This window comes from Gopherus flavomarginatus, chromosome 11, assembly GCF_025201925.1.
Source record: "Gopherus flavomarginatus isolate rGopFla2 chromosome 11, rGopFla2.mat.asm, whole genome shotgun sequence".
NCBI classification, from domain to species: Eukaryota; Metazoa; Chordata; order Testudines; family Testudinidae; genus Gopherus; species Gopherus flavomarginatus.
The window spans coordinates 51,062,850-51,205,950 of record NC_066627.1 but is presented as its reverse complement, the minus strand read 5'-3'; the positions used below and the strand labels follow the sequence as shown (position 1 = coordinate 51,205,950).

The following is a 143,101-nucleotide window of genomic DNA, read 5'->3' as shown; positions in this document are numbered from 1 at the left end:
AGCAGCTGCATTGGTATAGTTGCGCCCCTGCAAGTTTGTAGTGCCCAGACCTGCTCTGAATCATGTCTCTTCACTTGCCTTTCACAAAAACTTTTCACATTGCAGACTCAATGTAGCTATGAGAGAATAAATTGGATTCTCTTCAGGCTCATGCAACATTAGCAATGCTGCTCCGCAAAACTGTGACTGCAGAACCTTTATTACCGGTGACCATGTAAAAGGCAGAAAGATCATGGCTGAATTTTCAGCTGCCAAGCGGAGTCTGCAGGAAAACAAATAACTTGACTTGTAAACTGTGATGTTTTTAAAATCTTTTCATTTAATTTGAATTCTAAATACAGAAAAAATATGTAACAAAATGCAGTTGTCATTCAGACATCAAAGTGGTTTTTAAACACAATCTCAGCAGTTATCTCCAAGTGTGTCTGTGTCCTAAGCCACAAAGATGCAAACAATTATGTGTTCAACTTTACATGGGACGACTCATGTGCATAAAGTTAAACAGGTGCAGAAATATTTCCAGGATTGAGGCCTTAAAGATGGAAACAAACGAAGAAAAAGTAAACCCAAAAAGCAAGAGTACACAGTTAAAGTTCAATCTTTGCGGGCTCTGGCAGGTCTTTTAGGGTAGAGATTTAGTTTTTGTAACAAGAAAAAAAAGCATTACTAGCAGAACTGAGAACAAGAAAAACAGAACTGAGAACAGATTTGTAACCGGTGTTACTTTAAAGCAAGTTGGAGGTGGAAGACCCAAGAAAGAATAATCATGGAAACCCACAATGCCTTTCTACCAGAGTCACTTATCAGAGCTTGGGGAAATTATAGCAACCATGCTACAGGGCAAAGCCACTGAAGGACAAGAGCAGCAAATGAGGGCTAGTCTACAGTAGAAGCACTATATTGGCACAGCTGCATTGGTGCAGCTGTGCCACTGTCATGCATCTGGTGAAGATGCTCTCAGCGGAGAGAGCGCTTAGTTTGGTGTAATTTATGTCGCTCAGGGTGTGGCTTATTCACACCCCTGACATAAGTTATGTCGACATAAGTGGTAGTGTGTACAAGCCCAGAGTAATTCCACTCAGAGCAAAGGACACTGGCACACAGGTGATATTACAGATATATTGCAATCCCTGGGTTTGAGTGAAGTGCCAAGAATATACGGCATGTCATCTATTTGTTATTGCTCTACTGAAGCATGCCTAGAGAGAGGAAGAGAGGATAGGAGCAAGCCTTGTTTGGTAGCAATGAGGATGTGTGTCAGGGAGACTAGAGGTGGGGTTAGCAATACGCTACTCACAATTTTTATCAATAATCTGGTAGAAAACATAAAATCACCACTGATAAAGTTTGCAGGTAACATAAAAAATGGGGGAATGGTAAAAAATGCAGAGGACGGGTCATTGATTCAGAGCAATCCAGCCTGCTTGACAAACTGGGCACATGCAAACAATATGGGCTTTAATACAGCTAAACGTACTCTATCCTGGGAAGCAGTGACTCTGAAAAAGATTTGGGGGTCATGGTGGATAACGAGCTGAACATGAGCTCCCTGTGTGATAACTGCCCAAATGTGGTCCTGGGATGCGCAAACGGGGGAATCTCAAGTAGATGTAGTGAGGCTATTTTACTTCTGTATTTAGCACTGGTGCAATCACTGTTGGAATCCTGTGTCCAGTTCTGGTGCTCACAATTCAAGAACAATGTTTATAAATTGAAGAGGGTTCAGAGAAGAGCCACGAGACTGGTCAAAGGATTAGAAAACAGATGTCTTATAAGGCCAGATTCAAGGAACTCAATAGTCTCACCTTAACAGAGAATAACAGAGAAGATTAAGGGGTGACCTGATTACATTCTGCAAGTATGTACACGGAGAACAAACATTTAATAATGGGCTTTTCCATCTAACAGAGAAAGTGGTTACACAATCCAGTGTCTGGAAGCTGAAGCTAGACAAGAAGAGAAGTAAGGTATAAATGTTTAACACTGAGCATACTTAAGCATTGGACCAATTTACAAAGGATCATGGTGGATGCTCCACTGACAATTTTTAAATCAAGATTGGGTGTTTTTCTAAAAGATCTGCTCTGGGAATTATTTTGGGGCAGGTCTCTGGTCTGTGTCATACAGGAGTTCAGACTAGATGATCACAATGGTCTTTTATGGCCTTGAAATCTGTGAATAAGAATATATTGTCCTTGGCACCACCAGTCAAATGTTTGTATGTGTAAATGTGCACTTGGAGGGAGCAGGAATAGGCTATTTTGCGCTTTGGTACCAGATGTGTATGTGTGTTGGGGGGGGGGCAATTTTGGGTGCCCAGGTGAGGAGGCAGATTATCCAGGTGCCAGTTGTTTTGGGGGACAGTGTATTGGTTGCCCAGGTACCAAGCATGTTGGAGAGGCAAAGGATAGGGTGCTCAGCTGAGTGACAGAGCAGAGTATTGTGTGCAAAATGTGGGAGAGGGCAGGGTGCTAGATTGCAGATGAGTGGGATGGTATTGGGTGCCCAGGTGAATGGAGAGGACAAATGCTGAGTGTCCATGTGAGTAGAGGAGACAGGGAAACCAGGTGAGTGGGGAAGGAGGGGACTGGGTGGTAGGTGGCCAGGTGAGGGGGGACAAGGCACTGGTGCCCAGGGGGGATATTAAGTCCGGGGTTGCCAACCCTCCAGGATTATCCTAGAATCCCCAGGAATTAAAGATTAATCTTTAATTAAAGATCATGTCATGTGATGAATGGAATACCTCCAACCGAAACTAGCAACCCTACTAAGTGTCTGGGGCAGGGCAAAGGATACCCAGGGTGGTGAGGAGCAAGGCATGGGGTGCCCAGGAGGGGGAGCAGGACATGGGGTGCCCATGTAGGTAGGAGGCAGAGTGCAGGGTGCCCAGGAGATGGGTGTGGGAGCCCAGGTGGGGACTCAGGGTGTCCAAGTGGGTAAGGCAGGGCATTGGGTGCCCAGGTAGGTGGGGAGGTAGGTCAAGGGATGCCCAGGTAGGTGGGAAAGGGTCTGGGGTTCCCAGGTGAGTGGGGCAAGGCACGAGGTGCCCAGGTGGGTGGGAGTGGGGTCTCAGGTAGGTGGAGGTAGGGCACTGGGTATCCAGGTGGATGGGGGGCAGGGTGCAGGGTACCCAGGTAGGTGAGGAGCAGGGCATGCGGTGCCTAGGTGGGTGGAAGCAGCCGACTGGGTCTCCAGGTGAGGGGGGCAGGGCACTGGGTGTCCAGGTGAGGGAGCATGGAGGGGCCCAGGTGAAGGGGGCACGGGGAGAGTGCAGGGTGCCTAGGAGGGGGCAGGACACAGCGTGCCCAGATTGGGGGCATGGAGCAGGGGCCCAGGTAGGGACGCAGGGAACGGGGGAATCTGGTGAGAGGGTGCGGGGGTCAGAGCAGAGGGAGCCCAGGTGAGGGGGTGCAGCAGGCCCAGGTAGGGGCAGGGCATGGGGGGCAGGGGACGGGGCGTGGAGGGTCCTGGGGGGTCAGAACGCAGGAGGGCCTCGGGGGGGGGGCAGGGCATGGGGGGCCCAAGTGGGGGAGCAGGGAGCCCAGATGAGGGGTCCTGGGAGGTCCCAGGGGTCAGGGTGTGGAGGGGCCAGGTGGAGGGCAGAGCACAGGGGGTCCAGGTGAGGGGGTGTGGAGGATACCAAGGGGTCAGAGTGCAGGGGACCAGGTGAGGGGCAGACTGTGGAGTGTCCTGGCGGTCACAGCATGGGAGGCCCAGGTGGGGGTCAGGGCATAGGGGGCCAGGTGAGGGGGCTCAGGGCGTACCAGGGGCTCATAGTGCGGGGACCCAGGTGGGGGTCAAGGTGCCAGGTGAGGGGACTCAGGAGGTATCGGGGGGTCATAGCGTGGTGGACCCAGGTGGGCACAGGGGAGTCCGGGGGGGTCAGAGTGCAGGGGCCCACGTGGGGTCAGGGACTGGGGGAGCCAGGTGGGGGTCAGAGTATGGAGGCCCAGTTGGGGTCAGGGTGCAGGGGGCCAGGTGGGGGGCAGGGCATGGGGGGTACAGCACGGGGGTCACAGCATGGGGCCCCAGGTGAGGGGCAGTGGGGTGGCCCAAGTGGGGGCAGGACACGGGGGGCCCAGGTGGGGGGCAGGGCACAGGGGAGTTGAGGGGGCAGGGTGTGGGGGGGCAGGTGGGATGGTATGGGGGGAGTCTGGGGGGGTTACAGTGTGGGGGGTCCCAAGGGCCAGGGCCCAGGGGCCCAGGCAAGGGGTAGGGCATGGGGGTCCCCAGGGGTCACAGTGAGGGAGCCCAGGTGGGGGTCAGGGCCCAGGGGGCCAGGTGAGGGAGCTCAAGGGGTACCGGGGGGGCCCAGGTGGGTAGGAGCGGGGCACTGGGTGTCCAGGTGAGGGGTGGCGGTGGGGTGTCACAGCGTGGAGGGGCGCAGGGGACAGGGCTCGGGGGGGACCCAGGGGGTCACAGTACGGAGGCCCAGGTGTGAGGGCACAGAGGAGTCCTGGGGGGTCAGAGTGCAGGGGGGGCAGGTGGATGGGAGCGGGGCCTGGGTGTCCAGGTGAGGGGTGGCAGGGGGGGTCACAGCGCAGGGGCCCAGGTGTGGGGGTGCTGGGGAGTCCGGGGGGGTCTCAGTGTGGGGGCCCAGGTGGGTGGGAGCGGCGCAGTGGGTGGCCAGGGAGGGGTGGGGGGGTCTCAGCGCGGGGGCCCAGGTGGAGCGGCGCAGTGGGTGGCGGGGGGTGGGGGGGAGTCCGGGGGGGGTCTCGGCGCGGGGGCCCCCCCGGGAGGCGCGGCGGGGGCGGGGCCCCGCGCGGAAAGTGCTGCCGCCAACGCTCAGGCTGAGGCGGGACGCGCGGCCGGGGCGGGGCTCGGCGGCCGGGGCGGGGCGGGACGCGGGAGCTGGGGCCGCCGGCGGGGAGCGGCGCCATGCAGAGCCTGAACCAGCTGCGCGCAGAGGTGCGGGGCGGGGAAGGGCCGCGGCCTAGGCGGGTCCGGTCCGGTCCGAGCGGGGGGCCGGGGCCGGGGGGGCCGAGCTGTCGCGGCAGGTGGGCAGCGGGTGCGATCCAGGCCCCGCCTGGCGCCGACTCCTCCAGGGGCTCAGACCGGGGGCGGGACCCGTCGGGGTCGCGAGCAGCCCCCCCTCTCCCCCCGGCTTTGGCTCCAGCGGTTATAACGGTGTTAAATAGACAAAGTGTATTTAATGCGGGGGGGGGTCACCGCTGCACCTCCTGCGTTTCCAGAGGTTCACAAACCCTCTGTGTAACTAGCGCTGAATGCACAGCCCTGCTTGTGAGCAGCCTAGTTCTGAGCGTGCAGGTTACAGTGACCAGATGTCCCGATTTTGGGGTCTTTTTCTTGTATAGGCTCCTATTACCCCCCACCCTGTCCCAATTTTTCACATTGCTGTCTGGTCGCTCTGGTGCAGGTGCACAGCAATGAGAGATTCCAGAGACATGGGGGTGCTGAGTGGCTCCCAAATAATTTCTCACCAAATTTGCTTTTTGCCCAACTGCTCCCTGCAGGGTGTCAGGTCTGGGATTACAGTGCCTGTCCCACACGGGTGCACAGCATCTGGTCCTCACTGTTGCAGTAGCTAGCCATGGATTTGAGATTAATATTTTTCAGTCACTGGTACACATACACCTACATGAGGTGCCAACTGTCTGTAACAGTTTTGGTTTCCCATCTTTATTTTAGGTGTTGAGCTAAACTCACACCGAGGTCTTTGGACAGCTTGTCTGCCTCCCTTTTGGTTGTGCAATGCTGAAACTCTTAATGGTTTCTCCTGCATTACAAAGTTTGAACACAGTTGTTTCAAATCCACTTATCTAACACAATGGGGACAATATAAAGGTAGGCCCAGATTAATCCCATTCAGAAATGCAGCCGCTAACCGTGATTAACTTGGCCTACTTTAGCCACAGATCCATGGCAGCAACAGGTCATCTAGCATCAGAAAGTGATAACATTTTGTAATCGAGACAAACCCTCAGTCTCTACTTGCAGGTACAGGTTACAACAGGGATTGGCAACCTCTGGCATGTGGCTCGCCAGAATAAGCACCCTGGCAGGCCGGGCCAGTTTGTTTACCTGCCGCATTCACAGGTTTGGCCGATCATGGCTCCCACTAGCCGCGTTTGTTACTCTGGGCCAACAGGGGTGGCGGGAAGCGGCAGCCAGCACTTCCCTCGGCCCACGCCGCTTCCCGCAGCCCCCATTGGCCTGGAGCAGTGAACCGCGGCCAGTGGGAGCTGCGATCAGCCAGACCTGCAGACGTGGCAGGTAAACAAACCAGCCCGGCCCCCCAGGGGGGTTACCCTGATGAGCCGCGTGCCAAAGGTTGCCAATCCCTGGGTTACAACATGTTTACATGATGGAGAGCTAATGGACATTAACTGTTACAGCAACAGCCCAAATACCCTGTAAAGTTGTGGAAATATCAGGGTAGGTCCACATTCCTTCTCCTATTGTGCCCCTGTATACTAAACTTGGGTTGCATAGTCTTGTGCTATCTCGCTCAGCACCATACAAATCCCTTTCCAATGACAGTTACTAGCTGTGCTAATATTCTTGAAGACAGAGTATTCCAAAAAGATCAGTGAGTGACCTCTACAAAGCTAGAAAGTTGTGTGAGGAAGCTGCATTTCCTTGTTGCTATTGGCGGGAGGTGGCCAAGGAAGTGCTGTGAAGTAAACTGTATAGTGGTGAAATGAATCTGTGCCTGTACAGCTGCATTGAATAGGAGAAGGGTGTTAACGCAGAACAGCACATGTTCCTCTTTCAAGGATCTGTGGAGAGAACTTGGAAGAAGTGAGTGAGAAATGTAGCCTGGTAGTCCCTGGTTTAGTGACACTATCCTATTTTTTCACAGCAATTCTCAGCACTGACTGATGTAGTCTTCCGCTTTTTAACGGAGCCCAAGGAGGTAAGGCCTCTGCAGCACAATATGGAGACGGGGTTGATTGCAGCGGTCAGATGAGATGAGCACAGAGTTACGGTTTTCTCTTCTCTTTGCTGTCTGCAGGTGGAAAGGTTTCTGACTCAGCTCTCTGAATTTGCCACCATGAATGAAATCAGCCTGGGTCCTCTGAAAAATATTATCAAAAGTATCCTCTTGATACCTAACGGTGAGTAGCCTGGAAATGGTTGTGTATGTGAGATTGTTACTCCTGGCCTGAAAGCAACTGCTGTGTTTGTGCCTGCACACTAATCCATATAGAGCCCCACTGATTTCACTGTGCCTATGAGCTTGCGGGACAGAACCTTTGATTGCTAAGAAAGCAGTAATCAAGAATTAAAAATGAGTTCTCAAACATCCTTTAGAAATCCCTCTTTCTGTTAGAATCATAGAATATGATATGGAAGGGACCTCAGGAGGTCATCTAGTCCAACCCCCTGCTCAGAGCAGGACCAATTCCCAACTAAATCATTCCAGCCAGGGCTTTGTCAAGCCTGACCTTAAAAACCTCTAAGGAAGGAGATTCCACCACCTCCCTAGATAACCCATTCCAGTGCCTCACCGACCTCCTAGTGAAATAGTGTTTCCTAATCTCCAACCTAAACTTCCTCCACTGCAACTTGAGACCATTACTCCTTGTTCTGTCAACTGCCACCACTGAGAACAGTCTAGATCCATCCTCTTTGGAACCCCCTTTCAGGTAGTTAAAAGCAGCTATCAAATCCCCCCTCATTCTTCTTTTCTGCAGACTAAACAATCCTAGTTCCCTGAGCCTCTCCTCATAAGTCATGTGCTCCAGCCCCCTAATCTTTTTTGTTGCCCTCCACTGGACTCTTTCCAATTTTTTCACATCCTTCTTGCAGTGTGGGGCCCAAAACTGGACACAGTACTCCAGATGAGGCCTCACCAATGTCAAATAGAGGGGAATGATCACGTCCCTCGATCTGCTGGCAATGCCCCTACTTATACAGCCCAAAATGCCATTAGCCTTCTTGGCAACAAGGCCACACTGTTGACTCATATCCAGCTTTTCATCCACTGTATTTCTGTTCCATTCATCAGGCTCTTGTCTCTCTTAAGCCATGTCTATACACAAGTTCCACTGGCCTAACTAAAATCTGTTAAATATTTTAGTTGAACCTACAGAAATCCTTTATGCAGACACATAAGAACGGCCATGCTGGGTGAGACCAAAGGTCCATCCAGCCCAGTATCCTGTCTTCCGACAGTGGCCAATGCCAGGTGCCCCAGAGGGAATGAACAGAATAGGTAATCATCAAGTGATCCATCCAAACCACACATCTGTTGGTTTAACACTTGATTACATGAGTTTAACTTGCACCTGTAAAAATGTATATATTTGGTGAAACTAGTGCAGTTTTATCTTCAGACAAAAACACTGTTGCAGCTGCCAGCTACATGATGCAACATTGTACTTCCTAGTAGGTGGACCAGCTTCATTAGACAGAGAGGGCTGAGCAAATTGAGACCCCATTAGAAGACTCTGGAAATCAGAGCGATTAAAACTGTGTTAAGGTGACTTCTATCCTTGCAGCCTCCTTTTAGAGAAACAGCCGTGTTAGTCTGTATCCACAAAGAACAGGAGGGCTTGTGGCACCTTAGAGACTAACACATTTATTTCAGCATAAGCTTTCGTGGGCTGAAAGCTCATGCTGAAATAAATGTGTTAGTCTCTAAGGTGCCACAAGTACTCCTGTTCTCTTTACTTATCTATGAGCAGCTCACCAAAACAGGTGTATGTTAATCACACATAGTGGAGCCAGAAAAGACCAGCCCAGTCATTCAGTCTGACCACTTTCCTGCTCCCACCATAGCCAACTTATTCTCAGCAATCTGCAGTGCCTGTGCTTCACCCACCTCCCTTGGGCAGTTTCTCCTGTTGATCCATTACCCTTATTATCTTAAGTCTTAGATTTTTCTGTAGTTCCCATCACCATAGTACTTAAGTGCAAATTTTCTTCTAGCATTTTGCTTGTACTAAATTTTCTTTTTGTAGCTTCAGGCCATTTCTCCTTTTCCTGCTAGCATAAAAGGCAGTGAAAAAATTTCCTTCCTCCTTTTATGTAGCAACTTTAAAGGTATTTATAGTCAGAAATCATAATTTTCCCCATTCTGAGGCTTTTCTTTTCTAGACAACATGCATTTATCTCCCTCTGTTGCTATTTATGTGCCTTATTCTCAAATCCTTGAATCATTTTTGTCAGAGCTGAGATGCCATGAATGATACCTGCCATCTGTTCTGATAACTTCACTGAGTGCTTATGTACAATACAGATACAAAGCCGTGTGGAGCAGGCAGTCTATCAAAATTTACCAGACAGACTCCTTCTCTTGGCTTCAGAGAACAAGGTCCTTGTAAATTTCAATGTGCAGCCTGCTCCCCAAGAACAAAGCAGGCAGGCACAGCAGGAGAAAAATGTTATAGGCACATGTTCACACCCACCATCCAAAACACAGCAGGTAGGTTAAATTAGTAGCTTGCCAGCCGTTAACAAGCAAAGCTTCTGTAGGGGAAAAGGCAGTAACTTCAAAACGAATCTGCCGCTGCCATTACCATGGAGACCAACAATGTAGCTTCATCTTGCTCTCATGCACATGCATCTGACTGACTCTTTAAGCAGAAGCTTTGGCTTCTACAGGGGTACAGTAGGAGACAACAGTATTTCCTACTTTGGTGAGTAGCGAGTTGCTGAACAGCACAATTGGAGAACAAAAATATCCTATTAAAACCTCTTTGTCCCTGTGTTTGTTTGACTTAACACAGTGTGCAATTCTGTATTTCAGTAAAAATGATTTCTTCCTTTTGGAATTTTTTTTCTAGGGGCCCTGAAGAGAAATCTGTCATCTGAACAAATCAGAGCAGATTTCATCGCTCTGGGTAGGTCACTTGACTTTACTAAATATTAAATATTAATTGGTGGTTATTTTGTTAATCTTGTGTTTCTCCTACAGGACTCAGTGAAGAGAAAGCCAGTTATTTTGCAGAGCAGGTATTAGTAGAATTCCTTTACTTCTTAACTTAAACCGCCCCGTCCCAGTGAGATTTTTTTTTTTTTAATAAACTTGTGGCCACATATTCAGAGGTGCCAAGAAGTCAGCTTGTGTGTTGCTTCATACCTAGTTGAAAATCATAAACTGAAGATGCCAGGACAACTGGTATGAAACATTTTGTCTAAGCAGTTCTGATTTGGCATGGCATATGCATTGTAGCATATAAGCACCTTAAACAGTTTTATTGACTGTGGCAATTAAATGTGGCTTCTATTCGGTTTCTTCCTTTGCTTGCATTGAACATCAGTGTTATCCAAATAAATGAACACAGGACTTTTTGCATTAATGTGTTAAATTGGTCCCATGGCAGAATTTTCAAAAATGCCTAAATCAACTACATAAATAAAAAATAAAATAAGCTATGTTTTTAAACTTATACCCCAGTCCATTTTCATATTTCGGCATTTATGCAGTCCCTTGCTACATGCTGCATGTACATCTGCTTTATGCTTCTGCTGGGGCTCTGCCCAGCTCCTCATTGGTGTTGGAGCTGCAGGTAATATGGTAAGGAAAAGTATTTTTGCATCAGTTGGTTAGGTGTCCATTTTTTGCTCTTACAGTGGAAGCTGAATTCCCCTACCCTGACACGCCTAGCTGTTGGACAGACGCTGATGATTAACCAGCTTATAGATATGGAGTGGAAATTTGGAGGTAATGGATGTGAAACATGAGTAGGCTGAATTGTCTGTATGATGTCAAGGCTGAAATCCAGGAGTGGTTCTTAGCTGTAGACTGTCTTGAAATAATTTCACTAAACTAAGCTACTTTAGACCCTCAGGGAAGTTATCTGCCATCTCTTCTCTCCATTTCACAGTGACCGCAGGGAGCAGTGAACTGGAAAAAGTTGGAAGTATCTTCTTACAGGTAAGTCTCCCAAAATGAGAGTTTAGGGAACAGGTTGTAGTTCATCACTTGGTAAAGGACAAGCTAACAGGATGAGCCTGCTGGTGCTGACTCCAGTGGGAGCCAAGGGAACCCAAGAGTATGGCATTTGGAGTTGGCTTTGCTTCTGATTTCTTGAAGACAGCAGCTAAAACGTGCACCGCTGCTGCTTTTTCTGCATGCTTCACTTACCTAAGGAGATTTGTGGCCAACAGTAGGGATGATGAAGCACCAACATTTGCAGTCTAGTAGAGGTCCTGATATTGTGTGCGAGAGATTGGGTTGATTTGCTTAGCTTAAAGACACTCCTTAGGATGATTTCTGAGAAGGATCTACTCCTGTAGTAGGTTTTACTGGAAGACCAATTGTAGAGAGACCACTTCAATAGTCTGTGCTGTCTGAAACTAAAGTTTGATGCCTTGATTTTTATGATGCTAGGCTGTTTCAATTAAATGTCTCTGATTTCTTCCCAGTTGAAATTGGTGGTTAAAAAAGGAAGCCAAATGGATCACGTGTATGTAGGTGAGTTAACTAACTTCAAAGGGGAGTTCTAGAGCAGAAATATTTCATGAAGAGACTTCAGAAGTATTTCATTAAGCCTTTGAAATGCATTTGAGATTCCAGGTATTTACAGAAAAAAGTTGTATATATTCATTGGATCTTAATGGAAGCAGACCCAGCTCCCAGCAGGGGGTCACTATAGAACAGTGGTTCTCTACCAGGGATACATGTACCTGGGGCTACAAAGAGGTTTTCCAGGGAATACACCAACATATCTAGATATTTGCCTAGTTTTACAACAAGCTACATAAAAAGCTCTAGCGAAGTCAGTACAAACTAAAATTTCACACAATTACTTGTTTATACTGCTTTCTATACTATACACCAGGGACTGGCAACCTTTGGCATGAGGCCCGTCGGAGAAATCTGCTGGCGGGCCAGGACGGTTTGTTTACCTGCACTGTCCGCAGGTTCGGCCAATTGCAGCTCCCATTGGCCTGGTTCGCCATTCCAGGCCAACGGGGCCCGCGGGAAACAGCGCAAGCTGAGGGATGTGCTGGCCATCACTTCCCGCTGCTTCTGTTGGCCTGGAACGGCAAACCACGGTCAGTGGGAGCTGCGATCGGCCAAACCTGCAGACACTGCAGGTAAACCGGCCCGGCCCGGCCCGCCAGTGGATTACCCTGATGGGCCACGTGCTAAAGGTTGCCGATCCGTGCTATATACTGAAATGTAAATATATTATTTATATTCCAATTGATTTATAACTATATGGTAACAATGAGAAAGTAAGCAATTTTTCAGTAATAGTATGCCATGACATTTTTGTTTTTTTATGTCTGATCTTGTAAGGAAGTAGTTTTTAAGTGAGGTGAAACTTGGGGGTACACAAGACAAATCAGACTCCTGAAAATGGTACAGGAGTCTGGAAAGGTTGAAAGCCACTGCTGTTGAAGCACTGACTATAGACGCTCACAGCTATTCCAACCCTGGCCTCTCCCAGCTAGTGGCACTATAGGAAATAATTCAGAAGTACTGGCTGTGTGGAGGGTCTTCATATCAAAATATTATCATCACGCTCTGACAATTGGAGCCTTTAGAAGTAGTCATTAGAGAGCAATATACTAAAGGAAATGAGAGCAATCCCAATGTCGGTCATATATTATGAAAACCTTTGCCTGAAATCCTGTTACATTCAAATGATGTTGTATAGAAAAGCATGTTAAGACCTAGAATCTCTAATACAATCCAGCCCAGGTGTGGTGGAAAATTGCTCCTTGATATGGATGTGAATAGCTTTGTGTTAGAAATAGGACTTTAAATATAGCTGGGTTTTTTCCCTCCCGTTTCTCAGAGTTAACATTGCCGCAGTTCTACAGTTTTCTACATGAGATGGAACGAGTCAAAACCAGTCTGGAATGTTTCAGCTGAAACCTCAAGGGACTGCATTTATACCATAGAGGGGTAATTTCTCCTCGTGGGCCAACATATCTGCAGAGTTAAGATCAGACTTGTAACATATTGGATGAAGATTGCACTGTTTAATAAACAACACTGTCAAATAGTTCTGGACCCAGAATGGAAATGGTCTTTAAAACTGTTGTTTCTGTCTTTCAGAATCTGAAACTTTTACAAATATTTAGTAGCTACAAACAGAAGTACTCATGTTGCTTTTCTGTAGTAACAATTAGAAGAAAATATTGCCAGAGCTATATAGACATTTATAGTGGTATGCAAGCTAGGAATCCTTGTTAGTATCCTGCTTCCTTTTGTATTTACATAAAAGGGATAAAGCAAACTTGTGAGTGAAGAGCATTTTAAAAGAGAGAATCCTAACTAGGTGAATTAGTTAGCAGTGGTCCACATCAAAGCTAAGAACTGGACTGATAATGTACTGCCCCATAATGGAAATGATTATTAAATGGTAGACATGGGAGAACACTGGGCTTTTATTTAAAAAAAAAAATTCACCCTGATAATCCCCGTTTTCTGAACAAACATATGATTCTAGTGAAGAGCTCCTAAGGACAGGACTGTGTGAAATAAGTCTCCTACTTCCTAGTACATTTGTCACTCTTGTTAGTCTCTTGGGAAGATGAACTCACTTGGAATGTTTGAGACACCTCTAGGGCCAAGCAGAGGGCTTGTACTATCTACCACTGCTTTCACTTAGGCCTGTGTTTTGGCTGACTAGATTTCATTCTCCAGGGTTGTCACTTTAGCACCTTTTATCAGCCTAAATTCACCCTAAGCACACCTCTTGAGACAGGTCTTCTGAAAGGTGATCCCACTTGCAAAGTATTCTCTTTCCAACACTAAATGTTGTTGAGGATACGAGATCTTCACATGCAACTCCAGTCACAACATGTATGATGGAAGGAACTAATAGACTGTGATGTGTAGGAATAAGAGCTTGAACGAGCACGCAGTCAACACCTAAAATAACAGTCCTGCCAATACGGAGAGTCCTTCCTGGCTAGTTTCAGTGAATGATCAAACATGAGACCTTCCTTTCTTAAATCACTTTTCTTCTAGTTACAACATTCCCATCCCATAAAACTATGCAGAGAGATTATAAATACCAGAACTTGGACAGACTGCCCTCTGATGCAGTATTACATGCTAATTTTAATCTGTTACAGGAAAATACGAACAATTCCACATTATCTTTTGTAAGTAGGACCAAGTGACAAATGAGAACGGTGTCTTGTGTTTGGAGAGTCTAACATGGGGGAAATCCTACTTGAAATGTCCCGGGTTGGCTCATGGCAAATATTTGCCTTTTTCTTTCCCTGTGTCACACTCCATTGATCAGGAGTTCCTGCTTTGTCACATGAGAATTGTAAACTGGAAATAAAACCCTTAGAAATAAAACCCTTTGAGTAAAACATTCCTTGTCCATTATTTTTTTACCCGACCCCATCTCACATAGAAAAGCCAAAGGGTCATTGTGTCAAGAAGAGGGGCCTTTCTGCCTTACATTTTCATTTCACCCAGCCCTGCTGTACCTAGCTTGTCACTATTAGATGATAGTTGTAGTGGGGGTGGAATACAGCAAAGCCCTGAAAGGTGCCACTCTCAGCTGCAGACCTAGAACAATCTAACCTGCTTCTCCCCCCCCCTCCAACCCTTAAGTTCTGGCCTGTTGAGTGCTGAGGCCTCATGTCCTCCAGCTAAGGGCTCCCGCTGCAGCCTGACAGTCCCTGGGAGGGTCTCTGATAAGCAGCATTAAAGCACTGCTGCTGCACCCATAATGCCTCTGCAACGTGAAGTGACCTTCATGTGCTACCAAAGGTCTTGGCTAGCCCCATAATACCCCCTTTCATCCTGTGTATTTGACTGTGCATGACTGAACGGGCAGCGCCTCTCTGGAAATGAACTCTAGTAGATGGCCTGAGTGGAGCCCTGGCTGCTGTGACTTGAAACTTTTCTGTGGCATGAGCACAAAGGAACATCAACTGCAGTGGATTAAAATGGAAGTGGATCTCTACATTGGACTGTGAGGTCTGGGAGGAAACCAAGCCTCCAGAGAGCACAACAAGAAATCTAATGAGACAACTTTGTCTTCGCTGCACAGCAAGTCTCGTCCCATTCTTCACCTCCACAGCCACTCCCAGATCTTGGTCTAAGAGTGATATGGGGAGAGGTGTTTGGCCACACTCCCGCTGGTCCTGCCCTTACTCCTGAATACTACTTCCTTGTTGTTAGCAGTGCAGGTGGGGGAGGGAAGGCTGGAGTCAGACAGGGAGCAGGGGAGGGGGACAGAGCGAGAGATTTGAGAACAGAGCCCTTTCCTCAGTTCCCACTGCAGCAGCCTTAGCAGGGGGCAGGCAAGGGGAGTACTGGTGTGTCCTGGTCCATGTGTCAGTTTTATGAATGATTTCCTGACAGGTACAAAGGCTGACTCAGCTGGCCTCCTGTTGTGTTCAGTATGGGACCGGCTTTTCCGGCTGCCAGTCAAGCCCAGTGAGCCGAGAGCTAATCTCTACAGGACAGCAGGCTCAGGGGGAAATAAGGGCCTCTTGTAGCTTGGGCTGAAAGCTAACTGTATTTCTTCAGTGGTTTTGGTTCCCTGGTGGTTTTCGCAGCCCATTTCCTTAGGGAGCAGCAGCAGCTCTTGCCCCCTCCCACCACTTTGGTTTTCAGAGCTGTACTATGAAGAGCTGTGAAAAAGTTGCAATTTCACAGTTCCAGACAGACACAGGACTCTTAGGTAGATCTCGCCTCCTTTTCAGCAGGAAGCAGCCAAAGCAGCAGGCTTTCCCTAACTCCCTTATGCAGTAGTGGCAGGGCAGGGGCAATCTTGGGTATTTACACTTCGTGGCTGGGCTGCTCCCTCCTTCCCCCTGGTAAGGCATGCCTTAAAGCAGTGAAGGAACGAGAGCTCACTCTGTCTTCTAATACTAGATCTTTGAGCCATTCTGCTCCAATTCAGGCCAAAGATACAGTAGTGAGCCTGGCTCGGTTTTCTGATTTATCCCTCCCAGAATACCTAGAGAATGTCAGACAGTCCAGGGACTGTAGTTCTGTGCTCTGCAAAGGGCCAGCACATGGCCAACGTGCTACCCAAGCAGCGCCTAGACTCTGCACAGGAGAGAATTTCACCTAGGTCAGGGCGATTGGCCAATCCAGACTGACTCTTGTGAGATATGCTGGATGCAGTTTGCCAAATCCTTCAAAATATCCTCTAAATGGATACCATTTTGGGAGATAGGCCCCAAGTGGTCCTGTGCTCTGAAATGTTTATGATATTTTAATATATCTTTTCTTTTTAGACTGTGGTAGCAGAGTTGTAGGGAGAAGGGGCTGTGCTGCCCACACAGCTCCGGGAGAGGCTACTTTCAGTTGTGATTATTAACATTTCCCGCTGCTAATAATGTGGCAAGTAGGGAAGTTTTAGCACATGGTGTCTTTACTTTGTTCTGTAATTCTGTGCCATTTAATTCATCCATACAGGACTCCTCTAAGCATGAAAAGCAGAAGCAGCTGAGCTCCCCCTGCTTGGAGTGTACAAAACAGGCACCATTTCAGTGCCTGCCTAGGAGTGGTCAGCGCACAGGCTGGAGAGGAAGGAATGGGGAGTTCTGTTCTCAGCCCTATCAATGACATGCTCTGTGACCTTGTTCAGCTCACATGCAGCGGGATATTTGAGAGCCCAGCTCCCACTGAGAATCGTGGAGAATCCCACTCCTCCACTGTTTTCAGTGGGAGCAGCTGGATGCCAAGCTTTTTTGAAAACCTGGCCCTTAATGTGACTCAATTTCCCCATTTGTAAAATAGGGTTAATCAGCCTTCCTGTGGAGTCAGTAACACTTGGGAAGTACTCAGACAGCCTGCGGGCGATTCAGTATTATTTTACAGCCCAAGCCCCAGACAACCTGAAGAGAAGGAAGCTGTGCATAGTTTCTTAAAAGTGAACTAAGATCCCAGCACAGTTGGGGCTACTGCCTGCAGACATAGGTGACATTTTAAACAAACTATTTTGAAAGTGCCTTTGCCTCGGACTCTGTTTCCTCTGCAATAACAGCCACTTGGACTAGTGCATGGAGGGGCTAGGAGGTCATCAGGTGTCAGAGGACTCACCTGGCATCTTGAACCTGGGTCTTGGTACGTACTTAAAGCACAATGAGGGTTGTTTTCAACTGCTTTGTCATAACATAGCACGGTCCCCCTCTCCTAAGTGCTCCCTTTGTCTTCTCTTATGCCTGGCTTTGCATCCTTTTTCACCGCCTGGTTGGAATGACCCCCAAATGCACCATGCATCCTCCTGCAGCTCCTTCAGATTTCTCTTTAAAACCCACTTTCAGGAAGGCTTCCTACCCTGACGATCTCCCCACAATGTCTGAGCCCCTTTGTTTGTCTGACATGCCCTGTGTACTCTTAATGGCACATAGTCATTTAATTCTATGGGTCTCTTCTGCTTTGTGGAGTCTTAAATCAGTTGGGTAGAATGTTTTGCATTTCACAGTGAAAGGTTGTGACACTGGTAGGGGGAAGAGGCAGTAACTCAGAGAATCTCTTACTAGAAATGTGCTGGGGATGGGGGAGAATACTGCATTTGGAATAACACCAGGCCACCAGCAGCTGGACAGGGCAGCAGGAGGCCATCACTGCTTGCCTTGTTAATGGATGTGAATTACATCTGCTAAAGTCTCTGACTTGCTAGCAAAAACAAACCAAAAGATGTGGGTAAATTACTGCAAGTGTTTTGCGCAGTTATGCTGTAGAGCACGGTGCTGTTACTAATCTCTCTGGGCTTTCCCAAGACTGGAGAAAGACACAATAGTGAGTCCACTGGTCTACTAGAAAAGTATCAAGAAGGTCATATGAACTGGAGATGGAGCCCCAGTGCTCAGAGAAAAGGGATTCAGTATCACACCCCTCCAGCCATTAAATCAAAGATAAAGCGAGACCTTACAGGGCTGATCCCGGAAGGAACGCAGTGACCACTTTGGGGAAACTCCGATGATTCCTGGCAGAACCATGCAATACACACAATGGTTCTTTTGTTCCCAAGACTTCTGTATAAACTTCTCTTCAGTTTCTATTTACAGAGGGGTCGTGTGGCTTCCTTGGCTTGGCTTTGTTGGGAAGCTGTAACTCAGTCAAGGGTTGTTCATAAGACTTGAGGAGGAGTGAGGAAGTCTAATGGGCAGAGCATAGGACTAGGAGCCTGAACCCCTGGGCTCTATTCTGATCTCTGCTTCTGACCTCTTGTGTGACCTAAGACAAGTCAATTAAGCCCCCAGAGGTTCAGTTTCCTGCCTTGTGAAGTGGAGATGACCCACTCACCCCTACCCTGGGCACTACAAAAGTACCACTTGTGTTTTCAAACCTGAGTTGATTTCTACATGCTGCAGATCAATCTCTTCTTACCCAAGGCTGGTGGCCCTTTGGCCAGAATCCCTCTCCAAATAGTCATTCTGGTGTCATTCCAGCCCCCTGAATAACGTTCTGGATTTGCTTCAGTCTTTACCATATATACTTGCAAGTCCCTCTAGCACAAGCCTTTAGGTCTGGTCCACACTATGGCTTGAACCATGCTACTAACCACCGCTCTCAAAAACTGATCATCCCGATTCATGCTGGACAACTCATTCACAACATCCTTGTTGCCAGTACAGCTCTAGTCCAGATTCCCAGTTCAGCCAGGACAAGGACTTCTTTAGAACCATGCTAACACCGACCAGTGCCCAAGAGTAACCCTAGGAACTCAGAGGGACTACAGGGAGACTGCACTATTTGCCTTTTTAAAGCTCATATGAATTGTTGTTGTAGCTGTGTTGGTCCCAGAATATTAGAGAGACAAGGTGGGGGAGGTAATATCTTTAATTGGACCAACGTCTGTTGGTGAGAGAAGCTCTGGAGCTTATGCAGAGCTCTACTTCAGTCTGGGAAAGGTACTCCGAGTGTCATAGCTAAATACAAGGTGGAACAGATTGTTTAGTCTAAGTAGTTAACATATTTCAAGGGACGCTCGGAGTACCTTTCCCTGACCTGAAGAGAAGAGCTCTGTGTAACCTCAAAAGCGTGTGTCTTTCACCAACAGAATTTGGTCCAATGAAAGATATTACCTCACTCCTGAACCCTGCCCTTGTCATTTTAAAGCTTCTGCACTCTGAATACACTCCTCTCCTCCTGTCCAATTCTATCTCCCCGGTCTTTTTTGAAAACGAATAATATGAAACACAAAATGTAACCAATCAGTGCAAACAATTGTTGGAGGCGTGCCAAAGGCTTTTTCTAGAAAGAAGTCACTGTGGAGGACAAGGTGGCGGGATTCAGAACTTCTCATTGGCGAGAGGCCTTAACCCCTCCCGCCCCCATTGAATTGATGCACTAGTATCTATAGAGCGCATAAGCCAGCGCAGTTCCATTGAAATCAATGGAGCGATGCCATTTACACCAGCTGAAGCTCTGGTCCAGGGTGCCTAATCTGCTCAGCACGCACAGACAGCGCCTAAATCAGAGCTTATTTGCCTCCCTTTAAAAGGGGATTTGCTCCTTGAGGTTACTAGATAAGACTGTAAAACACTTGGCTGCTTCCAGATTTCTGCCAAGACACAAATATCATTGAGAGGACTCAGAGTATTCAAGCTCCACTTCCTCCCTCAAAGATTTGCATTACACAATTCTGCACCCAACTTCAAGAGCACCCCTACGTTCAGATCAGATCAGTCCCTGTGTCCAGTCCTCTCCTATTGAAGTCAATTAACACTTTGCCATTGACAGCAGTGGGAACAGGATCGGGCCCAGAATCCTCCAACAGTGGCGCATGCCAAGTCTCCAGCCAAAGGTGGGATTTCTCCCAGCTATTGGAAAGAATCTTCTCCCATCCGTGCTCTTATTGAGGCTTTTAGTTAGACACTGAGGGCCCTGTGTTGTGCTGCTATAGCACTGTGGCATAGACACTTCCCAGAGTGACAGAAGGGGGTTCTCTGACGAGGGAGGCACGCCACTTCCCCAAGCGGCAGCAGCTAGGTCAACAGAAGAATTTTTCCATCGACCTACACATGCCTACGCCAGGAGTTAAATCAGCTTACTATAGCGTTCAGGGAGTGTGGATTTTTCACATCTCTGTGTGCCGTAGCTGGGTCGATCTACATTTTATGTGTAGCCCAGGGCTGAATATGGATCTGGACTAGATTGACCGGCTCCCATACCGACTTGTGTGAGGAAAGAGCTCTGGTTTGCACAGCAATGGCAATGTTTCTAGCACCTCATCTTGCCGTCCAGCCTGGTGTCTCTCGTCCTCCTAATGAGGTATATTGGAAATACTTGTGATTCTCAGACCAGACCCAGTGTTGTCTACTGGTACACAGAATTAATGCCCAGGCACCTACTTTCGCACCATGGGGTGAGGATCAACAAAGGAAAGAATCCTGTGGATTGATCACACAGAACATCCTGCCTTGGGAAAATCTCTTGGGCACCAAAGTTCCAAGAAGTCACAGATTTTAAGGCTCAAAGAGATAGTCATGATTATGTAATCTGACTTCCTGCCTTACCCAGGCCAGAGAACCTCACCCAGTGATTCCTGCATGCAGACCAGCAGCTGGTGGTTGAACTCTGTGCTCTACTGTAAATCAGGATCTAGAGGCATAACGGCAGCAAACAGAGACCACGGCTCCGCACATGTTCATTCCATCTCCTCCTGACAGCACCAGCCTCCTCAGGGTTCCACAGGGCCACTTCCCGCAAGTGCACACTTAAGTAGAGCAAAGAATCGGCTAAGTTTCTCTGTGGGACTTTGGAGCCTGATGGCACTGCAGCAAGAGGCAGAGGGGACTGGGCATCTCAACCCAAAAGTTGAAGGGGGTGTTTGTGGTTGGGATTGGCCCATCACAGCAACTGGGACCAGCTGAAAAATTCAGGTTCAGGTTTGAATTACAAAAGCCCCCCCACACACAAGTTCAGGGATGTTCGGATCCCAAGACATCTCAAATAATTACTTCTCAAATTAGTATCTAACTGAAAGGCACTGGGCTTTTGAGGATTTTTCCAAACACAAAAGCACCCACAGTCATTTCTAGAAGGGCGAGTGGCTCAGTGGAGGCCATGGTGGGTCTTCACCCCAAAATACCTATTACACCATCACTTCTGGAGCATTTCTCACCCTCCTCTCAGACTCCCCCATGCTAAAAACATCTCAGAGCAACTAAAGCAAGTCCCTGCAGTGCCCCCATCACTCAGGTGTGACTGCTCAGCTTTGACAAGTCATGAATCATCCCAAATGCAACTGCAAAGACTTTTCAGCAAGAAGAAAATAAACCTATCAGAGATCTTATAATGACTATGGGGAAATGCGCATCTCTAACTCTTCTTAGCGGGCTGGAAAGCTCCATGTACCAAACAGCAAAGGAAACTCCATCCCCCATTTCCCAGGTCTCTTTCTACAGTTCAAAGAGCCATTTTATAGGTCTGTGCTGTCCCAGGGGCATTGATTTAACACGCAGTTGAATCACTAATAAGGTTATCGCCAGACCATGCCACCTGATTTAGTAGCCAAAGACACCCCTAGTGTTAACTCCTTTACTGCCAGTGCACTAGGTACACCAGCAGATTAACCCTTTCCCCCCTGTGTGTCCAGGTGATGTTTGAGGGAGGGGCTGGCAGCCTGACAGACCTACAGGCTGAAATCCTCTCCTTATCTGAGAACACATACAGCACAGGCAGGAGCAGAACAAACTCCCCAGACCCACCCAGCACAGACCTGAAAGGAGTTCAGTCTCCATGGGCTGTGCAGTCCTGGCTTCTGCGCTGAGATTCCCAACAAAAGGTGCCAGTTACAACCAGTGGGGGCTGGCACCTTTGTGCCCTGGAAACTGGATTAAGACCCCTGAGTTAACAGCTTTCATTTACTACCAACCCATGCTGGATTTCAACCAGTCACCTAGAGGGGGAAAGCTGGTATCCTGCTAACGCTCCAGAGTCATCTACTCCCAGCTAACTTTTACTGCCATTTAAAAGCAAACATCTGTTCCTCACAGTCATGTGACAAAGTAATCCACATGAGAGAGGTGCTTTCTGCAAATGCTGAACAGGAGACTTCACGGGAAATGGGGAAAATATGGTCATCCCTGAAGTTCCTCAATCTCTGCTTCACTACAGAGCTTCTCCCTAAACCATCCCGTGCCTCCTTCCAGCTACAGGTTTAAAGAATCAGTCAGGTTCCACAGTCTGAGCAGGAGCTTCATTTACTGCTTGTTCTGGGTCACAGCCGCACGGCCTCAAGATGTGAGGAACTGGGCCACATGCTTCAGTCCACAAAATGTTTCTATGCATGATGCTCATACTGTTAATATGTAGCAGCTCAAACAACTATGCTTAGCACTTACTATGTGCAGCCCCTTTCAACTGGAGATTTCAAAGCATCTTACAATGGTGGGTCAGTAGGATTATTCTCATTTTACAGATAGGGAAACTGAGGCAGAATCACTTGCCTGAGGCCACACAGCCAGGACCTGAACCCTGCTCTCCTGATTTGCAGGCTTGTGTCCTAGTCATTAGGCTGCGGCACCGCCATTAGCAGAAGAACAGTCTGTGCATTTAGTTCATCCCAGCAGGCTGCTTTCCTCTGCTGCTCTTTTCCTACGGAGCAATTCTCCCAAAGAGCCTCCCCGAAGAAGGGACTGAGCACCAAACCTTTCAGACCCAGGGAACTTCAAGTCTGTACTTAATGACTCAAGCTCATCTGTATGGATCAGAACCAAGACACAACGCCTGAGCATCCCCACCAGCCAGAATTGGAGGCAGTTCAGATCATGAGCCGTTTGATCCAGTGCAGGCCCATTTGCACAAAGAAATGTTTCCCCAGAGTGACTGCTAAGTCACACCCAGCTGTCATTCACATCTCTGAAGCAGGAAAATGCTCCACAGCTCTGTCCCCTGGCTGGCTGTGGAATCATGCCTGGCATTTTCCTCATGCACAATAACTACCCCCTAATGGACAAAGCATTATTTATAGCTTAGGAAAGATGCCATCTTGCAATGCAGAGAACTAGGCAGCAGAGGGTGGCAAAGGACCACTAAGAGAATTCCACATAGCAGTTGTGGGTCAAAGGCAAAGAAGGAAAGTGGCTGCTGACTTGAGTGACTGGTTTCCTTGCTGTCTTTTCTTGTGCAATGGCTCCCAGAATAGTGGGCCCGGTCAATACTGCTGGGCTCTGAGTGTGCAGTGTTACAACACTGTGTGACACACCCTAACGCCACATCTCCCCCACGCCCCACCAGAGACAGATTTTCCGGAATCACCATTTAATTAACTGCATTCTAACAACACCTTTGCTGCCTGCAGCTTTCCACCCTGGGGAGACATACGTAGCCCTCTGCATTCCTGTGCGTGTCCAGCTTGTGCCCTCAGAGGCAGCACTTGCACCTCTGCTAGTGGGAATCCCTCCAGCTGCCATTAGGATCCTTTCACTGGTCTCTATTGATTTCTACCAGCCCCTCTAAGCTTTAGCTGAAGGATCACTAGCCTCAGGAACAAGCGGGCTAGTAGATCTGTGGCCCTATTCCAAGGCCTGGTTGCCAGCTAGAACCAGCTTTTATAGGTAAGTTCCCAATCCATTATTTATTCAGAGCGTGATCCTGTAAGATGTTAAGTACCCCCAGTTCCCACTGACCTGAATGGGAGCTGGAGGTGCTCAGAGCCTTGTAGGACTCTTTGGCCTGTAAATGGAACCCCCTGCAGATGCAGGGGAGACTTCCAAGGGCAACTAGGCACCCAGCCCCCACTGACTTTCAGAGAGACTTGGCACCTACCCCCTCTTTGTACCTTAGAGGGCCTCCCCTGTAGCTCTTATGGGACATAAACACCAAAATAATCCAGACTGTGTGGGACACTTGCCTGACAGCAGCTAGAACAGGAGACAGTAATATTGCTCTGCTTTTATGTAGCACCCCACACCCCCGTGCTGAGGATCTCACAGCACTTTACTAACACTGATTTAATTAAGCCTCATGACCTCCCTCTTGAACTCAGTAAGCGTCATTATTCCTATCACAGGGTATTTGCCTGCAAATTCACTTCCACAAGCCACCAAGAAAGAATGCTCCTACTTTGCCCACATGAAGCAAAGCTATAGGTGCAATGTTCCTAAATGGTCTTAAAGCTAAGAACATGTCATTGTATGGGAAGGACAAATATGTGCATTTTCAAACATCTGTTACTTGACCTGTCTGGGTTCATAAGTAAACACCAAGCACCAGATGCAATTATTGGCTAGAACAGGGGTAGGCAACCTATGGCACAGGTGCCGAAGTTGGCACGCAAGCTGATTTTCAGTGGCACTCACAGTGCCCGGGTCCTGGCCACTGGTCCGGGGGGCTCTGCATTTTAATTTTAAATAAAGCTTCTTAAACATTTTTTAAACCTTATTTACTTTACATACAACAATAGTTTAGTTCTATATTATAGACTTACAGAAAGAGACCTTCTAAAAATGTTAAAAATGTTAAAATGTATCACTGGCACGAGAAACATTAAATCAGAGTGAATAAATGAAGACTCGGCACAGCACTGCTGAAAGGTTGCTGACTCCTGGGCTGGAACTACATTTTTAGCCATGTGTGTATGTCTCATCTAAAGTCTGTCCACACTGTGAAATCATGCTTAAGCACAGGAGTAGAGATGGCTCTAAACCATGGCCCAGATCCAAGTCTTTCCCACTGTCCCAAACTTTAGGTAAGGGGAAGTGTTAAGATCTAAACCCATCTGTGGATTCAGATTTTGCAAATGGTCCCTGCCTTTATAACAGGCCAAGCCAAAATGCCAGCTCCACAGATCACTGAATTCAGAAGTGTTGCAAATCTGCATTTGATAATGCAGCATGAGCCTGTTTCTACCCAGCATGGGTTATAACACTGTCTGGCCTCCTCAGAGCGAGTGTCACAGAGCTATGTTAATACCATGCTGAAGTGCAGTTCTGCTCTGCAAAGCAACTCTGTAAAACAGGCATGGGGGAGGAAGGGTGCCCATGTTTATTGTGCCTCACTGACAGCATATCAGGTTGCTCACCTTCAGAATGAGGAGAGGCCTTTTCTAATGGCCAGCCCCAGAAGCTCAACCTGGGATCTGAGAGTCAAGCTGGGCTCTTCCTTCTTGCACATCATCACCAATAAGACAAGTTCTGAAGACTAAATTATCCCATCAGTGTCCCCTGTACGACCTCACAGCTGCCAATGCAGCCACAGGAGAAGGAAGAAAGAATGTTTGTAATAGGATGGGGGCATGGGGGGGAATAGATGCTTCAGGACTGAGGAGAAAGAGCCTTGAGGCAGGTGGGGGTCGGGGAGGCTGTGCAGGTGTAGCCTGGGGCAGTGAGCGAGCATGGCTTACCTCTCCCATCAGGGGCAGTTTCCGCCTCAGTCTCCCTCTGGTGGTCGGATGGCTCAGCCCTTCAGGTATGCCAAGAGTCCTCTCCTCTTGGGACAAACAAATCACAGCGAGTCCCTTTGCCCCTTGACGGCTGGGATTTCCGCACTGATCTCCAGGTGGCGGCGCTGAGGTGTACAGCTGCCTAGTTCCTCTGGACCAGACCCCAGGCCCACGCTCCACACTTCCCTCTCCTTTCCTGAGGCTACTTCCTACCCTCGCTTGTCTGGTCACTGCCAGCCTGCCTTTAGGCCTGCTTCCTGCAGCACTGCCACCCGCTCTTTCTCCATGGGGAGTCCCGTTCAGACACTGGCTCTTCTCCCTCCAGGGCTCCTTTGCTGCTGCTGCTGCTGCTCTCTAGCTCTTCCTAGCCTCAGACTGGGAAAGTGGCTTGGCTTTTATTTCCTCTCCCCCGCCCCGCCCCAGCAGGCCTTGCAGCACCCTATGACTTGGAAGTACAGGTCTGAGCCCGGAGGTGAAGGTTTGACTCACCCTGTGACAGGCAAACTTTTACAGAGCTCTGTGCTACCCAGAGCCTTGCAGAACCTCTTGTGCTGGTGACACCAGATGCCCATTACAAAGGGCTGCACGGGTGTAGCTGACTGACATTGTAGATGTAGCTTGGGAAACAATTCTCTTGTTGCTTCATTCAGGAGAAGGGACAGAACCCAGCTACTCCCTCACTCTAAGCTGGATTGTGAGGAGTCAAAAGCAGTAAAAGCTTCTCTTTGTCACTGCAATCAGCTGGTGAGAAGGTGTCACCCTTCCACAATCACACTGCACATTAGGGAATGACACCCAAGGGCTGCAGCATGGTGCAGAAAGTGGGCTGGGCTGGGCTGCGTGTGTTTTTCCCACTGTTAGCGAGCACCTGGGTCTTTGACACGGTTAGGATGTGGCTCTGTCCTGTCTGCACTGCCCAGACGTCTGGAGCAGGACTGTGTGTAAGCAGTGGGATTAAATGCAGTAGATGCTGCAGTGCAGATAAGGCCTCACTCCTCGCTACACTGGGCTCCAAATGGAATTAAGGCTCCGTGATTTGAAGATGTACTGGCCCTGCCCTCACAAGTCTCCAAACTGCTAGAAATCAGCTTAGCTGGAACTGTATTTACACTGAGTTTGAACATGGCTCCTGGACTTAATTCCCAGCCAGTGTGGATGGGGGGACTCCGAAATGAGCCTATTACAAATGCCCATATTTCTCTTGGCCAAAGATGGGTCTTACGTTGGCAGCATCATTAAAGCTCCTTTCCCCTATAGGAGCATTTCCATCACAGACACCTGTATGGGATGACAGGTAGTTTACATCCCCTAGATTCCACCCGGCAGATGATTCAGCAAAACAGCAGAAATGTCCTTGATTTAGGCTCTGTGGCTCATTAGGGACAGGCTAGAAAACTCTCGCTGGGTCAAAGCTTCCTCAGGTTGTTAGTGAATTAAACTCTTTGTCAGCAGGTGGCTGATAAGGGCCCTGTACCGAATGGATTTGCTCGACTGGCAGACTCAGCAGAGGGGCTGGGCAGGATATCCCAGCATGTGAGTCATGTGAAAAACACCCACAGTTCTTGGCACCAGCAGCTGAGGCAGTGTGGGACAGCTGCCCAGTTACTCCAGTACAAATACAGCGGCAGGGCAGAAGGTGTGGACAAGCCAACACAGTCTACATATGGCTGTGCCAGGAAAAATGCTGCTGTGTGAACCACGTCTGCAGTAGCCATGTCAGACGAGTATGTGAGAGCCTGGTCACTGCCAGGGCCGCCCAGAGGAGTCAGGGGGCCTGGAGTCAACCCAGCACTTCAGTGGCATGTCCCGGAGTGGAAGGACCCCCTGCCGCGGGTCTTCAGGGCATTCAGCGGCGGGTTCCAGAGCGGAAGGACCCCCCGCCGCCGAATCGCTGCTGAAGACCCGGAGCAGAAGAAGCTGTGGGGGCCCGGGTCCTGCAAGAGTTTTCCGAGGCCCCCGGAGTGAGTGAAGGACCCCGCTCCAGAGGCCCCGAAAAACTCTCGTGGGGGCCCTTGCGGGGCCTGGGGCAAATTGCCTCACTTGCTTCCACCTCTGGGCGGCCCTGGTTACTGCCATGGCTCTCTCTGCAGCATACTGGAGATGTAGGTTACAGATAGTCCCTCCAGCAGAGAGCAGAGGCATCCTGGTGGAGCAGCATGGCTAGGAGCTCCTGGTGCCTGGAGTGCCAAAACTTTCCCATAAAAACATGACAGTTCACAAAGATACGTGTGCCTGCACTAAGGGCCTGCCTCACACTGAGTCTTGTTGTCCCTGCCAGGGGGCTGGTGCTAATCAGCTTTTGCCCCTGAGAAAAACGCCCCTCCAGGTTCAGCCCTTGTATATGCACACTCAGCCCCGGCTGAATGTCAGTAGCCAAACTAAAAAACGTTTGCAGACAGGCTTTGGTCTGGTGGTGGAGCAGCTAGCAGGGACTGTGAAAGTAAAGCTCTCATGTTCAGGGTGAAAGGAAGGGGACCCCAAGGGGGAGCAAACCCCCCTCCTGTTCCAAAAGCTGAGAGGAGCTGCCCTCTCTGTGCTGGCTGGTGCAGTGAGCGCTCCCCCTCCTGTCTCAATCTGCTTTCACCCCAGTTCCTACAGGGATAGAGCAAAGCACAACAGGGCCCATATCTACGCTCAGGAAAACGCTTCCTCCCAAACGGCTCCTCCCAGCGTTCCAGGCCATGCAGCCCCTGAAGAAGGGGGAAAGTAGCTGGGGGCTTAGGGCATGTGGGCAGGGGCAGGGAGGGACGGGGTCTTGGCACTGAGATGGGAGGAGAGGCTGAGGGGAATTGGGCATCGCCGGGCACTTGGTGTTTGGTGTTTTCCTTACAACCCAGCTCCTGGAGGCAAGAGGATCTCAGCTCTCATTTCTCCAGCCCTCGTGGTCGTGGAGAAAAGCTGGAAGACGTGGCCCCAGTGGGCTCAAAACCAGCAGGAAAATAAAATGACCTTGGATTAATGTTTTTTTTTTTAAATCTCATTATTTTTAAGCCAGACTCGTGATTTTGGGGGCCTGACTCATGCCGTTGGAACACTCAGGGCAGGTGATACCAATAATCTGACCTCTCCTCTATCTCAGCCCCTTCCCCTCACGGCATCAGCCCCTCAACCCCATTGCCTGAGCCCCTCCATCCTCACCAGCCCCACAACCCCATTTTCTTCCCCAGGGACCCTGCCTCGGACTTCTGCCATTTTCTGGACCAACACACACCCTCTCCCTTCTCCACTGAGCCCCTTCTTCTCCACAACTCCCCGCCCCATTCTGCTCAACCCCAAGGCCTCCCTTCACCTCTCTCAGTCCATCCTCTCTCCCTTCCTCCTTCAGGCCCCATTCCCCTCAGCCTGTCCTCCCCACCTCAGTCCCGAGGCCCCCACAACATGCCATCAGCCCCCAACTGCTTTCCCCCTTCTGTGGCTGCAGGGCCTGGCTGTGGAAGAGGCCTGAGGTGAGACAAGGCAGCAGGCCCAGCAGCACAGGCCCTGCCCTCAGTGTGATTGAGACACTAGGCCTGGTCTCGTGCCAGCCAGGTAATGCCGGCTGGAAGCCCCGTCGGCCCTCGGGGCCATGATGGGGGCACTGAGGAGGGATTGGATGCTGTAAACCCTGGCTGTCACTGCAGGCCGGTGGAGTGTGGGGCCAGGCTATGGGGCAGCTGGTTCGGACAGTGGCTCCTTCTTTCAGCCAGCACCCAGCTGCGTGCACTGCAGCAGCTGGCAGGGAGGGGGTGGGCAGGCTGGAGGATCAGCTGCCTGTCAGGGCCTGGGATCAGCTGTGCTCGATGCTTTTGGCTAGTCCCTCCTGCTCCCTGGTCCCAGTGGACAGCGGCAGGGCCGATGTCCCCGTGCAGTGAAAGCTCCACAGGGCAGGCAGGGCAGGCAAGGCCTAATCTTTACTCACTACAGTGCATTCACTCTGCACACACATTTATGAGTCACCTCTCCCTGCCCACCTTAGGGAATGACCAACTACCCCAGTTCCAGGAGCCGAAGACCCACCCTCTGGGAGCTCACAGGCTCCCTCCCAGTTCAGACCAGCCATTAATCTGCCCCTGCTTTCAGGCTCCTATTTTCCTAGCATAGAAGGCCAGCCGGAGAACTGAGCTCCAACAGCAACATGCCCAGTCCTGTCTAACCTAATGTGTATAAAATCCATGCCGGAGCTTTATCATGGAGGAGACGGAGTGATTCCCGAGTGCCGTTTAGCTGCAAGGTCTGGACAGAAGGGACTGGAGGAGAACCACAAGGCAGGAAAGAGAGATGCTCACATTTACTATCCGGCCAAACCCTTCCAGCATATTGCAGCCATAGCAACGGAGATGGGCTGTCCCAGCCGGAGTCTGCAGTGCAATAAAAGGAGAGAGGGACGCAGGGAAAGAAAGAGCCTTGCATCGCACTGGGCAATCTCCTAAGGGATTGGCACAAATAAACAGCAACTGGAAGCAACTGGAGCCAATCCCCCGGCTCCCTTTGTAATGCTTTCTGACACCGATTCCTCTCCATGGCTGACTCTGCAAGTTTCCCCTTCCTCTCCCCTCCTTCCACAGCTTCTCTTCATGTGACTAAATTATACACAAGAGGAGGAACATGCTGGAAATTCTAATAAAAACCCACATCTGTAGGTTTCTACTGCAGGCCAAATCCTTCTCACCCCCAGGGCTATTCACGTGAGTGAAAAGGAGCAGGCACTGGCCTCAAGTCAGTACCACAGAAAGCCTGTCTATATCAAGGCAACAGAGAAAAATCATTCTGTTAAATACAAGAGCGCACAAGGGGATTCCAGTCCCACAAGCCACAGCAAAGGCTCTGTGTGCAGTAGCCCCCAGTGGAAATGACAGGGTGACAGTCCCTTTAACTAGCAATTTATGCTGTCCCAGCAGCCAAAGCATCACCCCGAGAAGGCAACAGAAACATTAACTTCCCCTAGATTGTCTAGGTTGAGGGCGGGCAGAAAATCTGCATCTCTAGCAGAGATGGGCCCTTACTTTGCATCTTTCATGAAAATGACGCCAAAACCTTTGGCTGAGTTAGATGGCAGAGAGCTGCACACTGAACAGCAGAGGGAAGAGAAAGTCAACACTCGAGACAGGCAGCGGCTCTTCCAGATGGCAGGTGTTGCAGACAAGGCTCTCGCGCCCATAGGGGCAAGGCTGGGAGGAGTGTATTGTAAAGTTGCATGTTTTCATACTGGGCAATTTTAACACTCTTATAGCAGAATTGTAGCCTGTGTCCTGATGAGTCTGTTCAAAAGCTGTTGCTTTTTCCCTTGTGCCAAACTCTGTCCCATCACTGGGGTCTGCGTTGGTGTCTGTGTAACCCTCACACTCTGCTTCAAGTACACACAAACCTTTTGTTGCTTTAGCTCCAGAATGACGTGTGTAAACCACAAGGGATTTCAAAGGGATGGCTGCCCTGGAGCAGTGAGAAAGGATTGACATAGACTCACTATGGGATCTTGGGTAAGTCTCTGAACTTCTGAGCCTCAGTTCCCCATCTGTACAATGGGGATAATAGTGCTGCCCTGCCCACAGGGATATTATCTGGAGATTGTGAGGCCTCAGATGCTACCGTGATGGGGGCTGCACAAATGCCTTAAACAAGCAGGCCTGATCCAGAAGCAGATGAACAGGGCCTGCCCTGCTTTTTGCTGATCAGCAGAAATCTGGAGAACGAGAAAAGAACACAGAGCAGTTCCCATTCCTACACCTGTCTCTGCTGGAAGCTCTTGGGTTTGGCAGCCAGCGTGAACTGCCTCCTGGTAAATATCTGACTTTGCTGGAGCTGCTCCTTACTCTAAAAGTGTCACATCAGCTGGATCTGACTCCTCACACCCACTGTGCAGACAGCGCAGCCCCTGCATTTCACCCAGGGCTTTGCAGTGACTTCATTTGGCCTTTTCTCGATTTCTGGTTAACAGCTCAGAGACCAAAATTGTCCTTCGAGAGCTTTTTATCCTACAAGGGCTTTGATCGGGCAGGCAGGGCCTGAGCACAGTCCATGCAGTCCAGGAACCTGTCTCCAACAGTGGTCAGTACCAGCTGCTTGAGAAGATGTGATGGATCCTCCATGGGCAGTTGTGGGGTAATCTGCCCCTACAAAAAGTTTCAGAGGATGGCATTTATTTCCCCCCTAATAAAACAAATAACAATGTCTGATTATTTAGGCTCTTTTTTATTTGACTTTTGATTTAGGCTCTTTGAAGATCTCCAAGCGTTTATTTAATTGTTCAGCCTTGACCGCACCCCTGTGAGTTGGGTCCTACTGTAGCTGTTGTAGAGGCTGTAAAAAATAGTCTCCCAAAGTACCTGCAGTCCAAGAATGTAAAGGTGAAGCAAACCCATAGCTTCAGATTCAAGACCTGCCACCAGTGAGGCTGCTCTTCCTTTCTACCTGCCACGGAGACCCTCTCAACACATACACCAGGATCTGCTCCCACACCCCTCCAGCTTCCAGCCCCAGCAGAAGAGGTTAAGGCTCCTGAGTTTCCAGTGACTGATTCAGATCAAGCCATAGTGGTGCCAGAGTACAAAGGGCAGCCTACTGTAAACCATTTAAAGGAACCTGTGCCCTTTTCAGATGCAATCATTTGCTTGAATGCAGCATGGGCTGACTCTGGTGGCTAAAGCACCAGGCAGAAGGCCTGCAATCTGGATTCTGTTCCTGGCTCCACTGTAGACTCACTCTGTGACCCTCAGGCTAGTCACTTATTTCCAAACCAAAGTCGAGCATCTCACACCATATTTGGTCATCTACATATAAATGGGCTGGTTTGGAGAGATGCTGAGCACCTGCAGTTCTTGCTGCAACCAGCTCAGGGGGGAGTAGACACTGCGCCTTTAGGAGGTATGGCTGAGCTCCTACTGTACTTTCAGGAGGCACTGAGTCTGACTCAAGGACAATACCTCCCGGAGCTCCCCCTGGGCCTTGCAGGAGTGAACCAGCCCTAGTGTAAGGTTGTGGCTGAACAGACACACCAGAGACCAAAACAGACATTCTGCCAGCTTTACAAATGGAGACCTGTACTTCACGTACTGGCTTGTCTGAAAGTCCACCACATCCCTGTGTATCCTTACTGCCGTGCCTGCAATTCCACCGGTTTATCCCATTCTCCTTGTGCACCAGCCAATGAGAGGGAAGAACCTGGCTCTGCCCTCGCCAGTCCAAAAAGGGTTCTCCAGCCACGGGGCCCAGTCCGACAACCTCTAATCCCATGAGTAGCCCTCATGTGCCAGAGTCATCCTGTTGCACTCAGTAAGGTATGCAAGTAAAGACTGCAGGACTCACTCTTAGTGGGTCATATATTCAATGCTGTGGATGGATGATGATGTTCAAGGAGAACCCAAGTAGCAGCCCAGGTTTTTCTCTATACCATCCATTTATTCTTATTTAAAGAGGCAGCATTACCTGTGGAGTGAGCCAAACATGTCCCTTCTAATTCCACACCTGCGACCAGTTTTGGGCGAGTGACTCAATCTCTTTGCTTCCCAACCTATAAAATGGGGTGTAGGAAAGAGCCATTGGTTCATGTTCGCAGAGGGCTTTGCAGACGTAAACCACTCTGTTAAATGCTCTGTGTTATTACTGATTACTGCTGTTACAAGTAGCTTGGAGAGTGTGGAGCAGTCTTGTCCTCCGTAGCCTACCTAGACTTCTTGGGAGATAATGCTTGCCTTTGGCTGAGGGCCCTTCACTGTGAAACTCTGTTTATTGGCTAGTGGCTGTGCAAGGTCTGTGTTCATTGTGATTTCAGATCAATTCTCTGACTCACCAACCTACCACTTGTGGATAAACAGAAAAATTGTATAATGGATGTATTGAAGTTATGTAGTGAAACAAATGATACAACAGTAGCAAGTAAAGAGGGGAACTTCTGCACCATTCTTTGCACTTGCGTGCTGGAGATGACAGCAGAAATTGGCTGATAGGGAGCCACGCTGCAAATGTGGGATCCAGACCTGGACTTCAAACATCCCAAAGTTCCCAGGGGGTTGGATCAAGAGTCTTAGTTTAAGCCTCACAGAAAAAGAGACCAGCTGCAAATTCTAGATCGGGGTGGTTTTGGTGTTGTGACTCAGCTCTCTCCGTAAAAGCAGCTGGGCAGAATAATTCCCCAAAGCACAGGCAGGAGTGCCCAACACGTGGGCCTTGCCACAAACTCAAGGAGGTATAGTATGCTGAGAGGAGCATGTTTGCCCCAAACTGGCTAGCACATTTGCTGTTGATATACGGTATTTCTACAGCGCCTACCACCTTGGTGCCTAAGCAAGCATGAGCCAGCAGAGGATTGGCATGGATTTCGCTCATGCCCAGAGGACCAGCAAAGTGCTTCTCACTGCATCACAACAACCTGCCTTGTGCTGGAAGGATTCCTCATGCAAGAAATGCACCTGCCAATGTATCCGCTCATCACCCCTGGCTAGCTGCTGTAAGGACAGGATTTCACCTTCTGGGCGAAGGAAGGAAGCAGCACCTACTGTGCAATCTAGCAAAGCATGTAAGCACATGCTTAATTTTGAGCATGTGAGTAATCTCACTGAAGACAACGTGACTATTCCTGTGCTTCAGGTTAAGCACAGGCCTAAATGCATCACAGGATCAGGCCAGACGGCTCATCAGCTGGCAGGGTTGAGTCCATTTCTTGGTAGGAAGTGTTTGCAGGATTGGGCCCTAAGGCATCCGTTCATAGTTTATCTCACAGCTACTTTGAATGGAACTTGGAGGATGTTTCCCCTTTTAGCTCCAAACTGGGGTGCACCACTGTGTTAGCACAGTGCAGGGCGCTAACCAGCCAATGAGGAGGCTGGAGTCCTCACTGCCATCTTATTGCTGCTAGTCCATGTTATATTTCCCAGGAGCCTTGCAGCCTCAGCTTCATTAATTATGCAAATGAAAGGTGTTCCAGATACACCATCCCTAGATAGGATCCCTGTAACAGAAGTTCCACTCTGAACCTTTTGTCCATCAGCCTTTAATTTTGGCGAGAGAGGGTCTAGGAACAGCATCGCAGGATGGATGTTTGCAATAATTATCCAGTCATCCCCTTCAACTATACTGCAACCATAGCAACAGACAGATGTTCTGTCCCAGCCAGAGCCCGGCAGTGAGCTGGGGAGAGAAGCACAAAAATTAACCTCTTCAGGCCCAAGACTTCAAGGAATCCATTTTACTCCTGGACTGGAGAGGACTTTGACATCTCTTAGTGTATCCTGGGAAAACAGATGCAACAACAACAACAAAGCAATCAAATAAATACATAAATAAAACGTCTCCACATTCACCCAGTCATGAGACTCCATCCAGAGTTGACACGGAGGAAGGTAATATCATATGGCAACCTCTGGTTACCAGGTGACTAGGGGCCTGAACCTGTGAGCCACTTGAGCACCCTCAGCTCCTGCGAAAGTTGGCGAGAACGACAGATGCTCAGTGTCTCCCGGGGGGCGGTTGGCCCCTTGCAGGATCAGGTGTTGAGTGTGTAATTCTAGAGGTTATGTAGAAACAGGAGGTGTCCACCTGGGGATGTGTATTAATCACATGTGAAGGCTTTTTATTCTCCATGGTCACTAACTACATAGTGGTCACAAAAGATATTTTGCTGTGCACCCACATGGGAGGCTGGGGGGGCAGGAATCACTTGGCGGAGACAATTTTGGCCTCTGCACTGCTAACCAGAAATAGGGAAAAGTCACTGCGAAACTATGGTTGAAATGCAGTGGCTGTGCCTGATGTGAGGAGTCAGACCCAGGCGATGTGACACCTGTAGAGTAAGGAACAGCTCCAGTGAGATAAAGCATTTGCCAGGAGCCAGTTTGAGGTCTGGTTCGAAGGCTGATGGCACAAGTACCGGAAGGTGGATGAACCAAGAGGTGTCCATTTGGGAATGTCTGTTAATAACATGTGAAGGTTTCCATGCTCGGCAGTGATGTGGTCATTAACTAAATAGTGGTCACACAAGACATTCTATTGTGCATCCAAACAGGCAGGGAAATCACTTGAAGGAGGAACCAGGGTGACGTTAAAAGCCATGCCAAAGCATCGGAGATACTAGGGAGCAGGTTCACCCGGATGAAAATGACATTGTATGGATAAGCAGGCTTTGCAAGGCTGCCCCAGCTTGATGTGAGGCCCACCCACAAATATTGAAACAAGGGCTTCTATGTCCTCCACAGCAACGAAAATGACACCCACTTTAAACTGAGTGACCACTGAAGGCCCCTGAGGAGTAGGCAGCCCTCTGTGGCCACAGGGTCCACAGGTTCCTAGGGCAGCCCTGTTAGCCCTGTACGCCCACCCTAAAAATTAAATTAAGCAGCAGAGTTTAAACTTGCAAAACTAATGGCCAGATCCTCAGCTGGTATAAATCAGCAAAGCTTCACTGAAGTGAACAAGCTCTGCTGACTGAGGAACTGGCCCTTAAAAGGTCTGATTTCTCACTCCCATGCAAGCAATAGCTGGGCCCCTACAGAGGGGAGACAGGGATTCCTCACCCCACGCTGCAGTCATCCTTCTGGCCAAACGAGGAGCCGCACTAAGTGGCTCCGAAAAGAGTCCTGCCCAGATGTCTGCAGCTACAAAGGCTGCTGCAGTGTGGGACCATGGCGGGGATTTCAAAAGAGGAAGATGGAAATGAGGGGATCTTTAGAAAGGAGAAAACCAAACATCTGTAATGCTAGGAATGAGTTACGTCTGGAGAGACTGAGGCAAACCTTGCGCCTGGGCTAGGTCAGGGAGACAACCTGCCATCCTGCAAATTAGTGCAAATGCAAGAGGTCTCAGTAACAAGGTTTCACTTCCCAAACTGTAGAACTATTTTTGATCCATATTACTTCCTTTTTCGCTCTCTGCCATTCAGACTATGAAAAAATCTACCAAGTGGGCATTCTGTCTCTTCAAGGTTTCCTGATGGCAGCTCTGACCCCATCGAGAGCCTATCCTTGGAAGCTCCCAGACTTCGATCATAAGACTTTTCTGCTTTGAAAAGAAAGGGAGTGAATTTGCTGATCGTGAAAATGAGGGATGGGTGGCATCAGCTGCAGTAAGGCATGATGTGGGCAGGTGCTGTCAGGCTCCCTCATGCAGCTCTGGAAATGTAACTCAGTCCTGACCTACAATGTCTTGGCTGTTCCACTCCCAGGCTCCCCCATCCCAACACAGGCGTTGTCCTGGTATTTCAGTCCAGAGGACCAAAGCATCTCAGCTATTCCAGTTCTGAGCCCCTTCAGCTTTTCCAATGCACCTCAAACCAGTATTTGAGCTGTTCAAGTTCTGGACCAAAGAGGAAGATAAGCTGAGCTAGATCCAGAAAACATATGAGCAGCTACTAAGCTAGTTCTGCCATTCGGGGTCAATTTTTTTCCTGCAATACCTCTGCCTATTGTAGTCCCAGGCCTCTCCTGAGGCAAGCCAGACCATATTGGGTTTTGGTGTTGTGAGTCAAGAATACGATCACCCTCTTGGCCCTCCACCCAAAACTATACTGATTCATTATCTGACCTAGGTTTGCATTAGATTTGGGGAAAACCTGGGAGTAGTTTTTCTTTTGCTTTTGTAAAGCCTCATTGCTTAGATTCACAGTCTGCCAAAACCAGGGGTAACCTGAAACTAGATTGCTATTTTATCAAACCCTGCAAAGTTCAGGAACTTCAGATAAATGATTCCAGTTTGGGTCCAACTCTGAATATCAATCCAGATATTGAGCAATAAAAACAAAATAACCCACTGCAGCCTCAGGCCCTAGTTTTTATTGTACAAGTCAGTTGTTTTCAAGCTGAGATCCAAGAAGCACTTGCTGGTGGCCAGTGGAGACTGGACTTTTAGATGATGCAGGCTACCCCTATTTCCAGTTGCTAACCTGCATTTAAAAACAGCTACAAATACATTAGGTATCTTCCTCATATCACCTTTCCATGAAAGTAATAGTTGTAGTTGTTATGGGATCTTGTGTGGGATGGGAAGTGTCCACAGCATGCTCTCTCTATTAAGATGGAGTCCATACTAGGGAAGTGTTTTAGAGCCCCAGTACTGTTTATTGGCACAGCATTTTAAAAACACATTCTTACTCAAATGAGAAATTGTAGCTTTTCTGTCTTCCTATTGACTCTGAGCAGCAGGTTTCATTGAGCAGCTCCTGACAATCAGTCAGGGACTTGTAGAAGGTGGCACCATGAAACAGGCTGTTTTCCCTCAATGAACTGACCTGATTCCCTTTTCCTGTAAACTCTTTAACAAAGGAAAGTTAAACTAATCTCACCGCTTGGAACACTCCCATTCCTAAGGGCCTGATCCAAGGGGGAGCTGAGTGCCTGCTACTTTCTCTGAAGTCAGTGTCTAGAAGTTGAGGCTTCTCAGTACTCATGAGATGGGCTAAGCCCTTAGACCAGCACTGATTCACTGCAGGCTCCCTGACAAGGATTAGCAGTTAGTCTAACACGGTTTAGTTGTTGTCAGCGTTAGAAGTGGATATAAATTTGTAGGAAAAGTTGGACTAGCTGTACTGCTATGCTCAGTCAGCCCATCCAGGCCAGAATGTGGTGTCTACCACGAGCAAATACTAGAGACTTCAAAGAAAGGTCAAAAAAACACCCTTAGGGGGTGATTGTGAAATGAAATATCCATAAGGAAAGTTTCTTCCAAATCCTAGGCAATACGTTTTAGGTTTAGAGAGCGTGTAAGGCTAGCAAGGATCACCAGATCAAATCTGATTTTGTGTATATCACAGGCTGCCCCCACCCAGCCACTGGCCCACCAAGCAGAACTAGAACAAAGTATTAAAGCCGTCAGGATACTAAACTATTGTGTGCCACGGGCAGAGAACAGAAGGGATCCAGCTCACCAATGTGTGAGGCCTCTGCAATGGCAGGGAATTGGTTAAGTAAGAGATTCCCAGATAATCCTAGTAAGTGACTTGTGCCCTACACTGCAGAGGAAGGGGAACAAATCCCAATCTCACCTACAGGAAAATTCCTTCCCTACCCATGATGCATACCCTGAAGTGTGACAGTTTAGATCTCTCTGATTTTTTTTAAATCCCCTGGAATGCTAAAACTTTTTCTTATCCAAATTTTGAATCCTATGAAGCTCTTGGCTTCGATATTATCTTGCAGCATTGCATCCTGCAGGTTAACTCCATAAATTGTGCAATTTTTTTTTGCTTTTATCAGTTTTACTGCCTTTCAGTTTCATCAGTGGCCCCTAGTTCTTGCATTATCAAAAAAAGGTAAATTAAGTTGCCTGATTTACCTTTTCTGTGCCATTCATTATTTTGCAAACTTCTGTCTTGTCTTCTCATACTCATCTCCTCTCTAAACTAAACTGTTCCAGTCTTTCCACTTAAGCATTTTCATCTCCTATCTCTGATTTTCCTCTGGTTCTGCACTATCCTTTTTGATAGAGGCTGACCAGAACTAAACACAGTATTCCAGATGAGAATGTACCATGAATTTGTAGAATGCCATTATAAAAAAAATGATGTCCAATCTACATTTGTTAGACATTACTAAGCATGATAATTATTTATATAATGTAAATAATAATGCATCTAGTTTGATAGAATGAAATGCATGCAACAATTTATAAGTAAAATGTGCTAAACAAAGATCCGCATCTCTAGTCTCCAGAGCTCACAGTTTAAGGCCCAGCACTTGCAAACTCTTACACACATTCTTAACTTTAAGCATGTGAGTGGTCCCAATGACATGCATTATTATGGACTAGCATGTCATCTTAATGAGATTACTCACATGCTTAAAGTTAAACCCATGTGTGAGTTTATTCTGATTGAGGCCTAAGATATTGATCTGTATGCTGATCTGTATGGAAATGGTCTTCAAAAATCTTCATCCAGAAAATGCTATTCCTTCCTTTTGTTTAACGTGCTGCCTCTGTTTTATTAGAACAACTCAACCCCGGACTCTCAGGGGAAAGATCCTTTGTATCGTTTCCTGGGTAAAGCCCCAAACCCACTCATTAGAAACAATAGACAGATTCAGATCATCTATGAAAGAGCAGGCAAAAACAGATAGTTGGAACAATTAACAAATCAAACCAGATGGAAGAAGGGAGAAAAATCTGGTCAAATGAAAATGCAAACAGGACACGATTCTCAAAGTCTAGACAATTAAAATAACATTCCAAGCCCAGCCAGCTCCGCACATCAGATCCATGGACATTCACTTGTATATACTGCAATTTTCCATGCAAGATCCATTCTTTCAGGGTCCATCTTTGTCAGAGAGAAGACCATTAAGTATTTCCTTTCCATCAACCACTGTCACGGTGTGCCTAGTGCAGAGACTGGGCCATTTCAAGCCTACACCCTACCTAAAGAAACTGCTGACTGCCAATGGTCTCTAAAGGAATCTGGGACTGATTGGCTAGCAAATCGAACATGTCACTTCCCTCCTTGAAATAATTCATTCACTGGATTCCTATTTCTTCATCATGTCAGATTTAAGCTCCTCACCTTTAAGGCTCTAAATAATCTCATCCTCCCTCTTCATCTCTGCTCTTGGTCCTTACATCCTGCTAATATCACCTATACATTTAGGCTCTGATCTTGCAAACACTTATGCACAGGGATACCTTTGTTCAGTTGACTAGTCTTATGTGTCCAATGGGAATACTCACGTGAGTAACATTACTCACGTGTGTCAGTGGTTGCTGGACAGAGCCCTTAGGGCTCAAACTTCCAGAGAGTTATGCAAATCACTTTACTCATACAAAAAATATCGCTGAAGTTTACTCCTGAGTGTAAATCCTACAAAGTCTTATTCTGGGGAGTAAATTTACACATGGGACTATTACTATTTATTTCCACGGACTTACGCACTCGAGTAAAGTTTCTTATATAAGACTTACATGAGTGAGACCTTGGAGTGTAAATTCCTTGCGGGTAAGGACATACGAGCAGATATACTGGATCAGACCAAGGCCATACAGGGTGTATCCCAGTATCCTGTCTTCCAACAGTGGCCAATGCCGGGTGACCCAGAGGGAATGAATAGAACAGAGAATCCTCAAGTGATTCATACCCATCACCCATTCCCAGCTTCTGGCAAACAGAGGCTAAGGGACACCATCCCTGCCCAGCCTGGCTAATAGCCATTGACGGACCCAGGGCCGGCTCCAGGCACCAGCTCAGCAAGCAGTTGCTTGGGGCAGCCAAGGGGAAGGGGCGGCACATTGGGCTCTTTGGTGGCAATCCGGCAGTGGGTCCCTCGGTTCTTCTCAGAGGGAAGGACCTGCCGCTGAAGTGCCACCAAAGAAGAAGGTGGAGCTACTGCCAAATTGCCACTGATTGCGACTTTTTTTTTTTCCGCCACTTGGGGCGGCAAAAACCCTGGAGCCGGCCCTGGACAGACCTATCCTCCATGAATTTACCTAGTTCTTTTTTGAACCTTGTTATAGTCTTGGTCTTCACAACATCCTCTGGCAGAGTTCCACAGGACATGCTATTCGATTTGTCTCTGCAGTGCCATGCACACCACTAACACTGTATAAATGAACAAGTGATAACACAGTAGTAATAATTACTAGTGCAAATAATATAACATAATTACATTATTAGTACAATATGTGTGTGTCCAGTCCCCGTCAACCCTCTTCCTTACAGCACCCTTTGTCCCACTCTGCTTCACACCTCTATTCAAGCTGCCCACTCACTATACTTGACATGGTGCCCCACTTCCTGTCCACCCACTGACCTTTCTTCTTTCAAATCCTCTCTTGAAACCCCCTTTCTCACCTTCTTAGCACCTGACACCATCCTCCTCACTATTCATCTCCTCCATCCTTTCTTGACCTGAGCTGGTGCCCTGTGTTCTTTCTGTCCTGTCTACGCGAGCGTTTCCACATGCTGACCTTTAGTGACAAGGCTGTGTCGACACAGCCTCGTTGCTAAAAGCTGCGTAGTGTAGACAAGCCCTAAGATCTTCAGAGCAGAGCCTCAGCCTTAGTCTATGTTCTGCAAAGTGCCATGTATGTCTATGATGTAAGAAGAGTGTCTATTAATAATAATAATAAATAATAATAATGCTTATTAGCCTACTTCCTGGTGATGGAGCCCATATGTTTGATGCTTGCCATGAACTGGCAGTCATAAATTACAAATTAGTTCAGTTGATTGGAAAATGACCAGATTCTATGGCCATGCTAACTCTTAAGCACACTCTGGAGTGAGTGAACAGGGGTGGCAGAAGACTTCTGTGCATTCCCTTTCTCTGAAGGTAATTCAGACAAGAATTTATAATTTATGGGAATAAAAGGTGGGAGTGGGGGGTTCTTTTTTCCTTGGCAACAGTCCCTCTCCTAAGTGGTTAAACTGCAAGACAGAAAACTAAGCAATTTATCTCAATCAAGGAGTTTGATCATTGCTAAGAATTGAAAACCCCCTCCTATTATCATCATAGTGCAAACACATACACTTAATTGTATTAATAAAAGTAAAGTTTCTCCTTTCTCGCCTTCCAACTAAACACCTTCTATTAAACAGCTGGACTATGGTGCTCCAGTATTTCCTCTACATTCCTGTCCAGTAGCTACCATCATACTTGCTCCCATGGCCAATTTATAAAAAGAGTTTCTTTTCTTTCTTATCTTTCTCCTTTGTGCTTGCCACTCCTTGACACGGAGTTCAGCTGGTCTGCTTCATTGCTCAGTGTCTCGCAGGCTGAATTTGACTTGGGATGCAAGACGTTCCTTGCAGGGAGGTTGGTTGTTGAGTCTAAGTATGCAGATACTTTTTTCCATGATGTCTTCCTGCCACTTCCACCATCCCAGCTGTCCCTGGCAGCACTGTCACTTGGCCAAAGAAGTACTTCTATGGTCTGTTGATTCTTGAAAAGGTGTCCATTTTATTTGTAGTGACCAATCAAAATATTGTGGTGTATTGAAGACTTCCCTTCCAGGTTTCCCATCTTGTGCATCTTTGGAACAACCATAACCGAGGCTGGGTTCCAAATATCCATTCCAGGTTTGATGCTGAGCCTGGTGCAGTGGGACAGAACTTTGGGAGTTTAGTCAGTTCTGCATGGAGACCCACAACAGTGCAGATCAACAATGTTTGTAACTATGTTTTTCACGACTGACTATAGGTGCTTCGATTTAAACTTCTAGTAATTATGGACATGTACCACCTATAATTACTTTTTGCTTTTTATTCTGTCATACCACATTTGGAATGGGCTGATTAGCATTTCCCAATTTCTAAATGTATTTAATGCTTATCTGAACCTTCCCAAAACTCTTCTTTCCTCTCCCCTTTTCTACTCACCCGCTCCTCCCAATCCACTCAGCTCCTCCTGTTCCCTTCACCTCCAGCTCAATCTCTTTGTGCCCCAAATGGTTCTCTGATTCCCCAAATTCATTTTCCAGATTCCAAACAAGCTCCCATCTCCCTCACCCACCCCTACTTTTGATAACAACACAATGACTAGTTAGTGCATATGTGTACCACTGGCTGCTACAGCCTAGAATTAGAACAATTCAGATGTGTGTCATAGGTCCAACAAATAGCCCTGTCTTTTAGCTCAAGTGATGGAGGCCTGCATTTCTGGAGCAGAACAGTCTGAATTCTATCCTCTTCATGACTGAAAAGTTGCTAATGCCCATGGTGTGCCGCATAATGGCAACTATGGTTGCAGACAGTTGCAATATCATAACAGAGGGACAAAAGGGTCGTTGAGGTCTGTGCAATGCTTTAGATGGCTATTTCTGGGTCAGAGATGCCCAGTAATACATTGCTCTCTCTTGCCCCAGAGAAACCCCAGAATTTATGAAGTTTGCAAACAGCAGGTGGCCTGGCAGAGACAGATAAACCTGCCAAGACTCAGATCTGGGTTTCAGCAAAAGCGCCATAAGAGGCCTGTTGAAGATCAGGGGGAGGGAGAAGACTAAAGATCCAAACTGATGATAATTTGATTCTGTGCTACATTTGGGCCAGGTCTACTTTATATCAATTCACCCATCTTATTAATTACCCAGGCAAAGTCTCAATGCAAGGCTGGATTTAGGGGCAGGCAACCCAGGCGACCGCCTGGGGTGCTGGGCTTGGGGGGCGCCGGGCTCACAGATGTACGGATCCTAGCGTGAAAATTTATCATCTTATATGACAGGGTTAAATCATGCACTCAAATTGTGCATCAAAGTTGTGAAATGGGCTACAAATGCAATAAAAAAATAAGGTATTCAAAAACTTAACAAATTGGGGGGGGCACAGAAGACACTCCTTGCGTGGGGCACCATTTGGTCTAGGACTGGTTCTGTGTCAATATATTATAAAGTTGTGGGCAGTCTATTATACAGATAAATAGTAATAAAGTACACACTTATAGCACTTTCCACCAAGTCAAAGCCTTTTACAAATCTTGAGATACCTGTACTCATCCTCATGTAACCAACGGGGAAACTGAGGCATGGACAAATTAAGTGGCTTTCCTGTGGTCACTCACTGAGCCTGTGGCAGAGCTACGAACAGACGGCAAGGCTTCTGACTTTCTGTCCTGTGGTTTAACCACAACACCATCTTTCTTCCCTAGAACAATATGGCATGAAGTCACAGGGCTAGGTTTCCAACAGATCTTTGTTTCTTGACTATCTGGTTGACACAGGAAACAGAAATCAGGCACAATATGGCGGTAATCTTCATTATATTGGCAATTTCATCGCTCAATTGATCACAGTTAACTAGGGGCGCTGAGCTCATCCTAGGAATGTACCAAGAAAGGCTAGTTCCAGCTAAGCGGAGACTGACCATTTCAGTCCCAGTTTGAATGGTGCAAGGAGATTGGATTCAGTGAACTACATAGTTTGAGAAGGCCTCTTGAGTTGGGAGCGGGGGAGGGGGGCATTAACTCACTGTTTCAGGGGATGGGTGAAAAGCCAGGGTGTGCCCAGCAATCCCTGGTCTGTTTAAGGGTGCACGCCTGGGATAATTTAGGGCAGGACCAGGCAAATATTAGTGAATGGATTTTGTCCTTGAGTCTCCTGGGACAGTTTGGAAGCCCTGGGCTAGGTAGGACCCCCAAAGGTTCAGAGAAGTTACCCATTGTTTTGAGAGGATTATTTTAGAAAATTTAGGGACCCGGATAATCCCAGGCTCAGCGTCTGCCTGTGGGCTCAGGGTCCCAGCCAGAGAAGCTCGACAGGTGCCTGCTTCCCCAGCCATCCCCTCCCGAAGAGACCGCGCTCTTCCCCGGCCCAGCCTGGGGCAGGGACACGTGCGCCCCTGCGAAAGAGAAAGCTGCTCTTTATTGAGTCTGCCGGCCAGTTCCCCTCTCCCCCGGGCGCCCCCTTCCCCCATGGGCCGCCTTGCCCTGCCCCGGGCGCCCCCCGTGTCTCCTTCCCCAGTCCCCGGGCGCCCCGTTCCCCCATGCGCCGCCTTGCCCAGCCCCCCCCCCCCACGCCTCTGTCCGCGGTCCGGCCCCAGGCGGGTAGCGCCGACCCCTGCGCCCCCGGGCCAGGAGAGGCGGTAAGGGCGGCCGCGCCGCGGCTCTAACAGGTGGGATCCCGCGGAGAGGAGGAGGCGGCCGGAGGGGGGCGGAGGAGGCAGGGACGGGCGGGGGGAGGGAGAGGGACGAGCCGGAGCCGCCTGTGATCCTGTGACAGGAGCGGCTGCTGCTGCTGCTGGCGCCGCCGGTGCCTCCCTCTGCCCGGCTCGCTGTCCGGCTGCCGCGCTCCCTCCACGTCTGCCCCGCAGCGGCCCCTCCCGGGGACTCGCCCCCGCAGCCCGTCCCGACTCCATCCCCGCCGGCCGGCCGGGCCGGGCAGGGCAGGGCGCGGCGCGGCGCAGCTGCCGGCCGGACTCGCTGCCGTCTCCAGCCCGGGACAGGGGATCGGGCGCTGCCTCCGGCCGGGATGCCGAAGCCCCCGCTGCTGCTGCGGCGGAGCCGCCCCGGGGACAGCGAGCTGGGGCGGCAGTTCCGGGACTGGTGTCTCCGCACCTACGGGGACTCGGCCAAAACCAAGACAGTGACCCGAAGCAAGTACCAGCGCATCGCCGAGGTGCTGCAGGGGGGGGCCTGCTCGGGCACCGGCTCCGGCGGGGGGGAGAAAGGCAAGTTCCAGTTCTGGGTCCGGTCCAAGGGCTTCCGGCTGGGAAGCGGCACCCGGGAGGCGGCGAAGATGGGTCAAGTGGTGTATGTGCCGGTGAAAACGGGAACGGTTAGTGCGCTCTGTGCCCCGGGGGCTCGGTGTCTGTCTGTCTGTCTGTCTGTCTTGTGTCTGTGTGTCCTTCCCTCCCGCAGCCTGCACCCCAGGGGCTGGGGCCCAGCGCAGGGGAGAGACCCGATGTGGGGCAGCCCCCCCCCCCCAGTTTCACCTCCTCCCCCCCCGGCAGCCATCCCGGCCCCTGTCCCATCAGCACTAGCTGGCACATCCCAGACACACAGCAGGGTGCAAATGATCGCGCATGTCCCATGGGGGGCGAGACACTCACCCCGAGGGTCCCATTAAAAAATAGCCGCCCCACGCCCCTGTCTGGACAGGTCCAGCCAAGCCCCCCCCCCCGCAGTGCGCTGAGTTGCAGACAGACCCCCTCTTGGGGGGCGTGGGGCAGAGCCTCCTGCAGAGCAAGGGCTGCCCGCCCCTCCCAGCCGCCGCGCAGGGGCTGAATGGGGCGGTGGTGGCGGGTCCAGCTGAGGCGGACCCCTCCCCACCCCTGTCCGATCACGTCCAACCTGAGCTTCCCATCCGCCACCCACCCATGCGCGGCTAGGCGCGGGCCAGGCAACCCTCCAGCCCCGGCTGGGCAGGGCCAGCCTGTCTCCCAGCAGCTGGTCTAGCAACGGGGGGAGGATGCAGATTAGGTCAGACACCCAGTCCGGGGGAGGAAAACCCCACACACACCCTCCCCTCCCCCCTCCTGCCCCATCCGGTCCAGCCGGTACCTCCCTGCTGCTGAGCAGGGTAGAAGAGGGGCGGTAGCTCCCTCTTTTAGGGTGGGCGGGAGGAGATCCCTCCCCCCATCCCAGGCCACTGCACCTGCCCCCCTCCCGCGATGGGTGCAGACTAGCAGAGAGCTCCGCGCTAGGTGTCGGTCCCGGGCGGGTGCAAACGAAGGCCAGACTCTGCGGTTCCCGTGCAGCCCACGCGGCGGGGAGCGGGGCCGGGGAGGGAGCCCCCTTGCACACACCCCAGCCCCCCCGCAGGTCCTGCCCGATCACGCTCGCCCTGCATTTCCCACCCACCCCGTGACCGCAAGCCGCTTTGCAGCCAAGGGCAGAGTGGGGGCGGGGGCACCCACCCCCGCCAGCCTCCCTGGGCCAGGCCGCCTGCCCCCGCCCCCGCTGACCCGGGCGCAGGCTGGAGCCCAGCCTCGCTGGGCCCTGGGAGCGCGCCCCTCCCCCCTCGGCAGGCTGCTGTCCCGCGGCGCCGCTGGTTGTCCCGGGCCTGGGGTGGGGAGGGCAGAGCCTGGAGCGGGGCCGTGCCCACCCCGCCTGCCCGCGGGCTGCTGTCCCGGGAAACTCCCCCGCTGGAGCCTCATTGTTCCCTGCCCTGCTGGGGCGACGGCGCAGGGCAGCGCCCGGCTCCCCTCCCCCCGCCTCCCAGCAGGCTGCTGTCCCGGCCGGGGAAGAGCCAGCCCCGCTGGAGCCATTGTTCCCTGTCCTGCCCGCGCCCCCGCTGCAGGGGCCATTTCACTTCCAGGTGGGAGCAGGAGGTGACCCCTGTGCGCGGGAGGGGGGAACTCCCTCCCCGTCCTTTGCACCATCTGCCCCAGCGCGTCGGCGCCTGGCAGCCCAGGGGGGCTGTGGTTACTAGAGTGCACTGGGGCGTGTGTCCCCCCGTCCGCGCGGGGAGCCGCTTGCCGGGCCTGCCCACGGGAGCCTGCGCCCCAGGAAGGTGGGCAGAGCTGGGCTCAGGCTGGTGTGGGCTGGGCTTTCTCCCCCTCGCTGCTGCTGCTGCTCTGAGGGTGCAGTGTTTTCCGTGCACACGCACACAGACTCCAGCATTGATAGGGCTGGAGGATGCTGCCATTGAGGGCAGCCCATCTGTGGCAAATGCTTCTAAACGCACTATTTACCTCCCATCTGGCCTGCCTTACTCCTGCGGGAGGGGGAAGGGTCAGTGTTGCTGCTTTTTTTTCCTCCCTAGGGCACAGAGGCTTCTTCTCTCTTTCTGGCCCCTCCACCCCAAACGTCTTTTAATTTTTGGGAGACAGCCAACTCTGCACAACAGCCCCTCCCCCCCAAAGCCACCCAACCCTGATTTGGCTGAGGTAGTGAGAAACACCCCCTCCTAGACAGTGCACAGCATAATCTCCCCCACCCCCCAGAGCCTCTCAATCTCACTAGCTACTCGGTGTACATACCCAGATCTTTCCAGTGCTGCAGAGTCATGGTACCCCAGAGAGGCCATGCCAGACTCCCTAGACCCTGCTGTTAATTAGTGAGACACCCCTTCCCTTTGTGGTGCACAACCAGGTCCTTACACCTGATGGCTCAGCGAGACTAGTGCAGGCACCTGGCTCCCTAAAAGCCTCATGTCCTGATGAAGTCTCAACAGGGAGAGTATCTAGACCCCCAACTCCTCTATTACAGCCGCTGCAGGCTACATGCTAGACACACCTAGACTTCCATAAATCAACAAATGAAAAATAGGCAGACCCTCAGGAGACAGCTGAATTTTCAACGGGACCATGTAGCACGTTTGCCAGAGGCTGTAATACTGTAATAAGTGAAAACTGGGGGCTCTGTAAAGAGACTGGCTGCAGGAAAGACCCATCACTGCTGCTCCCCCTTAAATCTTAAGGTGTCAAGTCTGTAGAAGTTGTTTGTTCTCTCCCCCCTACCCCCCGCCCTTGTTGGCTCAGTTACTTAAGAGGAACCATTATGTTGTAAATCCAGTGAAAGATTTTGAGCTGATGCATTTGCTATTTTTTGTTTTGTTTAAGACATCTCTGAAAATTTAAAAATAACTTGACAGGGTTTTTCTTTAGTTGGTGATAATTCAGTGATTTGGTATCTTTCAGTGGTCTTTGCTAGTTTTGTATAGATGGGTGCATTTCATTATTCACTATGTGCAGTCAGATAATTTATGAAGCTGATACTAGCATTCAGCTCAACAATAAAGTGCATGTTCTGGTTTATCTTCATTCTGTTGCTCTTTCCAAACACTTCTGGGCTGGTGTTTCAATTGGCTTCCCCTTCATCATGCTACTCATCTATCTGACACCTCTTGTTCTGCCCCATCTTCCTTCTCCCAGTGTATCTGTCAAAGACTTAATGTGCTCAGGACTGTCCTGAGACTTGGGACCCAGGGAAAGAATAATCATACCCAAAATGTAGCTGGGGTGAGAGGGGGAGGGGATTCTGCATGCTGCTCTACAGTATCTGCAGATTGTCACAGGAAATATGAAGTACCGTGAGTGAAAAGTTGAGAAGAGCTAAAGAATGTGTGGAGGGCACTAGTGGGGTTAAGGTCTTTCCTTCTAATGACGGAGTCAGGGCCACTTCTGTTCTGGAGGGGATAGGGGGTTATTAGTGTCCCTTTTGACCTTGTTTATTCCTAATTGACATAAGTGTTTTCTGTGCAACTGTGGCTAAAACACGATTAACGTGTGGTTCTTTTCTCTCTTGAGTAACTTTCCCTTGCCCTCCTTCAGGCCTCTTATCAGAGCAGGCCTAATCAGATTTGGGTGGTTTGAAAAATAAGACTGTACAGTGAGAAGGGGGCATCTGCCTTAGGTGATGGTCACAGCAGATGGTGGTCTTTTTATTGACGAATGGGTTGGGAATAGAGGCAGCAGTGAGGTCTGGCACAGGGAGTTTGGATTTCCCTTTCCCAGATGAGTGTCCTGAAGATTCAGATCATTTAACACACACAACAAAAACCAAAGAAATGAGGTCCTAGTCAGTGTAGGAAATTTGGTACCTTCCTGGCAGCATAACAAGCCTGTTCAGATATTAATTAGATTGTAAGCTCTTTGGGCAGGGACTTTAAAAAATATCCATACAGAATGGCTAGCACGGGGGTCGGCAACCGTTCAGAAGTGCTGTGCCAAGTCTTCATTTATTCACTCTAATTTAAGGTTTCGCGTGCTGGTCATACATTTCAATGTTTTTAGAAGCTCTCTTTCTATAAGTCTTTAATATATAACTAAACTATTGTTGTATGTAAAGTAAATAAGGTTTTAAAAATGTTTAAGAAGCTTCATTTAAAATTAAAATGCAGTGCTCCCTGGACCGGTGGCCAGGACCTAGGCAGTGTGAGTGCCACTGAAAATCAGCTCACGTGCCGCCTTCGGCACATGTGCCGTAGGTTGCCTACCCTTGGCCTAGCACAATGGGATCTCAGTGTGCTACTGCAATACAAACAACAGGTATCCTGCAATTCCTAAGTGCACCCTCGCACTGCTCAACTATATACATTACAATAGGCTGATGTGTTACTGGTATGTTAGTACCAGTGTAGCAATGCTTGAATCTCAGCATCCATTAGCCAGCTGGCCTTGTATATCTCTGATCTTGCCTCAAAACCATGAGAGTGTGTGTTCATGGTGGGGAGTTAAAATGTGGCTTTTATTATAGTCTGATGTTTCTCTTGCCCCAGATATTTAGCGTCCTTTGGACAGAGTTTTCCTACAGATGTATGTTGAGATGGAGATATTGTGTAAGGAAAAATACGACATTTTTAGTGACAGCTGGAGGTGTTGATTTGTTTTCATGTAGCACCAGGTGCTAGGGGAAAGGTTAGACCCAGCCTTTGGTTTGGGCATTGGCTGCAGGAGTGGATATGCACACTCTGTAAATCAGTGCTATACTTCACCCTGCATGGTGTGCACTTGTCACAGCTATGGAACATGGGCCAGCCTAGCAGGATATATTCATTCTGGCAGCCTGTGATATGGGCTACAAGAGTGAGTCAGATTGGACTGTAAGATGGGACATGGGAAAGCCTCACATTAGACGGACCCTTTGGGTGCTGCACAGGGCTCTGGGAGCCTCTGTGGCAGTACATGCATTTGCTTTTCCCCTTCTTTGCCTCCTCTTACCCCTGCAGAGCTTGATAAATGGTTCCAGGGTTAATTCCAGACACTAATAAAAGGCTGAGGGCATTTGTGATAGTGGTGTTTTATTGACTTACATGCAGAGCCCTCCTAGATATTTCAAGGCAGACTCCCCAGAAAGTAGAGGTGTTTTGAAATAATCCCAGAATGACACATTTGGAGACCCCCTCAAGAAAGATACTAGACTAGGAGTGAAGCATAATAAACAGAGGACAGAGACCAAGAGGGGAGTGGATGGCGGCCTTTCATCAACAGCAGAAAAATCACTGTGGATACTCTACAGAGCTGACCATTACAACATATGCCTAAAAACTTCTTTGTTTCTGCATGAAAACTAAAAAAACAGTAGATCTCAGGATGGTACAGCATAGTAGGAACAAGCTAGATTTAGGAAGGCAGACTTGTAGAAAGGAGGCAGACCTAATGGTTAATAGAGGTCCCTTTTTTCCTGGTACAAGTATTCCCTAAGGTTGTCATTTGGTGCCCCCAAAAAACCACACTGGCATAACCTTTGAGAACTTTAGTCTACTAAAGTTTTCACTGTTATAGCTAACGGCTCAGGTTTTCTGTGATCTTCATTTGGTCTGAATTAAAAAACAATAACAAAGATTATTGAAATGAAAAACAGGTGTGCAAATGGATCCCAAGACATCGAACTGAGAAATAGCCTATTATTTAACACACAGAGTCTTCACTCTCCATGAAAAGTCTGAGGGTGAGGATGTACTGTGGGTCTGATTTTTCCCAAATAATTGATGAGTAGCTTCACATTTAGAAGTGCACTTGACAGTTTGGCACAATACTGACAAAATGCATGAGCCTGTAAACCAAGTCCAGTGTGACCCCAGAATACCAGCCTATAACACTTCCAGATTCAGCTCTTTGTGTCTGCACAGGATCGATTGTAATTTTTACCCTCAGCAGTTTTCAGGAATAAGAGTCACATTAATGAAGGACTCACTCTTCGTGAGATTTTCAGGGTTCTTGGTTAAAGTTCACTGGTGAGCAGCAATAGTCTCTGATATATTTGCAGGCTGAATTTACACAGCCTTGTCTTTCTGTGTGTGTATAAAGAGAATTGACAGTTTTGGAGAATTAAGTTCTCTATCCATAAGAGTGAGTAGGGCTAGTGGCAGTGCCAACTGGACCTCAGTCCTGACCTGCTGAATCACTAGGAGATCAGTCTCCATGGCTCATTTGGTCCTTGGCCTCTCTGCCAAGATTTCCAACAGGTTCCCTGTTAGTAGCAATTGTGTTGGTTAGTTTTGTGACATGCATATGGTCCAATTCCCATCAGAGACCACAAAACAGTCATCAGGTGGTAACAATTTTTGGTCTCTACCACCAACTTGGGCTACAGGTGAACTTGCAACCTACAAGGGAAAGGTTCTGTGGCCCATCATTTAGTTCACTAAGCCATCCAGTCCTCTAGCTCTGACTGACTGAACAATTTTAAAAGAAAAATACAGATCCTTATCTAAATTGTGCATCCTACATAACTCCATTGATTTCATTGGTGTTGCATAGGGTATAACAGGCAGGATCTGGATCTGAGACAAGGAGCTCCCTCCCAGGCCTCCCCAAAACTAGTCGAGTCATTTGGTTCTGTCACCTGAAATTAACACAACAAAATTGCTCTCAGATTTACGGCTCTTGATTGGCATTGATTTAAAGAAGAAAAAAAAGCAACCAAGCACAAAACTTTTGTAAAAGCCTGTTACAAAAAAGTTAAAATGAAGAGAAGGAAAATCCAGCTCCAATCAGAAACACCATTGTTTAAATTGTGCAAGCTACAGGCAGTGTTCGAGAAGGGAGAAGGGGGACTGAGCATGCTGGAAGCAATAGGAAGGAAGAGACCCTGTATATATAAGCATAATTCAGGCCTCCCTCTCCACTCAATCTTTCCAGACTCCTGACCCAAAGGAGCTTTCCCATATTTTAAGCAGGAAGGTGATTCAGTCACTGGTGCAGGATGGCAGCAAAGCCCAGTGGAGGCCACTAAAACTTGTTTCACGGGGAGCCCTTTCAGGGTCTGTTTGCCCAAACCATTATCAACATGAGTCTCTCAGGTAAACCAAAAGAAATGATACTGTTTTTGCTGTTAAATTAGAGCAGACATGAATAGTGTGTAAATTTACTTTGTGGACAAACAAATGTCTGAGAAGGCACAAAGATGGATGGAGGGGAATTAATGGAGGTTCCGTTTATCCACCTGTGTTGACTTTTTAGCTTCATAGAAACTTGTCTGCATTGCTTTGACAGCAAAATGTATATTTATTTCTCTTTGTCTCTAGCAACAATTAGCAATTACCTTTCCCTGCTCTCATATTAGCTGTGCCCTTCCCTGGAGAACTGCATTGAGGATGGGCCAAAGCCACCACTGAGTTTCAGTGTCCCGTCAGTCTAATTAGCTGATTGTAGCAATGGGTGGTACAGAGTGGGCCTATTGGCCAGAATCAGCTTCTTTATAGGAACACTGCTGACTTCCACTCTTAGCATGGTTGCCAACAAAACAGCAATTTATTTAAAAAGAAAATAGCTGCAGTGTGTGTGTGTGCATATGTTTGTGCATGCGTGCGTGTGTGCAGGGGGTGGGGAGGAGTGTCACTAGCTTTGGGGATATGGAGTAGCATTTTTCTTTATTGTGTAGTATGGGAACATCCATCAGTCACTCAGTGTTGAAAAGAGGTTGGTTAAGTTTTACCACTATGGTGCATGACTCTTCAGAGAAGGAGGATTCAGGAATATATGCAATATAAATATTTTCTTTCAGTGATTGTGCATGCAGTGTTGGCTTGACAATCCAGGAGGACAAGGTTCTCTGCTCACACACTAGAAGTAGCATGGACAGCCTTTATGCTAGTTTCTCCCACACTGGCTGCCTACAGACCTTAATCCTGATCTGGAGGGACCACTGCCAAGCGGAAGAGGGTAGTTCAGTCTCCGTGGCCAATTCAGTCCATGGCTCTCTGGTGAGATTGCTAGATGTAGTGGTTGTTTCACAGTGTGGACATCAAGCTCGCATCTCCCGAGCCAGTAAACAGCAAACCAAACCCCAAAACTTGTTGGTGACTCTACTAGTCTGGGATGGATTTGAGTGAATGACCTAGAAACAAAAGACTCCGTATCTTAATACCAGTCCCCGTCCCCACTAACTAGAGTCATCCAGTCACCTGTCATGTCTAGATATCTAAAGACTTCTAGGTTCTGGTGCTGCAGGTATCATCCCTTTGATCCTGGATTTCAGCGGGCAGCACAGCATTGCTGTTTTGAATCTTGCCGTATTAGGAATAAGAAGCCAGCGTTGCTGCAGGGTTGTGTGTGTTTCTGTACCCTCCCACCCCACCCCTTTCCTTACAAACGCTTGAAGATTCTCTATTCCCATCATCAGTTTTGATGCTTGTGGAGTGGCTCCCCTAACTGGAACCATGTGATTTTTCATGAGATCTGACTAGCTGTGGAGAAAAGCTGCCTGCATTTTCTCACCTGCATAGTGTGTTTTGATCCAGCAAAAGCCCTTGAGCTGGTGACAAAGGTCTGAATGTGGGCTGGAAAGTACAGTCCTGTCTCTTAGCAACTGGTTCCTACCTCTGAGCTCACTGAGCTTGTGTGGGACAGAGAGCATCAGTCATGCTTCTGCTGTACCAGGAAAGCGCTGAGCAGGGGATGGAGGAGGCCTGCCTCAGCCACAGCCAGCACAGTTGCAGAGGCTCAGGCTTTTCTAACACAAGCAGTTGTCTGCAAGCCCTAATCAAAGCTCCAGTTTAATTGCTTTCCGCCTGCCCTGTATCTTCAAGGTAAAGAGATAGCCCACTGGCTAGCCCTGGGAGGCTGTGTGCCAGCTACCTGGAGAGAGGTTATTCTGCATTATTGATGCGTTTTTGGTCTTACGGGGGGGAGGACACAGCCCATTTATTTCTAGAAAAATAAGACATCATGGGGTCCTTCCCTGAACTTCCCTGCTCCTTCCTTGGGAATCCCCTCTCCCTTCCTTGGTTCTCAGAGACATCTGCATTGGTCATTCTCTGTTCTGCTATTTTACCCTCCCATCTCCTCCCCCAAACCAGAGGTGATTCCTCTTTAGCAGGTATTCAGAGTCTTTTGCATCTCAAACCCTGTTTCTTAAACATTTTCATTAATCCCTCGCATCATCCTAATTAACCTGCCAATTGGCCCCTCTGGAGTCTTCACTTCTCCTGCAAAGCTTCTGTTTGTACAAAGTATAACCTGTCAGCTGCCAATTTATTTTCCATGGGGAGGGCAGATTATTGTAATTGTCTGTCTTCTCTTCCCCATTTGGATTGCCTTCTCCCCACATACTCTACCTCCTTCTCTCAATAACAGTCATGTTTCAAAGACAAACCTCACAAAAAGCTAAAGAACAGCCCGTTTTATGGCTGCCATACAGCCCATGTGCCTACCCTATTCTGGCTTAGTTGTTGCATGAATATGGCCCCACAGCACTGGAGTGTTTCAGATCTGGGGGAAGGAATCTTTATAGATGGATTACCAGGCTATAGCAGTCAGCATTGTGTGGCATGCTAGCGTTCTGTTTTCCCCACCTTCTTAGCCTAGCATGTATAGATTCAAGATTCCAAGGCCAGAAGGGACCATGGCGATTATCTGACCTAACCTCCTATATAACACAGGCCATACAACTTCCCCAAAATAATTTCTAGGGCAGATCTTTTAGAAAAAACATCCAGTCTTGATTTAAAAATTTCCAGTCATCAAGAGTCACCACAAACCTTGGTAAACTGTTCTAATGGTTAATTACTGTCACTGTTAAAAATTGACACCTTCTTTCCAGTATGAATTTGTCTAGCTTCAGCTTCCAGCCACTGGTTCGTGTTACAACTTTCTCTGCTAGCCTGAAGAGCCCATTATTAAATATTTGTTCCCCATGTAGGTACTTATTGTCTTTAATAAGTCACACCTTAACTTTCTCTAAATAGACTCAAAAAGCTCAATTTATCACTATAAGGCAGGTTTTCTAATCCTTTGCTCATTCTTGGGGCTCTTCTCTGATCCCTTTGCAGTTTATCAACATCCTTCTTGAACTGTGGGCACCAGAACTGGACCCAAAAATACAGCAGTGGTTGTACCAGTGCTAAATACAGAGGTGATATAACCTCTCTACTCCTACTTGAGATTCTTCCCTGTTTATACATTCTAGGATTGCATTAGCTCTTTTGGCCACAGCATCACTCTGGTAGCTCATGCTCAGCTGGTTATCCATCACAATCCCAAATCTTTTTCAGAGTAACTGCTTCCCAGGGTAGAGTCCTCCCATCCTGTAAGTATGGCCTGCATTCTTTATTCCAAATATGTATATTCAAATTTAACCATATTAAAATGCATATTATTTGGTTGTGACCAGTTTGCCAAGCAGTCAAGATTGCTCTGAATCAGTGACCTGTCCTCTTCATTATTTATCACTCCCCCAGTTTTTGGGTCATCTGCAAACTTTATCAGTGAGGATTTTTTGTTTTCTTCTAGGTCATTGATAAAAATGTTAAAAAGCTTAGGGCCAAGAAATAATCCCTACAGGACCCCACTGACCACACACCTATTCAGTGATGATTTCCCATGTACAATTGCATTTTGAGACCTATCAGTCAGTGAGTTTTTAATCCGTTTGATGTGTGCCATGTTAATTTTATATCATTCTAGTTTTTTAATCAAAATATTGTGCAGTACCAAGTCAAATGCCTTCAAAAAGTCTAAGACTGTTATGTCGACACAATTACCTTTATCTACCAAACTTGTAATCTCATCAAAAAAGATATCAAGTTAGTTTGATAGGATCTATTTTCCATAAGCCTGTGTTGATTTGCATTAATTACATAACCCTCCTTTAACTTGAAACACAAACTTGCCCACATTGATTAGGAATTTATCCCTGGAAAGTGCCATCAACTTCTGCAGAATCTAAGCTTTCATTCACACAACATGACTTTTAAGTCCATCTCTTATGTTTGTGAAGCCTTTCAAACATGAACCTAGTGTAACAATACATGTTTTCTGAGTCAGCAGAGAGTGAGCTGCACCCCCAGCCCCTGGAGCAAGGGCAGCCCAAGTCTAACACCTCCCAAAGACGACATCACCACCCCATCAGGGGACTGTGTGTAGGGCCAGCATAGATTAGTTTAGTGGGCGACTGGTGATTTCAGGCCTAAGCCACTGAGGGTTGCTTGGTCAGCAAGTAGGTAACAAGGCTGAGGAGAAGCTTTAAGCCTTGTGCTAGAAGGTACTGGCTAAATTTTCACAGTCTGGTTAATGCAAGATGATGAAGTCTGCATTTCCCTAGGCATACATCTTGCCATTCCCATGGAGACTCCAATAATGGCCCATGTATGTTGCATTACTGGGGAACTGTGGGCTGAGTTAAGGATGTTGTGTACTCTTAGTTGACAGTTTCTTGACCTTGGTCAGTTTGTATTAGCTTTAGCATTGTTGGTAACTTATTTTACATAGAGTTTTGCTTGTCCTTGTCCCTGGACTGTTGAACTGCTGTAGTAGAGTTACCCTTCTGCTATAGTTTCACTTTGACACCACAGTGCCATTACTGATGTGCAGTTCTTGTGTATTCAGGGCTCTTTAGCATCAGCTTTCTCCCTGAATGCAACAGAACTAGCCCTCTGGCAGCAGCCTAGCCCATTCCAAAGCCCAAACTGACTGGGATTACCTCTGAAATAGTCCACTCCACTGGCATTTGATTGCCTCTGAAATAGTCCGCTCTACGATCTTACGCTCACCTCTCCTAACTGAGGACACCAGCTCTGGTGCAGGAGAGCCAGATGCCCAGTTGTTTCTAGCCCCAAATATATAAAAACATGTTGATTTTGTGAGTGTGACACTTACCTCTCTGCTGTTAGGTGTGTCTGCAGCCTCAGTTTCCCTCCACCAATTCACAGTCTCCTCATGGAGGGGCAGTTTAGCCCTCCAGCTGTACAAAAAATCCACCCCCTCTGAGAGCAAACAGGAATCCAAACAAACAAGGCCTTTTGCTGCAGCGGTTTCTGCCCACCACCTCCAGGTAGCAGAACAGAGCTAAAGGGCAGCCCTGTCCCTCTGCCTCAGGTTGCAGGCCCAGGGACATATGGAGCCACCCAGCTATCTACTCCAGCCTCAGTATTCTGCTTCACCCCTCCCCCAGGCTACTTCCTATCCTGTTCATCTGCTTTCTCAGCTACCTTTCAGCCAAGAACCCTAGCACAGACCTCCGGCCTGAACCCTGTAAAGCTTTCCGTACACCACTCTCCCTGAATCTCTCTCTCCAGCTTGGAGAAAAGGACTTGCCTTTAATTTCCTGTTTCCCCCTTCTCAGGGATCCTTGCTTTCAGCCTACAGACTGCAGCTCAGACTCAGGATCTGGGAGGAAAATAGGCCAAGCTCAGAGCTAAGGCCTGAATTTGCCTTAAAGGCCTTGCTTGCCCTGTGACAGATTAAAAACAGTGGATCTTTCCCAGTAGGTGGGATTTCACCTTTGTGCTCCCATAGAAGGAATATATCTATGCAACTTTATATTCCAAAAACTGGAGCCGCCTCTCCCCTCACAAATAAGTATTTACCTTGGAAAAAAGTACTGTGTAAAACTCTAATTAGAGAAGCAATGTGGTGTAGTGCATTGAGAACAGGGCTGGGACCTAGGAACTCTTGACTGCTCATCCTGCAGTCTGTCACTGAATCACTGTGTGGCTTTGGGAAAGTTGCCTGTTCTCTCTGCCTCAGTTTCCCTCTGGGTATAATAATACTTGCCTTTCGTATCTGGCTGTAGTGAAGAGTAGTTGGTTGACACACCCAGTCTGTTCCTATTGAAGTCCGGGGGGTCTAGCTATAAGTGCTGGATCGGGGCTCAGTGTTTATATAGTGGTTTGAAAATACGGAGTGATATACAAGTGCTTATTAGGTGTGTGTGGAGGGGGGAATACGATGAAAATTTTAGCAACAATTTTTTTCTGTTTTCCAACCAGCTCTAGAGATGATCAGAAAATATTCTTAGAAAAAATATTTTCAGGGGAAAAGAACATGTCATGAACATTTTTTCACATTTTTGATGATCTCTGATTATTGCTGTATGGCTGATATCACATGGTCTTCTTTCTCTGGGCTTGTCTACATCAGAAAGTTGCAGCGCTGGTGAGGGAGTTACAGCGCTGCAACTTTGAAGGTGTACACATCTGCAGGGCACCACCAGCGCTGCAACTCCCTGTTTGCAGCGCTGGCCGTACTCCCGTTTTGTCTCGGGTGTAGAGGATCCAGCGCTGGTGATCCAGCGCTGGTAATCCAATGTAGACACCTACCAGCGCTTTTCTTGACCTCCGTGGAAGGAGGAAGCCTCTGGTAATCAAGCTGGTCTCCTTTCCCGGTTTGCTCTCTCGTTCCCGGAACCCCTAGCAAGCAGGTCTCCTTCCCTGCGGTTTGCTGGGTGGCTCCGGGAACGCGAGAGCAAACCGGGAAAGGAGACCAGCTTCGCCGCGGTTTGCTGGGTGGCTCCGGGAACGCGAGAGCAAACCGCGGCGAAGCTGGTCTCCTTTCCCGGTTTGCTCTCTTGTTCCCGGAACCCCGAGCAAGCAGGTCTCCTTCCCTGTGGTTTGCTGGGTGGCTCCGGGAACGCGAGAGCAAACCGGGAAAGGAGACCAGCTTCGCCGCGGTTTGCTGGGTGGCTCCGGGAACGCGAGAGCAAACCGCGGCGAAGCTGGTCTCCTTTCCCGGTTTGCTCTCTTGTTCCCGGAACCCCGAGCAAGCAGGTCTCCTTCCCTGAGGTTTGCTGGGTGGTTCCGGGAACGCGAGAGCAAACCGGGGAAGGAGACCAGCTTCGCCGCGGTTTGCTCTCGCGTTCCCGGAGCCACCCAGCAAACCGCAGGGAAGGAGACCTGCTTGCTCGGGGAACGCGAGAGCAAACCGCGGCGAAGCTGGTCTCCTTTCCCGGTTTGCTCTCGCGTTCCCGGAACCACCGAACAAGCAGGTCTCCTTCCCTGCGGTTTGCAGGGTGGTTCGGCGAACGCGAGAGCAAACCGGGGAAGGAGACCAGCTTCGCCGCGGTTTGCTCTCGCGTTCCCGGAGCCACCCAGCAAACCGCAGGGAAGGAGACCTGCTTGCTCGGGGGTTCGGCGAACGCGAGAGCAAACCGGGGAAGGAGACCAGCTTCGCCGCGGTTTGCTCTCGCGTTCCCGGAACCACCCAGCAAACCGCAGGGAAGGAGACCTGCTTGCTCGGGGAACGCGAGAGCAAACCGCGGCGAAGCTGGTCTCCTTTCCCGGTTTGCTCTCGCGTTCGCCGAACCACCCTGCAAACCGCAGGGAAGGAGACCTGCTTGCTCGGGGGTTCGGGGAACGAGAGAGCAAACCGGGAAAGGAGACCAGCTTCGCCGCGGTTTGCTCTCGCGTTCCCCGAACCTCCCTTGAAGCCGCCCAACAGCGCTGCAGTGTGGCCACATCTAACACCACTTGCAGCGCTGGTTGCTGTAAGTGTGGCCACTCTGCAGCGCTGGCCCTATACAGCTGTACTAATACAGCTGTAACAACCAGCGCTGCAAAATTTTAGATGTAGACATGGCCTCTCTCTCTCACCTTAATGTTGGCCTGTATTCCTAAAGCACAACTGGTGTCCAATGCGCTGTAAACTAGAAGGAAGAGTGAAGTTCTACGGAGCTAGAACCGGTCATAGCAGCATCAGTAGAGGGAGCCTGCTGTATTTAACGTATCCCCTGCAAAAGCTGCTTTTATCCTACACCTAAATTCCCAAAGGAGTGAACTTCCTAAAGCCCCAGAGAAGTCTAAATATAGAAGTCAATCAAGGACCAGCTTCCCATAAATGCACTAGTATCAGGAACAGTTTCTTTGTCAAAAGTTCCAAGAGTTCATATTGAAACGGTATCCCTTTCATTATGAGAGAAGTGTGTGAAGAATTAATAATTGTCAAGCTGGGCTTGTTCACCCGTGCACTCTGCTTTTCAACTAGTCACATACCTCCCTAGTGTCAGGATGCAAATAACAGATTTGGGGGATCTGGGTTTGAAGTCAGTTGGAGCAGTTTGCATTCAAGATGTAGAACACTGAGGGCACACTAGGTGGGCTCTGCTCAGTGAATTCTGCTGTCCAGATTTGACAGGACTGGATTCTTCACCATAAATTGCAGCTCCTTCTCGAGGTGGTAGCTTGGCTTGTAAATGTTTCTCAATAAATTCCCAATTCCAGGTGCTGACAGGCAGTTTTCCCCTAAAGGACAGTGATTGAAAAATAAAATAAAATAAAACTTGTAGGAAATAAAAAAAAAAAAAATCCAACTAAGAGGGAAGCAAAAATTCCTGAGATGAAGTGTATAACATCATACGTAATAACTCCAAAACAGGTGTTTGACAGAATCTCTTTACATGGGCCAGACAGAACCCCTGGGAGTTTGCAGTAAGGAGTGACAGACTGTTGACTGGTAGACACAGAGCACCTCCACATGTGGGATAGGGGAGGATAAGGAGTATGGAAACAGAATTTTTCACTATGGGGTCAGGACTCAACTCAGGGATTTCAGGTCAATTCAGTAGCACTTAATTGGAAAGTTATACAAATGTAACAAGAAGACAGAAGATCAGTGGCCTGTGACACCCTGCACTTGGCAGCACCCCACCCCACTATGAGACAGCAGGAACTCAAGCAGTTAGAATGACAGAGATGGCCCCCTCCCAGTATTGGGCAAAGGGAGTGCTTAGAGTGAGAGGGACAGAGACAGGCTCTTTTGCAGTGTGTGGGGAAGACACAGAGACAAGGAGAGATGGAAACTAATGAGTGTTGGTAGAGGGTCTGCTGTATGGACAGAAAATAAGAGTTCTGCCATTATCAGACAGCATTTCATTGGCAGGAAGTGGCTTTTTATTGACAGGAAGTTGAATTCAGCTGGTATCAGCCCTTAGTCTGAAGGCCAGGAGAGCATTTATCTTTAGTCAAACAGAGCAGACAGGGAAGTACCAAGCCCCCCCATACCCCCGAAAAGCCTCTTGTACATTAGGGCTAATATTGTCCCTCTCCAAAATTTGCTGCTTTTCCATGGAGAAGTAGAGCTGGGGGAGAGCTTCACTTCCAGGTCCTTAGGAAGAGCTGCCTGCTCCATTCTAACAGGCAGGGATTCTTCTTTCTGGCCTATGTGGGGTTCACAGCTTCAGGTCCCAATTCTCCTTTTGTGCCTACACCAGAGAGGTGCCAAGCATCCTCAACCCAATCGACTTTAAAGGGAGTTGAGAGTACGTGGTACCTTGCAGGACTGGGTCCTTTGCTTGAAACTCAGATTAACTGGAGTCGGGGGTGCGGTTGGGCTGGATGCATGTGCTGATGGACATTTAGTGATCCACAACACAAAGCCCACCACTCATAATTTGGTCTCTTTCAGAGATGCTCTGAGACTGGATTCATTCAGCCTGGAGAAGGGAGTGTCTGGTTACTTCTGGAGAGGGTGGTAACTTGCACTGGGTCAGAGTAGAGGTCACTGGCATGGCAGCATAGAGAGGATCAGATGGCAGCTGGCTGCATTAGACACATCACATTGAGGAAAAACAACACACTTTACTTTTCATTGCTGCTCTTTCCTCTAAAGTTTATGCTACACATATCTCTGATTATAGTGGTCATCACACAGTGGACCACTGATGGACCATCAGTGGTTGCAGAGCCCTCCGGTGATGCCCCAAGTCATGATGGGGGATTAGAAGGGGACATAGGCACATGTGAGGATGTGGCCTGCTGAATGAAAAGAGTGGGTTTAATGAGCTATATTAATAGAAACACTGTGATAGGTGGGAGAGAGTGCTGGACAAGAGGATGAAGATTTACAACCATAATGAGGAGTAGACCTGAGGTTTAATGGTCAGCGAGAGATAACACATGTCTGTAGGGTAGAGGATTTGGATCTGAACTGAGAGGCATGTGAGAGATATGACAGGCAGCGAGCAGGGCAGCACCAGGCCTTTGTAGGATGGAGTGGGGTAATTGGAGCTGCAGTAAAGGAGGGATGATAGACGGGCAGGCAACAAACAGGAGAAGTCACATCCCGTGTAAGGAGTGAGTGGGTGGCAGCGGGCTTGTGCATGATGGCGTGTGTGTCTAGGGAGGGAATAAAGGACAGGTGGGATAAATGTATGGTTGCAGCAGGTGTGCATGGGATGGGAGGGATTTTGAATGTGTAATAGGAGCTGGACATGAGGCAGGGCCAATGCTGCGGTGGCCACTCATTCTCATGCGGATGCATAGCGGCAAGGGGATCCTTTCCTGTCCCATGAAAAGGACCCCTGTGTCTTTAACACCCTCCTCCCTGCCCCCTCGCCACCAGCCCCTAGTCACTGAGCCTTTCCCCCTGCACTGACAGCTGGTATCTAATTACTGTGTGAGAATGAAAAGTCAGGCTGTCCCAGCTCGAGGGAGCGCGGATTAACGTCTCCTGCAGAATACACTTCCTCTGCCGGGTTACCATGGTTACCCTCATTACCTGCCTGACGAAGAGGCGCTGGTGGTTCCAACAAGGCTTTTAAACTCGGGCCTGGGGAGGCCGGTGGGTGGGAGGCCAGGGTTGGGGGGGTGAAGGGAGGGTCCTTTCCTTTCTGTGCAACCTTAGTGCTGAGAGAAGTCCGGGTCATACCCTGCTGCATGCAGCCAACTGAGCAGATGTCACCGAGGCAGCCTCTGTATTCTGTCAACAGTCATTAACACTCGCGAGGGAAGGCGCCCAGCCTGAGCTGGGCGGTTCAGGCACCAAGCCCTGGCAGCAGGCCACTCTGGCTGCCTGCAGAGGGAGGGCGGGGAGCATGGTGTGGTTATTAGAGAGGAACAAGGGCCGGGGTGGGATGGAGCCTGACTCAGATGCTCTGCTGCTATTATGTAGATCCCAAAGCCAGGTTGCCAGCACCACCTGGGGCGCAGGGTCTTGGCAGCAGGGTTCTAGCACCGTGTCCCTAGCCAGTGTGGGCAGTGATTCTCCCCTCCCCCAGTCTGGGAACTGTGCTGCACCAGGCAGGCTGCAGAGTTGGCTGCAGTTTGCATGGTGCACAGGGAAAATCCCTGCCCATAGGGGCAAGGACATGGGTCCCGTGAGGGGACAAGGGAGAGGAGGCGTGGGGTTCATGAATGGCGAGAGGAGAGGGGCATGGCCACTTGAGAGGTAGAGAGGAGGTAGAGAGGGCACAGGCCTCATGAGAGCAGGGAGGAGGAGAGGAGCACAGGTCCTGTACAACGGGAGAGAGGGCACTGGCTCCATAAGGGGGAGAGAAGGAGAAAGGGCTCGGGACGCAAGAAAGGGAGGAAATGGCTTGAGTGCAAAGGCACAGGCTCCATGAAGAGGACAGGGAGAAAGAGTACACAGGCCCCAGGGGGAGAAAGGAGCAGACATGGGCCCAGTGAGTGAAGAGAGAGGGAGAGGAGGCGTGGGCCTCGTGAGATGGCTGAGAAGAAGGGCATGGCCCTGTGTGGGGGAAAGGGACATAGGTCTAGAAGAGAGGAGGGGGCACCAAAAGGGTTGCCACCTGTCCAGGTTTTCCAAAGATTGTTCTTTTTATGAGGCAGCTGTCCCGGGAAATCGTTAAGGGTGCTCAGTGTGCGCTGCCAGCTGGCCAGTTTTATGGCTCAGGATCATCCTGGCTGTCCCGGTTTTTTTGTACCTCAGCAGCAGCAACCCTAAGCACTGGTCCCAGGAGTGGGAGAGAGCCAGGACCGGCGCTAGAGTTTTTCGTGCCCTAGCCATTTCTACGGAGGGTCCGTTGGTCCGCAGCTCCAGTGGAGCTGCCGCAGCCGTGCCTGCGGGAGGTCTACCGGCGCCGCGCAGGATGAGTGGACCGTCCGCAGGCATGCCTGCGGCAGGTCCACCGGAGCCGCGGACCAACGGACCCTCCGCAGGCACGACTGTGGCAGGTCCACCGGAGCCGCCTGCCGCCCCCTCCGGCAAAATGCCACCCCCCGAAAATCCTGGCACCCTAGGCGATTGCCTAGTTCGCCTCAATGGAAGTGCTGGCCCTGGAGAGAGCGGGCGAAAGGGCCTGGGCCTCAGGAGGGACAGGAGGGGGAAGGCTTGAGGGCAAAGGCACGGGCGCTGCGAGGAGGACAGAGAGAAAGAGTACACAGGTCCCATGAGGGGGAAGATGGGCCCTGGGCACTAAGAGGGAGGAGAGAAGATATGGGTGCAAAGGCAGTTGGCCTTGTGTGGAGAGTGAGTTAGAAGAGAGCACAGGCCCCATGAGGGGGTAGCAAGGGAATGCGGCCCCACAAAAGAGAGAAGTAGACCTGGTTATATGGTTATGGGCTCCATAAATGGGAAAGAGGACAAGGATGCAAGGTCACAGACTGTGTGAGAGAAGGTAAGTGTTGCCTACTTTCATGATTTTATTTTGAGTTTTGCAATATTTGGTGTTTTCTAAAGTTTCACATGATCGCATCATTCCTGACTTAAAACTTATGAATTTCCCCTTATTCAAAATGGCTGCCACTTCCTGTTACTTTGAAGGGGAAGGGTTGCCAACCCTCCAGGATTGGCCTGGAGTCTCCATGAATTAAGGATTATGTCGTGCGAAAAAAACTCCAGGAATATGTCCAACCGAAATTGGCAACCCATCAAGGGGGCTGAAGCCAAACTGCCCTCACGGCCCCCACCTTCCCTTGTGTGACACTGAAGCCAGACTGCCTTTAGGGGTAAGATGGCTGCTGAGTTTTAGTTAGGGGGCTGGAGTGGAAACTGTGAGGAGACGGAAGAATATAGGGAGTAGGAAAGAGGCTGAAGAAGTGCAGGGGGGAGACTCAGGAAGGTGCAGAGGGATGCAGAGGGCCAGGGAGACTCAGGAGCATAGGAGAGACTGTGGGACTATAAGACGGGTGGTGGGATGCAGGAGGAGGACAAAGATGTCTGCATGAGGCAGACGGGAGGTGGAGGAGGAAGACTGAAGGGGCAGGGTGCTGAGCAAGCATGAGGAGACTGAGGGCTTGCAGGGGAATATGGGGTAGGAGGAGACTAAGGGGAACAGAGGAATGTGGGGAATAGGAGGGAGGATGAGGAGACTGGAGATCAGGGAGGAAGAGGAGGATCATGAGGTCTGTGGAATGGGAGGGCAAAGTGAAAGTGTGAGATGTAGGAGGCTGTAAAGGTTATGGAGGGGAAAATTGGGGGCAGGCGAATGTAGAAGTGGGCTGGAACCAGGAGACTTTGTGAGCAGAGGGAGGAAGAATGTAAGTGGAAGAGGAGAGTGGATGGTGCAGAGAGAGAGGATAGCGATGACAGAGGGGACGGAGAAGGGAATGGCAGTTCCCTACCCCAGGAGTTAGGAGTTGGCAAGTGGAGTTCCTGCTCCTTCCAAGCAGCTAGCAGCAAGGCCTGCATTTTTGAATGTGCCTTGCAGGTTGAATCTGTCCCTGTAATGTACACATGCACTTTGAGGGTGAGTGACTTCCCTCTAAAAGCTCAAAAACCAACCAACCAACCAACCAGAAGGCAAATACGAACCCTCCCTCCCCTCCCGACTCCAATTTAATTATTTTTGGAAAAAATCCCTGATGATTTTTACGTCAGTCTCATGAATTTATGGGGGCCTGGCTCATGGTTTTGAACACTTGTGGTGAGCAATACTAGGGGGTAGAGGGAAGAGAGGAGGTGGCTGCAGACCCAGTAAGGGGTGGTTTATTGAGGTGTTTGTAGGGCACATCTCCCTCGTACCTGGTAAAAACATAAGAATGGCCGTACTGGCTCAGACCAAAGGTCCATCTAGCCCAGTATCCTGTCTTCCAACAGTGGCCAGTGCCAGGTGTCCCAAAGGGAATGAACAGAACAGGTAATCATCAAGTGATCCATCCCCTGTCGCCCCTTCCCAGCTTCTGGCAAACAGAGGCTAAGGACACCATCCCTGCCTATCCTGGCTCATAGCCATTGATGGACCTATCCTTCATAAATTTATCTAGTTCTTTTTTGAACCCTGTTATAATCTTGGCTTTCACAACATCCTCTGGCAAGGAGTTCCACAGGTTGACTTTATGTTGTGTGACAAAAAACTTCCTTTTGTTTGTTTTAAACCTGCTGCCTATTAATTTCATTTGGTGGCCCCTAGTTCATGTGTTATGAGAAGTAGTAAATAACACTTCCTCCATACCAGTCACGATTTTATAGACCTCTATCATATCCCCCGTTAGCCGTCTCTTTTCTAAGCTGAAAAGTCCCAGGCTTATTAATCACTCCTCATACAGCAGCCATTCTATGTCCCTGTTCATTTTTGTTGCCCTTTTCTGAACCTTTTCCAATCCAATGTCTCTTTTTTGAGATGGGGCGACCACATCTGCATGCAGCATTCAAGGTGTGGTTGTACCATGGATTTATATAGAGGCAACAGGATATTTTCTGTCTTATTATCTTTCCCTTTCTTAATGATTCCCAACATTCTGTTCGCTTTTTTGACTGCCGCTGCACATTGAATGATGTTTTCAGAGAACTATCCACAATGACTCCAAGATCTCCTTCTTGAGTGGTAGTCAGAATATGAGTTGGTTCTAAACCTCTTTAAATCCTAAAGGGATAAACCCAATCCAGCTAACTTCCTTTTGTATCCGGTGTCTTCAGTACAAACTGCATCCCACCATGCTTCACAGGATTAAATAAACACAGAGGGGCATAGAAAAGGGAGAGAAGCCTGGAAGCAGGGTGGAGAGTCAGTGAGGCCAAGAGCTTGTAGGGAGGCCATTCCAGAAGTCAAGAGCTGCAGAGCAGGTGACTCCCATATCCACAGTGGGAAGGGTTGGGTAGGAGGCTGGTGCTGGGTGAGTGGATAGGTATAACTAGACACCCAGGCTCTGAGTTCTGCTAGTCCATCGAGCATTTTAAAAGGAACAATGGCAGTTTTGAACTGGATCCTGGAATGAATATGGAACCCCTGGTGGCGCAAGGATGAGAGTTTGAATAGTTGTTTAGGGCTGGCCCTGGGTGTGGATGTTTTGCTTGTGGAGTTCATTACAAACCCCTTCAAATGGATTGCTTTCAGCGAAGAAGAGGGCTTTGTCTGTCATGTCTGTGCTGTTCACACGGTGCAGTTTTCCTTTGTCTCATTGCTGTAATTATCCCCATTTTGACCCTGCACTGAGGATTGCTGGTCTGCAAGTAGCCTCAGTTTTGAAGTATATCAGGAACAAAATGGTATTGGTCCATTACTAGATGGAAAGGGTAGATATATCAATAATAATATAGAAAAGGCAGAAGTGTTCAATACATATTTCTGTTCTGTATCTGAGGAGGAAAAAAATGATGTCATCATAGCATATAACAACATCCTTTCCATTCCACTAGTATCTGAGGAGGATGTTAAAGAGCAGCTACTGAAGTTTAAGACATTTTAAAATCAGCAAGTCCACAACTTGAATCCAAGAGTTTTAAAAGAGCTGGCTGAGGTGCTCTCTGGACCGTTAATGTTGATTTTCAATAAGTCTTGGAACACTGGGGAAGTTTCAGAAGACTATAAGAAAGATTATGTTGTGCCAATATTTACAAAGGATAAACAGGATGACCTGGGGAATTATAGGCTTGTTAGCCTGCCATCAATCCTGGGCAAGATAATGGAGAGGCTGATCTAGAACTCAATTAATTATATTACCCTCCTTTTATTTTTTATTAATGCAAGTCAACTTGGGTTTATGGAAAATAGATCCTGTCAAACTAACTTGATATTTTTGATGAGATTACAAATTTGGTTTATAAAGGTAATAGTGTTGATATAATATGTGTCTCAGTGACTCTGAAAAAGATTTGGTGGTCGTGTTGAATAATCAGCTGAACATGAGCTCCCTGTGCATCTCTGTGGCCAAAATGGCTAATGTGAGCTTTGGAGGCATAAACAGGGGAATCTCTAGTAGGAGTAGAGATATTTGACGTCTGTATTTGGCACTGGTATGACCACTGCTGGAATCTTGTGTGCAGTTTTGGTGTCCATAACGCAAGAAGAATGTTGATCAATGGGAGAGGGTTCAGAAAAGAGCCACAAAGATGATCAAAGGATTAGAAATCCTGCCTTTATAGTGATAGAGTCAAGGAGCTCAGTCTGTTTAGTTTGACAAAGAGAAGGTTAAGGGCTAACTTATTACAGCCTTTGAGTACCTACCTGGGAGAAAATAGTTAATAATGGGCTCTTCAATCTAACAGAGAAGATTATAACATAATCCAACAGTTGGGAGCTGAAGCTAGACAAATTCAGACTGAAAATAAGGTATACATTTTTAACAGAGTAATTAACCATTGGGATAATTTACTAAGAGTTGAAAGGATTCCCAATCCCTGCCAATTTTTAGATCAAGGTTGGATGTTTTTCTAAAAGATCTGCTCTAGGAATTATTTTGAGGAAGTGTTATGGCCTGTGTTTTACAGGAGGTCAGACTGGATCAGGGGTAATCTATTTTTTTGTCAAGGTCCAAATTTCTTGGTCTAGCTATAATCCAGTTCCAGACAAAGTTATAATTAAAGAAATAATGATGATAATAAGTAAATTAAAAGATTTCAGGGTCCGTTCAAAAGTGCCTGGTGGTCTGGATTTAGGCCGCGATCCGCCTATTGAGTGCCCCATGACTAGATGATCACTATGGTCCATTCAGGCCCTGGAATCTACAAATCTATATGGAATATAACCTTTATTAGGAGGCCATCTCCACTGAACAAGTGATTGTTGACAGTCCCTTGAGTGGTTTCTTAAGAATAGGGTTCATTTTTTGAATATAGTAAATGTGTACACAAGACTCAATAAAAAAAATAGATGTGCAACTGTATGCATAATTTGCATGTGTAATTACTGTGACTGCACATGCAAAATGGGTATCCAAAAGATGAGTTGTGGGTCATTTACATACACAGGTGCCCAACTTGCATGTGCATTCACAATCTTTACATTTGCAAATTGGGCTTACAAATCCATGCTTAACCTTTTGGAAATCAGGCCCATAATTATACCTAAGTGCATGTGTATATATACACATACATATGCAATAATTCTGTTTTCTTAAGAAGCAGGCTGAATGTTCTCTCCAGGAATCTGACTCCTAGAATAGCTACCCTTACTTTTACACAAGACTAGATATCCCTACCATCTCCCGTCAATACACCTGGTTCTGTTTGATGGAGTGACATTAGCAGCTGCTGGGTACTGAAGGATGCCGCTTCTTTTCTTGGCAAACCTTGCCAGTGTGAGTTGATACCATTCTTGCCAGTCAGATAAGAGATACAGTGCTCACCATGTTTTCCACCCCCACCAGTCTCTCGCCACTGCCATGTGTCAAGATTTCAGCCTCATGTTCTTCAGCGCATCCTAACACACAAAGAGCAGTGATGGTGCTGCTAGTGCTCAGCTGCTGTGTGTGCACGAGTGAGCTTGGAAAGGTCAGTGCAGGGTAGGAAGGTGATTCAGTTTTGTTCTTCAGGGACCTCATCCTGGCATCACAGTAAAAGCTAGCCCTGCTAATTGGTCTGAGTCTGTGGGGGTTGCATCTGTTTAGTATCCCCCAGCCCCAGAAGGATGGGTACAGTGTGCAAGGCCAAAGACTTTCTTCTGCCTATTGCCAGCCTAGTGAGTTTGCTCTAAATTATGAAAATTTAAATTTCCAATTGGTTAAAATTCCACTCCGGACTCTTCTCTTGTTTTTATTCTTGGTCCATTTTCACTGGCAGCTTTAGTAGCACAACAGCAGCAGCCGCAGCCACTGCCCTGGTTCTGGTAGGAACCTCCCTGGAGCACTATTTAATTTATCCCCCCTCATCCTGTGTGCTTAAGGCAGCTCAGGGTTGGAACATTGTGCCTGTCCCCCCTCTAACCACATTAGCCCGAGGCCCATCTCATCACCCCTGTCACCCATCACTGATATTAACTCAACTTGCCTGTGCTGTTGTAGGGGGCAGATGGACTGTCGGAGCCTGAGGGCATCTCTCTGAAACGCGTTGCTGTGGTGGAAGATTTCTTTGACATCATCTACTCGATGCATGTGGAGAGCTCAGCAGAGCCAGGCAAAGCACCCAAACATGCTGGCCAGAAGAAAACCTATCGAGCGGTGAGACTTCCTCCTGCATTTCTCAGACAGCAGGGGACACAGACGCCCAGGGGAAAGGCCTCCTGCGTGAGATTGAGGAATGGGTCTGATGGGGGGGGAGCGGGCACAAGTGAAAGGCCTGTGTGTGCGCACGCGTGTGTGGTGTGAACGAGTGGTATAATGGCACAGCAGCTGTGTTGAGGATACAGGAAAGGGCGGGGGGATAGTGGCATAAACGTACAGTGGCAGGGAAGCGTACAGCTCAACGGTAACACCCAAACGCAACTCTACACATAATCAGAAAAAAAATCCTCAAAAGGCTTCAACCCTTACTGACCTTGGAGCATTACTCAGGTGAGGGTATGTTTACCCACCTCCTGTGTTTCCTGCTCTGTGCCATCTGCTTCTCTTCCCCCCTCAGTTGCAGAGAAGCATCGCTGAAGGAAAAGGCATAGCTGGAGCAAGAGATTGGGAGTCCGCTGTTCTTTTCCCAGCTCTGATTTGCTGAGTGGCCTTGGGTAAACCACGTCAACTCTGTGTCTCAGTTTCCTCATCTGCAAAACTGAGGCCGTGCCAGGCACCTGAGAGTGGGACATTTCGTAAAGTGCTGCCTAGAGTGCAGAGCGCCATATTTCTGTCTATGCAGCCTGAAGCCCAGGAGCTTAGACCAGGAATGAATTTGTCCAGAAGTATGTTTAGCAAAGGTTAATATGTCTCCTTCATCTCCATATTCTTTCAACACAAGTATGTGTGTTGTGTTTCTTTTATATGGGGCACTGAATTCACTCTCCAAATTCCTGCTGCTGTGTTGAATCCTGGAGGCCTTAGGACCTGGCCACTTGGAAAATTCCTTCTTTGTTAGGACTGGCCATGCAGCAGTAGCTGGTTCTCTGCTGTATGCACCCTTCAGGCTCATGCTTGGGACTCCACTAGGCTGTACATACTGCCCTGGTCCCTGCAGCGAGCCTGCCTTCTGCTTGGGATCATGCAGGGCTCTGCATGCTACTTGAGTCCCCACAGGGATACAGGCTGCTGAGTATGCTCCTGTCCCTGCTCCAGACTGCAGGCTCCACGGGGTTCTGCACATGCCTTGAGCGCCTGTGGTGGAGCCCAGTCCCCCTGCCTGTTATGGAGCCCAGTCCCCCTGTGTACTGCTGGCGCCCCTGCTGACGAGCAGAGAGCTCTGTGGGCTTGCAGCATTATTGTATACAGTGATGCTCTCTGGCTGGAGGCAGATGACCTCTCCTTCATTAAGGAGGGCAACTCCACCAGCATGACCATAATTCAGAAACTTTCCGCTCATTTCCACAGCAGACCGCTCTGACCCTCCCCTAATTCCTTCAATTCAGCTCTCTGGAGTACTAATCTGTGCACTGCACAGCCTCAGGGGACCAGGCTGAATCCGTCTGTTTTCCCAGGCCTGCTAACAGCAGTCAGATAGCTCCATGCTCCACCCCTCAGATTCCCTCCTGAGCTGAGATCATCACATTAACAGTGTGTATCCCCTTCTGACCTGGCAGGACTCGACTGTCTGTTCTCCCTTATGCCCCATCACGCTTCCCTAGAATTCACTTGCTGCCAGGTTTGGAGTGTGAAGTACTTTGTATTAAATACAGCTTCAGATCCTGGTGGCTTGATGCACAAAGGGGTTCTGTCTGGATGGGCAACTCCAGAAGATTCAGAGTGTCCCCTGCTATTTCTCTCTCTCCACCATCTCTAATCAGAGAGTCACTGAAGAGTTTGCCCTTGTCCATGACCTCCAGAGAGAGGCAATCAGAAAGGGAATTTGGATGGGAGATAACTCATCAAGGAAGCTACCTGCTCTGCAGAGCATCAAATCAGCTGAGAAATAACAATTGTATCACTAAAATTAGCTGAAATTTGCAACAGACACCATGGGGCTGCTGGAATGAATGACAGGTGGGAACTGGTCATTGTCATACAGGCATGGCTAAGGGGCAGTTCACAGTACACTTCAGATACTCATGTTTTCCAGCAGCATTCTTCATGTGCCTGAATTTTAGTCCTTTTGTGGAGAGTTCCTGATGACTGAATGTCTGACAGACTCCTTGAAAAGCAAAGACACTTATTCAGCCATAAAAGACGTGGAGCGAGATTGGTCTTTGTCTACAGAGATTGAAGGAAAATCCCATGAGATCCAGGCTCTGCATCCCCAGTTTGGGACAAGATCCCTCTGAACTTCTTTCCATCCATCTATTAGCATGCATGTAAAACTGGGGTTATGCTGCCACTTAGTGGAGATAAACGTCTCTCTTCCCCATGATAACTTTAGCTTGCAGAAATCCGTTTTAACCATTAACAACCAAAATACTGCCCCCTTTGCTCTAAAAGATTTTTTCTCTTTTTCAACATGTTCACACTTCATCCTTCTCACCTTACCTAAGGGATATAAAATGCTTGGATTTTTTAAGTTGTTTGGAGTGTTGTTGGAGCCATGTTGGTCCCAGAATATTAGAGAGACAAAGTGGGGGAGGTAATATCTTTTATTGAACCAACTTCTTTTGGTGGAAGAGACACACTTTTGAGCTTACACAGAGCTCTTCAGGTCAGACCTTGTCTTTCATCAACAGAAGTTGGTCCAGTAAAAGATATCACTCGTCCACCTTGTCTCTCTGGCGTAAGTGTTTCCCATTTTCCTTAGCAAAACAAAATGGAAGGAGTGCTTCCATTGATTAGAGCATGAGACAAGGAGTCAGGACTTCCTGGGTTCTCTTCCTGAATCCTCTATTCCCTTGCAAGGATACGTCACTCAATGAAGGTCATTAACCCTTGAAACAAACTCCCCAGGGAGGTGGTGGATTCTCCATCTCTCGCTATCTTCACATCAAGATTGGAAGCCTTTATGGAAGAGACGCTCTAGTCAAACAGAAGTTATTAGGCTCAATACAGGGGTACCTTGGTGATACTCTTTGGCCTGTGTTATCCAGAAGGTCAGACTAGATAATCTAATGGTACCTTCTGGCCTTAAAATCTACTAATCAAAATGTTCAAACATAGTGTCTTGATTTTCAAAGGTGCTGAGCCGCCTGCTGCAGCTCAGAATAGGGAGTGCCTAGCTTCACAATCAGGCTGCATATTTGGGTGCCTAAATATGCATATAGGTGCTTAACTTCAGGCACCAAAGTTTTGAAAATTTGGCCTTAGCTTTTCTGTACCCTTGTTTCCCTGTTTGTAAAACAGAGGTAACTCATACCTACCTCAGAGGTATTGAGAAATTTAATTTATTAATATTTCTAAATATTTTCTGTTCCCTCAATAAAGTGTGTCATAGAAATAAAGAGTGTTATTAACAATAACTGATTTTAAGTGTGGAAAAGACAGAACTTCCCCTAAAAAGGGTTATGGATTCTTCCAATTACTGGTATAATGGTAATTAATAATGCAAACAGAACAAGAACCTCAGAAACCTCACTCTCACTAAGTTTAAGAACTTACAGCTACACTGTTCTCAGCCTTTCCTGCTAGGAGTAATTATAGGAGATGATGTAGGAGTGCTGGCTGTATGGGAAGTCCAGAGGTCTGTTCTTGTCATTTGAGGTCACTGTTGGCCTTATCCTGTGATATTCAGAGCACCTCCTGAGAGGTGCTGTGCTCCACCAATAATTGGTAGGGTGATAAGGACACACTGTGCACTTCACAGGATAGGGCCCTAAGGGAGTGTCTCACTCTGAGTTAATACTGTTCTTTCCTATGCTGAGCAAGGTGAAGTGGGACAGGACCTGTGATCATTCATGTCCTTTGGTTCTGTGTGTAAAGCCGTCTCTCTTATCTAGGATACACAGACATCTCATTGTTTTCCCAGATTGCAGAGACCTATGCTTTCCTTCCAAGAGAAGCTGTGACCAGGTTCCTGATGAGTTGCACTGAGTGCCAGAAGAGGATGCATTTTAACTCCAATGGACTGGAGCCCAAAGGTAAATGCAAATGAGTTCTGCCAGCATAGGTGACTCTAGGCCAGGGGTTCTCAAACTTCATTGCACTACGACCCAGGGGCACCAACTTTCCCCGGCACTGGTGAGTGCTCGCACACCCCTGGCCCTGCCCCGACTCCACCCTTTCACCACCCCTACCCCACCCCCATTCCAACCCTTTCCCCAAAGTCCCTGCCCCTATTGGACCTCTTCCCCAAGTGTACTGCATTCCCCTTCCCTCCCAACACTTGCTGTGCGAAAAAGCAGGTGGGGGGGGGAAAACAGGCATGCGGCATGCTCAGGGGAGGAGGCGGAGGCGAGCTGCAGAGCACCAGTTTTTTCTCCGCAGGTGCTGCAGCCCCAGAACACTCACGGAGTTGGCGTCTATGCTGTGACCCCCTTCTGGCAACAAAAATTACTACACAACTCCAGGAGGGGGGACTGAAGCCAGAGCCCTGATGCCCCGTGGTAGGGGGCAAAGCCAAAGTCTTCAGGCTTCAGCTTTGGCCCCCGATGGCGGGGCTTGGGCTTAGGCTTTGACCACCGGCCCCAACAAATCTAACGTCAGCCCTGACAACCATATTAAAAAGGGGTTGCCACCCACTTTGGGATCCCGGCCCACAGTTTGAGAACCGGTACTCTAGGCATTTCACACTGAAATGCAGTCAGGACACTGTTTGGTTAGTAATGGTATTTCTTTTCCAAAAGAACTTCATTACCTATATTATTAATAGATTAATATATTAAAACTGAAAGAACTGTGCAAAAATAATTTACTGTTCACTTTATATGCGGTTTGGTTTGTTTTTTTGCCTTTTGTCAGATTGGACAAGGACAATAGACTAATCAGTTTCATTTTTTTTCTGGTCAGTTTCACTTTCTGATTCTCCTGCACTAGCACCATGCCCTAATGTTTGGGTCAGAAACACTGCAGATATTTCTGTTGGTTTTAGATTTTGCAAAGGCCTTCTCCTCCCCCCCTCACAACTTATATTTCTGAACAAGTTTGATCTTAAATTTCTCCTTTAAACTATTAGTTTCATAATGAAAGATAATGAAAAGTTTGAATAACTGAAGTTTCTGATAATGAAGTAATTTGCAGTACTTAATAGACATGCAGGCTGTGACCCTATTTTGGATAACAGAGAGTGTTTGGATAATCAAGATTATGCTACATCAGTGTATACACCAAATCATCACCACAACTCCATTATTTAGTTTCATTATCCTTCCTTTGTCAGCCTATCACTTCTTGGAGTTTAAAGACAAAAGCAATGCATAACACTGGGCAAAATTCTCTGCTGATGTAAAAGGGAAAAATGCCACTGAAGTCAGCGTTTATAATATTTGTTATGGTGAGCTGTAAACTTTTATTTTGTGTTACCAAGTACAAAACATAAAACTGTCTCAGGGAGGTTTTCTTGAGCAAAAATAATTAAAAACACAACCCATAATACAGAGAATTAAAACATTTTTAAAATGTTAAGGCAAATGTGATGCATTTGGCTACTCTCATTCAGCAGAGAAGCAAAATAAAATGAAAAAAGTGCCCTGCACCAGGAAATTTCGCCTATTAAATACCAACTCCCACCAGTTAACTCCTGTGAGCAGACTTATGGACAGCCTTAGAGGTTCCAATTAAATGGATTGTGTGCGCCATTTATTCATAGCTAGTTATTGAAAGGCATTGCAGTGAGTATATTTTTTAGAAATTGTCCCAAATAAGCATGTGACATTTATTAGCCTATGCTTCATTACTGCAGGATATTCCCATGCTGCTGATTAGAGACTCAGGCCTGGATGCACAAAGGTTCTTAGGTGCCTAGAAAAATCACAGGAACACACTGCAATTCACAAAGCTTGAGTTAGGCACCTATGCTCCCTGTACAATGAATGGGGAGAGAGATGCTTTCGACTGTTATTCACAAAAGCCAATACTCTAGTCAGGAAGCCGCCTAAGCTAGACAAAGGGAGATGCCAACCTAGTGGTGTGCACTAAACACCACCCCTCTCTCAGAGATAGGCACCTAAGTCTTGACTTCAGGGAGGCACTTATCTCTGCTAGCAATTGTCAACTGGAAATCCACTTTGGAGTTAAGTGCTTTTGCTAGAGGTCAGGGTTTCGGGGGAGGGAGGAGCTCCCTCATCACTTTTCACCTAGTGGTAGGGTATTCATCTAGGATGCGGAAGACCCCCAGTTCAAATTTCCTCTCCACCCAAGGGGAGTAGGGATTTGAACAGGGATCTGCTAGCTCTCAGGAGAGTGCTCTGACCACTGGGCTATAGGATAGTCTGATAAGGGGTTCCCTAGACCCAATTCACAGCACTTGAATAACATCTAGCACCAGCAGAGCTGTCTGTCCCACCACTGAGATAGGCCATGACCCTGTTCTTCCAGGCCCTTAATGGAATGGGACTTGGCTATTTCAGAGACTGCCTTATTGTCCCGGATCTCCTGAAATAGCTGTGTTTCCCAGAGACACTGCAGCTGCACAGGCTGATTCTGGCCAGACAGCACTGGGTGCTACACATTCTCAGTAACTGAACCCCGGCTATGGAACTCGTGGTCAGAAGAGACTACGCTGAGCCAAAGCCTGACTGTCTTGATCAAAGTGTAACAGAGACCTTTTCAATAAAGCCTTCCCTCAAAATCAATGCTCTTCGAAAATAAACCAAGCACACCAAAAAAAAAAAAAATCTTTCACACTGCTCCTCAGCCAAGAGGGGCAGAAAGAGAGAAATGCCTTTCTGTTCTGAGCTTTTCTCCTCTTTAATTTTGTGCAGGGCACAGATCCTACTTAGAAACCTATGAAAGATAGATGGATTAGATTAACTCTTATCAATAACATTGGCTAATTCCACTGATATATATTTAGGTGGGACTTTATCTGGAGTAGATCACATTGGCATTTGGTGAAAGATTACACACCCACATCTAAAATGTAACTCACAGTAGGGTGAAAAAAATCTGAACCCTCCCTTCCAGTTCTCACCTCCATCATTTGTCAAACAAATCTCACCTCGCTGCATTCCCGATCAGAAAAATCCCTGAGTAAACGGGTCTTGTGCTGAACTCTGCAGGGCACCAATGTGATGCATAAAAACAAATTGTCTTGCTTATAGGAAACTTGGAACAACACTGGGCCTCATCATAATCTCAGTGATGCTGGTTAAATAAGTAACTCCACTAGAGCTATGTAGATGTGGAATTAGGATCAGGCCAGCTCTCGTCTAAACAATTCTACCTGTGTTATATATAGTTTCCGGGCATGGGGGGAGTTGTAATATTTTTATAAAGAGAAAAATACACTGACAGTATTTTACAATAATGGCATAAACCAGTGCAGCAGCCCCCTGGTAGGATTCAGTATGCAGGACTATAAAATGTGGAGCCCCCCGCCCCCAGGGCTTTTTAAAATAAGGTTTCCCTATCTTTTATTACTAGATACATTGGCTTGGGGAAAAAAATCTTTGTTTTTATAGGGCCAGATTCTTATTTGAGTCACAGTGAAGTAAAGGCACAGTAAAGGTGTTGAAGTTAATGGGATGATTCCAGGTTCACACCAGTGTAAATGAAGGCAGAATCTGACTGCCAGAGTTCATCAGCTCCTGCCGCTTATTCACCATTTGGTGACATCATCCCCCATTTGTGGAACTGCATTAATTACTTCAGCACCCAATTGTGATGTGAAAGATGGAAGCCTGGTGGGAAGTGTGGAACAAGCTAGGAGAAGCAGTGTTTGCTATCAGGCTGTGCAGGGGCAGAGAGCCTCTGAGAAGCCACTACTGGCCCTCAAAGCAGGGATCCTTGAGAGTCAGCTGATGTCAATTTGCTCGCCTTAAGCCCTGAATAGCAAGAATCTTTGGAAAGAGGCTACTGTTAATCTCTTCTCCCACTCAGATGGCATAGGTTCTTAGATAAAAGCCACTGCGGACACACCCTTCTCCTTCCCCAACTCACACCACTGAGATATTCTGGGGCTATCACTTTGTGCTCCTCAAGCTGCCACCCCGCCCGGTCAGACAGCAGAGGTCTTCAAGGTCCAGCTGCTTTCAGGCTGCTTCCTCTTGCCAGCAGCAGAGATCTTTGAAGGGCAGAGTGTTTGTCATTAGCAGCTCACTTCCTCTGTATACATTAGCAGAACAGTTAGGGCAGAGAGATCCCTAGAATACCAATAAACCTCCTGCATGTACAGTCCTTGGGGGAATCCCAGAAACCAGCCCTCTGAGAACGAAGAGCAGATTAATCCTAGACCGCTGCTGACATGCTATAAGCACACTATGCTCACTCCTTATTAATGACAGGCTATATTCATTTATCTGAATTTCTAAAGTAACTGAGTTTCAGAGTGGTACCAGTGTTAGTCTGTATCAACAAAAACAATGGAGGAGTCCTTGTGGCACCTTAGAGACTAACACATTTATTTGGGCATAAGCTTTCATGGGCTAAACCCCACTTCATCAGATGCATGGAATGGAACATACAGTAGGCAGATATAAATGTACAGCACATGAAAAGATGGTAGTTGCCTTACCAAGTGTGGGGGGAGACAATGCTAATGAGGCCAATTCAATCAGGGTGGATGTGGCCCATTCCCAACAGTTGAGGTTCAGCGAGTTTTGATTCCAGTGAAACCAAGGCAAAAAGAGTATCATAATGACAGAAACACCCCAATATTTGTATGGTGACGTTTCACAGAAAGTTAGAAGCTATATTTTGTTTTCATATAAGAGATATGATAGAAGACCAAAGCAAAGCAACAGACACCCCCGCGCTCCCCACCATATAGTAGTAGTGCTATGGAAGGTATAATCATAGACACTAGAGGATGAAAAGACCCTTAATGCCACTTAGTCCTTCCCCCTTACAATGCAGGAGGGTTTTGTCCAGACTAGTTTCCAAGGTCCCAGGGTGATGGAACTTGCACCACATCTCCTGGGGACTAATAGACCTTTCTGTCCCCTCCTGATAGCCTCCATTTTCTGTTAGTAAGAATTTCATCCCGTTGCTCTTACTCATACCATCATAGCTGGGATTCTTCCAAAGCACAGGGAGTCTCCAGCCTCTGGACACTACACAGCCCAGCTCCTTATTCATCGTCATGTAGGCTGGGATATGAGCAGGGGTGGAAGACAAGCCCAGGTATGTTCAGATCCACTAGCCATTGATCCCTGCAGAGCAGCAAAGGCTACTTCAGCCTGAGGGCTTCAGCAGTGGATATGAAGCATCCTAGAGGGAGAGATTTTTCTCTTTTCATCTCACACAGACCTACCCTCCCTCATGCCTGGGGCAGGGGGAAAAGAGGTCTGGTCCAAATATGACAACGCTCTTTTTGTCACAGGGTGCTCTACTCACTGTTGGGTGGCACCCCCTTCTGGCAGTTCTGGGATTAGCTCCACCCGGTTCAGTGCCCCCTTCCTGGACTTCCATCCTTGCAGCTCTCCTCTTGCTCACAAAGTTGCAATACTGTGGCTGAGTCACACCATGGTTTCCCCTTCCTGGGGAGTCTTTCAGAGTCCTTCTGCATCAGCAGCATGAGGCAGTCCTCATTCTCACTGTGCTGTGTCATGCCCACAGTGACTCCAGCAGTCTTCCTATTCACTGCCCCCAGCAATAGCACTCTGCAGTGGATGGTAGGAGAACCCAGGCCCACCCTCTGCTCTGGGTTCTAGTCCAGGGCCCTATAGCAAGCAGCTGGTCAAGGACTTCACCAACCTTACTGCTCTTGCCCCTGAATGACTTCCTAACATGCCCCTTGAAGCTTCTTTTTCATCAGCCTTCCTAGTCAGACCCCTCTCCCTTAGGCCTACTAAGTAAACCCTTCCTAGCTCCCCTGCCTCAGGAAGAGAGACTGCAGGCTTCCTCACTGCTGCCTCACACTGTTTCCAGCCTCATGGCTTTATAGACACCCCCCTGTTCCATCACAGGTGAGCTTCTTTCTAATTAGCGGCCTTAATTGGCTGATTGGGCCTACCTGGCCTCATTCAACAGTGTGGGGACTGTACCCCATCACACCAGCTCCATAGCTGCTGCAAACCCATAATGCATGCTTCACTCACTCTATGCACAAGTCCTCTTTTCTTAAAACTGGATTCACAACATGGGACTGCTCTTGGGAAGACAAAAACCACTAGCCATAGGGTCCACCAAGATTCTATGGCCACACACACAGATGCAAGTGCAGTGTTTCCTTCTTCCCTGAAGAAGTCACAGCTCTTTTCCACCCATCTTCTGAGATTCTGTCTTTTTTCCTACAATCAGGTCTTGCTATGACATTGAGAGGCTACAAGCTCAGCCTTGCTGGGTGCTCATTCTAAATGTCTTTTGCCAGGTCCAGCTCATGCTCTGGAGCAAGTGGCAGCTTCTAAGTTCGCTCACCAAGTGCTAGGAGACAGTATTTTGCAGGAAGTCCAGTCAGGTGCCTGATCATATTACCACATAGACCCCACTGTGGACATAGTTTTCACTGTTTCATTAATGCTGTTTGAGACTGCCTGAGCTGAGCACAGCTTTTATGCCGCTGATTTATTTATTTATTTGTAGATTTATATTCATAGATTCTAGGACTGGAAGGGACCTTGAGAGGTCATCAAGTCCAGTCCCCTGCCCTCATGGCAGGACCAAATCTTGTCTAGACCATCCCGGATAGACATTTATCTAACCTACTCTTAAATATCTCCAGAGATGGAGATTCCACAACCTCCCTAGGCAATTTATTCCAGTGTTTAACCACCCTGATAGTTAGTAGGGTGATCAGACAGCACGTGTTGAACCTTATGATGCTCTGAATCGGTTTTAGTCCCATTTGGCAAAGATATGATATGTGTCCCTGGGAGCTTTCTCCCCTTTCCTGCAGCCAGTTCGTGGGAGCCCTTCTGCACTGGATTCTTAGCAGTTTTTGTTTCACTAGTTAACATTATCCCACGTAGGATAGTGGGTTATTTTGTGTGCCTGTGACATGCAGGCAAGGAAGTGTTAATTAATCTATTGGCCAAAGCCAGGGAGAGAGAAGGGCAACATCCAGCCATACAAAAGAAAGAAAATGAAGATACAGTATTTTATAAAAAATGGTCTTTGGGATAATGGCTGCTCCACTATGGCCCACTGGCTGCTCTCGGATCAGGTGGCTGCTGCCCTGAATGCATTCTTGAAGTTTTGTCAATTTCTCACATTTGGGGCTAGTTCCCTAGAGGGGGAAGAGCGGGGCCGGGACCTGGGACTGAGCAGGGGGGTCAAGCACCCCTGGGAACTCAGAAAGTAAGTGCCTATGGCCTCGCAGACAAGGGACGGATGACATAAGGTCTAGAAAATAATGAAGAGTTTGCTTTACAGTGGACTCTACTTGACTGGCTGGAAATACTGTTTGCTTGAGTGGTCTGAATCTGTCTTCCTGATGATCACTAAGTCTTCATGTGGATATATAGAAAGCTGTCAATAGGGACAGGTTAAGAAAATAAATAAATAAAAAGGTTATTTTAATTATCTCACTGAAACACAATCTCCATCACAAGAGGGAAGTACTTCCAAAACTGCCTTAACATTCACCCCAAAATGAAAGAGTCCCCATCAAAATGGTTGCAACTTTGCAGCACAACAACTGGCTGGAAAAATCTGGTTGTTTGTGAAACTCTCTCTGTGTTCCTTTTGGTCAGAGGTGGTTTTGAGTGTTCTGGCAGGGTTAGATGTTTCATTCTGCGTTTAATGTTTAGTCACCCAAACTAAAAATATTGCATTATGTGTAACCATTTCCACATAGGATGGTTCCTTTGCAGTGAAAGGGAATTCCCAGCAGGGTGGGGCCTTTATGCAGCATGTAGCACAGTGGGCCCAAATACTGAATGGGAGCTTTGAAGGGTTACTGCAATTCAGATATTAAATAATGCTGATGGTAGTACAGCATCAGGTCTGTGCTGCCAGGATCTCACGTCTAAAAGGAGCTTTCCTTTTGTTTTTTACTTCAGAAAATGAGCCACCCTCCTCTTTGGTGTCTGGAATCATTGACTACAACATGCCTCTCACCTCCACCTATCTGAAGCAAATGAAGCTGCGGGTCATGAATTCACAGGAGCAGGTGAGTTGCTCTCTTCCTGACTAACAGAGTCTGTCTTATTTCAAGAGGTGCTGAGTGGCACCAGAGCAGATTTCTGTACAGACTGACAGAGTAGGGTGAATGGCTGATGCTTGGCATCTCAAAGTAGTGATGACCAGATTTTCACAGGAACAGTTTTGCACATGTCTAGCTTGTGTGCACGTGCAAGTTGGGAATTGCACAATTGCAGAGAGTGTTGCTGTGTGTAGGTTGCGTGCATGCAACATTTTGTTTTTGAAAGTCTGTCTCTAAAAATCCATGCAGGGTTTTTGCCGAAAGGGCACAGAGGAGAGGAACAGAAATGTATTCAGTGCAGTTATTGTTCATTACTATCTGCATGTTCTTTAGACATATGCTGGTTTTAAGTGAAATTAATATAAAAATATCCATGATGAAGAGGAATGTATATCTCTGCCACCTTCCAAACTGCTTAAGGGCTTTAGCAGATCAGGACTGATCCCTAGGCTTTGCTTCTGTTGCTCAGGTGTTCTCTTTTCTTGAGTTGTTCGGCGTCTTCCTGGAGAATCAGCTCCAGTCACTTCCTTCTTGTCTCCGTCTGGGAAGAGGCTCAGCTGTTTGGTGACAATATTATACCTCTGGATTTTGATTTGGGAATGGAGGGGGTAGACTGCCACATGATTATACCCAGGCCATGGAATTTTCCAATGTTCTGCAGCTGCAGAATTTGCCAAGGGATCCTCAATGCACCATGGAAACAGACTATAAAAAGAATACACTTTCCTTACTCCCCACAAAGTTGAATTGCTGGCACTTCAGAAACCAAGTGTCAGATTTTCTTCCCACCAAATATAGGTTGGAGTCTGATCCCCTTATGCTTTTCTCCCTAGCTTCCCATTGCCACCAGGAGCTGAGGAGTTGTGTGTGTGTGTGTGTGTGTGTTGTAGCAAGCAGGAGGCACTGGTCAAGTGTTAACCTGAAAGGTAAAGTTGAAGTACATGGATGGTTGTTATCTGATGGCAGCCTGAAGAGAGGACTCAGTGCAGGGGTGTAAAGTGCCGGATTGTGGTTATTTGCAGGGACTGAGGAAATAGATGTTGAATCTTTTCATTGGGTCAGTGGAAAAACATCTTACCGTGGGGCTAAATTACATGTTGGAGAGTGCACTTCAGCATAGCTTTTTACTTTCATATGCTGGACACTCGAGTTTAACAGTCTCTCTCCAGTGGGTAATATTAGAGTTTAGAACTGTGAAAAGCTGGGGATCTAATGATTTTGCAATCAGTTGTGGAGTCTGATGCTGTAGAATTATAGACAGTTCTACATCTTCACCAACCTAGAATCTCTTTCCTCAGAAACTGGTTCTGAACATCATGAAAAAATTGGATTCTGAACTGGATCAGTTCAAGGGGCTTGGATGGCTCAGGGGATCAGTAGCAAAACAAAGAATCTGATCACTGGTTCTATATCCATCCTTGGATGAGCTGGCCAAAAATTGTTAACAATTGCTGACTGTTCAGTGACTTATGTGAAATGAGTTGGCGAGTCTCAATCCACAAAATCTCCCACCATAATTGATGTTTTTTACTGCAAGGCTATGGACCATATGGGTCATGGAGACTGAACTCCTATCTCAACGCAGGAAGAGGTCCTTTCACGTCAGGGATGAGGCATATTAGCAGGAGTGTGTGGGAGGTTTGCCTAATCACTGCTTGTGCTTTACCTGTTCTATGAAAGAGATGACTTCATTCTCCTGGTCTCTAAAACTCAATTAACTAAAAATATGTGATGAATCTTAACCAAAATCCCAGATCCAAGTCATAAATATGGATCTGAATTTCCATATTGAATTTACCTTTACAATGAGCCAAACCCAAATACCTTGGAAATCAGTAGAATTTGATGTAGGACCTGAGTTTTGAACTCTAGAGTTCAGGAATGTTTGTGTCTGGAATTTTTTCTCAGTAAATTACAGCAATAGCAAGTGTGTGTCCTCAGTTCTGTTCTTGGACCTGTCACTAAAAAGATGTATAGGACATGTACTGCTACCTAGAAATGCTTTTGCATCTAGCTAACTGAGCCTCGAAAACAGTCCAGTGTGAGGAGTAGAAAGCTGCAAACAAGATGACTGTTGCTGGGCAGACCCACACACTGAGTTATCTGATTTTACTAACTGAATTTATTCCCCTTTCTGAAAATAACCCTCTCCCTGACGCGCCAGCTCAGGAGTAGAAGGTGATTGGAGATAAATGCCAAAGAACAAAAAAAAAAATACCTAATTAGCTGAAAACAGCAGAAGGTTTTCAGATGACATATTCCATTGCCCTGGTCCTGAGCTCGGACTTGCAAACAGAGGTACCTTGAAACCACTACACCGTAAGGAAACTATTAGAATATTTATCTTCATAGACATACAAAGCAAATACATCAGAGACTTCACTGGAGGACACAGGCAGGTGGAGAGGAGCCTGATAAGTTACTAGTTCATGAGAGAAAAGATACAAGATTCTCTCAGCACGGCCCAGGAAACAGGGAACAGAAACACAGGCATAACAAGGAGACCATTGTAATGTATGCTGTGCACTTCGGAAGCAATTGTTATCTGAGGATCTTACAGTGCTATACAAAGATTACATTAATTAATCCTTACACCACCACTGTAACATAGGTAAGCATTATTATCTCTATTTTACAGATGGGTGAAATGATGCATAGAGATGTTAAGGGTCTGAATTTCAGAATTACTGAGCACCTGCATCTCCAGTTGAAGTTCACAAGGGACTTTGCTATTGCCAATTTAATCTTCTGCGGAAGACACTCCAATAGTAGTTTGATGGGCAGTCCAATGAACTCCTAAGACAGACAGGTAGATAGTTGATGTCAACGGAAGCTGGAGGTACTCAGCACCTCTGAAAATGGCCTTAAATGATTTTCCCAAGGTCACACATCATAGTTAAAACCACTTCAAAAAATTCCTTTGTTAGTAGAAAGATACGTCCAAATGATTATACTGAATATCTGTCAGTAAAGAGTCCTCAAGCCCATTTCCAGTCATGGATAATGTACTAGATTCTTTTTAAAGCAAGACACACTAGCCAAATCCTGCCCTCGCTTGCACTCATGCAATCCCCCTGAAGTCAGGCCAGGCAGGGCCCCCTGTAAATAGGATCTACAATATTTGGAAATATAACTTACACTTCTGAAAGCTTGAGGAGATTGTGGCCATAGCTGTGGGGGCAGAGTGGCGCAGAGGGGAGCCTGCTGTGCCTGGGTCTGGGAGTAGAGAAGGTGTGAGGTGGATGGTGGTGTGTCAGGGCTGGGGTGCTGGGAGGTTGGGTGGTGGGAGGAGTGCACTGGGGGGGTAGGGAGGATGGAGCGTGAGGGAGTGTGCTGCAGTGGGGAGAAGACATGAATGTTACTCTACTTTAGCTGTGATGCATCTGGACATGATGGATCAAGAGCACATATTAAAGGAAACAAACATGAAATCAGGTCCCAATATAATGTTCTCCCCTGCCTGACCTTATCCCAGGGGTTCAGAGCAGGCGAAAGGTGTTAACCAGTATTAGGTTAGACCTTATGGAACTGATGCTATACCTCAGTTTCCCAGAAAGTGTCATATTGTTTATAATAGAACGTTCATCTTTCCTGGATATGGAATCAGCCAGCCAAAGGTTAAAGAGGATCATTTTGCTCAGGATGGAAAGAGTGGGAAAAGTGACAGAGGGGCAATCTGTTAAAATGGACTAATCTCCCTGGATCCCTCCTGCCTGGGGCTGAACTAAATGTTTGGGTATTATCCATTTGATCTTACATTTGTAACTTATCCATGCCATTTCTGCTGTGTGAAGGTAGTGGATCCTGCGACTACCAATTTCTGCCCAAGGATGTGGTGGCTAATTTGAGAAGCTGCTGTGACTTAAATCTTGATGCTTAATGTTCAAAGGAAATCCTAATGTTTCACATCCACTTAGCTGGCTCAGCCCTTCAATGAATGCTCTTTACTTCACTGGTGCTAAAGGCATTTATTTAAATTACTTGGAGATTCTGATCAGGCTATACAGCCTCAGGGCTAAATTCTGAGCAATGCTGAGCAACTGCAACTCCTTTTATGGCTTTTGTTTTTTAAATGTATGCAAATAAAGTTTCATAGAGCACATATTAGAGGGGTAGCCGTGTTAGTCTGGATCTGTAAAAGCAGCAAAGAATCCTGTGGCACCTTATAGACCAACAGACGTTTTGGAGCATGAGCTTTCGTGGGTGAATACCCACTTCTTCAGATGCATGTGGTGGAAATTTCCAGGGGCAGGTATATATACCGCTTGGTGGCGCAGTGGAGCTACGGCAGGCTTCTTGCCTGCTGTGGCTCCCCGCGGCTCCGGGAAGCAGCAGCATGTCCCCCTCTTCTGCTCCTAGGCACAGGGGCAGCCAGGGGGCTCCACTCGCTGCCTCTGTCCCAAGCACCAGCTCCAGAGCTCCCATTGGCTGGGAACCACGGCCAGTGGGAGTTGTGAGGGCGGCGCCTGCAGATTGTAATGTAGTGCGCAGAGCCACCTGGCTGCGTCTCCGCATAGGAGCCGGAAGGGGGACATGCTGCTGCTTTCGGGAGTTGCTTGAGATAAGTGCAACCCGGAGCCTGAACCCCTAACCCCAACGCCCTGCTCCAGCCCTGAGCCCCCTTCCACCCTCCACCCACCAAGCCCAGAGTCTCGTCCTGCACCCCAAGCCCCTCATCCCCACCCCAGAGCCTGCACCCCTAGCTGGAGCCCTCACCCTCATCTACCCAAACCCCTTGCACCAGCCCAGAGCCCCCTCCCACACTCTGAACCCTTCAGCTCCAGCCCAGAGCCCCCTCCTGCACTCCAAACCCCTCAGCACCAGCCCCACCCCAGAGCCTGCGCCCCCAGCCAGAGCACTCACCCACTTCCTCATCCCAACCCACTGCGTCAGCCCAGAGCCCCCTCCTGCACCCTGAACCCCTCATTTCTGGCCCCATCCTGGAGGCTGCATCTCCTCCCGCACCCCAAGCCTCTCCCCCAGCCCAGTGAAAATGAGTGAGTGAATGAGGGTGAAGAGAGTGAGCGACAGAGGGAGAGGGTCTGGAGTGAGCATGGGGCAGGGCCTCAGAGGAGGGGTGGGGCAGGGGGGAGAGCAAGGGTGTTCGGTTTTGTGTGCATAGAGAATTGGCAGCCCTAGGTGGGTACTGGGTGTCCTCAACACCTACCACATTTAGTGGGAATTGAAGGTTATTCAGTGCCTTGCAAGTTTGGGCTCTGTATAAATAAAACCTGTTCCCTGCCCCAAAGAGCCTGCAGTCTAAGGCTTCGACCTATTTCCACTGAAGTCAATGACAAAGCTCGCAGTGATGTTGTGGGTGCCATATCAGACCATTTTGTTCTTTATAAAGCCTAGGAGTGTCATGTATTCCATGAGATTTGAGCCCTATGACTATGCTATGAAGTGTTTCCCTCTTTAGATAAATTATGTAACTACGTGAAAGTCAATACAAAATATTTATAAAGGGAGGAAAGCGTATTTGCCAAACAGACCCTTGGATGCAGTAATGCTATTAATTCTTCCATATTTAACATTTCTTTTAACAGTGGGCATTTCTAGGTCTACTTGGAGTTACTGTTCCCAGAAATGGCCCCACATCACATGACAAAAACTCATAAGTATGGGCCCTGTACCACCACCCTCAGTGACTTCTTCAATAGGAGGTTAGCATGAGTAAGTTCTGCAGGGCTGAGCCTTCAGTTAGCCACAATAGGTCAGCAAATGTTACTCTGCACCAGGGATTTGACTGTAATCTTCCACCTCCAGTGGCAACTCTGCAACATGAAAAAACATGCTTTCTGCAAAATATGAAGATCCCAGAATCCTTGAAGAAGACTGACCTATGTGGCCCGAGGATTAGGATTTTTAAAGGGTCTAATCCTCAAATACCTATTCAGAAAAAAACTCCCATTAATGTCAACAGGAGTTTTGCCCAACTTGGAACTATAGGATTCAGGCACTAAATGATTTCTTGGCTCAAGGAAAAATATCACATTGTTTACCTAGTTCCCTCTGGCCTCTCTTAGATCTTCTAGTCTTGAAAAGAGAAAACTGAATTGGTCACACTCTTGTCCCTCGGTCTGCAATTTCATGCATTTTCAGTTTGTTGTTTCTTTTTCCTTTTGCTTCACCAACTGCCCATTGAATTAGAAAGCAAATATATTGGCTACTGTCTTGAGCTGCTTCCACTCTGAATTGCATCTAATCAGCTCTACCTTCACCAACCAGTGTATGCCGCCTTGGTTACAGCTGCTTTCCACAATGCTTATATTTTCTCACCCTCAGTTTATCAGGAATATCATCCTCTGAACTCTTCCTCTTGTCACCAGCGTTTCCTGGTTAGGTGGGTTCCCTAAGCCTTTCCAAGATGTAACAACTGAGGGAAGAAATTATTCAATGTTAATAGTTTGCCCTTCAGTCTGCTCCAGTGAGATTTCTGGGAGCAGAAGAGCAGCCAGAGATGAGTGCTGCTGTTCAGATTTCCACAGGAAAAGGACTTTCCATCAAAGTTAGCTGCGTAACCTAATCCTGAGGGGATATTTGGGAAAGAACCAGTGTGTCCTGGGTGCCCTCAACCTTGAGTCTTGAGGACATTTTCTGACTTTTTCTGGGAGACCAAGCACCTAGAACAGCCACTAATGCGTCGCACCCTGACAGGGTTACGGTATTGGTGAAGGAAAAGTGAAGTGGACACAGGAGTTGCACATATGATAATTCAAGTTTGTTTGAGTGTTTCAGTACTAGGCATGTTTTCCAAACCTTTAATCATTCTTATGCCTCTTCTCCAAACCCTCTCCAGTTTATACAAGTCAAGAAGGATGCTGATGAACTGGAGAGGGTTTAGAGAAGAATCACAAGAATACTTATAGAATTGAAAAACATACCCTATCGTGAATGACCCTGGGAGCACACTCTGTTTAGTTTAACAAAGAGGAGGTTAAGGAGTGATGAGCAGAGTCTGTAAGTACCTACATGAGGAACAGAAATGTGATCATGGAGGGCTCCACAGTTTAGCACAAAAAGATAACAAGATCCAATGGCTGGAAGTTGAAGCTAGACAAATTCAGACTAGAAGGAAGCTGCATAATTTTAATAGTGAGGGTAATTAACCATTGGAACAATTTACCAAGGATCGTGGTGGATTCTTCATCATTGGAAATTTTTAAATCAAGACTGAGTGTTTTTTCTAAAAGATCTGCTCTAGTTTAAAGTAGAAATTAATTCAGGAAGGTCCTATGGCCTGGGTTACACTGGAGGTGAGACTAAAATGATCAGAATTGTCTCTTCTGGCATTATAATCTATAAAGGAATATTAATGCCAATTATTATTGGGAAACAGTTACAAAAGGAGTAAGAATTAAGGCCATGTCTACACTACTACTTTTGTCGGTAGGACTTACATTGCTCTGGGATTTGAAAAAAACAGTCCCTGAGCCACATAAGTTACCCAACAGAAGTGCTGGTGTGGACAGTGTTATGTCGGTGAGAGAGCATCTCCGTCGGACAGAGTTGCCGCCGCTCGTGGAGATGGTTTTATGATGCTGATGGGAGAGCTCTCTCCCATCGGCATAGAGTGGCTACAAGCCATCGTACAGCTGCGTAGCTGCCTCAGTACAGCTGTGTCTGTGTACGCTCTCTAGTGTAGATGTGACCTAAGAGGGTTAATTCACAATGGACCAGATTTCCAAACGTGCTCAGCACACAGCAGCTCCCATTGTTCTGAGCGGGAGCTGTTTGGCACTTGTGAAAATCTGGCCAGTTTCTTTAGCCATCTAAATGGGAGCTGAGCTCTTCTGAAAATCTGCCCAAAGGTCTCTGAGGAACGTCTGTGAGCAAAGGGACACATTACCTGAAATAAAATTCTCCAGGGTAGCTTTAGGGCCTGTCCATAGAGACTGACTGACCATGTGAGGAACTATATTACAGCGCAATGGCCTCTCACCTGTGCTGTACTCAGGATTGCCTGGATGGAGGTGCTTGGACCACGTTATTGAATCATGTTGAAGCCCTCTCCAGCTGACATTCAGGTCATCTTCATTAGAGTCCTTCGGCTGGTCTCTGTTAATTTCTGATGTTTTTCTTTGGATTCTGTTGCTTTGTACTGGTTTTTCAAGGATCAGTGGCCCCCCTAACCAGCAGAGCCATTGCTTTGTTCCAAAACCTAGTTGGCCAACTGGAACCATTTGAAAGTTTTCAACTGGAATTTCTACTTGAGTTGATATTTTCAGGAGAATCCAAAGACTAAGGAAAAAGAGGCTGATTTGCATCCTGGAACATTGAATGCAGAATACAGATGGGTGGGCGATCTCCTCAAGGAAGCAGTCTCATGGCAACTTTAGCTTGGAGAGACTGGGGACTGAAGGACAGGAGAGCTGATGGGCAAATCCTTACAATTTCCACCAATGTCAGGTGCCTGGCTTGCCAGCTAGAGCTCAAGAAACCCATGTTTTCTCTTCCTCACTATCCCTAGAGCTGTGTAGAAAATAACTGTAAAGGTGATCTTGCTGTGAGTGACGAATAATAATAAAACAGGACTCAGTCCCCCTCCTCCCCCAGCTCATTTTTTCCCTGTTCGTATTCTATATTAGAAATATCAGGTAATGATCTTGCTCTTTTTTCTGGAGGACTTGGGCAATCTTTGGAAGACATGGAATGGAGGTTGCTGCTCTCCCAATCCCCAATTGAGGCAGCGAGGATGTGGAGTTTTAGGATTAGAAAGCTGCAGCTCTGGTTTTGGTCTCCAGCTGTGATGTTCGAGGTGCCCCAAGGACTGCAAAAGTCCTCCAAGAATCAGGTCTTGTTTCTAAGAAGAAGTGGAAGCAAACATTTTGAGGTTCTTTTTGTATATCTCAAACACCGCTTTAAATAATTAATTATTGCTTTCTAGTTCATCTTTAAAGCAATGTCACCTTATTGCCATGCAATTAACTAGCATTTGGTGGCACTAATAGAAATAAATTAAATAACTGACTTGTGTGCCTCTTGGCTTATGCCATAAATGATTAATTGTGCCCAGCAGCACCATGGGGAACTCACTTTTCTTGGGGTAACTGATCTACAGAAACCGTTAAATGAATGGATGTCAAGATGGCCTTTTAACTTCATTATCCAGGGAAAATTGTGTGCCGTGTCTATGATTTACTGGTGCCGCTAGACACAGCAATATTAAAACAGCAGCGTGTCCCAAAGGAAGCACAGGTGGAAGAGTGTTGGGGTGTTTTATCTGGGCTGAGGAACAAAGAAGACAGTAGAATCAGGAACTTCTACTTGAGCCTTCATAAATGACAAGCAGGGGCTCCCTGCAGAGAGTACAGACCTTGGAAAGCAACATTCCAAAATAACTCCCCAAGAGTAATGAGGTTACTCTGAAAAGCCCAGCCCAAATTCTGTTCTCACTCCTAAGAAAATCTGGAATGCTCCATTGGAGTCAATAGATTTACTCTGGCATAACTGAGAGCAGAATTTAGTTTGAGGTCACAAGAACGTGCAGAGTCTCCTGTGGCCTGCGTCTCCTCTCACACTGGTTTTAAACAAATTCGCACAGGTGTGAGAGGAGAATCAGGTCCTTTACAATTTCCACACTATGCAGAAGTAACTCAGTGTAGGATGACTGCTGGGGCACTAAACTATCTTCTGAACTCCTGATTGTTACAAACTAGTAATTAAAAAGAGCAAAAAGATAATGTTTGCTGTTTAGCCCTAATGCTTCTATCACCTAATTTTTAAATGATGAATACTATCATTTTTTAAATGCGAGGGTAGTCCAAGTTTAAGGCAGTCATTCTCTGGGCAAGCTATTCCGTCTGGTTTTATTCCAACTCAGTCCTGAATTTATTTTTTCAGGGTTCATACTAGGCCATTCAGCATGACTTCCATTAAGGCATCCTATCTTACACAATGGCTGGCAGACTCTTAAGACTTTAAAAGGAACAAATCTTTAAACTGAAATGCCAAACTGACTCCCTCTGATCTGGACATTCTGCTGTTTTGGCAGATTCAGTACAGTCCAGTCTGGGGTTTGGTAACCAGGTATAAATGATACAGAAATGGGCCGGGGGTTATATAATGAGTGAATGGCAGGAGCTGCTGTTGGAGCTGAATTAGCATAGGCTTTCTGGTACAAGTTGGTATGTATATCAGCCTTTTGATTCAACTTTGAATATTGGCTTGAAACTCTAACGATGGTAAAAATTACCCAGTAAATAATATTTGGGGACAAAATGGTTCTAAATTTAAGAATTTCACTCCTTTCATGTATTATTTCTCCCCCACCCTCTCACCCCGCTCCCCACTTGTGAATTATTTTGTATAAAGCACCTAAGATAAGTTCATTGTCACAATCTCTATTGCCTTGGTGTTTTGGTGAAAGCTGTATTAGAGCAGTATTCAGGACTGTATTTGTGTGGTTTAAACTATATTACCCTTTGAAATTTACAGCCATATCTGTATTCTGCATTCGGTCTGTCCTCTCATACCAGTTTATATACCCATCCTGTCATCTGTAATCTTCCTGGCATTTTATGAAGGACTTCAGGTTGGGAGACATATGCTGGAAGTCTCATGCGGCCAGTAGTTAATCATAATTAGAGTTTCTAAAAATTACAGATGATAAATTTTCTAACACAAAAGGTATTGCACCCAACATGAGGTAACTGTTTTGGATCTCATTATGATGGATCAAGATAAATTAATCACTGAATTGGAAGTTGGTTGTTGCTTAGGACTGGTGATCTAACCTGATTACGTTCAACATGGGCAAACAGAAGACAATCCCAACCAACAATAGATAGATTTGGTACGTCAAATAGGCTAATTTCACAAATCTGAAGAAAATTATGAGCAAATTTGGTTGAGAGGAAATATTTATACAGGAAAATGTGAATGAAAACTGGGAGTTCTTTAAGAAGAGCTTATTAGATGGCCAAAAAGCCATGATTCCACCATCAAGAAAGAGGACAACTTTGGTTAACAGACCATCCACGTTAAGTGGCAAAGTGAAGGCAGCAATTAAAAATAAAAAAGCCACACATAACTAATGGAAAAAGGGGGAAATAACTAACAATTGATATAATTTAGAAGATGTGAAGTGTAGAAAATGATAAGGGAAGCAAAGGGAAAAATCCATAGCTGGCAGGGCTAAAGACAATAAGGATTTTTTTAAAAGTATATTAGGAACAAAATAAATCCTAACAATGGTATAGGCTTATTATTCAGTGGAGATGGTAAAATTGTTAATAGTGATTCAGAAAAGGCAGAAGTGTTCAGTAAGAATTTCTGTTCTGTATTTGGAATGAAGCAGGTTGATGTACTTATATCACATCAAGATAATGAAGTACTTTCCAGTCCATTAGTAACTAATGCGGTTGTTAAACAACTTTTACTAGGAATAAAAAAATTAAATCATCAGGTCCAAATAACTTGAATCCAAGAGTCCTAAAAGAATTGGTGGAGGAGATGTCTGGCCCTCTGATGTTAATTTTTAACAAATCTTAGAATGCTGGGGAAATTCTAAAAGACTGAAAGAGTTCTAATATTGTGCCAATATTCAGAAAGGGCAAGCAGGATGATCCAGGGAACCATAGGCCAGTCCTGGACAAAATAAAGGAAAAGTTGATATGGGATTCAGTTGATAAAGAATTAAAAGGATAGGACTATAATTAATGCCAGTCAACATAATTTTTATGGAAAATAGATCTTGTCAAACAAACCTGATTTCATTCTTTAAGAAGATTACAGGTGCAGTGTATAAAGGTAGCTGCATGGGTGTAATAGACTTTTGTAAGAGGGTTTGGCTAAAAATTAGCACTGTTCAGTATCAATAAAGCACACTTAAAATGGATTAAGAATTGGCAAACTGACAGATCTCCTTAAAGAATGAAATCAGGTTTGTTTGACAAGCCCTATTTTCCATTAAAATTATGTTGACTGGCATTAATTGTATTCCTATCCTTTAATTCATCATTGTTCGTCAAATGGGGGTGTATCTACTGGAGTTCTACAGGGATCCGTACTAGGCCTGATGCTATTCAACATTTTCATCAAATCATATGGAAATATAGAATCACTGTTGATAAAATTTGCGGATGACAAAGGTTGGTGGAGTAGTAAATAATCATGAAGACAAGGCAGGCAGAACAATCTGGGTCCCTTGGTAAGTTGGGTCCATTCAGACAAATTGTGTTTTAACAGCCAAAGTAAAGTTATGCATCTAAGAACAAGGAATGCAGGTCATACCTACAGAATGAGATACTGTATCCAGGAAAACAGGGACTCTGAAAAAGGTTTAAGGGTTGGAGTGGACAAGCAAGTCAATATGACCTGCCAGTGTGATGCTGTGACAAAAAGGCAAATATGATCCCTAGATATGTAAACAGGGGAGTAGGCGTAAGGAGATGATTTTACCTCTGTAAATGGCACTGGTGAGACAGATACTGGAATACTGCGTCCAGCTCTGGAGTCCACATTCTAAAACAGCTGTTGAGAAACTGGAGAGGGTGCAGAAAAGAGCCACAAAAATTAATCGAGAGCTGGAAAAAATGCCTTACAGAGTTCAATCTGACTTAAAGAGCTCAATCTGTTTAGGTTATCCTAAAGACGATTCAGGCCTGAGCTACAGCCAAATGTGTCCCACAGAGATGTAAAGAATGCAGACCCTTGAGAGATGTAGTTAAGCTGGCCTAAAACCAGTGTAGACACTGCTAGATGGATGGAAGAAATCTTCCATCAGCCTAGCTACTGTGTGTTGAGAGGTCTACACTGCAGCACTAGAGTGCTGTAACTGCAGCGCTGCAGCTGTGGTGTCTGTCACATAGACATGCCCTGAGAGGTGACATGATTACAGGTTATAAGTACCTTTGGGGAGAGAAATACCAGGGATTAAAGAGCTCCTTAATTTAGCAGAGGCTATAACAAGTACCGATGGCTGGAAGATGAAGCCAGACAAATTCAAGTTAGAAACCAGGCACCCATTTTTAACAGTGAAGGAGATTGTTCATTGGAACAAAATACCAAGGGAAGTGGTGGATTCTTCATCTCTTGATGTCTTGAAATCAAGAATAGATGCCTTTCTGGCAGATGCTTTATGCAAACACAAGTTATTGGGCTCAGTGCAGGGGTAACGGTGAAATTTAATGGCCTGTGGTATATCAGAAGTCAGATGGATGATAACTGTATGAATGGCTTGCTTTGAATGAATGTATTTTTTTTATTATTATAATTAACCGTAACACTGAGGATAGTAAAAACTGGAATGAATCTTAAAAGCTTTTAGATTGGGTAGGTCATGACAAACATTTTTTCCCAGAGTAGATTTCCCAGGCTTTGTAAAATAGCAGTGTGTGCTCAGTGCACTGTCCAAGTACAAACAAAACAATTTGATGCCAAAACTTGGGCTGAGTGAGACAAACCATGCTGCAGAGATGTGAAACGAGGCCCTAATCCTTTGGTGTTATTGATGATCACACGGAATTTTATGTAAGACTAATGGTATTAACCCTGGTGCCTTGGGCAAATTACAGTCTACCTCCCTAAACTCCTCCTGTGTTTTTAGTTGAACATAATATTCTTTATTTCCTGTCCCAAACTGTCGTGTTGTGTTGCAATGTGCTGCTAAACAGCTCTGTGTTCCCTGAGAGGCTGCTGTGGTGCCAAGAGAGGCCGATCCCTAGCTATCTGGTACCCTTCTTCACTGTAATGTTGTGCAGCTTGCTTCATTGTTTTTAATAAAGTGCTTGGAGATATTCAGAAGTGCAACGTATTGTCAATGCTAGTGAACACACTCCTAGTCTCTGGTGCATATTAACCACTGGCACACCGCTAATATGGCCCACTTGCTTTAGTCTGGAACTGAGCATACTGAATAAGTGGGGTCAGTATTCCTCCAACATTCATATACTTCTGCCTTTATTAAGTTACGTTTCTTCCTGACCATTGTGAACCACATGTGAATCAAAGGACTGGATGTGTTCAGTCTGCTGTTGTCAGGATATGGACTCTTCCCAACAGAATGACAAGCAGCATGTAACTTCTCCCCCCAATAAAATCCTAAACAAGCCCAGATCTCAACCTGTTTAGTGAGTCTATAAAAAAGCCTTCCACAAGGATCAACAAATCTGTAAAGATGTGGTGCTGCAAAATTACAACACAGCTTATTTTTTATTACATGGTATGTTTTCCATACAGTGGGCTTAATGTATCTAACGCAGTGTGTCCAATACAAGCAAAATGCTTCATAGCCAATAAATCTATGTAGGCTCTGTATCCAGCTCCGCCGTAGACTTGCTATGGGATCTTGGTAAAGTCACATACATTCTGTATATTTCAGTTTCCCCGTCTCTAAAATGCAGATAACAAAACCTCAGAGAGGGGTTGTGAAGCCAAGTTCACTAATGTCTGTAAAGCTCTTTGAGGGCCTTGCATGGAAGTGGTTTAAAAGTGCCAAGTCTTAAAGAAGAGGAGACTCTAAGGTTCTGCTTTTTAACCCTGATCTTTGAATTTCCACACTCACTTTTGCATGTGCATCTATTAAACCCACTAAAGTAGGCTTGCACCAGGTTTGGTTGCACACACCATGAAATTTAAGCACCAAATGATCTCATATACATGTATAAAACGACTGTGCAGCCACCTTTGTGTAATAAGCTGTGCTTACAAATGGGAATGTTCAAAACCAGAATGGGGCTTGGGACTGGCTAAAATGTTGGCCTTAAATGATTCAGTTCCGTACCTTCTAATAGCTACTGTGTTGAAATTACTTGATTCTGTTTTCTGTGGCCAAGAAATATGCGGCACCATTTAAGAGTTCTTCTATCCTTGTCAGTTCCTATCACAATGTAAACATACCACCAGGTGGTGTGCATGAATACTCAGAGTGAAATTGATAGGAGACAGAAGAACTTGGAATTTCCATATTTGCTCAGACCCTTGGTTCTTATAGAATAGCGCTGAGACTTTGGGAGTGCCCAATACCTGATATTTCCAGAGAAGGCAGCCTGACCCCCAAAACAATCCTTTCCCTCCTCTTTCAGACGATGGTGATCAGTTTGCACCCTGGAGGATGAAGCTGCATTTCCTTTGTCTCTCTTTATTTTAGCTCCTAGAAGTGATGATTTTATGATTATTTATTAATAACTCTTATTTTTAAAGAAAGATGGAATTATAACTAAGGGTGAACAAGCTAAAGCACATGATGCAACCCACAGCCCACCAGAAAGTTTCATGGACCTTCTATTTCCTGACTTCCCTAAGCTATGGAATGCCATAGACGTTCAGCTACAAGGATGATGTGAAAATAGATTATCCTGCTAGTAGTCTTTGACTACGGCTGTCTCTCAGCAACTTGCTTTCTAGTGACACTCTCACCCCCTTTTCCTTACTGGCTTCATTCATAAAAGGTTTGCATTTTTTAAAGCTAATTCTCTAGGAGGGTTCAGTAGTGATATAGAATCTAATGCAGTGAGGTCCATCTTTTTATTTAGCCTACTTAGCCAGAGGCACAAGGACATCAAGTGACTTGCACAAGATTGCTCAGTGAGTCAGTGACTGCTCTGGGATGAGAATCAAGATCCTCCTAGCTCTCAGTCTTTTGCACTAGTCACTAGATTCAGGACCTATATCAATCAACAAACACATCTGTTAAATGAAGCTGCTGGGTAAGGGCTCGGACTGAGGTTTGTACCTTCATTTGAGGGCGGCCTTGGTAGTTCTTGTGGAACTTTGCCCTGGGAAACTATGAAAGATGTAGTCAGTGTATATCTAAAAGCTGTATCTGTTCTTATCGATTTAATATGCATATATACACATCCAAGTGTGCTAGGTGCTTTACAGACAAAAAGCACAACACAGCTCCTGTTGGGAAGATCTTTTGCTAAAGCTCCGATGCTACAGGCTGTTTCAGGCAAGAAGACCCCAGTGGGGAGCCCCCCCAGGGTTTCTGCAGGGGTGGCTTCTTGTACCCATGTGAAATAGCTTTCAGCTGCTGGGCCTGAATGAACAAGTCACAAAGGAGTGGGAGAAGGAAGCAGTGTGAAATAATATTTTTAATTATTATGATTTTACTTATTTCCTTTTTAAAAAATCCTTTAAAAACTAACTCCTGGTCCTTACTACTACAGGGATTATTGTTACTGAACCTGTATTGAACTGCCTGGCCCTTCCCCCTGGATCCAGAAATAGCTACCTAAAGATACATTAGATAAAATTTGATAAATGCCTAATTAATTTAGGAGCCTAAATCTCATGGGGACTTGAACTCCTAAATCACATAGGCGTTTTGAAAATTTTACCAATTTTCAGATAGTTTAGGCCCCAGATTAAGGTTTGGTATGAAAGAGGAGTTCTCATATGACCAGAGACAATCTCAAATATTTATTTGAGGGCCGTGTGAAATGCATTTGAACTAGAGCTGTCAAGCGATTAACAAAATTAATCACGATTAATTACACTGTTAAACAATAATAAAATACCATTTACTGAAATTTTTTTGATATTTTCTACATTTTCAAATATATTGATTTAAATTACAACACAGAATTCAAAGTGTACAGTGCTCACTTTATATTATTTTTTATTATAAATATTTGCACTGTAAAAAACAAAAGAAATAGTATTTTTCAATTCACTTAATACAAGTACTGTAGTGCAATATGTTTATCATGAAAGTTGAACTTACAAATTTAGAATTATGTACAAAAAAACCCTGCACTCAAAAATAAAACAGTGTAAAACTTTAGCGCCTACAAATCCACTCAGTCCTACTTCTTGTTTAGACAATCGCTCAAACAAGTTTGACTACATTTGCAGGAGATAATGCTGCCCACTTCATGTTTATAATGTCACCTGAAAATGAGAACAGGAGTTCGCATGGCACTGTTGTAGACAGCGTCACAAGATATTTATGTGCCAGATGCACTGAAGATTCATATGTCCCTTCATGCTTCGGCCACCATTCCAGGGGACATGCGTCCATTCAGATGATGAGTTCTGCTTGATATCAATCCAAAGCAGTGCGAACTGACGCATGTTCATTTTCATCATCTGAGTCAGATGCCACCAACAGGAGGTTGGTTTTATTTTTTGGTGGTTCAGGTTCTGTAGTTTCCGCATTGGAGTGTTGCTCTTTTAACTCTTCTGAAAGCATGTTCCACATCTCCTCCCTCTCAGATGTTGGAAGGTACCTCAGATTTTAAACCTTGGGTCAAGTGCTGTAGCTATCTTTAGAAATCTCACATTGGTACCTTCTTTGCGTTTTGCTTTGCTTTCAGTGAAAGTGTTCTTAAAATGAACAACATGTGGTGGGTCATCATCTGAGACTGCTATAACATTACATATATGGCAGAATGCGGGTGAAATAGAGCAGGAGACATGCAATTCCCTCCCAAGGAGTTCAGTCAAAATTTAATTAACACTTTTTTTTTTAAATGAGCATCAGCAGCATGGAAGCATGTCCCCTGGAATGGTGGCCGAAGCATGAAGGGACATATGAATCTTTAATGCATCTGGCACATAAATATCTTGTGACGCTATCTACAACAGTGCCATGCGAACTCCTGTTCTCATTTTCAGGTGACATTGTAAACATGAAGTGGGCAGCATTATCTCCTGCAAATGTTTCCGAACTTGTTTGAGCGATTGGCTAAACAAGAAGTAGGACTGAGTGGAGTTGTAGACGCTTAAGTTTTACATTGTTTTATTTTTGAGTGCAGTTATGTAACAAAAAAAATATACATTTGTAAATTACACTTTCACGATAAAGAGATTGCACTACAGCACTTGTATGAGATGAATTGAAAAATACTATTTCTTTTGTTTATTATTTTTACAGTGCAAATATTTGTAATGAAAAAACATAATATAAAGTGAGCACTGTACACTTGGTATTCTATGTTAACTGAAATCAATATATTTGAAAATGTAGAAGAACATCCAAAAATATTTAATACATTTTAATTGGTATTCTATTGTTTAACAGTGCGATTAAAAGTGCAATTAATCGTGATTATTTTTATCACAATTTTTTTGAGTTAGTCGTGTGAGTTAACTGCGATTAATCAACAGCCCTAATTTGAGATCATTGTACCTGCAGAATGCAACAATGGGGAACTGCACATGCATCTACCCTTAGTGTGCATGGTCACACTATTGGTATGCACAACTGCAGGGTTTTGCACATGCAAAGGGTGGGTTTTCATTTTACCAAATCCACCCATTTTACCCGCCCTTGGAAATGGGGACCAAAATGTCAGTGTAAACAAGATAACCCTTCTTCTAGCCTGTTAGAAACCAAAACACAGCAGCTTGGTTGTGCATGAGGCCCAGAAACTGAAACAGACTATAATCAGGAAATGAAACTAGCTAGCGTAGTTTGAAGCTGAGGGAAGAACAAAGAGTAAACAAAAAGGGCACAAATGTCAAGGGGGACATTTGGGATGAAATCCTGGCCCCATTGAAGTCAATGGCAAAACACACATTGATTTAAATGGGGTTAGGATTTCATCTTAGATTTTTAAAAGTCTTTTTAATTTTAATAATAATAAGAAATGCAGGCAAAGACTTAAACACAGAAGATATTATGACCATGCCCACTTAAACTGAAAATGCTCAATGTAAGTGGCATTGCTTTATGTAATCAGAACTGAAATAATCTTTTCTTGAGCTATTTCCATGCCATAGTCAGCCCAGGGGCTGGACTTGACTTCTCGAGGCCCCTTCCAGCCCTATGTTTCTATAAGGACAGCCCATATAAGGAGTGTCCTCTTCCCCAGCAATGTATGTCATAATGCTCGGGGACAGACACTGAGTGGGGGCACAGCAGGAATAAGGGTGTAAGAAGCCTTTCTCGCTGCATGCCATATCCAGGCAGTATCTATTTCTGTGCTACCCAAGGGCAAAGATGATCCCTCCTTGCACCCCGTGGAACAGGGCCCAAACTGGGAGTGGAGAGTAGTGATACTCCCCTAGGCTCCACCCACAAGCCAAGCCCTGCCTATATGGGACACTAAAATGAACTACCTCTCACAGCAGGTTGGGCAGGTGTTTAAAATATGATCATACATGCTCTGGTGGGCTCGGTCTCAGCAGGATTTGTATATGTTCATGGGCAGGGCCAGAAGATGGCAAAGGTACAATAAACAGCCCCCGGTCCCAGAGCCATGAAATGTCAGAGTCTCAGCTATCATTTAAAAAAAGCCAATTGTTTCTAGCCCATGTAACTGCGAAGAAAAGCTCGAAAATGTGACCTAGCTGATGCAGTGACAGGCTCCAGCAGAGGGAGAAGCAGCCGCCGTTAGAACTGGGAAGTAAGCTGCCTGACACCACACTCTCCACCAGACCAGACAAGGCCCCCATCACACCCAGGCTGATTGGGGGTTATGTCTGGATGCCCTATGGGGCTTTGCAGGATTGGTTCCCCTTGGTGGGGGTCACATAACCACTTGACCTCTGTTCCTCCCCTCTGGCCTTTTGGCTCTACAAGTCAGATTGGAGGGGAAAAAGGTTGTGGTGTCTCCCAAGCAACATCCACTTGCATCACCAAACAGAGTTGTCAGTAAATTGTGCAGATATTCATAATAAGCTCGTCTCTCTTTTTTCTGACATGTTTTGCTCAGCAGTGAAATAGTTAATGTTGAAATATAAATCATCATACCTGGCCATTGGTGTTAACACTCCACTGAGAATAATGTAGTCATTCATACCTCTCAGTGTGTAATGGGCTGTTTGTAGACTCAGCCAGACATCACCATATTTGGGTCAAGTTTTTAAGGATTTCTTCTCAACCCTACCAGCTGAAGACTTCAAAAAATAAAAAAGGAAAGCTGAGATTCTGGAGCACAAGGTGCCAGTCTCGGAATAAGTAACGGGTCACTGGCCTGGGCCAGTTAGAATCCTGCCCGGGGGTGGGGGGTGAACAAACATAAGAACAGCCATACTGGGTCAGACCAATGGTCCGTTTAGCCCAGTATCCTGTCTTCTGATAGTGGCCAATGCCAGGTGCTTCAGAGGGTATGAACAGAACAGGCAATTATCGAGTGCCATCCCATCGTCCAGTCCCAGCTTCTGGCAGTTGGAGGTTTAGGGACACCCAGAACATGGGGCTGCATCCCTGACCATCTTGCCTAATAGTCATGGAACTTATCTAATTCATTTTTGAACCCAGTTATATTTTTGGGTTTCACAACATCCCCTGGCAATGAGTTCTAAAGGTTGATTGTGCGCTGTGTGAAGAAATACTTCCTTCTGTTTTAAATCTGCTGCCTGTTAATTTAATTGGGTGATGCCTGGTTCTTGTGTTATGTGAAGGAGTAAAGGGAGACTGTAGGTGGGGAGAAGGACACACTTCAGCATCCTCAGGCATGGTGGGGCAGCTGTGCTCTCCCTGAGACACAACCTCTCCCAGAGCTGTGGTGGGGCACTGTGGCTACATACACCCAGTGCAAGGCCCATGAAGTACATTTGAGACCTTTAAGTGGCAGGCTGTTTCTGCCTGAGGAACTGCTACAATTGAGATTGTACATTTAAAAAGTGATGTGAATCATTCCGTTCCTTGCAAACTAAGGGGTTGTCACATCCACATCCATCCCCACCCCAATCCCCCCACACAAATATTGCTGCGCTTGTGGGGGCAGCAATATCCCAGAAGGGACTCAGTAGGGGAAAAACAAGTATTAGGATCCCTGGTCCTTCCTCCCGCTTATAGGCTGTGACTGCCTAGTCCAGGTTCCTCCAGTGAAATGGTAGCTTGCCCTGGTGCACCATTCCTGCTGGCTGATTGTGTCACCAGGATCACTTAGCTTGCAGAACATAGGCAGTGACTCTAACCCTAGATTTCTCACTTCACCTAGGAGTTTTCAAACTCCCCCCCACCCCACCATGTAATATGTTACTTCCGTCAGTGTTCATCTGACTGGATCCATGGACCCCAGTAACTTGGGGAGCCCTTTCTGGTGGGTCCCAGGACAACCAGAAAAGATGGAGATTGCAGTGGGAAAGGTTGGGAGAGCAGAGCATGGTTGGTTCACAAGACTATACCATGTAATTTTCTATAGAATGGCACTGCCCTGAGCACCCCTCTGTAGCATGGCTGTTGGAATTGATCTCATTGCTGCTTTGTATTTTTCCATGGTTACAGTCTCAGTGTAACACTCCTGTCTTTTCTCCTGAATGACAATACCTTAACAGGTAGTAGCTATTTCCATGTCACTGTTTCTCACTGGCCAGTCCCCGCCCTCTGGCCCTTTCCCAGTGTGGGCAGCTGTGCCTTTCCCCCGGTCTTCCCGTCTCTCTTTCGCACAGAGCCTGTCGCTGGGTATTGTGTCGCTCCCTGCACAGTGTGTGTATTATGCTGCCTGCTCAGGAGGTGTGTTTCCCCCCAGACTCCAGGATTTCTCTCTGGACACCGCCTCGCCCTGCAGGGTTCCAGCCCGGGGCTCTCACGAGGCACTCAGCCCAGGCGGCCTGGCTGTCGCGTTAGAAAATGGATGGGTTCTTTCTGCTCCTCCCCACAGCGCCTGTCTCTCCGCGTCCCCCCCGTGTCCCGCCCCCCACGAGCAGCGGGGCTCCCCGCCCGGGTCCGTCTGTCCCTGCAGCGCGCCCCTCCGCCCCCGCCCCCGCTCCCGCTCCCCCCGGGCCGGGAGTGACGCGCTCCGCAGCGCCAGCCCCTCTCCGCGGGCAGCAGCTGGTTGTCAGCCGCTCCGGAGCGCGGCCAGGCCAGCGTCCCCTCCCGTCCCCGCAGCGAGCCGCCGGGCTGGCGCAGGCCGGCAGGCCCCAGGCGCGGCCCCGGCCCCGGCCCCGCAGCAGGTAGGAGCTGGTGGCCCGCGGGTGGGACACGGGGCCGGGGGGGGGGTGGTTCGATTGTAACCCCCAGGCTGGGCGTCGGGGGAGCACAACTGCCCCCTGCCGGGCCCGGGGGGGGGGGGGCGCCCCGCTGGCTGGGGGCGTTCCGGGGCCACCTGGCTCTCGGGGGAAAGGGAGTGAGTGTCTTGGGGGTGGGCGCTCCGCGGGCGCTGCTGGTTGTTGGTGTGGAGGGGGCGCTAGGGGTGGGTTGGAGCGAGTTTTTCGGGGGGCGCACGGGTCACTGGGAGTTGAGGAGTTTGTTGGGGGGCGCACACGGGTTACTGGGAGTTGGGGGGTTTGTGGGGGCATACAGGGGTCACGGAGTTGAGGGGTTTGTTGGGGACGTACAGGGGTCACTGGGAGTTGGAGGGGGCTGTGGGGGGCATACAGGGGTCACAGTTGAGGGGTTTGTGGGGGGCGCATAGGGGTCACTGGGAGTTGAAGGGGGTTTGTTAGGGGTGCCCAGGGGTCACTGGGAGTTGAGGGGTTTGTTGGGGGTGCACACAGATCACTAGGAGGGTTGGAGGGTGTTATCTGAAGGTTGCACACTTCACTGTGGGGTTGGACGTGCACACAGGTCAGTGAGGTGGATGGTGTTTGGGTGGCGTGAGTTGCAGCGAGTTTGTTGGGGTGTGCACAAGCTGTTGGGGGGTTGTTTGCACAGGTCCCTGGATTTGGATGATGGAGGACGGGCGCTGGGGATGTGTGCCCCGAGGGTTGGATGGGGTATGCTGGATGCCTATGCTCAGGTCCCTGGAGTTGTTTGGGTGCATGGACACAGGTCGCTGGGGGTGTGAGCCCTGGTCAGGTGGTTGCATGGGCATGGCAGGAAGGGGTGGATGTTGGGGATGAAGGGTTTCATGGCGGGTGCCGTATGTTGAGGGGGTTGCAGGGAAGGGGGGTGAGCGCTCTGGGAGGGGGTACACCCTGCACAGTAATGCACTGCTGGGGGGAGGGGCTGCCTAGCGGGGGTGCATGGACTGGCGCGGGGAGATTGCGGGCTACGGTTGTGGTTGCGGGGCGCATGGTGAGTGTCCTGTGCCGGTTGCGGGGTTCGGGGGGGGCACCGCTCGGCCTAGGGGCGTGCAGATCGCGTGGGCCCGTTTGTGCCTGCGGGGGGAGGGAGATTTTGCCGTTTTTTAAACTCGCCCTCTGCGTTCTGATTCCATCTCCCCCGATTTCAAACCGAACCCGGCTGGCGGGGGCTCCTCCTCCCTCCCTGCTCCTCTTTCCCGGGAAGTTCTCATTAGCGTCTCTAATTAGCATTATTCCTGGAGAAAGGTTAAGGTTAGAGCGTCCTTCCCTTATCGGGAGAGCAGCCTCCCCCTTCCCCGGAAGAGCACAAAAGCACAGAAAGAAAGTGGGAGGAGGCAGATCAATGGGGGAAGCTACAGACCCATTAATTCACAGGGAACCTTTCTCCCTCTCTGAAACATCGATTTTCCCTTTCCCTGGTGCAGAGGGCACAAGAATAATATCACGCTGCTGCACCTAGAAGGGGCTCTGGGCTCTAACATTTCACTGTCTCTGCGCCTGATTTTCCTCCCATTTCTGGGGAGGGATTGTGCTGAAAATAGCTTTCTCCCTAGAGGTAAAGCCCTACTTATGGGTCAATCCCTGCTTCATGCTGAAACCCCAGCCTGCCAGGGCTGGAGCTATTTACACACATGCTCAGAGGGATTTGCCTCACTAATCTATTTATTTACATATATTTGGATCAGTATAAATGGAAAGAAAGAAACTCCCTTCCTTGCAGAGTTCACATTTCACACTGCATAGATCTGAGACCTACCTGTGTGTGCAGACACTACATTGGAAATAATGTTACAAACAAATAAACAACCTTTTCACTCTTTAGGCACCTTGCTTATTTCCTGTATTTGGCTCATATTATACAATGGAAAAAGGATAGTAAATTTCACTTGTTCATAGTTCCTAGCCAGTTTCACTTTTACATTCTCAGGTATTAGGCCAATATTCCCTTGTTTTGGTGGGAAACAGGGTGGGGGAAGGATTGTTGGAATCTGTTTTTGCCCTGCTTGCCACTGCCGTGAAAATATATTGACTGAAATGTTCCTATTGATTATATGTTGTGCAGAAATATGTTTTCACAAAACTTTGCTTGTGGGTCTAGATTGGACTTGGCAACATCTCTGTGCTACCCATATACTCAGACCATCCCATTTTGGATAATTTTTTACTGTGTCCATGGAAGACTAAAGTACCCTTTCATTCTGAGGGATTTATGGGCTAGGAGGCTTAATTATGTCCTTTCATATAAAATCAAATGCTAGTTTGATTTTGACCAAGATCTGTTTCCATGAAGGTGGATTGAAGACTTGCACCTTCAGAGTATTCAGAAATATATAATGTTAATAGTACCGGGCAGTAGCTGTAGTTGCTTGGAAAATTCACACTTTCCCCCTCAGTATCCTATACTAGCAGTTTTTCAACCTTGTTTCATTTGCGGACCCCTACAAATTTTCAAATGGAGATGCAGCCCTCTTTGGAAATCTTAGACATAGTCTGCAGATCCCCAGGGGCCTGCGGACCACAGGTTGACAACTGCAGTCCTATACCCCTTGTTCAGCACCTCCCAAATGAACAGCAAGAGCACCTGAAGATTTCACCCAACCCAGAGGGCAAAAATTCAGAATCTGTTGCAAGAATGGCTGCTCCTCTTTGCCTTGGGTAATGACATCTGGAATGTGCATGTGCTCTTTAGTAACACTCTCTTTTGGGTCTTTTTCCCCGAAGAAAAGAACGCTCTTAGGAAGGAGGGAAAACATAGGACAACAGAACTCATGAATTTTCCCTTTTCATGTAAAATATTCAGCTAGATCTTGTCTCACCTGATTTGGGGAACTAGTAAGAACGAATTCTTGTTTTTTCATGTCCGAGCAAGGGCTAAGCAGCTTCTTTCCCCTTACTCGCTAGAAGAGAATGATCTTGTGTGATAGAGAATAACAGGATTTACAGTGAATAAGAACTCTAGTCAAGCTGATAGGAAGGGCATTCATAATATAGTCTTGGTTTGTAATGTACAGAAATAGGCACCAGAGCTCATGGATTCCTAACTCTGAAACTGAATTGAATCAACAATACTTCAGCTTTCTTGGACTCTGCGGTGCATTATTTGGCTGCTACAATATCCAGTGCCTTTGACCTGAGGAGTTTTATCTTCCATTATTAAGCCTTTCTGTGAACTGAAGTGGTTAAGTTAGGGTCAGATGTGGTTCAGTACCTTCTTGGCATGCTCAGAAGGCTGTGTTTAATGCTTGCTGACATGAAGATGAGGCTACCCTTTTGGTAGAGTATTCCCCAAGACTGATACTACCTTCAAGGTGGCCAGCAGGAGGTGCCATCCTTCAAGACAATATTCTGGTAGCATTCTCCCAAGTTGCTGCTGATGATGTGTACAGGTAAAGCAGCTACAAAGGCAGGCAATCATGCCACATTTAGTTGATTCTAAAAAGGTAGCTGACTCTACTGTCAAACTAACACTGGCATATGGTAACTGTGCTTGTCACCTGTTTGATCGAGGCTGAGCAATTGATATTTCCATTAAAGTAAACAATCACCACCCTAGATTTTGGTTTCTGGAGTCCACAGAAAGAACAGGCCAGGGTAGTGTGTCATGGCAAAAAAAAGTAGGGGTATACTTATAAATAAAATCAGATAACCTCAAAAAGAAAATAAGCAACACAGCATTAACAGTTCTCAGATTCTGTACAATAAATTGTGATATAGAGGGTGTAACTGGCTTTGGAAGCATTTGCAAACCAGTTCCAGAGAAACTGAGCCTAGTTGTAAAATAAGCAGGTTACTGATATCGCCTGCATATATTTACAAGGCACAGTTACAAGAAGAGCTTTCCTACCCTGCTCAGTTTCAGCCTGTGGTGTGAAAGGTTATTCTCCAAGAAGTTCTGCAGAGAAAAGGTTATTCATGAAAAAGGGAATCATTGTGTGGTGATTAAAGCACAAGATGGAGTTCTGTGATCTAGATTCTGTTCCTGGATCTGCCACCAACTCACTCTGAGGTCTTCAGCAAGTCACTGCAGCTGTTGGTGACTCAGTTTCTTCAGTTCTGAAATAGGAATACTATTGCTCTAATTCAAAGAGAAGTGGTGGGGCTTAAAATTGACGAATGTTTGTAAAGTGCTTGAGAGTTCTTGAATTAAAGCTACTACAGATGTGCAAAGTATTATTAATATTGCACATGCATTTTCTTTTGCTAACTAGAATAGATATGTAGACCAAATCCGTCTGTAGAGCAGATGTGAATATTGGACTGGAGATGAGGAGAGTATAGTGATGTTTTTCCAAGTCCCTTGCTGTGCCTGGAGTCCTTGTTCACATATTTGGGTGTGGCCCTGTGAATATACCCGACAGGCACTTGCTTTGCCTTTCAGAAAGGAAGCTGCACAAATATTTCATGACCCCTAATCATTCAATCCCATGAACACTAGAAATGAAGCAATAGAACTTTACTGCAGTGTGAGAAGATCTCTCCTGAGAGCTGGAAAGGGGAGGGATAAGGGAGTGGGAGGGGGGAAGGAAGGTTAGGTTAGGAAGGAGGGAGAGAGAGAGAAAGAAAAAGAGATTGTGCTAGCTGATTAGGGCAGCTGCTGTCGCTTTCATCTGTGTCATGACTGGCATGGTACGGGTGAAGAGAAGGCAAATCTGGAGCCAGGCTGTGGTAATGGACTGTGTTCTTTTTATAATGAAAGTTTCATTTGAAGTTTGTTTACAGGAAAGAAGAAATTAGCAGAGCGATTCTCCTGAGAATACGGAGAGGAAAAGAATGAGCTGCCTGACTCGCAGGCTGAAAGGGAGTGGAAGGGCAGATTATATTTACCGTATTGCTCTGAATTGTAGCTGGTGCTGCCGTTCAAAAATGTCACTTAAGCTGATGAGGAGTCAATAAGCAGCTCCATTGTCCAGTCACAGGATTGGTATACAGAGCAAAATTAAGAGGGCATTTTTCCATCAGATATTTTGAACTTGCTTGTTTCATTAGTTTTGACACCATACTGTGTATTGGGTGCACAAGCCTTTTTGTGCTGCAGCCAGAAAAAGCTGACATGGAAGTTATTACTGGAGTCATAGCTGGGGAAAAAAGCTGTAGGGTATTGTTTGGATAGGTTGGATAGGCCTCAAATCACTGGAATCTTTGCTGCCATAAGGAGGGCACTGCCAGGAGTCATTGCTGGCATTGATAGGAAGTCACAGAGCTCAGGGCCTTATTTGCTTTGACAGGATACTCTGATGAGGAAGTTTGCACGGGTGGCAGTTGGAGTACTAGCTCGTAGTGACAGGATACTGCTAAGGGGCATCTTAAATTGCTAAAGCCAGGACTTGTGTTAGCAGGGCAGCAAAGGAAGATGCTTCCTCTCGCAGCCATGACTCTGGGCTGTGTTGCAGTTTGGAGAAAGACTGGAAGAGCACTGGGGGCTAAGCAGCCCTCAGGGCAGCATTGTTTGTGTGCTGCTGAAAGGAACTTCTCATGGGCCATTGTGTGTGGTTGTGATAGGACACTGTTCCGAGTTAGCTTTGGGTGATGTATTAATTGGATACTACCAAGAGGCAATTCCCATTGCTGGCTTTACGGATGGTATTGATGCAGGACCCCTGTGCTGCAGTCACACTGCTAGATCTGCATGCTGTGGAAATGGGGCACTGCTGCCAGGAAGTTAATCCTGCTGGAGTCTTTACATGTAAATGCTCTTGTTCTCCCAGTTGGAACCTTATGCAGCAGGTCCAGGCTGAAAAAGGTGCGGAGATAAGCATAGAATTAATGGAGGAGGTTGTCTGCCTCTGCAAGGTTCTACCTCAATAGCATGCTCTTTTTGCTGATAGGTCATATTAGAGACTGCTAATCATGCCCTGAGTCTTACTGGACTTCAGTCATTTACAGCTGGGTCAGTTTCTTGCTCGATATCTCTCAGGTAAATTAATGCTTTGGATAACAGGCCAATGTATTGCACTGAGGGCATTTTATATGTAATCCAGCGTTTCACAATACACTTCTACCCCAATATAAAACGCTGTCCTCGGGAGCCAAAAAATCTTACCGTGTTATAGGTGAAACCGCATTATAATCGAACTTGCTTTGATCTGCTGGCGTGCGCAGCCCCGCCCCCCTGGAGCACTGCTTTACCGTGTTATAGCTGAATTCGTGTTATATCAGGTGGTGTTATATTGGGGTAGAGGTGTACAATGATAGGAAAGATGCTGTGTTTACATGTGTGCATAAACATACATACTAGAACCCAGTATCCCGTGGGTGAGCTTGTGGATGCTGAGGCAGGGCAGTCTCCTCTAGAATTTGCACCTGAAAGATATTTTCTTAAGCATGGGCCTGGCCATTTTCATTCAGCCCACAAGATGCACTCTGAGCCCAGGCCTTCTCTTGAGGTGGATTGGCCAGATGGGAAGCTGTGAGCAGCAGGAGACCTTGGCATTTAGTCTGTCTAATTTAAGGTAATTGTTCCAGATTAAGCTTTGTAAGGATGCCCAAATACCACAGTGATGGGCACCCTATGAATACCATATTTTTATATATATATATATGTTAGCAGTGAAATATCCCCTTCCAGTTCAGTCTGTGTAAGAGGAGGATATTTTTAGTATGTCTATACTGAAAAAAAACAAATAACCCCCCCCCCCCACCACCACCACCGCGGCGGCAGTTCTCAGACCCCGAGTCTACAGATACTCGGGGTTAAAGGTAGCACAGTAGACATTCCTGCTCTGGCTGGAGCCAGGCTCTGAAACCCAGGGAGGGGAGTGGGTCTTAGAGCCCAACCAGGAACATCTACACTGCTATTTTTAACGCTGTAGTGAGAGCTCTGCCTGTCTGGGTCTGTAGACCAAGCTCTGACACTCACTGCCACAGGGTTGTTGTTGTTCTGGTTTGTTTTTTTGCAGTGTCGACATACATTACCTATCATGAAACTAGGGGTATCAGATTAAAACTTTTAGAGAATATTTAAAGTCAAAGAACACATACATTGTTGAATAGGCATTGTTAGTCCCCGGCCGAATTTGTCAAAAATGATGTTATAACCATGAATTGGAAATGAAGACGGAGAGAAAAGTTGTATGGATCTTAGCCAAAATGCCAAGAAAAAGTGCTCTCTGTTTACCCTGTGTGTGTCCTGTTGAAACCAAGCTGCCATAGGTTTGTAAGCATGAACATGCTTCTGCCTGGGTTCTGTTAGTGTATGGCCATGCTTGGCTGAAAGTTGCGTGCTGTAGCACTGGCATGTGAGCATGAGTGTGCCTGTGTCCTGATAGTGTGAGAGTGCACGTGTGGTTACACGGTGTAGCTCTGCCCTGTGTATGATTTTACAAGTCTTCAAGCTGAGGCTGTAGAGAAGCTGTAAATTCCAGGAAACTCCCTCTGAGGCACAACTCAGTGAGGAGGCAGTTGGGGGAGGGAGCAGGCTAACACCAGCAATTCCTGCCCTGAGCGAGCAGATGGCTCTTCAGGGACAAGGAAGGAAGAAAGTTCAAACCTGTTCTTAGAGAAGTTTTTTTTGTTTGTTTGTTTTTTTTAATTGTGAACAAAAGTCTTCCAGAGGCAGAGCAGCTTTACAAGGTGCAGGTGCTGGTTGGAGGGGCACTCACTTAATGCAAGGAAGAGGAGTGGGGATTGGTATTTTGCTCGTATGCTGGAGGGAAATGGAGAGGCTACAAGCCTGTGAAAAGTTGTTTTAAACACTAGGCAATAGTAGCTAAAGCAGAAAGTGGCTCTGGGCGTGTGTTCAGTGGCTCCAGCCCACAGCATTGGATGGGGTCTCTGTCTTATTTTGGGAGGGAACAAGAGAGAAGGCAGATAGAGGAACCATTACAGCAAATGCGTTACACATCCCCATGTTATCGGTGCTTCCTTCATAACTGTGTTGCTGTGGCCTTGGCTTGGAAGGCCAACTCTGAGGTTCCTTAGCTGCTCCTTTCATTCAGAATCTCACTGCTGCTTTTATAAGGATGATTTTGAAATCCAGTGGCTGACCTTTCTGGCTCTGGAAGCTATCCAAGGGCTGTCTCTTGAAGCACAGTAAAAGTTAGAAAGGAGGAAGAGAAAGAATGTCCTTTCAGTTGTGGGAGTGGGAGAGAGGAATTTAATCTATGCCATAGGAAAAGCAGTGGCATTGCCGAGTGAGGATGTCCATAACTTCAGAAATGGCTCGTTCCCTCCTCAGAGCGGGCAGTTTTCAGAGCAGCAGGACGAGTGAATAGAGCATTATTTGTAATTTAAAAAAATGCAGGCTACACTCCTGCTGCAAAAAGCAAGGGTGCATTTCACTCTATCATGGTGTTGCGTGTGGTTCATACATGCTTGTACTGGAGAGTGGAAGATCCTCCAGGTCACATCTTGGCTTACCCAACTCCATGGGTTTTTCTCTGCTGTTAGACATGCTTTCCTGTAGAGGACCCCCGAAAATGGGGGCTCTACAGATGTTTCTGGATCATGCCTGGGCTCGCTATTCCCCCTCAGGTCCCATTTGCATCACTTTCATGGTGTTACTGTGGCTTCTTTGGTATCTTTGGCTCTGGCCCTGCTGAAAAGTCCCAGGAATCTGCAGGCAGATCCAAGGGCCTGTGAAGCCCTTGAAGATCCTAGTCTCATGCTGAAAGCCAGGGATTAAGCCGTTAGGCTGCAGGTTCTTAGACCCTCTCCACACTACAGGCATATCCCCTGCTGCTGTGTATGGGCATATCTTCATGGAAGTCAGAGCTGGTCTGCAGATTTTCACCAGTGGCTGATGTGGCCTGACCCTTCCTGCTCCGTTAGAGAAATGGTGGTGATATTGTTTGGATGTGCATTTTTTGTTTTTAGACACAACGTTCAGTCTAGTACATTTCAAAACCACTTTAACAAAGTCACACCCTGTCTGCGCCACTGGCACAGCTGTTTATCTGCCATGGACACACTGCAGTGTCGATGGAGATTAAAGGGTAAACTCCAGGGCTCAGCCATCCGCTCCTACAGGATGCAAGCTCTTTCTAATTGTCCTCAATTACAGACTGTGCCATTCCTCAGGCACGTCTTCAAACAGGAAGCAGAGCACTGGTGCTCTCCGCAGGGGAAATGCTGCCTAGCCCAGAGCATGCTGGGAAGGGCTATTTTCAGAGTCCCTGAATGCCAGGAGGTGAACACATTTCTTTGGGGATGCAGGAGCTGCTGCACCCTCAAAGGGATGTGGTCAGGAGCTTCAAAACCAAAGCAGATTTAACCCTTTCCTGTTTGCTTTTAGGATGAGACATCGGTGAGCAGTGAGGATTTTGATATGAATGACTCCACATGGATCTCAGCTGACCAGCATCTTAACTCCAGTTTGAGCCCCAGTCAGGACGAGAGCATGCGCAGCCCTCAGAATCTCCACAGCCAGGAGGATGGTGAGTGCTCCTGATGTCCGTGGGGCAGGGGAAGGGAGGACTTGCACATCTTTGGCATAGGCTGTTTTTAGACAGTCATTAAACTTTAACTGCTCCATTTTGATCAGGTGTCCCACCTGGGAGCTGGATTTCCTAGCAGCAAGTGCACAGGGACTGCACTGGAGTGAGGCCCCTCCTGTTAGTACCACCTGGAACTAGTGTACTTTCCATCTCTCTCTCTGCTGCTGGTACCTGTCTGGTGATACTCTGTTGCAGGGCTCTGCGGTTTGGGGCATCACAATGTTGTTCTAAGTTTTTCATGAATCCAGATAGTGAGATAAGAGACTCTTCCTGCGACAAGAGGCAACAGAGTCACCATGAAATGCACTGGGCACACTTGTTCCTAGAGCTGAACTCATTGGCAGGGCTAGAATCAGAAGTTACATCACATACAAGCTCTGAGCACTGATTTAATCTGCCATAGAGTGCCCACTCTAAGATGCAGAAGGTGCAGAGGGACGGACAAGGGAGCATGGCGAGGCCCTGGGATATGGGCTTCTCAGCCAGAAGCACTCGGTTGAGTTACACATTTCGGAGTGGTTTTGATCCCCAAGAAGCTGGACACTCAGCAGTGAGAATGGGATACACAGGGGAGAAGTGGGGGTATCTGCCTGGGTAGTGGAGGTAATTAAGAAGAGTCAAAGTTGAGCAGCGTGGAATGTATGGGAGGAGGCAGGCTGGTAAGGAGGGGTGTTGTGCTAGTTCTGTGAAACATGTTAGCTTTAAAAAAGTAAATAAGGGGTGAAAGTCTGAGTTCAGGTCAAAGTTCATCTCCATGGTATTAGAATGAGAGTCAGACTACTGACTCTGCCCAGTTCTCAGTGGCTGAATCCCTCATTGTCTCCAGAGGGCTCTGTGCAGAGGCAGTTTGAGAGCAGATAGGAAGTGGACGTATCTTGGGGTAACTCAGATCAAGTTAGTGTTGCTTTAAGAGAAGGGACTGGAAAACCACCCTGGACTGCGGGAAAGAAAGGGCTTTTGTGCCAGCATATCTGCCTGGCATGGGTTTTAGCCACTCATGGCCAGAGGCAGAGTGTTGGTGCCCTGGTGCTTTCGCCACTTAGATACACTGGGGCAAGTTTGGTTTATGTTGCAAAGCTGCTGTTTTGAGAAACTGCTGTTTTTAGAGATAGCAGTGCCTGGCCAGTAGTCTTACTGCTGCCTGTGTGAGGATGTGAAACTTGCCTGCTCTGCAGGGTGTCCCGGTGTCAGTGGTAGCAGACAGTCTAGCACTTCTCGTCTCCTTATGAATATGTTGCCAAGCCCTGTACAGTCCAATTGCAGCACGGTAGGTGGAAGGACCTGTTGAGGTTAACAGCTTGTTGTCACATCATTCCCAAGTGCCTCTGAAGTGATGCTTAGAAGGGCTTGGCTGCATGGCATCAGGCTGTGCCATCATCTGTTGCCCTTAGCAGTCTATTCTTCAGCACATACTACCCGCCACACCTATGGTTCTAGGCTGGTATTTCTCTACATCCACTGTACTTTGCATCTCTGGTGACAGAGAACATTTCCCAGCCCATGGTTTGTGATGCAGCATTGCATTCCAATGCCTGTCACTCAGGAATGCTCTAGAATGAAATGCTTTGGATCCCTTTCCCCAGTGCTGCAGTATGCAAAAGGACAACGCTTTAGGCAGGAGCTTAAGATTTCTTCACTGAGACTAAAGTTCTGTCTCTTTCCCCCCTCCCACACACACTTTGGAAATTGTGAGTATCATGGGAACAACACTTCTCTCTCCAGGGGCAAGTATCCTTTTCTCAAGGATGCACAGCCCCAAAATCTCTACACCCCGGAGGCTGTATTTTTGTGGGGCTGTCATGGTGCAGGTGTCAGTATAGAGCAAGGGGAGGAAGGGCTGCAGTTCTTTGGCACAAAAGGTTTCTAATCACTCGTTAAATGTTAAGTGTTCCATTTCAGTCAGGCTCCACACCTATGGTTTCTGCCTAGAGAAACCCTCTCTTCTGTAGCTCCTTTCATTCCGTTCAGGGGGTGAGTTTAAACCGTACATGTGATTTCTTCTCCCCGGTCGAGTCTGTGCACGTGCCTCAGGGGCTCTCTCATATGGGTAGGGGGAGGAGAGGAATGGAATATACAGGAATAGCAGATCAGAGGTGATAGAGACAAAGAATAAGCATGCTGGCTGTGGAGGACACTTGAATTGAAACCAGATGATTGGGGTCTCCATTAGACTGTCCGATACTATGGAATTTTATAGGACTGACTAAATTAGGGATGATTCCGTATTTCCAGTGAATACCAATGGCCCATATCACATGCTGGAGTGAGTTCTAGGGTGTAGACTGGTGCCACTGGGATGGAAGGCCTTGGCCAGTCCAGTTGTCAGCATCAAGGATGGAGGCAGCGATGGGAAGGGCTGAGAAGGGAGGAATGAAATGATGCTTCATGCACAGGAGACAAAACAGAAATGAGGAAGATGCAATAGTGGGAGGGATAGTCCAGGAGAACAGTTGATGAGAGTGAGGGAAATGGAGAGGCAAGTGGGGCTTAAAGGGGGAGAGAATTTAATGAGCCACACAGTTTTTAAACCATGCCCATTTCCTTGGAGTCCTGGGTCAAGGGGATGTCTCCTTACGGCTGTAGAATGGACATGGCTCTTTTTTTAATTGCCGAAATTTGTGTATTTGTCCAGGGACAGTACGGAGAGTGGCAATGCAAGCATCCTACCAAACACCTTGACCCTGACCTGAAGGGGTCACGCCCCCTTTCTGTCCCCCAGGCTGGGTGGGTGGCCAGGCCCATTCAGTCTTTTAGCCTCTCTGCTGAGACTGCCAACAAAGATACCAGTTATTTCCCATTTTTGTAAGGGGCTTTTTGATGGACATCTGTCCACTAGGAACTGGATTGAGGCCATCTGCTGACAGCTTTCTGTCCCACGGCTGGATTTCAGCAGCCAGCAGGTGAAGGGGGCAACTCCCTGAACAAACACTCCACTACAGCAGGAATTGCAACTGAATAGTGTAAACACACCTTGCATTTAAGTGCCAGGCCTTGTAGGAGCCAGAGTGAGTGCTTTGGTCTTCACATTGACTAGTGAGGGCTGCTGTTTTCAAGACCTGATAATGGCTCCAGAACTGTGGCCCTGGGATTACTCTAGCATGCACAAGAAACAAGTTATTGGCTGGGTCAGTAATAGGCAGGATGCACAGCTGGAGCAGTTGGCAGGAAGGGTGTGTGTCAGATATTTCATTTGACAAATAGGAAAAGAGGTACAAGCACTCTCCTCAGGTATCTCACAACATGGAGCAGAGTCCCTCCTTGTTTGTGCCTGTTTCAGTTTTCTTTCTCTGTTGCTCCCACTGTCCCAATGCCAGTGGTGTGTGAGCACCTTCTCCTCTGCAGTTCCTGCCCACGAGAACAGGCACATTTAATCTTTTAGCTACATCTCATTAGAAAAAACTCCTAGCCTTCCTCTTCTGTGTCTGAAAATCTCTCTCCTGCTATTGTTTAGCTGTAAAGATGTTTGTAATACACATACTATGAAAGACTTTTTACAAAAGAAAGTTGTAATGCACAGTTTCCATCTAATCAGAGGACCCAGTTCTGAGATCATGAACTGTAGATACAGATTTCAAACTTTATTTTAAGGACAAATCACCCAAGTTTCATGACTTGAAGAGCCCGATAAGGAAATGCTATACAGAACCTACTGATCGGTTTGACAACCTGTTCTGAGTGTGATAGTGTGTGTGATGGGAGGGTGCACAAGAGGCAAGTTTGTCTGGCCTTGGGGTGTAGGTGTCTGCTAAGTCTTTAGGGAGCAATAAGCAACTCAGACAAAAACCACCTTATTCGGTCTCAGTGCCCAGAAACCTTGCCTGCTATTATCCTGCTGCAAGCTGTGTCAACCTTTGAAACAGCAAAGAGACCCAATTAGAGCTAATCACTTTGATATGTACCAACAGAAATGGTAAAAGACACTGTCTGGGAGAATTTCAGAGGCACTGTATCAGCAGCAGAGGTGGTGTCCCATAGGATTGACACTGCTAACTGCAGAAAAGTACAGAGTGAGCCATGGGGTCCCATAGTGCACAGACTCTCTACAGCACAATAATGGAGCAAGAACCAGCTCCTTCCGTTTTCTTGTGTTTACACTCTGCTGCTCCCACAATGGGAAATGTGAGGTTCTCGCACATTCCTTGTCCAACTCAAATGTTACTCGTATCTTAAGTTGCCCGAAAGGAAGTGACTGGGTGCCCAAGGCCTAAGCAAAGATGAATGGGAACTTTTTACTATCCACTGTGAGAGCCATTTTCCAGGACAGCCTTGAGGGATTAATTTGCTGGGGTCAGTGTGCATGTTGAAGAACAAGAAGAGATCGTCACGGTAGCCCCACCTGGGACAATGTCAGTGTACAGTGCAGGGTTCGCCTTTTCCTCTCCAGGCATCCCGTGCAGTCATCCAGTCCAACACAAAACAAATTACAGAAACTTGCTAGACAAATGAGCCTCATGGCTTTCTAGTGTCCCAGGAAGCTTTACCTCACTGCAAGGAGTGAACCATTTTCTTGCTAGTTTTGGTTCTGGCCTTCTCCATCTGGCAGAACTCGTCTGTGTCAACCATAGAGAAGTACAGTGAAATCTATCTATTGCGCATGCAGCCTGGAGGTCTCTCCCCATCTCAGCAAGATGGTAATACCAGATGCTGCAGTGAACCATGGCACTAGGACCTTGTATTTCTACATACTGCATTATGGTGCATTTACTAGTAGATTACAAATCATTCAGACTAAATACTGAGCATTTAGGGAGGCAGGTGCCCGGATCATATGTATCTATTGTGTTTTTTTACTTGCTAACTGGCTCCTGATAGTCTCTCTGGGGCTAGTACAGAGCAGCGAAGTCCCACAATGTTTTAGGAGTTCTTCCCAAAATGGATAATACATTGCAATCCATGACATTGCCGCATAAAGAGCTGTCACCACTCAGCTACCTTAGTCAGGGATCAGGCTGCAGGTGCTCTCAGCACAAAGCCTGGGGGAGAGAGAAGGGATCTTAACTCATCCCCACATCCCTTTTTAAAATACAACAACAGGCTGTAAGGAAAACCAGCCCTTGAGTACAGACTCATTTCCCTATCGCAGGGAGTGGGCAGCACAGCATTCTCCTGTGTCACTGGGCTGGGACAGATCCCCTTTCAGCCAAGGCTTGCCTTGGTACTGATCCAGTGTTTGATTGGCAGGGCCACTGCAGAATCTGTTCTGCATCGGGGAATGGTCACTAATCCCTGCCCTAAGAGGAAGGACATGTTTAACCTGCTTAGTGCTAAACAACCTATCAGGGATGTCCCCTGGAGACGTTCCTCAAGGCCAGGGGAAGGAGGCATTTCCCTTGAGAATGTTTTAAGGAGGCAGCTATGGGGCAGATACTGGGGGTATTCCTTGGACATGCTCCTCCAGTGGGGCCTGGGAGGGGTATCACAGAGATCCCTTGGACGGACCACGGTGGGTTGGGTGAGGGGTGAAGGCAGTACACAGGACGTCCCCAGACACCCACCTCCTTTCTGGTGCTGTTTGTGCGCTGTGGTGCACGGGTACCTTGGTGTGTCACAAGGCTTAAGACTTCCTAAGCATTATATTGCTAGACATTCTACTTGGAGAGGAGCCTCTCAGGAAAGCACGGGTCAAGCTCAGGACATACCAGGAACCGGGGTTTACATTCATGCAGCAAGTTCACCCTTAGTTATCAGCATTGTTACATCCTCAGCTTCCAAGCTTCTCAAGTGCCCAGGTCACACCTGGTACTAGCCTCCAGCAGGATGCTGTATGTTCCCCTAAAACATGCCAAAAGCCTATCTCCCAGCCCCTCAGAGTGCTGCACACTTTTCTGCGTATACATATAGGGCTGTAACAGGGTCACTTACCACATCCAGTGGCATGTCCATTCCTCAGTTTTCCTTCCAGGCTGTAGTGTCCATTCATGGTCATTGTGGTGCTTTTGGGCCCTCTGGTCAAAGCAAGAGCCCTACCCTTCCAGGGTAAGGAATGAAAATGTATCCTTTGCCACCCACAGTCTTCATCTCCATGGGCACAGAGCCTTTGTGACCCTCATTCACCACTCCTAGGCAGCATGCCTCTTTCCTGGGTTCTCTCCAGGCTCCATAATCCTGCACCCTTCCCAGGGTCTGCCCCAGCCTCCCCCATGTCAATACAGGGCTGAAGAGGGTAGGGTGCCTCTCATCCTCTCCACCAGGCCTGGCTTGGGCCCCTAAACAAAGACCTGTACCCACACCAGGCCTTGCTTCAGACCTTTTCCTCCTCTGGATTGACCCCTCCTAGTTTTTTATCCTGTCTTCTCCCAGGCCTTTTGCTGCCCAAGCTCACTTGAGTGAACACCCCCAACCTGCCAACTACTGCCACTCCCACCACTTACTGGAGAGGCTGCACTTTATAGTTTCCAGCACCCTTGTGTCTCAGTCACATGACTGGGGAGCAAACCCAGGCACAGGTGTGGAGACTGGGCCTGAACTCCTCTTAAAGGCCCAGCTCACCTCCAGAGAAGGGGCAAGTTCTGTTCTCAGTCACGTGTATGCAACCCCAGAGACTTAGTGGGGTTGCAGACAGGGGTGTAACAGGGCTGAATTTGACCAATAGAGCATTGACAGCCAAACTGGCATTTCCATGACACTCCAAGCACACGTCTGATTTCCCATGCAGGGTAGCCACCAAATAGCCTCCTCTCAAATCACAGTCCAGTGAGCACTGCCTTGGGCCATTGGCTGGCTTCCTGCAGATTTCACCCACTGGCCCATCATCCCTCTTCAGGCTCCCTGCCTCTGTGCTCTTCCAGCCCTCCTGCATCTGTCATGAGTGTAGAAGAGCTACAGCCCTTGCACCAGGGATCAGTAAATCCTGCCCACCCTGCTAGAGTTCTCTCATAGATTCATAGACTCTAGGACTGGAAGGGACCTCGAGAGGTCATTGAGTCCAGTCCCCTGCCCTCATGGCAGGACCAAATACTGTCTAGACCATCCCTGATAGACATTTATCTAACCTACTCTTCAATATCTCCAGAGATGGAGATTCCACAACCTCCCTAGGCAATTTATTCCAGTGTTTAACTACCCTGACAGTTAGGAACTTTTTCCTAATGTCCAACCTAAATCTCCCTTGCTGCAGTTTAAGCCCATTGCTTCTTGTTCTATCATTAGAGGCTAAGGTGAACAAGTTTTCTCTCTCCTCCTGATGGCACCCTTTTAGATACCTGAAAACTGCTATCATGTCCCCTCTCAGTCTTCTCTTTTCCAAACTAAACAAACCCAATTCTTTCAGCCTTCCTTCATAGGTCATGTTCTCAAGACTTTTAATCATTCTTGTTGCTCTTCTCTGGACCCTCTCCAATTTCTCCACATCTTTCTTGAAATGCAGTGCCCAGAACTGGACACAATACTCCAGTTGAGGCCTAACCAGCGCAGAGTAGAGCGGAAGAATGACTCCTCGTGTCTTGTTTACAACACACCTGTTAATGCATCCCAGAATCATGTTTGCTTTTTTTGCAACAGTATCACACTGTTGACTCATATTTAGCTTGTGGTCCACTATGACCCCTAGATCTCTTTCTGCCATACTCCTTCCTAGACAGTCTCTTCCCATTCTGTATATGTGAAACTGATTGTTCCTTCCTAGGTGGAGCACTTTGCATTTGTCTTTATTGAACTTCATCCGGTTTACCTCAGACCATTTCTCCAATTTGTCCAGGTCATTTTGAATTTTGACCCTGTCCTCCAAAGCAGTTGCAATCCCTCCCAGTTTGGTATCGTCTGCAAACTTAATAAGCGTATTTTGTATGCCAACATCTAAGTTGTTGATGAAGATATTGAACAGAGCCGGTCCCAAAACAGACCCCTGCGGAACCCCACTTGTTATACCTTTCCAGGAGGATTGGGAGCCATTAATAACTACTCTCTGAGTACGGTTATCCAGCCAGTTATGCACCCACCTTATAGTAGCCTCATCTAAATTGTATTTGCCTAGTTTATCAATAAGGATATCATGCGAGACCATATCAAATGCTTTACTAAAGTCTAGGTATACCACATCCACCGCTTCTCCCTTATCCACAAGGCTCGTTATCCTAACAAAGAAAGCTATCAGATTGGTTTGACATGAATTGTGCTTTACAAATCCATGCTGGCTATTCCCTATCACCTTACCACCTTCCAAGTGTTTGCAGATGATTTCTTTAATTACTTGCTCCATTATCTTCCCTGGCACAGAAGTTAAACTAACTGGTCTGTAGTTTCCTGGGTTGTTTTTATTTCACTTTTTATAGATGGGCACTATATTTGCCCTTTTCCAGTCTTCTGGAATCTCTCCCATCTCCCATGACTTTCCCTAGATAATAGCTAGAGGCTCAGATACCTCCTCTATTAACTCCTTGAGTATTCTAGGATGCATTTCATCAGGCCCTGGTGACTTGCAGGCATCTAACTTTTCTAAGTGATTTTTAACTTGCTTTTTTTTTATTTTATCTTCTAAACCTACCCCCTTCCCATAAGCATTCACTATGTTAGACATTCCTTCAGACTTCTCAGTGAAGACCGAAACAAAGAAATCATTAAGCATCTCTGCCATTTCCAAGTTTCCTGTTACTGTTTCTCCCTCCTCACTGAGCAGTGGGCCTACCCTGTCCTTGGTCTTCCTCTTGCTTCTCAGGGCAGCTGTTCTCTTTCCTAGGACCTTTCCAGACTAGTCACAGACATCTTTGCTCAGCTTCTCTTTTCTCTTGCTCCTGCAGGTTTGGGAAATCCAAAGCTGCTTCCGAAACATCCTTGCTAGCCTGTGCACGCGCTCTGTCCAGGCTTTCCTTCCTGCCTGGCTTGTATCTGCCTTTGCTTCTAACTAAAAACATCTTCTGCCAGATGGTAACTCTTTCTGCATGTAAATCAAGCAGAGCTTTCCATAAATTGCCCTCCCAGTGCCTAAGCAGGGATGCAGATGAAGCCAGCTAATTGATGGCAAGTTTCACCCCTTTCCCTGTTACTGTTTAGTTTAGTTATTTTGGGTTTTATTGACCAAATTCACCAGCTACAGAAGTCCGTGATTTAACCACAACACAGGCTCCAGCCTGGCAAGTGTTTCCTATGCCACCCAGCCTATATGACTCCCCCTCACCCAAGAAGTACCCACCTGGGGGTTGAGAGGGCAGCTGTGTCTCCATAGTCCATTCAGCCCTTGACAGCCAATGAGGGGAGCAGCTGGTGTCAGTTGTGTAGATGTACATCTGCCAACTAGGAACTGTGCTTAGACCCACCAAATGCATTTGCCACGACTGGCTCTCAGACAGTAACCACTTTACATCCCTGTTGGCTGGGTTTGAATCGGCTTGCCAGCAACTAAGTGACTAAAGCCTTGGTCTCCTGTTCCTAACTCTTGCCCCATCCTAGAGCCCTACTCTCATTTCCCAGACACAGACGTAGACTCTTTTTTAGAACAAACCAAGCCAAAAACCTGTTGGAAAAGAAAAGAGAAAATCTCTCTTAATAAAAGACCTAAGGGCAAAACTTGGCTGCACAGTGGCTGGCAAGGGAAGCATAGTGCTGGGAGGGCCACAGTATGGAGTGTGAGGGGATCGCACAAGCCATCGCAGTAGGAAGAGGAAGGCCAGGCCAAGGAGACTGCTTGTCGAGATGCTGCTGTTCTGCTGTGTTGGCTTCTGGGCTTTGGCTTCCGTAGGCAAATGGGAAAACTTCCATCCCTCACAGACCCTAGTCAGCCCCACCCTCTGCCTGTACAGCAAAGCTGGCCTCATGCCATAACAGTGGCAGGGAGGGAGAGAGGGAGAAGATGGGCTGGGAGATAGCACGAGGAGACACCTTTCCTACACAGTACAGGAGAGAGCAAACAGCACTCCCTTCTCAGTCGACACACACTGTGTCCAGCATTACCAGATGTCTGGCTCACTGAAGACGCTGACGGGGTGGAGGATGGACACTTTGTCTGGGTATCACGAGGTTTGCATTAACGAAGAAAGACAGGAAATAGAACACCTTCACTGGATATTGGCCAGCCTCATTTGCTCTGCTCCCATGAACATTTTTTTTAAGCATCTTAAAAGAAATCAGCCAGGCAGGCACTAGAGAAGATGGGCTTCCTGGTAATGGGTGTTTGTCCCTCCCTGTTAGTGGGAGCTGGGGCTGGAACGAAGCAGATTGGCACTGGTTGGCCCCTCCTCTGGAGTTCACAGGTTCCTGGGCACTGGGTGAGGAGGAGTCCTTCAAGGCTGCTCATTTGCCTTTAATTAATGTTGGTCTCCCTCCCAGCAATGGCCCTGCATGAGGCCCCCCATTCTCACTCTGTCTCTCTACTTTGTATTGAGTCTCTCTCCTTTGCAGCCTCTCCTCTTTCCCCTCCTCATCTCTTTTGTGAGTGAATAATTTATGGCATTTTCATCTTCCCGGCTGTTGTTACAGTGAAATGTCGGTGGGATGCTTTGAACAGTTTTGACAGTCGTTTTAAAGCTAGATGTAAAGTTTTGAACTGTGCTGGTGACATTTCAATGTGGAAACTGTGTTTCCTTTTCTAGTGAAGGGGAGAATCTGTGTCAGAGGCAACGGCCTCGACACGGAGACTCCAGATGGGCAGTTGGCTTATTATATCACAGGATCATGTGTGATCCTGTGAGAGCAGGAGCTGGTGGTACTGACCCAAACTGCTTCTAATTCTGGTAGATAATCACGAAGCCATCGAAAGTCCTGCGTGTTGACTGGTGGAGGATGGCAGAGCCCTTGAAAGTCCTGCACAGCAGTTGGTCAATTATTCTAGAGTCCTTCAAAGTCCTGGGTGACAATTGGTGGGCTGTCACAGAACTGTGACTGAGTGGTGGTGTTGTATTGCTGGGAGGTTCCCGTGGGCTGCTGGCTCTTACATAAGCTCACTGTTTTCCGAGTCAAAAGAGGGTTTTGTCTCCATGCTGGAGATGTGACAGGCGGAGGAACAATTTGCCCCTTTCATCTGTAATTCCCTCTTTGGACGGCAGCACATTACCCTACGTTAAAATAGACGTTAAACCCAACCACTTCCTGGCCATAAAACTGCACAGGGAGCAGGTGTTGGAAATCTCCCCTTCCCTTCCTGATCTCTGCAAATCCAGCATCACAGAAATCAAGGATAATCCAGGCGCCTCCTCCAAATGAAAATGCTGAGCCCTGATTAATGTATTTAGTAAATGACCGATCCCCCCCACTCGAGCCTTCCTGAAGAGCCACGAGCCATTTGTCTGTCCCTCCCTTGACGCTTTTCTAGGATTGGTGAAGCTGAAGAGAGATTGGAGATGCTGCTGTCAGCTTCCTTGCTCCAAAAGCCACACAGTGGATGCTCATAATTATGGCGGAGGGAGCTTTGACTTTGCAGCCAAACATGTGCCCTGCACCAGAGAACAATGCTCCTGTCTAGAGCACGTTAGAACAAGGCCTGCGCAAATGTCTGTGCAGGCTGGTTTTCTGCACAAGCCTGAATTCATAAGACTCCTTCAATTTTCAGTCTTGTTTCAGGCCTCCATTGCCAACCTGGACCTGTTAAATTCCAGTTCACGGGTTTCAGTGTCTCTCGGCATCAGAACTTCTGCCAGCGGAATCCCAGCTGCCAAAGATTACATGTGAAGTTTAAATATTTTGTTTTCTGAATGAAAGATCAGAACAGTTAAAAGTTACATTGTTTTTACAGTTCCATCTGCCTCAATTAGGGCATCGGGGTGCGTGGGGGCTTCCAATTATCCTCATTAGAGGGGCTTCTCACTTAGCCAAACTCCAGCCGAGAGCAGAGAGCTCACGAGGCTCATGCTGTTGGGATAATTAACATATTCATGGCTGCATAGCCTGGTTTTGCTCCCCTGCTGTTCACAGGGTTGTACTGTTTGGTGTTTGTATGTGTTCGGGCACTCGCCAACTGTTTGTGGAAACATGCACAAATCCCCAAAGTTTCACACTTTTTAACACTAACAGTTCCTTGTCTGAGAATTCAAACTGGCAGCGAATCCCTCACTACCAGCTATTCTCCTGTTTAAAAAAGATTGGTTATCCAGTCAGAGAGCAGCAACAGGCCCGTGTGAACAAGGTGACCAATCGCAACACAAAATAGCTTGGTTGAAGCAAAGAACCCCACAGGGCTGGAATTTTCCCAGCCAAATGATCTGGCAAATGGTTACAAATAACAAAATTGAGATTGGTTTATGAGCAGGATAAAAGGCTAAATGGTACCTCAAGCCCCTTGCCGTGGGGCAGCTCAGTCTTTGAACAGCTACTTACATTTCACTGATGCTCAGTCCTGCTGTGCTGCTCTTAGTACAGGATCATGGTGACAGCGTGATGGGCTGGCACTGGTGAAATCTTTGTGTTCAATGTGCTCTAACTCAGGGAGTCCTGTTGCTGTATTCCAGCCCACTAGGTATCATTCATGCTCTGGTTAGAGAACTCTTCACTTGTAACTGCCAGCAGAGCCCCTTGCTTTTGTTCACAAGACCTCCATATTCATCACTCAGGCCTTAGGGACTCCTTGCTCAGTGCTTTGTCATTTACAGTGTAAGGCAGGTCAGTCTTGCTGACTGACCTGTGTTGGTGAGAATTATTGAGAGAACCTCAAGCGTAGGTCCTGAGCAGCAGGAAGCCAGGATTTCAGTGAAGTTCAGCATTCACAAGTTTGCTAAAGCTCTTCTTATCCTGATCCAAAGACGTCTACATCTGTATTTGAAACAGTTTCTCCATGACTTCCTTAGAGTATCTTGTTCCTGTTGGAATGAACTGGACACTGTTAATATAGAGAGGTGCTGTGAGCAGCACAGCCTATAAAAATGTATAAACTGTGGCTAATTTGCTTGCAGATTTCTTTGGTGAGTACTTTCATTCATTCTAGATTGAAATCAAATACGTTCTCCCCGCAGTAGCTACTGGGCATTTGTTTCAGACTGCCATTGCATTTTATTACGTATGTACAGGTTGATAAGTTTTCTAGAATGTCCTTCATATTTTTTAAAAGCAGCAAAGAGTCCTGTGGCACCTTATAGACTAACAGACATTTCTGCTCCTGGAGATTTCCACTACATGCATCTAGTGAAGTGGGTATTCACCCACGAAAGCTCATGCTCCAAAACGTCTGTTATTCTATAAGGTGCCACAGGACTCTTTTGCTGCTTTTACAGATCCAGATTAACATGGCTACCCTTCTGTTACTTCATATTTTTTGTCTGTAACAAACCCAAGATTGTTATATCAGAGTTGGATATAAATTTATTCTTCAGCTACTGTGCATCTTCTGTATGCCTGAAGTGGTGTGCAAAAGCAAGTGCAAGACCCTGGGAAAGGTGGGTTCAAAACTTTATTCTCTAGGAGGGTACTTGGTATGGACAGCTGACCTAGAGATGGCCTCTTAGACCTTATCCTTTGGTTGTAGGCAGCAGTGGGAATTCGGTGCTGAGGTGTTTGAGTAGCTGGGCAGTGGAGGTTCTGATGGATTTTGACATGGATGGGAATTGTGGGCTCATGGGGGGGGGACACTGGGCATTCTGCCAACAAGGTGGCTGGGAGGAGAGTGGGCATCCATGGAAGGCTGACCATCAGCAGAGTAAGTCCAGCCTTGAGATGGAGGCTGGTATGGATACAGGCATGCAAGGAGAAAGGCTGCAATGCATCTGCCTCAGTATGAGTTTTGACACCTTTGTAACATGTTCTCAAATTATTCCTCGGGCAGAATAATGCTAACTACCACTCCAAGTGCTGTGGGGTTTGTAGGCAGCAGAGATCCTGGAAACCAGGCCTTCTCCACCCCACTGCAAGTAGCAACGGTTGGGTCTGTGCTTTTTGCCAGCTGTGCAGTCATGGTGCAGAGAGCGTGAGCTCTCAGCTAGGCCTGGTCTCTGCACAAAGGAGGGCAGGTAGGCTGAGCACAGCCAGCAAGCCCAGCTGCAGCCTGGGGCGAGGGGCTGCCTCTAAGCTAGGGAGAAAAAGATCAGCCAGGAGAGGTCCCAAGGCAGCTGAGATTTTCTGCCATTGGCCTAGAGGGAGATCTGTGATTGGCCACCCTGAGAGGAACAGCTCTGTTGCTGTGGCGATGCCCAGGCTTACAGCAGGGCCTGTCATGTGGCTCGTGCCTCTGCGTACAGAATAATTCTTTTTAATCCTTCTGAGAGGCATCACTGGATAAGGCCACAGCCTCCCTCTGGTAGTCTTGTCTAGCACGGAAGAAGCAGAGCAGGGGGAGGGCCAGGTCTCAAACTATCAGCCAGGCAGAGGGGGGGAAGAGATCCCCAGCCCTTCCCAGCTCCCCAAGAGCAAACCGCCTGATTTCTGTGCTACTGCCTCGTGGCCATGGCTGAATAAACAAGGGGCTTCTGCCCCCACAACATCCACACAGGCCCAGGGCATGCTATGTGTGCAGACGGACAGCTTTAACACTGGCCCAGGAAGCATACCTACAGGGAGGCTGAACATTCACTAGCAAGGAGTACATTGGACTGAGCACATGCAGATGCACAGCATGAACAGACCACAGAGAACTCATACTGAAGCACAGTGCACATACGAGCATACATAGATGCCCAGGCAAGGAGCACACAGGCACAGGTAGAGGATGCTCTGGGGAAGCACACTCTTCCACCTGTATCTATGCTTCAGTGGTGCACCAGCTTCTCCTGCCTCGGACACATTCCTCAGCCAAATCCCACCCATTAGCTCCCAGTCCTGTCTGGACACAGCCCAGCATTCCACATATTCCAGCTCAATTGTGCCCCTTTCAGTAACAGCAAACTTAAGACTGCAGCCCGTGGAGGACGGAGACACACAGTGGAACTTAAATACCACACTGAGGATTAGGTCAGCTCTGGTCATCACTCAGACAAATAAGTGGATCAGAACAACTGTGTGACAGAAGGGCAGGGGCAAGAGTCTGGTGGCTGGTACAAACCAGGCAGTTTTGGGAGGAGGAGGAAAGAAGAAGGGAACGATTTAGAAGTTGGTGCACAAGTAAGTAAAAGGATTTCATAGAACAGCTGGTACCAACAGCTAAGGGCAGTCTGGACACACATCAGGGATGGTCTAGGTCAGTGGTTCTCAACCCAGGGTACATGCACCCCCAGGGGGACGCAGGGGTCTTCCAGAGGATACAGCACTGCATCTGGAGATTTGCCTAGTTTTACAACAGGCTACGGAAAAAGCACTAGCGAAGTCAGAACAAACTAAAATTTCATACAATTAGTTGTTTATGTGGCTCTGTCTATTATACACTGAAATGTAAGTACAGTATTTATATTCCAATTGATTTATTTTATAATTATGTGGTAACAGGGAGAGTGTCAGCACTTTTTCAGTACTAGTGCACTGTGACCCTTTTATATTTTTGTCTGAAGCAAGTCGTTTTTAAGCAAGGGCTGCGCAAGATAAATCAGCCTCCGGAAAGGGGTACAAGAGTCTGGAAACGTTGAAAGCCAGTGGTGTAGGTTTACTTGGTCCTGCCTCAGTGCAGGGGTCTGGATGAGATGACTTCTCGAGGTCCCTTCCAGCCCTACATTGCTGTGATTCCAAGTCCCACTTGGCGCCTTGGGCTTCATTCAGATGCAATTGTACTTGAGTCTGTTTATTCTAAGGGATACAAAGTCCTTGCTGCTGCAGCCTCCACAGGGGTCACAGGAAAGTTCACTCATTAAAGCTTCCCTGTAGAGCCAAGAGGGGGGAGGAGAGGGACGGAGACTGATAGCAGCAACTAGAACACCTTCCTTCCCCCCTCCTTTCACACACCCCTTTGGATTCACTGCACATGCGCTAGAATCCCATATGTTCTCTTGCAGTCTGACCCCTATTGTCCTGCTGCATGAGCGAGGATACAGGGAACAGGAAGCCAGGGACCGCCATCTGCTTGTCAGTCGGTGCAGCTTCTTTGTTTGAAGCACAGCTCAGAGTTACACAGGAAGCAGCTCCCGTTCCCTCTCCAAGGCACCTAATGAAATAAAGGATTTACTGCAGCGGGGAGGGGAAGGGGAAATAGAGCAGAGTTTAAAAATGTGACATCTGACCCAGGAGACTGGCTCCTGGGCATTCTAGAGCCAGGCTCTTCCTGCTGCTTTGCCTAGGAGGTGTGCGCAGGAGAGGAAAGCTATTTCTGCGCAAGATCAAACTGTTTTCAAGAGCAGCACTAATGCCACATACCGATGGTGTGGGGAGCTGTGTGTGTAAATGAGGAGCGTGTGTGTACGTGTAAGACACAGTCCATGTCCATGAAAGGAAGGGGATAAGTGATAAAGGAGTAGCTTGTGTCCAAGACATGCAGAGGCATGTGGCTAGGGAGGAGACTGGGAAGCATGTACAGGGCACTGTGGCTGGGAGCAGAGACATGCATAAGAAAGCATGCAGAGAAGCCGGGAGAGAACTGTACAGGCACAGGGTGGAAGGCAGGGGGTTGGTGTCTGTGCCTGTGACATGGGGAGCTGGCTGGTCTGTATAACGAAGGTGCAGGGAAAGACAGTATGTGTCAGCGAGCTGAGGAGAGAAGGTCAAAGGAGTGAGCTGCGACTGTGAATTGGAGGGAGCTCTGGGAGAAGTGGGCAGGAGCTGCAGTGGGAAGCGAGTTAGATTGTGCATGGAGGACGAATGGATGGCGTTTCTTTGTGACGCACAGACCTGGAGTCTGCATTCAGGTGCTCCGATACCACAGCGATACAGAGACAGATAGGAGAGGGATGGTACCCAGGAGAGAGGTGGGGGTCAGTCAGTCTGTGTCCCTACATCTGTGGGCTTCGTGCAGAGGAAGAGGCAGGAGTTCTGTCTGCAGACGCCATTGCTACAACAGGACATATGCGAGAAGTGCCTGGGATGGGATGGGTGCCTGCGTTTTTAGCAACAGGCTCCCCTAGGTCCCATAAAAGCTTCTTCCATTCTGCGCTAATGTGCATTTCTGCCATAAGGCCCAGTGAGGTCTGTCCTCTGGGGTCATTACTGACTCTGAAATCTCTCTGCAGTGGGCAGTACCTGGGAAACTTGGGGGGCGGGGATGAGATGGGTGAGGACATCACTTCTCAAATAGCCTAAAGCCAGAGAGCAAGCACAGGGAGGGGAAGAGCCCCTTTCCTACCGCGTTGGTAAAATGGAAATTCCACAATCCCCTGCAAGTAAAACTCCCATTGACTTCAGTGGAGTGAGTAAGGAAGGGACTACCCTTCCCATGGGGGCGTGGGAGGGAAGGGAAGATGTTGGCTATTCTTTCACTTCTGGGATTGTTCAGCAGGAGAGCCCCCAGCGGCAAGGGGCTTTGTAAATGGCTGGACTTGACACGGTCAAGCTGCCTCCCAGGAGCAGGACTGTTCTGATCTCGTAAGCTGCCATCCGTCGTGCAGCAGGGCGATCATGCCTCTGTGTATTGGCCTGGAGCGTAGGCCTATGTTTTATAAGTATCTGTTCCTGGCAGTGCCCATGCTGACTGGTGTGCAAACCAGGCACATGGGATTCTGGGAACCCAGGTTCAGCAGAGCTGAGGTCAAACAATTCATTTCTCTCTCACCCAGTGTGCCCACTGGCTGTCTGGAAAACAGCTGGAGCCCACGCAGGTTCTGAGCAGGAGGCCTCTGCCTTTTGGGAGGGCACAGAAGCTGCTCTCCTGGCTTGTCTGCAGGTGCCCAAGGGGTCTAGGGCTGATGGGTGCTTTAAGGGAAGGGGTCTCAGGGATCTGAGATAATGTCTCTCTCATTGCAGATGATTCCTCATCAGAGAGCTGCAGTGGGAACGGCTCCTCCACCCTGAACCCTTCCACCTCCAGCAGCACGCAGGGAGACAGCACCTTCCCAGAAATGAATGGGAATGGACCTGCTGCTCCCATGGACTTCACTGCTTCAGCCGAGGACCAGCCCATCAACCTGTGTGACAAGCTCCCGCCTGCCCATGTCACTCCTTCCTACCAGTCAGACAGCTGTGCCGATGGGCTGCGGAGCCGGGTGAAGTACACAGCAAAGACTACAGCTGAGGTTGGTCTGGCCAGGCCTGTGGGGCTTCGGGGGGTGCACAGACAGCATAACAGGGGCAAAATGCACGGTCTCATTTACAGCCTGCCACAGCCAGATAGTAAAATGGAGGCAACTGCACATGAGATGTCCGAGGGCAGCAGAGGACTTTGCTCCTATTCATGGAGCTGAGAGAGGAGGGCTCAGCCTGGGGGCCGGTTGGGAGGGGTGGAGTCTGCTCAGGGAGCTGAATGCATTCCCTTCTAGGGAGGAAGGGGAAAGCTGTCTAGCTGTGCTCTGCTCGTTCTGAGGAACTGCTAGAGAGCGGCTGTGACTGGCCTTGCTCCAGGCTTGGGGCTCTTGCTGTTGGTAAAAACAAGGCCCAACTAGAGAGAGTGTGGTTAGCAGAGGTAAGGAGAGAGGAAGTATTATACCAGGAACCCTGGCATGTAGCCACAGCCCTGCCCCCAGCCTGCTCCACAAAGACCCTGCTGCTGAGCAGGTTTATTTTCTCATTGCCTATAAAGACATTACTGTGTAATGGGCTTTTAACACTCTTCAGTCGAGACAGAAGCATCTCCCTCCCTTTCATCTCAGCCCCAGCTCTTTCAGTTCAGTTTCACAGAAGAAATTCCCCTTAGGCATTCCATGTGAAAGTCATTCCCCCAGCCTCCTCTCCCAACACACCCTAGCCATAACAGATGCGTCTTCCTAGGAGATCTCAGCAGACATGCTCTCTGCTATGGTGGATCTCCCAATCTTGCTGCAGAACCATAAATCCGGGATCAGCCACCTGTAATGCCTCAGCAACCCCCTCTCCCAGAAACCAGCTTCTTAAAACTAAGTTTGGGTGGCAGAGTACACATTGTGCATACCGCCTGGTGGAGTGAGTGATTCTCTGCTGTTGTAGGAACAGGTTCACAAGTGGGGCTGATAGCACTCCCGGGAATAACTGGCTGAGCGTTACTGTGAACACAGTGAAGCTCTGTGTGTGCGCGCACGTGTGTTACACCATCAGTCTCTATAAATGTCAAAACAGTGACAAAACTTTCAGAAGACAGCACCTGGTGCACACATGCATAAGCCTTGTCCCCAATAGCAGCTCTGCCTGTGACTGAAGTAACAAGTCCAGAGCATCCACCAATCTTGACAGAGCTGTGGGCTAGGACAGATTGCTTGAATCTTTCCTCTTTTGTGTTATGGACTTTGGCCTGCTCTATCTGCACTACGGTGATGAAGGGCCTATAAGGAACGCCTCTCAATCATCCCCATTCTACAGGTGGGAAACTAGGCTGGAGACACAAAGGACCAGATTGACAGAGTATTTAGGTGCTTAAAGATGCAGACAGTGGCTCTGTGGGATTTTCAAAAGGCCCAAAAGCCGACTAGGTGCCACTGCTCCTTCAGTCCTTTGAAAATGTAAATGGGGGAGAGGTGCCTAATCTCCTTTGGCCATTTTGAAAATGGGATGTGGTGCAATCTTCATCTTTAAGCACCTCGGTACCTTGGAAAATCTGGCTCTAAGTGACCTGGCCAAAATCACACAGGCAACATCTGTAGCAGGGTGAGAATTGAATCTAGGGCTGCAGAGTCCTAATCCCTGACTTTAGCCACAGGGCTCCCATATGCCATTCCTCTCCCTGACAGGAGAAAGAGGAGAGGTCTCACAACCCAATCACAGGTTTTTCTAGAGGACATATCCCTGTACTGTTTATGGCCTGTTGGCCCCAGTGTAATTCATCACGGATTGTAATGGAAGCACTGCACACGCACCCTTTAAACATGGAGTGGCAGCATGGGACTTGGCCTCTTTGCTGCTTCCATCTTCCGATGCTCTTATTTATCAGTTTGCCTGAGTTTCTCTTTTGCTAATATTCTCTCCTGGCCCATCTGCTCCTCTTGTGTGATCCTGCAGTGCAATGACCCTAATGCTGAATCTGTGGCAGCTTCATCATTTCCAGGGGAGCAGATTGTGATGTCATAAAGGATTCAGTTTCATAGCAGGATCGGCTATGTGGTCAGGGAGAAAGCTTTGTTTCAGATAGAGCTGCAAAAGGAGCACAGGAGCCAGAGCTAACTGGCAAAGACAAAGGGCTTCTGCTTCCCCCATTCCTTGTCCTGTCTGAAATCAGGCCCCTGGCCTTTGGCAGAGACCGGAGGGTGAGTTGAGGTCTAGGTGCTCATGACTCCCCCTGCTCTCTCTCAGTCCCCTCCATACAGTTCTGGCAGTTATGACTCCATCAAGACCGAGGTCAGTGGCTGTCCGGAGGACCTGACCATTGGCAGAGCGCCCACAGCAGATGAAGATGACGACGACCATGACGACCACGAGGATAACGATAAGATAAATGACTCAGAGGGGATGGATCCAGAGCGGTTAAAGGCCTTCAATGTAAGAGTAACTAGGGCAGAGTGGGTCCAGCAGTCCCAAGTCTCTCCTGCGTCTTGTCTCCCCAACCACTCTCCATTCTCTTTGCAGATGTTTGTGCGCCTTTTTGTGGATGAGAATCTGGACCGAATGGTTCCCATCTCTAAGCAGCCCAAAGAGAAAATCCAGGCGATCATTGAGTCCTGCAGCCGACAGTTCCCTGAGTTCCAGGAGAGAGCTCGCAAACGTATTCGCACTTACCTCAAATCCTGCCGCCGTATGAAGAAGAACGGCATGGAGATGGTGAGCAGCTTCCCCTGCCTTCCATGCCCTTGTTGCCCTACCGCTCTCCCTTCCTCACATTCCTCCTGCTCGAAAGGCCTCCCTTGTGCCTGCAGACGTGTCCTCCTTCCAGCTGTGTGGAAGAGAGATTAGATCACAATCCATTCTGGATATTGTCTGTGACCCTGCTTTCAATGCTAATTTTTTTGAAAAGTCACTACATGTTCTCTGCCACCCGAAGGGTGTGCATGGCAGAGAGAGACTAACACTGGCAGATGGAGAAACAGATGCAAGCACTGGAGGGTTAAAAAGTTGAGGCCTCAAATATTTTGATTTTAAATATTAACTTTTAAGAGCATGAGAGTATTCTGTGCTCTTGCCATGCTCCTGGCAAATGTAATGATTGTTTCCATCAGTGTTCATGTTTCTCCAAAGATGACCTAACTGGTTGTATGTCTCCACAGACCAGACCCACCCCACCACATCTGACCTCAGCCATGGCAGAAAATATCCTCGCAGCTGCATGCGAGAGTGAAACACGGAAAGCAGCCAAGAGAATGCGACTGGAGATATATCAGACATCCCAGGTACAATCCCTGTAATCCTCTGCACGCTCAGCACAATTTCATCTGCTCTGTCCCCAGTCAGGGGCAGAAGATGAGCCAGAATTGACAGACCAGGTCAGAGATATTGTTCACTGAGGGTGAGCACAATACCTGCTTCAAGCCGTGCAAGTTTGGTCTGCTTAGGTTTGCCTAGAAAGGGAAAGCCCACGACATGCATGCATGTGGTAGAGGAAGATGTCACGGGGGTAGACAGTCTGGAGAACAGGAAGAAACAATTGATATGGTAGTGAGTATGTGCAGGGGAGGCTCAGAGAGCCCACACTGGAGAGAGAGATGAGGACAGGGACAAGGAAAGCAGCAGCAGAGGGATATTTCCTTTCTGGAGGCACTGTTGTGCAGGAGGTGGGTGAGGTATCCTTCCTTTAACTGACGAGGATGTGTGAGCAGCAGTTCATTCCTAACACAAGCAGAGAGTAGCAGCTCTGCATGCCTGCTCTGCCCAGGGGAAAGGGTCAGGGATGCTTTGGCTGTGTATATTTAAACACCTTCCTCACAATTTTCTGGGAAAGCTGTGGAACCTGGGAGCTTCGCGTATATGTAACTAGGTTTGAAGCCATCCTTGCTCTTTCTGTGCTCTGATTGGCTGGGATGCCAGGATACTGGTGTGGGCTGGCCCTACAGGTCATTCCAGGCAATCAGAGTGTAGAAAAGCTGACTGCTTGGTGCAGCCCTTCCACTGGAAGTGAAGAGCAGGAAAGACTCCTCACTGGAATAAATCGGTTTGTGTTCCTTGCTGTAGGATGAGCCGATCGCCTTGGATAAGCAGCACTCCAGAGATTCCACAGCCATCACGCACTCTTCCTATTCACTGCCAGCTTCATCTTACTCCCAGGATCCGGTCTACGTCAACGGAAGTTTGAACTACAGTTACCGTGGCTATGGGACCCTTGGAGGCAGCCTGCAGCCACCCACTTCACTGCAAACAGGGAACCACAGTAACGGTAAGAAGGGAGGAGGCACAGCACTTGGGAGTGACACAGAATTGGGTCTCCTCTATCCCTTTATCTCCATTCAGATGGGGTTTGAAGAATGCTTGAGATGAGTGTGCTGTAGAATACAAGCAGGGGGCTTGTGGTTCCTAACTGCTCTTCCTGCTCTGCAGCTAGAAAGCGCTGATTGAGGGGAGGCTGAGGCTGCTCCTGCTTTCCAAGCACTGACAGTGCGAGTGGCTCGCCCCAGCCTCCTTCCTCTGGCATGCAGAGCCACCCCCTCCCCACCACTAAACCGCTCCTGAGAACTCCCTACTCCCACAGCAAACTAGCTGACTAAGGTTGGACGGCAGAACAGGAGAAAGACAAGGGCTGAACTGTGGGGGAAGGGAATTTAGTTTAACTTAAAAAAAAGCCCACAGGTACCACCTATTAATAATTAACCAAGGCGGGCACCTGTCACCACCCTGATTGCCTTGCTGGTGTGAGACAACCCTGCCCCAACCCTTCATGTGCCTTTTTATAGGAGGCTCTTTGGGCCGGGGGTCGTGTCTGCCTGTGAGTTAGGAAAGCACTGAGCATGCTGTGGGCGCTGCCACAATCTACAAGATAATATATAATAATCCTCTTGCTGGCAGGAGTGTCAGCATGGAGGAGGCCAGGCAAAGAGAACAGCAGTGAAAGGGAGCGCTGGATGGGAGGTCTGGGGGACAGTGGAGCAGGTCTGCGTTGCAAGGTGTGGGGAGAGGGAGAGAACAAGCCTGATCAGACTGAATAATGTGACAGTGAATGATCTGGTAAACAAAATGACTAGTCCAGGCTGGGGCAGCACCTGACCACAGGACCAAACCGAGGGCCAGCCCTCCCTGGCATAGACACGCCCTGACCAGAAGCCTCTGTAAAGCATGGAATCAGGTGATCTTGTGTCAGGTCTCACACATCTCAGCAATAGCCGCTTGGGACTGTTCTTGTGCCACTCCTGAGCAGTAGTGGCTGGAGCCCTCTAGCCAGACCTGTCAGGCAATCACAGGACCTGCTTCCATAGCCTCACCCCCGGGTGCATGCGTGGAAACCCTGATTGGAGAGCCTGGCCAGGAGTGGTGTGCAGAGAGGAACAGAGCTTTTACTTCTGGATCTATCTGGGTTCTTCTAAGAACCCCTTGAGAACTGTATATGCGACTGACCCTGCCCACCTCCATTAGCACGCCACCGATAGCACAAGACTTCTTTCCTCCCTGAGACATTTCCCTCAGCAATCTTTGCCATTGGGCCCCTCGCCCAGTGCCTTTCCTGGGGCCTTGCCCCCTGCCCCTCCCTATCTGCCTGGAGTAAGGACTTGAAAGGATGTGATTTCTGGAGTCCTGAAAGATGCCTGTCTGGGATTAACTGTTATCATCCCTTCCTAATGCTTCTTAACCCGGAGTAAAGATCCCACCCTAGTCTCCAGCTGCTGAGCCCTAATCCTTGCAGCTAGAGTAGAGGATGTTACACTTTCTTTCTAGACTACCACACGCACTCCTGGGCTCCCAGTGTAGGAGGAGAAGCAAGATTCCTTAGCTTCCACTGCCTTCCTCTACAGGTGGCAGTTTCCACTGTGCAGTTTTCCTTGAGGCGCTACCCAGCCACACAGCTGTTCTCATTACACCTCACCCCAAAATTGATCAACCAGGCCTATTTCAGGCATGCACAGGAAGCACAAAGCTGAAATCCTGCTTCTTTCCACATTCCAAACCCTCCTCTGCCCAGGCTCTTGCCAATTCCTTTAAAGCCAAGAGAGCTCCTGCCAGATCCTCTCATAATTCCTTCCCTCATCACCATCCATGTCCCTTTTTCACCCATTTGAATGAAGTCTGCACAATTCTGTTCCCCCGCCCCCGAGTCCCTGGAGTTTGTGCTGCAGCTCCATCTCTTATCAATCACTCTGCACAGAAGCAAGCCGTTTTCCCCAGCGTACCCACTTCCCTGTTACCCCAGTTCCTTCCTCTTCTTGGGCAGGCTTTCTGCTCCCAGTGCAGCTCCCTTCTCAGGTGCCTGTTGCCTTTCCCTCTCCACTAAAATTCCCCTCAAGTCGCTAACCCCACTCCCCTCCTCAGTGCTAATGGTCATCTTTCCAGATTCCTCCATGACCTCTGCTGTCTTTGACTGTCCACTTCTCCGCAAGCCTCTGCTCCTTTGAGCTCCCAACTGTCCACTGCTTGTTCTACTCCTGCTTCGCTGATTGCTGCTTTAGTGTTGCCTCTTTGCGGACCCTTTCCTCCTCGTTACCCTCACTTACTCTCCCTTCTCCCTGCCACTTACCTTCTGGGTGACCTCACCTGCTCCCGGTGTCCCTTATTGCCATTGTGCTGATGGCTCTCAATCTGCCCCCGCCTAGCCTCACAGCCTCCCCATCTCTGCTCTCTCTTCCTGCATGTCCCAACACTTCCTCAGTCTGAACACAGCGAAAAGCCCAACTTGTCCTAACCCTCCTCCTCCATCACTGACAGCTCCATCCCTCCCCATCACTCAGACTCACAATCACAAAGTTAGCTCCGGTTCTTCCATTTCCTTCTCTCATTACATCCAGCCTCCTCCCTCCCTCCCAGTATCAGCGCTCTAATATCCACCGCCCTTCCCCACTGTGCTTCACATTACGTGTTGAAGAGGTTTTTGGATGGGCCAAAGCGCAGCAGCCCCAAACATGCTCGAGGCTACCTCTCCTTCCATTTTTGTCACTGGGAAACACCCCTTGCAGAGTATGCTTGGGAGCCCCTGCTAGAACCAGGGGTGCTGGAACAATGTGTATAGTGGGGGTGCTGAGAGCCATTGAACCAAACTAAACCCTGTATTTGATGGAAACTACTTCAAGATGGGGGTGTGGCAGCACCCCCAGCGCTCCTAGTTCCAGAACCTATGCCAGGAGCATGAAAATTACACAACTGACCATCACACCACTCCATGCAACATGCTATCAAATGCAGAGAAGAACCAGAAAACAAGAACATTGTTTCCTCTAATCCTTAGGTTTCAGTACTCTGAGGAATCAGTTGAAACAACTGTCGGTACAATATTTGCTCTCAGTTGACTGACCCTTTAAATTTTGTGCTAATTAAGCCAAGCTCCCAAGTGTTTCATTGCGATTCTAGCCCTTGACAAACTGCAATGAATATATTTTTGTACTATAGGTGCAAAACCTCTCCCTACTTGCCTGTTTTATTACAGTGTTAAAACAGATGTGTCTGACTTGTGGCTGATCTAACTCCTAGCAGAGCAGAGGGTTAGTCTGACTTGATATAGTATGTTTACAAAATACATAGATACACACACTTTGTTAAGGAGAACAGAACCATGGCAGTGTCTCTGTGACAGAGCAGCAGTGTGCCTACAGCTTGACAGTCTGTTCTGTAGGGCTTAAAACTACATACATAATGTAAGATGCAGAGTGTTGTACAAGGGGCTGTGAATCAAAACAGCAGGTGCTGTTGGAATTTTCTCCTGTGAATTTGATGTGCCACTTTGGGGCAGCAACTGTGCCAGTGTCTTTTCCTGAACCTCCCTCTTACTTTTCACTTGCAGGTCCTACTGATCTCAGCATGAAAGGTGGGGCCTCAAGTACAGCCCCTTCTAACAGCACCAGCAGGGGGATGCCAACTGCTCAGCTCAGCCCCACAGAGATCAGTGCAGTGCGGCAATTGATTGCCGGCTACCGAGAGTCAGCGGCTTTTCTTCTTCGGTCTGCAGATGAACTGGAAAACCTCATTTTACAGCAGAACTGACTCCTGATGTCTGTGTAGCTCCTGTGGCAGAAGACAATTTACACCCTTTGGAAATAGGCTCCCACTGGTATCCTGCTCAGGACTAACCATCGTCCTCCCACCCAGTAGCTGGTACATTTAGTTTTTAAAAGGTGGAATCCAGAACTGTTTTCTTTCACACTCCGAGCACCTGGGACTTGGGGCACAAGGACACATTTTTGACTCTCTCAACACAGGTGCGCCTAGCTGAGCAGAAGGCAAACCTACAGCTTGGATGGGTGGGGGAATTTTTTAGGGTGGAAGGGAGGCTTGGGGCTGCAGATGTATTTAGAATAACCTTTGTGGACCCCAACGTTAGAATCACATCCCCAGATAATTACCTTTCAAGGTCTTAGGTGAGCAGAATTGCATATTTATTGAGAAATGGACCCTCCTCTCCCCTTAGTAATTTATTTTTCTGAAAATGGTTTCTTTTGAGTTTGTACAGATTGCCAGTTTTGTGTCCGTCTGATCAGGAGGAATTTATTCCTGTGAAATAACACATTCCAGGATCACTACACTACTAATGGCTGAGCAGCTACACCTGGGAGAGACCCCTTTCCACAGGGTGCAAGTTTCCCATTTAGTCCTAGAACTTCTAGGCTGCTCGGCCTCCAGCAAGCTTAGGCAGAAGCTGAACAATGAGGAAAGAGTGTCTTGTTAGACCTTTATGCTAAGCAGTCCTATAGCAGCAGCAATAGGGCCAATATCTCCTGCAGAGACTCAGCAAGCTCAGTAGACCTCCAACTGGAAGGACCTTTCACACTCATTTAGCTCAGTGCAGAGCAAAACAGAAAATATCTGAGAACCACTGTCACATATTCACCATCCATATTCTACCTCGCACTTCATTGTGGGCTTTTTCCAGGACTCACAGGGGTTCTGAACAGTTCACCCCATAATGTGGATGATTATGATGTGCATCTAAGACTGGGGAGCAGACAAGTAGATAACACTGAGGAGTCAAAACTAAGCCAGCAGATGGACAGCTGCCCCAAGCTGGCTCCCTTTTTTGTTCAGAAGAGAAGGAAGGACATGCACTGCTGATGGACAGCAGCTCACTGTGGCAATGGATGATGTCTGACCTCTCCTCAATGAGGAATCCCAGGCTGTCTTCACAAGTATATGTGAAACTAGCGCTGAGGGCAGCAGCAAGAGAACTGTTTAGAGAAACACACGTGAATAATAAAGACTAGCGCAGACGTTTAGGGAGAAAAGTAAACTACTTCAGTGAAACAAGCAGTTCATTCCTACTCAAAAGGAAAATTAGGAGACTCTCAGCAGCAGAAAGGGTGAAAATTCTCCCCAGGGCCCAGGCGCCCTCCTCATCCCCCCAGTAACAGTCCTGGGAAAAGTTCACAATTCCTAAAGCGTGGGGGAAAAAATTGGCCTGATTACCATTGCTGTTTCTCCCCAACTCCCACCCTCTCAAAAACCAAAACCAATGCACTTCCCTTTGCTCAGTGCAATACCTACTACCAGTGCTGCTAAAACCAGGGACTTTGCTCAGGCATCAAGATGCTGAGCAGGGCCAAGCAATGCAACATAGTCTGTAGCCATAAAAAGCAGCAGATAATTGCTGCCTAAGAATCGGTGAGAAGAATTCTCACCCTCTCCCTTGTCAGTGCTGGCAGAATTCTTCTCCTGTCCTCCTTTCTAGGGCAAGGACCACAAGCAGCAGCACCAGATAGACGTGAATATTAAAATAATTTTGATCATTTTAAATGCAAGTGGTTTCCTTCTCAGATGTTACCTCCTTTTAGACCAATGTACTGAGAACTCACTTCAGTGATGAAGGTTTCTGCTCTGCAGGGGTGGTCCACAGTGTTTCCCTTTCCCTCCCCCCCACATCCCCATCCTGCGGAAATAACCATACTAGCACATGGGTTTTACACTTTCAAGTAGCACAGGTTGGGCTCCAGCCTCAAATAGTTTTTCCAAGAACCTTTCTACCAAATTAGTTTCCATTCATACTAGTGGGAAAACTATGCTGGCTAAAAAACAAGGCCCTATCCCTTTCCTTAGCTGTAACATAGACCAGGCTTCTGGCTCTCTAGAACAGGACTGCCCAGCCAGCCCCAAAAGGGATTAACAAGTGCATTGACCACTTTCCCCAAAGCCTGAACTATCCCCAGCTGCTGGAGAAAAGGAATTTAATTCCTGACTGTTTTCTACACTCAGACAGCCCTTGCAGGGAGAAGGTGGTGGTTTTGTTGTAAATCAGAGTTGATTCCCTTCATTTTAACATGAGCCAACAGGGTGGTTCTTTGGGAACGTTCTAACATTTTGGTTCTCAGCATATATGGACAAGAGACAAAATCTGACCAACTTCCAGGGAGTGTGGGTCAGTATCAGAGCCAAGGTGTCTGAGAACAGAATGACCACGCAGAAGTCCAAATTTCAGGTCGACACTTTCCCCAGCACTTCACAAGCCTGCTTGATTTGTCCACGGCATCCTCCCATACTTTGAATTTGTGTAAATATTTATTTTTGCGTGTACAATACCATGAAGTAGCAAACCTTTTACAAAATGTTAACCACAGTCATTTGTGAAAGTCTTAAAGAGAGGCAGAGACAATCGCTGTCCCAGAATTCTCTATATAAATTACTTAATTGTTGCCTCCACTCTTTTCAAGAGGCCATCAAGAACATGTAGCCATAAATTTGCCAGCCAATTAACCAACAAAGACATTGCCCAGGGGCTTATTATAACAGATTAACATCAGCTACAGTTTGTTTAAAACTGTATTTATGCAACGTCTAGCTGTTTTAACCAGCTTACCCTGGAACTTCATGTTTAGTAGCTCTTCGTATTTAAACCAGTGGTAGAATACAGTTGAGACTTACGATTGCATAGGAAGAAGACTTGACAGCCTACTCTGTAACATCAGCTAATGTTCATAACCTGCAGCTGGATGGTACAAACTCAGATTTCTGAAGCCCTGATGACAGTAGTACTTGTGACAAGTTGTGAAACAAATGGGATCCATCCACTACATATTGGTGTCAGGGAAACTTATGTAAACCGCATCTTCAGTCTCTTTAGAGCCATCTCCAGAGAATCTCTCAGTGCTCTAACTGATCCTTGCTCAGTAGTGGTCCTTCTCTACTCAAAGGCTGGTTCACAGCCATCTCTGTAAGTTTTCACTAGATATTAAAGGGTTAGGTATCTCAATTTACGATTCTCAATCAGAAGGAATGAGCAGGAGCAAAATACTCTGGCTTTCCAGGCTTTGTGAGAGACAAAAGAGGAGCACTGGGTTAGCAGATGGTCTGGAAAACCAGTGATGGAGAAGATAAACCTCTCATCTTAAACATCCCCACTACCACCTGTACACAGGGAATGTTCAGTTCCCAATGACAGTGTTTCAGCAAGGGGGAGTGTTCACAGGATTCCCAGCAGACGTGACCTGTACCTCCCCACTCAAAGGGCCACCTTCTTCCCACAGGTGGCCATAGGATTTAGTACCAGTCATTTACAAAATGCTGCTTTGAACTCAGAGGGTTAATATACTTTTGATTTGTAATTTTTTGTAAAAACTTTTTACAAGGTAGCATAGTATTTCACCAGAATACCAACTACAATCCGTCCATGGTCTGATTTTTATATAATTTAGTGGTGC

The 143,101-nt window shown here is 47.6% G+C and overlaps 2 protein-coding genes across 6 annotated transcripts; both read left to right on the top strand.

Moving 5' to 3' along the window:
* Positions 1–4,837: 4,837 nt before the first annotated feature.
* Positions 4,838–14,253, top strand: COMMD7 (COMM domain containing 7). Of its 2 annotated transcripts, XM_050919077.1 has the most exons (9): positions 4,838–4,908; positions 6,824–6,877; positions 6,977–7,079; positions 9,753–9,809; positions 9,884–9,921; positions 10,543–10,633; positions 10,797–10,846; positions 11,338–11,386; positions 12,720–14,253. In XM_050919077.1, the coding sequence occupies exons 1-9, from the start codon at positions 4,879–4,881 to the stop codon at positions 12,794–12,796; spliced, it is 549 nt and encodes a 182-aa protein (XP_050775034.1). In that variant the 5' UTR covers positions 4,838–4,878; the 3' UTR covers positions 12,797–14,253. The 2 variants fall into 2 exon arrangements, with proteins under 2 accessions (XP_050775034.1, XP_050775035.1); XM_050919078.1 differs by lacking the exon at positions 6,824–6,877.
* A 30,839-nt stretch (positions 14,254–45,092) lies between these two features.
* NOL4L (nucleolar protein 4 like) lies at positions 45,093–141,203 on the top strand. Of its 4 annotated transcripts, XM_050918282.1 has the most exons (11): positions 45,093–45,398; positions 70,119–70,274; positions 74,077–74,188; positions 82,148–82,257; positions 113,384–113,525; positions 131,256–131,524; positions 133,707–133,892; positions 133,980–134,171; positions 134,615–134,737; positions 135,516–135,717; positions 139,261–141,203. In XM_050918282.1, exons 1-11 carry the CDS (start codon positions 45,093–45,095, stop codon positions 139,458–139,460), a joined length of 1,998 nt encoding a protein of 665 aa, XP_050774239.1. In that variant the 3' UTR covers positions 139,461–141,203. The 4 variants fall into 4 exon arrangements, with proteins under 4 accessions (XP_050774239.1, XP_050774242.1, XP_050774241.1 ...); XM_050918285.1 differs by lacking the exons at positions 45,093–45,398; positions 70,119–70,274; positions 74,077–74,188; positions 82,148–82,257 and adding an exon at positions 104,009–104,082; XM_050918284.1 differs by lacking the exons at positions 45,093–45,398; positions 70,119–70,274; positions 74,077–74,188; positions 82,148–82,257 and adding an exon at positions 108,735–108,819.
* Positions 141,204–143,101: the final 1,898 nt, after the last annotated feature.

Bases quoted from the DNA above. Each gene is read 5' to 3' on its own strand.
- COMMD7 (XM_050919077.1), top strand. From the start codon at position 4,879: ATGCAGAGCCTGAACCAGCTGCGCGCAGAG. The intron at 7,080-9,752 runs GTGAGTAGCCTG...TTTTTTTTCTAG, and splicing joins TATCCTCTTGATACCTAACG to GGGCCCTGAAGAGAAATCTG. The intron at 10,634-10,796 runs GTAATGGATGTG...TCCATTTCACAG, and splicing joins TATGGAGTGGAAATTTGGAG to TGACCGCAGGGAGCAGTGAA.
- NOL4L (XM_050918282.1), top strand. From the start codon at position 45,093: ATGCCGAAGCCCCCGCTGCTGCTGCGGCGGAGCCGCCCCGGGGACAGC. The intron at 82,258-113,383 runs GTGAGTTGCTCT...GTTTGCTTTTAG, and splicing joins TCATGAATTCACAGGAGCAG to GATGAGACATCGGTGAGCAG. The intron at 134,738-135,515 runs GTACAATCCCTG...TCCTTGCTGTAG, and splicing joins AGATATATCAGACATCCCAG to GATGAGCCGATCGCCTTGGA.